Here is a 141,739-nt window from a genome sequence, read left to right as displayed (position 1 = left end):
TCTAAACCTTAAAGTGACCCTAAATGTGTGTGCGGGGGGGAAAGAGGGGGACAAGAACCCAACCCTGCACAAATAGTCCTAACACTCACCATAAATAATTTATTAAAATGTCAAAATGGCCCCTGCACCAAAAGTGTACATGTCCAAAAATGAGGCGGGGGATGAGACATAAAGCAAAAAGGGGGCACGGGACCTGTCAGAATTATATACACTGTAGTGCCTTTCCTACTTACTTCCCTCCAGTACCCTGAGCAGCTCAGAGCAGATCTTGCCAGCAAATGACATTGCTTTTTTTCCCCAAAAACATTTTTATTTACTTGATACCATGTGGATAATCTGGGGTTACATGCTGGGACCAATTAGAACAGGCCAAGACATAATATAACAGTGTTATACGCTGCAGTAGGGTGAAGAGTAATCATATCACAACATACATAAGGAGAGTGTTTATCCCATGGAGGGGTGTATGTACATGTCTCACTTGCAGAATGCAAAAACATGAGGCAGAGAAACCAGGACTGAACTCCTGGTGACCAAGGATCCTAGGAATCGGTTTGCCCCAGAAAAACGGGGAATTTGCATTTTTACAGAGGATCTTTAGCTTTTACATTTTGTGAAAAAATAAAAACATATATTAACTAAATTTTACTGAAAGTACCTGTGTCACTTACTCAATATGTGCAACCTCCCCCTCTTGTGGTTGATTTTTGAATGTGTTTTAAATTTAAAGTGGAACCCCATTTATCTGAGCTCATTGGGGCCGGATTACATAATAAAAACTGGGGCTAATCAAGAGATTGGCGAACAGTTTTCTATCCCTTATTTTAAGATGTGGGGAGGGGCTCGGGCTGTCAGCCCCGTATGGCAGGGGCTGGGGTGGTCAGTCCTGCACAGCTTCACAAAAAACTGAAAGCATGAGCCCCAGCTGTCCAGGGATTAGAGCCCAAGACCCAGCTGCCCGGGACTGCTCACCTGTCAGCCCAGGCAGAGGGTGGTGGGGATAATATGGAGAGCTGAATAATGGAGACTCAGATAAACGGGATTCGACTGTATATTGAGAAAACATTGTGTTCAACTGATACCTATGTATATTGTGACTAGGGAACCTAAAGTTCAGCCTTTCATTTTAGTTGCAGAAAAATGTGGATTTTTATGCATTTTTTTTTTAATCTGAGAATTTTGGTTTTTTATCACAGAGAGCTAGGATCCCTGCTGATGAGAGCGATGCACTCTGCCCATGGCCTGGCCCTGAGATGAGAACAGGGCTAAGAACCATCGGTGGGCCCCAGGTAGGGTCAACAGGGAGATCGTACACCTGAAAAAGTTGTAACGACTTTGCGGTTGAGGTGCAGATGTGTCACCCTCGCCAGGCTCCTCACGGAATGGGGGCAGGGCCCGTGACCCGGTGCTTGGAGGGGCCTCACTGGGAATGCCACACTCTGGCAGACTGCAAGAAATGGGGCAGAGACAATCCCCCCATACGGGTGGTTTATTCTATTGTTAGGTTCACCAAGTGTCAAGTCCCTGCCGCTGTCTAGTAGTTTATGTTTAGCCCAGCACTGTGCTGTATTTGCTTTTTATTTATTGATTTATTTTGGTCTCTACTGCTGCCTGACCGCGTACATCCAGTTCCAAACGAGGGGTGTGGTTGGCTGGTCAGTTTGTAACTCTGGTGTTTGTAACTCTGAGGTCCTGCTGTATTTCTGTTCTGTCCGGGGTGGAGGCCAGGTGCACTGTGTGTGCACCAGCAGTTCACAGCTTTGTCTTAGGGATTGTTCTCATTGCCTGGATTGGACGGGCCATTTCTCTTGACCCACTGCAGAGGGAGGGCCACTCTTTAAGTATTTACTTTTTAAAAAGTTATTTTTATGACTCTTAGCACCTCCTCATTCACCTTCCTTCACACTGTGGAGATCATTGTGCATGTATTTAATAACAAACTATCATTGAAAATATGAAATTGCTAGTAGCTTCGAGAACCGCATCTCAATGTTTCCAGTACAGAACTTCCCCTTTCTACTGCAATATTAGGTTTTAATGCTCAATTTTTGTTCTTTTTTCTTTTTCTGCACACAAGTTTATTCTTTAGAATCATACAGCTTCAAGGCTGAGTGATTTCCTGGGATGGTGTCAAAACTTCTTCAGTTTCCTTTGATCTGCCAGTGGGGATTGCTTGTGTCAACTGCAATTTTGCCCCTCTATCCAGTTCCCACCTGCTTTTTCATGTCTCACTTGTGCGTGGGACTTGGTTCCCAAATATTCACCACAGGCCAGATTTTAAAAAGTTGAATGTACCTAAATGTTTTTCAAAATCCCACTGGTCACCTGAATACTTTTAAAAATCTGGCTTTAAGGGCACTATACTATTTTGCATGAAATCCTTCTCAAAGGCAAATTTCTACTGTAATTTTTACTGAATATATAGATATACAACCCCAAGATAGGTTGACAACCACAGCAATTAAACAATCATGAATTATGCACCCAAAAGTCATTAAATTGAAATAAATAAATAAATAAATGCATATCTTTTGGGTTCTTATAATTTCCTTTTTCTCTCCGATGCTTTAGGATGCACTAACTTCACACTTCTGCGGTTCTCTCTTCCAAAGAATCCACAGCTCTAAACCGGTTGTACAGCCCTATAACATTTCATCCCCTTTTGGACTTCCAGTCACGTGATTCCCATCCCCCTGCTTCCCTTTGGAATTGAAAATCTACTCAATTTCCTTATTCAGTAATCCCCCATCCTGCCAACACTGTTGTGCACAGTTTACTCTTCTGTTATTTCACTTGTTGGCACTGATTACTTGTTTGGCTAACACCGCTTCTTCACCACCAGAGGTGTTTGTATCTGAATGTCTGCAGCCCTCCCCCCTGATGTGTGTGGGTGTCATGGAACACCAATGAAAACATTTTAAACAAAAGCAATCAACAGAGGCTCCCCCCCCTCAATTTCCCTCATTAAGGGAAGTTATTAAGGGCTTGGTCATCTTGGTGTGATGCTACAGGTGGGAAGTTAATGCACCTAAGTTACAGGCCCCTGAGCTCTGTGTGTGGTGTGGACACTTGTTCAGAAGTAAAGCATCCTAGTTTTGATAATAACAGGCAGGGCAACCGTAGAAGAGTGCAGGTGTCCTTCCTCCAAACACTACTAATCATCAGGGCTCAAGCCTGTCTTGAACAATTATACGTTTTGTATAGTCCAGCTGTATCTCCCATTGGATTTTTCAAGTTCAAATAGAAGGAGTGAGGTAGGGGAGACCTCAGCTGAACTTTCCTGGGCATTGCCCTTGGTAGAAAAGCCTGGAGTCAGTGTTTTGTGTGCATTACATTTTTGTTTACTGTAGAAACTTAATGGTCTAATCTACAATGGCGCTACCGTTCTGCCAGCTGCTGTTGGCAGCAGCAAGGGCTGGGTTCAACATCTAGGGGTTCCTCTTAACAACACAAAACAGAACTGGCTCAAGCTCTCACCCAGTAATCTGGGAAAACTAAATACCACCCCTGGGTGCCTTTCACAGGCAATACTGCCCCTCTCCCAAGCACTGACTCTGTTTATTTCAAAAGAAAACATTTCCTAAAAATAAAGGCTGCCCCATGGCCCTGGGCTGTGGGGCTGGAGTGGTGGGTAAGTGTGGGGCACCAGGCAGGCCCTTCGGGATGGGCGGGGGCACAGGAGGCTGAGGGGTGTCTGCTCCCACTTCCGCTCCTGCACTTCTCCCATGCATGTTGTGATCTGGCCCCATCCCCACAGGCTGGGGTGAGGCTGCCCCCCCATCTGAGCCGGTGCCGGGCTGCGGGGCTGCAGTGGGAGAGGCGGGCACTGCGTGGCAGGTAAGTGAGGGGAGGAGGGGGCGGTGGAGCCTTGTCTGCATACGTGCCCCCCACGCCTCATGCTCCCCCTGCAGGTACAAGCCCCCACTCCCTGGGGCAGTTGGGGGGCGGCACCGGGACTCCTCCTGCCCTGTGCGGGGGAGGTGTGAGGCCTGGTGGGGAGGCGCAAATATAGGCTTGGCCCCCAGGCACCGGAGACCCTTGGTACACCACTGCCTCAATCCCTAGAGGGGGGGCTTCATGTCCAAAGCATTGGGTTTGACATACCTCGACTCAAGAACCCCCATTTCAAATCCTGGCAGCAGTGACACATCCCTTTGTTCTTCCAGGCTAGACACGCTTAGGGTCAGGTTCTGAAGTTCTGCTACTTAACCCAGCCTGCAGTGAGGAACCTCATTGCCAATGCAGTTTCTGTGGCATCTTTCACTGCAACATTGTCCCCCACCAGTTCTAGGTTAGCCCCTAGACCTGCTCAGCAATTAGACCAGCCCCAGAAACAAGGGCTCCCACTTCAGTCTAATCAGTTCTGGCTGTTGGTCAGATAGTGCCTAGGACTCTTTAGGCAGAATCCAAACTTCCAGGCAGGAAGGAACACCTATTTCCCCCCCACCCCGCTTCCTTGTGTTAGGGAGATTCGTCATCCCTACCCATTGCTTAGCAAGTGAGGTTCATGTTAGGGTGACCCCCTCAATCAGTGTATTCGAAGCATAGTTTTGCGGCCCATTACGCTTACAGTGAGGATAACAACATTTCATTACCCCTGCATTCAAATACCAGAGTGATTTGCAACCCAAAACCAGCCAAAATTGATCACTTTGCCACTGTGCAGCTCCATTTGCTGCATACCTAGGCAAAGTAGGCGTGTCTATGCAAACACAGTCTGCTCATGAAAGGTTTTCCCCCAGCTCATCACTAGATGTCAGGGAAGAACTCGTTCGCCCCCTGCTACAATGGAAAGAGACCATAAGAAACAAACAATATCTTAATTCCAGGTTTGACATACAATAGCCTTGAGATTTAATGCCGTAGAACAAAAATGCCTTTCTTTATTTGTGTCCAAACTTAAAATAGAGATTTCACAATGGTAGCACACTGTGACGGGAATGTCCCCATCCATCACAACTTGCTACATCCTGGACCAGAGGATGGGGAAAGGCAGAGGTCGCAAATTGTGACAGACATAAAAGCCCATCCATCACATTTTGCTATCCTCTGGCCCAGGAGATGGGGAAAAATGAGAGGTAGCAAATTGTGATGGGCACAACCCCATCCATCAGAACTTGTTATCCTTAGAGCAGGGACAGGCAAAGGCTGCAAATTGCGACAGTGCAGCAAAAGAGAATAGCTACAGGTCCGTACCTGCGAGCAGAAGGGACGTGTGACAACAGCTGGTTTTAACGTTACACACATGGCTGCTCCCGGCACCGCCCGGCTGTGTCCAAGTTAGACACTCTCTGACCAGATTCCCCACCCCAGGACCTGGCCCCCACCCAGGCACCCATCACTCCCCTTCCAGCCCAACCTGGGACCTGCCCACGCACCCAGAATTCCACTGACCCCTCCCTCAGGACCTTCCCCCTTTGGAGGCAGCCTCACTGTGAGCTCTAGGTGAGTGGACACGTCTCTCCCAGGAGTCTGGCTCAGCTGGACTTGCTGAGCAGAGCTCACGGCATGAGGCGGGGTGCTGGAACCCAGAGGCTCAGTCTCAGGAGGCCATTTTGGGGGCCCCTGAAGGACAAGTGAGAGGGGGTCCGTCCCATCAATGGGGTTCCTCCAAGAGGCTGCTCCAACGCGGGGGCCGTAGCACAAAGAGGCCTGGGACAAAATCTGAAACTGAGGTCCCCCACCCCCGTCCTAAAAATTCAAAACATTGAGGGGAGGCCTCAGGGGTGGGGGATGCTCTGGATATTCTGTGACCAGGGCCCTGAATCTTTTTAATTCGGCCCTGGGCTAGATGGGACCTCATGGCCTCCCCAGATCTGTGCTTTTGCCCAGGGTACAAGAAATGACACGAACATCAGGGGCTGAGGAAGGTCACAGTCTCCTTCCTATTAGAATCATAGTCGGTGAGCAGCAGAGAGCAGGAGTCGGAACTAGGCAGTGTTAGAAATAACAAACAGGTTGTCCCGGGGGTGGATTGGGGAGCCAGAACCCTTTGTTGCCTGCTCATTCCACCTCGACGCCGTGAGTGAGCAACGAGGGGGTTACTTTACAATTCTTTTGTCCATAACAGTATGTAAATGTATCCATTTCCAGCAACTCCCCATAGACCCTTCTTTGGTTACACTGACACCTAGAAATGAACTACCAACTACATGATACATACAATTATACCCGCCCCTGTTTGTTGTTTACAGGATTACCATACAGAGGGCAGGCACATCACCTTAAAACCTATACATTTTACACTAACATTCTTTGAAGTAAAGGCATGCCAGGGGGAGAAGGAAGATAATGCTTTCTTCCCACCAAAGGCCTTGCACAGAAATGGCGATAGACTCATTCCCTGCGCAGATGGCCAGGAAGGGAGGAGAAGAAGAGAGATAACAGACTAACTAGAATTCACACCAATTAACAGAAACAAGGTTTGGCTGTGCCTTGACCCCGTTCCCTGTAATTTTGGCCTGACCCCTTGTCTAGCTTTTAACTCTTTACTCTCCTACAGGTGGCTTTGGGCTGGGGCGGCACCGTGCCCGAATGCAGCCCGTGCTCATGTGGACATCGTTTCTCTCAGTCTGGGCTTTATGACCACGTCCCCTTTTAGTTCATACTGCAGGTTCCTCCAGCCTAGGGAGCAGGGGGGCAGTTGCAGAGACTGATAGGCAGCTCTCATTTTGCCTGGTGACAGACCATACCCCCACATGTACACCTCAGCCATTTCACCTGTAAAGGAATTATATAAATCAAACCCGCCCCCAAAGGAGTCCTGATCCTGCCCCAGGATGATCACAGCCTCTGCACTGATGGAGTAGCCTTTCTGCAGACCCTTCCTGGGTAAGGGCTTCCCGTTCACCCAGAACTCAGCGATGCCCGTGGCAGATTCCCAGCTGGCACAGACGTGCTCCCAGTCCATACGGATCTCTGGGACTCTGAAGGTCACAAATTCCCCCCCCACATACAGTTTGTACTCGCTGGGCTTGGGTTTGAAGAGGAGGATCTCGTTGTCCTGGCCTTTGGTGGCATAGGAGAAGAGGCTGTATGGCCGGGTCAGATCTGTGAAGGATCTCAGACACACCGTGAAGTTCTGCAGTGGCTGCTCCGGCTCTGGCTTCACGACCACGTAGGCCTCGTTAGGGTCGTTACGGAAGATGAAGACCTTTCGATACAGGTCTGGGAGAGATGAGAGACGCGTTGGGTGTTGGTACTAATGTTAAGGTATCGTCCTGTCTCTCCTGAGATCCGTTCTTTTCATTCCAGTCCTTGTGCCCCTCTGCTGCTTGCCCTGGACTCACCCGTCTTGGCCCTCAGCCCCTTTTGCTCTTCCACTCCCACCCCCCTCTCTCCCAAACCCTTGCTTGCATGTCAAATTGTGAACAATGTATGGCCTACACCTCCACCCGGCCAACCAGAGAGCAGGCTGGGCAGTCATCGCCAAATGCCAGTTCAACCATTTTTGACCAAAGGCAAGTCAGAACTCCTGGAAGTCCCTCCTTAACGAAGCCCCGAGTCCCTCCCACTGACCACTCAGAGGGCAGGAAGTTTGGAAGCACCTGCTTGCAATGGGGGGTTCATCCCATAGTATCCCACCAAGGGTTAATGTGGGGGGAAGTAACCTGATAAGCCACAGCTGAGGGAGAGTTGGGCCTGAGAGACAAGACCTGATTGAGAATGGGGTCCAGCTGAGCAGGAGCAGGCAGGACGAGTGGAAAGCCAGGAAGTGTGCGGCAGAAAGGGGATGCAGCGTGGAAGCCTACAGTCACTTTCTGGGCTTAGCGAGGGAAAGGAGGAGACCTGGGGGGGGAGAGGAGAAGCCCTGGGATCCTAGCCCTGTAGGAAGGGCTTACCCAGCAGTGTGGGGGAGCAGATGCCTGAGAGAAGAGGGGTAGGAAAAGGATCAGGGAAACGGCAGCAAGGTTTGGGACAGCGCCGACCTTGGCTGCTGATTTGAGGGACCCTGAGCTAGGACCCGCAGTAGTGGGTGGGCCTGGATTCCCCTACCAGCCACTGGGGAAGTGGAGTTGCTTCGGACTGGAGGACTGCCGGGAATGATACTGGCCAGTCCAGGGAAACTTTGATACCTTGGAAGGGAGAAACCATATAGTGACCGGGCTGGAAGGCTAAGCCATGAAGAGGGAACACCCCCCCCCCCAAGTCATGGAGAGGAAGCACTGCAAGTCTGGAACATGAGTAGAGAACCCCTTGACCCTGTTGGTGGAGAATGTGGCAGACGGGTGCCCCTGATACAATGGGAGTGGGAGAAAAACAAGTGACTAGAAGGATGAGAAAGTTCTACCGGTAGGTCCCTTCTCCCCCTGGCATCACGTCTCTGGAGCCCCTTGACCAGGTGACCTCAGCTTTTTACCCCGAACCTCTCCCTGGCCCTGGTGAGGCAGCTCCACATGCAGAACAAGGTGAGCATGCACCTGGCTTTTACAGCCCTCTGGAACACTGTGTCTTAGACAGACACTTCTGCCCCACCATTATTGTAACGTTCCCAGCTCTCCCCTGCAATATTGTTTTCAAACCCTGTGCCTTTCTGCTTTCACTTCCTTTTTTAACCAGGATGCTTTTTTAGTCTGCTTTGTAATTGTAGCTTTGTGAGAATCTAACAAAAGACTCTAAACAGACCTCCAATTATTGCTCAGCTTTTTTCTTTTTAAATTTTGCCTCCCCATCGATTTAGCTCATGATTGTTTTCACATTTGGAAAACTGGCCTCTTTAGGGTGGCAAATGCACATGTGACCACCAACTTTTTGTGCAGTGACCAAATTCACCGGTCGCCATCGGAAGGTGCTATACCGAATTGCCTCGTGTTAGAAAATCACTTGCAGGATGTTTTACCAAGGCAGTGTGAGTCCTCCAGCGTTTGCCCCAAGACTGATTTCTCACAAGAATGCAGGGGTCTTTCCTGCACCTGACAGATTTGCTTGTCCTGTTCCTAGTCTGATTTGCTTCTGTAACGCACCCCTGGTGGCTCATCTGCGACCTAACTCAAGATTTAACTCAAGTCTCCAAGTCTACAGCCCTACCTAACTCCACCCTTGAGTGCCCAGTGCAACCACATACACCCCTACCTTCCTGGGCGACGGCTTCCGAGAGGCTGGTGAGGACGAGGAGCCAAAGTTGCAGCTTGTCCATGTTCTTCACCTGCAGCGCCAACCAGAGGGGAGAGTCAGAGGGGCAGGAACATGGAGAAGGGAAATGGGAGGCTCTGGGCTGCTCTACCCTGCAACCTGCCCCCAGGCAATGCCAGTCTCCAGGCGCCAGGGACCTGATGTATCCCTGAGTAAAGGTGGGAGAGGAAATGTGTCTGACCAATCCCCTCCCAGGGGCTGAGTCCGGGATTGCCTGTTCAAGCCGATTTCCTGCTGTTTCTGGGCTGACAGCTGCTATCAACCCCTTCCTGTGCTGGGTGGGGCCCGGCTTAGCCTGCTCGGCCCGTTGACAGGGACACCCCCCACGCCCACAGTGGTCTCCGTATTCGTTGTACGCATTGCTTCATATCGAAAATGTGTCCATTGCATAGACTGTGTGTGTGTGAAATACCCACAAACACCCCCCCTCCCCGCATGTCTTGGCAGGTAGAGATGCCCCCCGCAGTTAACCGAGCCTTCGCCCCAAACCTCACCCTCGAGCCAAAGCGCCGAGCAGAGAGTGGCCTCGCCTCCCGCTCTGCTTGTCCCGAGACTCGGCCTCTGTCCATGCAGCCAGGAGGTGAATGGCTGAGACAAACGCTGTCCCCGAGACCCACGCACCCAAATCCCAGGCTGTGCAGAAGAGCCCCTGACTGGCCTGGGACGTCCTCGTGACACACAGAGGAGACAGAATTCCCTGCCAGGCCCAGCTGCAGCAGCCACCGCTCTTCGTGGAGAACCCCTCACGCTGTGACCGGTCTGGGGCCCCTGAGCCAAGCCGTCACGCATCAGGAGGACCGTGGCGGTGATGGCAAGGTGCCTCTCACAGTATCTGCCTGTCTCCGATCTCCTTGCCCCCGTCAGTGTAGTTCTGGCCCGGATGCTGCGTTGACCAAAGGTCTTCCCTGCCAAGGGGTGAAAATCAGGTGCCTATGCAGCTGTCATTAGATCTAAAGTGGTGGTTTTTTCATTTCAAAGGGAGGCCCTTTGGAAATCTTAGACAGTCTGCAGGCCCCAGAGGTCCGCGGACCCCAGGTTGGAGACCACTGATCTAGCACCCTGACCAGTTAGATTGCACTTGGCGAGCCTTTGATCATGAAGCAAGCAAATATGATTAGCCCAACTTTGCATGTGAGGAAGCTGAGACTGCGAGAGGTTTGCTCGAGGTCCTGGGCATTCAGATGAGTCATTAGTCAGCCTTTCTGCCTCTCGGCTTCCCCACCTGTAACAAAGCGCCACACTCTGCCAATGCCATGTTGCACATGGAGAAGCTGGGGCTCGGGAAGGGCAAGGGGCCAAGGCAGGAGGTCTGGGGGCCTGGTGGAACCAGGCCTTCAAGACAGAAGGCCAGAGTCCTCATCGTGCCACTCCCTTGCCGAGTGACCTGGGGGAAGTCCTGCACCACTGGACCACTGGAACTGCTGCATTCCCCTTTGTCAGGGTAGAGCAGCGCTTGGAGAGTGCGGCGGAGGGGGAGGGCAGGCTCCCAGCCCTGAGTTTGCTGTGCTTAAGTCACCAGGTCAAGTGGCTGCCTTGGTTATCTGAAGAAACAGCCCCAAGCCCCACCTCCTCTTTTCTTGCCTTTTTTTCCCTTCAGTTTAAAACTGCCAGCTTTTCCTCTTCTTTTGCTAAACTCACAGGTTTCCATTCTATCAGATAAAGAGGTTGGAAAAAAAAAAAAGAAAGAAACATTTACAAATGCAACATGTAAACCAGGTCAAGGGGGTCAGAGAGCAGGCCTGGAGTTTAGGGGAAGAGTGATAACTGACGGAAATCGTTTGTAGAGAAACAGATTTGTAGGGAGCCATTCTTTGTTAGTTGCCACGCTTTAGTATGGGCAAGCGTGTGTCCGACAGAAACGCTTTCCTACTTTATGAGGCATTATCTCCCGCGTATAATGGTTACTCTGTTGTGCTTCAGATCATACATAGTTTTATAGGGCCAGGGAACTTGATGGTGTTGATAGCCCTATAGAAAAATAACAAATTTCACAAGCTTATGTATTTTTATGGGCACTCTACCTCTTTATGATGTGTTAACTGGAATAATTTACTTTGTAAACATTCCTATGTCTAGAAACAAAACTTTGAGCTTTGGTTTCTTAGGGAAGATGGGTTTTTTGTTGGCCGAGGAGCTTCCACTTTTCGTTCATTAGCCATAGTCATCTAGAGGCATTTGACTATGATTAAGAGAGGCCTTATGAAGCAAATAAAATGTACAGAGTCTACCTTTGTTTTAGCACAGGGTGGCTTGTTTTGCTTTCCCTGGGTTCCTTACCCGTCCTCGGATAGGACTGTATTAACAACTTATCTGACAACTCAGCAATTTTGCTTCTTTACCCCAAGAAATATGTTGTAAGTTGCATAAGTATCTTTATAACCATTTTGGTGACAATTATTAGCCTGTATGTGTGTATTTACATACGGGTAAAGTCTAGTGGCCGTAATGTCACTAAGCATAATGACAAAAAGAGATCGATGGCTCTGCATCGGACATTTGTGATTGTAATTGTATTAATCACCTCTTGGTCTCCATTGTTTATTTTGTTGCTTATAGAGACAGCCTGTGGAGTAAAAGTGTGCCATTTTGTACAAGGCTGACTGGCTTATTGCCTTGGCGGTTATTTATTCTGCTCAGAACTGCAGTATTGACACTATGGCTGGTGAGGAAATGCAGAGGATTTTCCTTTGCCTTGTTTGTGGCTGTCTCAAACACCATCTGAGTCAATGGTATAGTTATGTCTTCAGTTCCCCCAATTTTCACCCATATAAAATCTCTTCATGAGCTGCTTGACTGCTGGTGTTGGCAAGAGACTTCTAGGCACTTCCATCTTTAAGCAACAGGGCCTGTTTAAACAGATCGTCCATGTTTATGCTCCAGCTGCGCTGTGCTCTTAGCCAGTAGTTGAAGGCTAGCGTTTCAAAAGTCCATTGGTTTCCCTCCCTAAATAAGGAGGAATTTCTGTCTAAGGGCACAGGAGGATGGGGGCTGTTCCCTCCTTAGTTTTGCATTAATTTATATTTGTTACTTTCCTGAGTCAGTTCTGTTACAAAGTCAAACAAGTGGCTTCAAACACTACAATCTGAGACCATTGCTTCTTGTTCTGTCATCTGCCACCACTGAGACCAGTCTAGCTCCATCATCTTTGGCGTCAGGTAGTTGAAGGCTGCTATGAAACCCCCCCCTCAGTTCCCTCAGCCTCTCCTCGTAAGTCATGTGCCCCAGACTCCTAATAATTTTTGTTGCCCTCCACTGGACTCTCTCTAATTTGTCCACAAGTCTTGGTGAAGAGCTCTATATACCTCCAAAGCTTGTCTCTCTCCCCAGCAGAAGTTGGTCCAATAAAAGATGTTATCTCGCCCTCTTGTCTCTCTGATATCCTGGGACTGACACCGTTACAACTACACTGCATACATATTCAACTATTAAAAGTTTATTTAAAAAACCCTCCAAATTGTATTGGATATGATTAAAAACTGCATGTTGGCCAAATGAAGATGAAAAGATGGCAGTTTTAAACTGGAAAAAGTCAGAAAAGGGGGTGGGGGGGACTTTGGGCTGTTTCTTCAGATAAGCACGGCAGAGGCGGCAGCCTTATTGCTAAACTCCCTGCAGTCACAGCGCCTGGGCTTTGGTCCTTTAAAAAAATTATTTCAGAATGTAAAAGCCTCAGCTGTGGGTCTGATACTATCTCCTGGATTTTAAAGCTTTCTTTATCATTTACAAGCGATATGTCTGTAGAGCAGTTTTTGTTTTGTTTTTTTGTTTTTGTTTTGTATTCTGGGCAATTCATTTAGGCAAAACTTTCAAAAGCAAACTAACTATTTTTAAAGAGCCGCTTCAAACATTTAGAAAGCGATAACATGCCTTTTAACATTTTGTTTGTTTATTGTAAAACCCTTCTTTGCATAAGGGCTTTGTATAATAGTTCTATTCCTCAGGAACTTGTTTCTTCACGATTTCCACTCCTGTATACTATTTTTACAGGGTTTTTTCTTACCATACAAATCATTTAGACAAAAAATTACTAAAATCTTTATTTAAGTCATGTCACAGGGATAATAATTATTTAGTTATGAAAATTAAGTAAATTTAGCAATTTCCTGCTCTTGGTCTCTCTTTAGGATGTAAAACCGTGCTTACGTTGTGTTTAAAAGTGATGATCGTAGAGTTTTTACACACTTTATTTCAATTCTCCTTTTATTTCATTTTAATCTTGTGATTAAAAATTCCCTTGCTGCAAAAGGTCACAGCTTTTAAAAAAGCATATGAGGGGCTGTGAGGAAATGTGCTGCTTCAGATATGCCACAGCCTCATCTCTCTCCTTCCTCCAGTTACTCAATCCTTCACGCTGATATATGGCTTATGTTTTTTGAAACTTCAATTTTTGTATTGAAACACATATGTACATATGGATTTCCTATAGTGGCATTTTTCCCTGGGCTTTAAATAAAATGTTGTAGTACGTCCCCTCAATTGAGGTTTTTTTGTATTATACCTTGGTACCTAAAGTTTTTTTACAGTTTACGAGTAGAACAGTTTTTGTTTGGGAAGGATTTTTTGGTAGGAATTACTTTAAAGTAAGCTAATGCTAGTTTTGAATGGATAGGGTAATGTACTTTAAGCATTTTTATTTCACTAAACCTTTGCAAAATATCCCCTATATTGTAAGACAGGTTTTTTTATGATGTTATAGGGCTTTTCGTTTCACTCAAAAATGACCAGTGCTGGTTTTTCATGTTAAACTTTTAAAAAGTTTATTTGTTAAAACTTTTCTTTGTTTTAACAGCATTTAGATTTTAAAAAGTTAGGAAAGAAAAAGGATGTGGGGGAGAAATAGCCTTTCTTTCTCTGGTAAAAAGTGTTCTCCGCTGTTTTACATAAGCTAGCTTTTCTTCTAAGTTAGCCCGTGTGTGTTTTCTATGAAGTGTGTAAATCTAAAGTTTTCTTTAAAGGCTACAAGCAGTAAGTTTTTAGAGCAGTTTTTCTTTAGGCAAAACTTTAAAAAGCAAGCTGACACTCTATTTGAAAAGGCTGGTATATTTCTACAAACGCTTGTGTTATGTCCACTCTTTGTCTTTTCATCCATTTGTTTAAACAGATGCATTTTTTAAACCGGCCAATGATCAATAGCTACGACTCTTGGCACATTATGACTGAGCCAGGAAAATGCATTTCTATGAAGTGTCTAAAGAATAGCTTCTCATTGGCTCAGCCAAAAGGCCCGGCTTGTCCTAAGCTGTCTGATCCAATCGCTGGCATTTGACTAGTGACACCAGCTGCTGGGGGAAGGAGCTTTTCTCTTCTCTCTGCCATTTGGTCAGTGACACAGGCTTTCTTCCTTGCCTGTTGTTTTAAAACTTTCTCTGCAGCCCCTGCCACTTTATTTTCTCTCTTTCTTTAACAGGCTGGGAAGGTTTTGCTTTCCTTGGCTGTTCTATAGCCTCTCTCACTTTGCGTCTTGTTGAATTCCACTCCCCATTTTCTCTAATAATGCGTGTTCTAGTACTCATATTTAATGCCTTTATTTCAAAAGACAATTATTTTTCATCCTTTATTTTAAAATAACCTAAATGCATAACATTATTTTTTCCCCCTAAAAATACATGTCCTATTACAATATTGAATGACTTTATTTCAAAGAACATACAATAATTTTTTAGATTTTATTTCAAAGTAGCCTAAATTGCATAAAAAGTACTTTTTCTCTTAAAAAGACCTGTTAATATATTGATGTCTCAACACTTTATTCCTCTGTTTATTAAACTTTATTTAAAAGGCCTTAAATGTGTAAATAGCTTATTTTCTTCTGAAAAATTCTCTTTTTGCTTCTATCCTTAAAACGAATCCCATAAGCCAATTGTGCATTGTGTGAAAAAAAACTACTTCCTCTGGTTTGTATTAAGTCTGCCGCTTAGTAATTTCATCAGGTGACCTCTGGTTTTTGTATTGCAAGACAGAGTAAATAGCATTTCTCTATTCACTTTTCCCACATCATTGGTGATTTTATAGACCTCTATCGTATCCTCCCTTACTCGTCTTTTTCTAAGATGAACAGCCATAATCTTTTTAGTCACTCCTCTCGCGGAAGCCGTTTCAGATCTTTGATCATTTTTGTTACGTAGACTCATGGACTTTAAGGTCAGAAGGGACCATTTTGATCATCTAGTCTGACCTCCTGCACAATGCAGGCCCCAGAACCTCGCCCGCCCATTCCTGTTGCCCTTCTCTCAACATTTTCCAGTTCCACTAGATCTTATTTGAGATATTGCTGGACACAGTATTGCTAGACACAGTATTCCAGGTGTGGGCACACTGTGGATTTATATAGTGGCATTATGATATTTCCTGTCTTATTTTCTATCCTTTTACTAATAGTTCCTAACATTCTGTTAGCCTGTTTGACTGCTGCTGATTATTGACTTTAAGTTTTCAGAGAACTCTCCATGATGACTTCAAGGTCTCTTTCTTGAGTGGTAACAGCTCATTTAGAACCCATCATTATTATATATGTGTAGCTGGGATTATTTTTTCCAGTGTGCATTATTTTGCACTTATCAGCTCTGAATTTCATCTGCCCTTTTATTGCCCAGTCACCCAATTTTGTGCGATCCTTCTGTAACTCTTTGCAGTCAGATTTGGATTTAACCACCTTGAATAACTTTGTGTCAACTGCACACTTTGCACCTTCACTGTTCACCCCCTTTTACAGGATTTTCAGAAATCAAGAGAGCCAACAGGATGAGAGGCAGGATGAGAACTGCTGGGACTCGGAGATGGGCATCTCTCCTATGGGCCCATCTGCACAGCAAGTGAAGGCGTGATGGTTGTGTGGCTAGCCACAAGCTCCAGCGTGGGCTAGCCAACCCAGTATGCTAGCTCGTGCTGGAGCCTGTCCCACCACATCGTCACTACTGTTGTGCCGGCATGCCGACCCGGGCTACAATTGCGTGTGCATAGATGTGGCCTATGGGAGCGTGGCAAGGATAAATCGACATGCAGCCGCTAGAACGGGTAAGATGAGTCAGACTCAAAAAGTGACAGCAATGGACAATGCTCTGCGGTGTCAGAGATGTGGAGTGCTGTGAGGGCTGCTGTTCTTAGAGCTCTGCTGTTGGCTGCACTAGCGGACAGAGCAGTGTGTTAATTCAGCAGACCACGATGTTAGTCATAAGGAAAGACCACAGGCTCGGTTCGGTGACGAAGGCACTCGGCCAGGTTTATTGTCGACAAAGCACGGCACTAGGGCCCTGGCTCGATGGTTACAAGTACACTAACTCAGAGACTTTAAGGCCAGAAGGGACCATCACGATCATCTAGTCTGATCTCTTGCACATCGCAAGCCACAGAACCTCACCCAGCCATGCCTGAAACAGACCCCTAACCTCTGGCTGGGTTACTGATGTCCTCAAATCATGGTGTAAAAACTTCAAGTTACAGAGAATCCACCATTTACACTAGTTTAAACCTGGAAGTGACCCGGGCCCCGTGCTGCAGAGAAAGGCGAAAAAACCCCCAGGATCTCTGCCAATCTGACCTGGGGAAAATTCCTTCTTAACCCCAAATATGGCGATCAGTTGTTAGACCCTGAGCATGTGGGCAAGACCCACCAGCCAGACACGCAGGAAAGAATGCTCTGTAACACATGCATGCTCGTGACAATGGTACCCCAGTTCAGTCAGGATCCTGGCCCCTAGACTGGCACAAAGTTGCCCCTCCTATGCCTACTCCTTCTGTACACTGATACAAACAAGTTACCTAGTACACTTCAGATGTTGTTAATTAGCACCCTTATCCTTGAACCTGCTAGCTGGAACAAAACTTCCTTAGCTATTATCCTGCCTTATTATCCCCCTTATCTTTATGAGGGCTTGGTGTGGCCCTGTGTTATCTCTTAGGAATGTGTTTACATAGTTACTTGAGAGCTCTGAGTTTTTGTACCATCCTTTCTGGTCAGGAATGTGCTTACTTGGTTAGCTGACACCTAGTGTGTTACTATGATGCCAAGGCCCAGCCTACTCTGGTTCACAGTCTGTTCTTTAAGCCTAGGACCAGAACGCGGCACAGTCGGATCCAACTCCTCCCACCTACCTTTGCCCAGGATCTCCCATGCTGGCGAAATCCTCACCGTGAATATTCAGGGAAACGTCGAGGCTGCATTGCATGGCTAGAGAAGTGCAGAGAGGCCCTACCGTGGACCAGGTTCTGGCCCCTTACTTGTGTTCTTTCTTGTCTGGACTCAAATAGCAGTCACTGTGACAGGGTCTGCGCGGGGAAACCACAGCACTTTTAGAGCTCCTTCCTGCCTTTCCCAGAGTGCCCAGCTCAGGGAACCCGGCCTGGGCAGGGCCAGAGTGGCTAACCCCACCCGCTCTCTCCCAGGCCTGGCCTGAGCGGGTAAGAGACCATGACCCTGGGAGCAAAAGCGTGAGACGAGCTTGCTGCACACATGCCAGCACTAGAGGCTGTCGATGACACTGACCAGACTCAGTCGCAGCTCGCTGCTGTGACAGAGGCCTTTGGCCACAGATGGAGGCAAATTCCTGGTCCCCCTTTTGTGCCAGTTCAGGATGTGCCAGGTTTGGGCGTGTTCCTGCAGCCAAACAGCACCGGGCTGCGGAGAGGCTCCCAGGGGTTAATTCTCACTTGTTTCCACTGGTCTTTAATTTCTCTTTTCAGGTTTAATAAACTTTACAGCCACTCTTGGTCGAGTGATTTGCGGTTCATTCCTTGATTTCTTTGCTTGATAAAGGAGCTTGGGCTATCTGCCTTTTACGTCCCTGCAGCCCAGAGCACCTCTCCCATTAGCAGGAATCTGGCTTGGTAATAGAAAGATTATTGGTGAGACTGAAATTGAATTACTAAATTCTTCTGGCCCCTCAAGTCCTGCTCTTTGGTGTCTTTGTGATCAGATGCCAAGGAGAGAGACTAGATAGATAGATAGATAGATAGATGAGGCCTGAATCCCCCAGAGCATAGTTTCTCAACCTGTGGTATGCGTATCCCTGGGGGTACGTGAGACACAGGCAGGGGGTACCTGGGGAAAAACTGAGCAAAGGGGAGACGGACGGCAGCTGCCGACTTCTGGGGAAGCCAGGCAGCAGCAACCTGCTTCCCGCCTGGTCCCAGCTCGCAGGTGGGAGCCTGGTGGCAGCCTCTTGAGTTTTGCGAGCTGGGTGGCAGCCACCCATGCCCTGGCTCCAAGCCGAGGGACAGCCTCCAGCGCCCCGGCTTGAAGACAGGCAGCAGTTGCCTGCCCACATCCCTGGGTCCCAGCCGGCATGGAAGCCTCCTCTTCCCCATCTCGGATTGGGTGGCAGTCGCCCACCTCCCAGGCTGGCAGCCAAGTGGCAGCCGTCTGCAATTTGCCCAGGTGGCAGCTCCCCTCCCTGGCTCAAAGTCCAGTGCCCAGAAAACTTGTCAATTTCACTGCCAGTGAAATTGACAACTATGACAGCCCCAGATTTCACCAGTTACCTTCTTTTCTTGTCTCTCACCCCTTCCTCCTCTCAAATTTATGGCAAAACATTTGGCCCGGCGCTTTATATCCCCCAGCATCAGCACGCCACTCAGAGCCTCCTAGCTTTGGCCAGCATCACCTCTAGCCCAGGTACATACTTGAGCTGTGCGCCCCTGGTGTAAAGGTGGTAACCCTACCCACACTAGATCTGACATCTGTCATATCACGGCCTTATATACTCAGCCCTTCTTCCAACGTATGGCTCACATTGGTCTGTAAATATAAAATCCCGTGGAATATTGCGTATTGGGGGACTTCTGAAAATTTGAATAAGTTAGGGGGTGCTTGCTACTTAAAAGGTTGAGAAGCACTGCCCCAGGGAAATGTTTGTTGCTCTGTTCATCTCCCTTCTTTGATGGGTTGCACATGGAGATCGTCCCTGCTGTTATTTGTTGCTAGTACATCTCGCTGCCATTTGCTATTTCACAGGTGACAGAGCAGCAGACAAGTTATTAAAAGTGGAACCATGTTCCCAGCCAGTCGGAGCCCTCTTGTTCCCTGCACTTTTCAGGAACTGTCATTAAATGCAGCTTCAATCCAAGAGACCAGGGAGTGACACAGACCTGTATATTGTGTGTATAATCCCTGCTGGCTGCACTCTGACATGACGTTTATCTCCGCTCGTCAGGAGAGAGTGAATAATGCCCCCTTCACTTCACTCCAAAAGATAAATGCCAGGGCTAGGATCAGCCATCCCCATTGCTCTTGCTGTTTGCAGAAATCGCCTAGTGCGGCCAATAAGAATGTGGAATTTGAGCATGAAGAAACTCGTCCCAGATCACGGAGCCGCTGTGTTGCCTTGAGCGGGCAGAGTGGGGACAGTGTGCCTCCCTGGGCATCTCACCCATTTCCCTCCACGCCTGGCATCTGATGCCTCCCTGATCCCCCACCATCTCACCCCTGCCCCTCACCCCTCTGTCCAGAACTCTGCTAGCCCAAACAACATTACATGCAAATGGAGAGGGTCATTTATCTAGAACCGGCCCAGCCCCTGTCTAGAGCCCAGCTCCAGCCTGCTCTAGTGCCTGGCTGGCCCAGCTCGGCGCTATAGCTTTTATTTCACTTTGGAGATTACTGAGCAAGAGACATGGATTCTGTCGCCCGCCCTGGCCCCGTATGCTGCTCCGGCAGGATCCTGGCCCCAGAGCTGTGCCCCAACCAGGAGAGTTTCGCTGGCGCCAGGTCACAACACCACTGGGTTTGTGGGTCCTCTCAAACAGAGAGGCTAAGGCAAACTGCCCCTTAACTGGGACAGGGCACTGTCTGGGGGGGGTCAAAGTGGGACAATCCCACAAAGCCCAGGACTGGTGAGAGCTCTGACAGCCAGAAACAGCATCCGTGGCAGGGCTCTGACTGTTAACAGCTTTATATTGAAAATGGCCCAACATCCCCCATGATGTGCAGAGCCCCAGCAGCCCCCCGTACTCCCACCCAGCCTTGCCCCAGCCCAGCCACCTCACCCCACCCATGCAGCCATGCCCCAGACCAGCTGCCTCAGTCATCCCCAGCAGCATTTCCCTGACCTGCTTGGGAGCCAGCCCTGGAATGAAAGGTTTGCATGTGTGTGACTCAGGAGTGGGATGGAAAATCTAACCACTAGCGGCCACACCTGTCGCCCCTAGTCAAAGGGTCCTAGTCCTACGCAGAGCCAATTAGTGTGCACACATGGACAGACAGACGGACAGTATATTTTTATGTTATCTTTCTTCTTAGCTTATCCCAACACGGTACCGCAGTGCAGCCTGTGGAGATGGGCACGTAGAGCAACTCTGATGTGTCCCGAGTGTACAAAGAAGGGACACTAAATCTTCTCGCCAGCAAAGCAGGACAAAAATGGCCAGCCTAGGGGCAGACTGCGCAGCCCTAGAGTCACAGGAAAGGCAAGGCACCGCTTGAAACATGGGGGGTTAGGGTGGCAAGTTGTGTCAGAAACGGTAGACACGACATCTCGCTATTAGAGGCTTTGTCTTATATTTGCAACTATGCCTCCCCCTGGCCCTGAAAAAAAAGGGTCCCGAGTTTTCATACTTGCTATCTGGTCACACTGGATAGGGGTGATGGGTCACGGGACCCCACCTGCTGTGCTTGCAAGCTCACCATGTAAGTTGTCCCTCATCCCATCACCTCATCCCCTCTTTCCATGTAAGGTGTCAGCCGTCCCATCCCCTGTGTAACATGCTGCCCCATCCCTTTCGGTAAGGTGGGCCTTTGCGTCACATGTCTCTCCAGCTCCCCGCCCCCCCACCTTCTCCCATGCAGGGAGGCTGAGAATGAGGATGAAATAGGAAGGACTGGGTAATAGAAAGCGGATCTGATCAGGAGCTGATAGGAGAAATAGCGAGAGAAGTTCTTCCTTTTGATAAGGAAATTCTCTGAACTCTAGAGATAAGGCTGCAAGGAATGAGAACAAAGCACTCCTGCCTTTATACTGGTGGAAGTACCGAAATCAAAGAAAATTCCAGGGAGCGGAGAAGCACCTGACTATTTTAATGCGAGACCGTATTTTCTGGGGAGGGAAACGCTGGTTGTTTGCCAGTGCAATAGAAATCTTCGTGTTGTCTCGGCAGGAAGCTGTGACGCAGGGAGGTAATCATGTTTTCTGTGTCCATTGGCTGGTGGGGAAGGACAAAATGTGGGGAAAAGTGACTGTGCCTGTCTAACTGAGCTCGTTATTTACATTTTGAAGGGCTCTTCTGGCCTCTGGGTCACTTAAAAGCAAAATCGAGGGGTCAGAAGGAATGGGGAGAACTCACCACGTTCTAAACGCTGGCAGATGGGTCACAGATGGACAGCCTCGGCTGTGTACAGCACGGATCTGACACTTGACCAGTGAGAACAGACACGAGGGTTATTGGATTTGTACAGTACAAACACTGGGGCAAATTCATGGCAATAGGCCAGCACCTGGGATCAGTTTGTTTAATTTCACAGCAAGAGAGAGCCTTGATCTCTGTGTGAGGGGCAATGTTAGCAGTGGACTTGGGGCCAGGAACACCTGCGTTCTAATTTTGCTTCCTTCTGTGGCCTCAGGCAAGTCTCTGTGCCTCAGTTTCCCCATCTGTACAGTAGGGACAACAATGTGCTCACGCACTACAGAAGTGCGTTTATAATTAGCCCTCATTCAGTCCTTTATTCCACCCTCATTGAGAGGGGACTCACTGGAGAGGGGACACGCCAACAAACCTGTAAGATGTTGCAGTAGTGATGTAAGACTTCAAAGAGACACCGAGCCCACATAGCCGTGGACAGCAGGCTTTGGCCGGCAGTCTCCACACTCGGACACTGTACAGAGTTGGGGCTGGAAAGAGCGTGGGAAGAAAGGGCCATTGATGGTCATAGAAAAGAAAGTTCTTGTTTCTATCTTTCATGGGGCATAAGAGATTACCAAAGCCCAGAATGCCGGGGCTGGTGGGGAGGACATCGTGGCTGTGTGTGCTGAGATAGGAACATTATGAAGATGACAGTGCATAAGCAACTTTCGGGAGGGAGTAAATACTGGGCACTAACTGGCTCTTTTATCTAACCAAGAAAGGCAGAAGAAGAGCCTGTGGTTGGAAGCTGAAGTCAGCCAGATTCAAACTGGGTGACAGTTACTGGCCTGTGGGACACAGATCAGAATAAATGATCTAAGTGTCACTTCTGGCTTTAAGCTCTATAAAAACCCTTGTGGGTTATTGGTTTGGTAGCGACTCAAAGGCAATATAGCGAGCTGCTGAATCGCCACCAGCCCCCTCCCTGCAGCATCCAGCTTTTCCTTGGCGCTCACCCAGGCGTGTACTGATCCAGCCGGCCTGGCTAGTTCTGGGAGATCACAGCTGGAGACGCTGAATGGCTGCGAGGCTATGCGCTGCAGCCCTTTCCCGGCACTCCACAGCTGCACGGCGGGAGCTCCAGGCCCACCTGGAGAGTTCCGATGGGGGGAGCCGGGCGGCTTTGCTTTCTGTTCACCCCTTTCTTGTTTTCCTTTGCGTCCCTTGTTCGCGCACGGCTTAGTTCCTGCTCTCTCCTGGTTTTGGTCCCTCGTTCCAGTTTTACATACTTCGAGCTGTGAGAGGTGAGATTCTCCAAGGCCCAGTTCGTGCGATAAGGACTGGGCTGTGTCCGGGGAGGAAGCCAACTTTTAGGGCAACTGTCTTGAGATACCCAAGGGAAGTCTGCTGTGTAGGAACCTGCACTGAAGACAATAGCCAGGGCAGCGGCATGTTATTGCTAAGAGAGAGGGAAAAGCTTTCCCCGGGCCTGTCACAATACACGGCGGATGCTATTAATCTCAGCTCAGTGGTAATTATTGCTCCTTCCTCTTTTCTTCCCTTTCTTACTTTCTGAGTTGCTGGTAACATGATTTGAGTGTGAAGCGTTAAAGCGAATTGTGTGTGTGTGTGGCAGGTTTAACGCCCACATTTCATTCTCCAGCTCCCCCTAATTACACCGCCTTGCACCTCAGGACACTGACACCTTTGGGAGTCGTGGGGGAATGCAGCTAGTGCCCCGCTGCAAGGAGACCAAGCGCTGGGCGTGGGAGCGAGGACGGGGTCCTGAGCCGGTGAGGTCCTTGGTGTTTGGGCAACAACTCCAATGGAGCCGGATCAGGTCCTCAGCGCTGCACCGAACGCCAGTGGCTGCTGGAGCGAGAGCAGCAGGGTGGAGGTGAAGGGCCCAGGCCCTGGAGAAGTACAGCCCAAGGGTAGCATCACATTGCCCAGACAGGAGTCAGGCTTTTCCATCAACATTGTGAATTTTGAAAATATTCTTCTAGCCTCAATCAACACCAAGTGGCACCCCCCAGCCAGGAACCGAGATCCAGCCCCCCACCAGCCAGGAACCGAGATCCAGCCCCCCCCCAGCCAGGAACCGAGATCCAGCCCCACCAGCCAGGAACTGAGATACAGTCTTATCAAGCTACGGTGTGCCTCAGTTTCCCCTATATGCTACATTGTTACCTTGAAGGGGGAAAGGCCTGCTTGCTCTTAGGGCAGGCTCGGACACAGGCATGAGTGGTGCCTCGCTAAGTGGGCCTTATTTCCCCCCCCCTCCACTCCCCCCCACCCCAGTGGAGAATCCATGAAGACAATCCCTGGGACATTGAAACCTGGCAGCCAACGACCTTGGATCACCCCTCCTCCCACTGGCAGGAAGCCGGGCAGCATTTCCCCAGCTTGGGAAGGAAGGACAGCATGAGGCAGGGGCTCAGTGTGGGCTGCCGGAGGAGCGGCGTGGGAGGGGGTCACACCTGGGGTTCTGATGGAGGAGGTCAGGCTGAGCGATGGCGGGACAGAGCCTTCGGCCCTGGGTGAGCTCTGCGGGAACCTTCGTTTCTCTGGGCTGAGCCCGGACTTCCTGTGTGGAGTCCAGCGGACGGATAAACCTGGCTGCGTGACCGCGCAGGCTGGGCGTCCCTGCAGAGGCTGGCGGAGGCGGTGTGCTGCTTGCTCAGATTGCAGGGGTCTGTCTCAGTGGCACGCGCTGGCCGGAGCGCACGGTGGACAGCAGTGGTGCCGCAGGCCCAGCGGTCCAGTCTCAGGAGGTGGTGAAGCTGCGTGGCTTGCCCTGAAGGAGAAATGAGACCCCCCTACGGGGTCAGGCACGCTGAAGGGGGTCCTTCCAGAGGCTGTTCCAAAACTGGGGCCGTACCACCAAACCTGTGGATCTGTGACAGCCTCAACCTGAGGGTTGAGTCCCCCACAGCCCTCACCCCACAGCCCCATGAGGCTGCACCCCAATGGGGTTCCCAGCAGGGTGAGTTCCCCTTCCACACCTCTTTCCTTGGCCACATTCTCCACCCAGCTTTGCCAGCGGCAGCCCCGGGCTGGGGTTCTTGGTTCCATGTCTCTTTCCCCTACCTCCCTCTTTCCTGTCCCTTCTCCCTGTCCGTCTGCCTCCCTGGACCCTTTCTACTCTGTCCTCGCACCTCCACTGCTTAGCACCCTGTGGCCAGGGGAAGGTGCACTGAGCTGGGAGTCAGGAGACCTACTGGCTGCCGTGAGCATCTCTGTGCCTTCCACAGCTGAGAAAGGCCTCCGGGCCCTCCCCATGAGGGAGGCAAGTATTTTACAGAGCCGGTAACCTCTGTCGGAATTGGGAGTAGACCCCAGGTCTGGCATACAGCAAATCCAAGCCCCAGCCTCACTGCCTTTCAGAAGGCACTTGCCACAGCTGTGTACTTGACTAGCCTGTCTGAAACCACTAGGCGACACTCCCCTGCCAGAGCCATGCATAGATTATTATTTATTATTGGAATGGCAGAAGCACCCAGAGGCCTGGGTTAGGAAAGCGCCAGGCACCCTGCAGCCCCAAAACGCTTACAATCGCCATAGGTGACAAGCGGCGAGGGAGTGAAATAGACATGAGGAAGCACAAGGAACAGGGATTCTAGTTAGCGTCCTGTGCAGCAGTCACAGCCCAGCCACCCTCACGCCGTTCGGAGGCCGCAGGAGAGATTTAAGGACGAGAACGGGCGGGGCTTTGCAGATTGTCAGAGGGGGCTCGTCCCCGGCATCAAGGCAGGTGGAGGTGGGAGTGAGAAGGTGCTTCTGGGAGGAGCTGACTGATGGGCGCGGAAGGCTGCATCATTTCCAGAGTCCGGGGGGAGGCTGATGGCTCAATGTCACCAATGAGAGGGTAGTTGGCGAGCCGCAGGGGGCAGGGCTGACACCTCTCGTACACAGAGAGGGGCGACACGCTGAGTGCGAGGAGCCGGGCGATGATCTTGGCAGTAGCTTTTTGAAAGGGCTTAAGGGAGAAGATGACGTTGGTCAAGGCCAGTGAGGAGGAGGATGCGGTTGTAACGGTGCAAGATGATGAGGGCCTGGGCCAGAGATGCAGCTGTGTGGCCAAAGGACCGACAGGGCTTGGACCCACCTGGCTGGAAAAAGAGAAATGATCTAGACACAGCGTGGGGGTCTAGAAAGTGGGCTGAGTTAACAGCACTGCCCAGGTTACGGGCGTGGGGGCACTGGCGGGGGACCAAGAGAGCAGGGTGCTGGGAAGTGTTGGGGGAAAGATTAGGTGCTCTGCTTTGGCCAGGTGCAGATGAAGGGTCTGTCCTCGGTGCACAGTTCACTCGAGTTCCCTCCTCTCCAGTGACGCCTCTCGAGTCAGCCCCGCGGTGCAGGAACCCTCCAGCTGCTGTGTCCACACTGGCACTGCGTTGGCTCATGTGCGGCGCTAAGGCTGGTGGGGGCACCCCCCCGGTTCTCGGCGCTGTAGTGAGCTGAGCCGCTTTGCGGATTCTTTCCCAGTGAAGTGGGGTATGGGGGGGACGACTTGTGTGTCCTTTCTGGGCACACAGGGGAACTGTGGGCAGGTGCCAGGGGACTCGTAGCACTGGCGTGGCACCAGCCTGCGTCCACACGAGAGTGGCTGGGATAGAAACTGACAAGCTGCGCTCACTTGAGCTGTTGCCTGTAACTCCCCCGTCCCCTCCCCAGCGGCCCAGCCAGCTCCAGTTAAAAGCACCCCCCTTGAGTGAGGAGTTTGTGTGCAGATGCAAGGCGCACCGCTCCCGCTATAACTCGAGTTAACTCTGCCGTGAGGAGGCCCCATTTGTCGGTTGCAGGGTGGCTGCAGCCAGGCTGTGACAGAGACAAGGTGGGTGAGGTACCTGCTTTGACTGGACCAACTTCTGTTGGTGAGAGCCCAGCTGTGGAGCGACACAGAGCCCAGGTCTGGGGCAGGTTCTCAGGTCTCGGTGCAGACTCTTGCGCACCTGCAGAAGCTGGTCTAGTCAAAGAGGCTTACCTCACCCACCTTGTCCCACTCTTAGTTGGTGGCAGGAAGCTCAGGGGAGCAAAGGAGCGAGCGCAGGTAGCCCAGCCGCATGGGGCAGAGAGCCAGGGGCAGAGAGCCAGGGGTCGGCCGCCTCTCTCCACCGCCCCAGCACCTTGTGTTGGCATTTCCACCAGCAGGAACGGCAGCCCCCGGAGCCGCTCTGCATGGGTAGAAAGGATGACACAAGTGCCGAGGACGGCGCATTGGACCGTCGCGTGGACATGCTGTCCTGGCACGCCGAGGGGGCTTGGTTCAGCACCCGTGCGCTCGAGCCATCCTTCGGTGATACAGCCCTGCTCCGAGAAGCAGCAGGGGCCCGAGGCAGCAGTGCAGCACGCCGAGGCCCTCTGACAGCCCCAGGAAGAAGTCAAGCCGCTCCTGGGAATCGCAGCTGGTGACGAGCTGCTGTCTCCGCACCAGAAAGTCCAGGAGCAGGGCTGAGCCATAGGGCGCCCAGAGGAGGAAGAACACCCACGTCATACAGACCCTCAGCTGCCAGCCACTCCCGCGGCAGGTCAGCATTGCCTTGGCCACGCCCAGGGCGGCTGGGAGCAGAATGAAAACAACCAGGCAGGAGGTGACGTAAGCCAGGTGCCACCCATGCAGACTTTTGCTATTCCTCAGCACACACTGCTTCTGCGGGTGCCCCTCCGTCCCGCTCAACACGGCGGCTGGCACCGCCAGGAGGACAGCAACCACCCAGTGAGCCACGGCCACGCACCAGTGGTGCCGGCTGGGAACCCATTTGCTCCACGTGGCGCTCCACGCGCCGGCAGCCACCAGCAACCCCTCGGCAAAGAGGCTCCCGTGCCACAGAAAGTACGCCGCCTTGCAGAGCCCATCGCCAAGCTTCCAGCCGTGGCGGATGCCTGCAGCAAAAAACGGCAGCGTGGCCGTGAAGAGGGTGGTGCCGAGCGTCAGCTGGAACAGGAAGGCTCTGCCCGGGGGCCAGCACCAGAGACTCTGGCCCTTGGCCAAAGCCACCACCAGGGCCAGGTTACTCAGCAGGCCCAGGGCACAGGCGACAGCCAGGAAGCTGGGGGCAGCGCTGCCAAAGAAGGAGCAGTAGCTGCTGTGGCAGGGCGCAGAGGCATCGTAATTCAGTTCGGAGTCGTCATAGGAGTAATTCAGCATCAGGTCCTGAAGGTGGAAGGTGCTCAAGTTCAGTTCAAGGCCTGTGGACTGGAAAAGAGAAACAGCAGGTCATTCAGCTCTGTGCCTCACCTGGCAGGTGCTCCCTGGCCAGGGCTGCTCTGTGTGCCCCAGGGGTTCACTCACTGGGTTTTGGGGTTCATTCCTTGGCCACCAGGCCCCGAAGGAAACACCAGGAATTCACCTCCTGGGTGCTGGAGGATGGGGTTCCCTGGGTCCAGTCTGCTCTGTGGGTGCCAGGGTTTACACGCTGGGTGCTGGGGGGGGAGGCGTCATTCTCGGACGCCACATGAGGCTAGCGTGGGGGCTGAGTAGAGGATGACCTTTTTCTCACCCCAGGCTCAGAGTTTATCAGGCCAGGTGGCTGCAGGCCCTGGGCACGGTTGTTCCCCAGTGAAGTCTGATGTTGATGGAGCTGGGCGATGCCTTTTGCTGGGGTGACAGCTCTGTTCAGATGAGCTTACTACTGCAACACCAGGCCGCTCCACGCTAGGGAGAGGAGTAGGAAATAGCAGGGCACCAGATGGGGGGTTGTATTAAATGCACATGTGAGCAAAATTTGGAATTTCCATCCCCTAGGAAATTCCAACATCTGTTTTCATCCCGAAACGGGACAAAAAAAGATGAAATTTTCCATGGAACAGACACTGTGAAAATGTCAGTTCTGACATGTGGCAATGTTTTCTTTCAACGCAGCCAGTCAAAATGAAATGATTCAATATTCCTGAAATCAAAATGCTTCATTGCAACATGAAAGGTATTTTCCCATAGTGACGCTTTGCATTCTGGGAGTTCAGCAGCCTGCTACCACTGTTCTCCCTTGACCCAACCACATTTCCTATAATACACCCTCATTAATGTGACTCCCATGCAGCTCAGATTGCCTTATGGGGGATGCAGTCCTCAAGAATGCCTGGCTCAGAGATGAGACTGGGAGCCAGGACTACAACTCCCACAAGGCAATGTGCCAGAGGGAACCAGTTTAATGGGTCTGACTTGGCTCAGAATGACATGACATGAAACATCGCAGCTCAGGTGACTTGACAGAAAACTGACATTTTTCAGTACAATCAAAATTTTCCTGTGGAGAATTTCAGTTGTGTGGAAAATGCATTGTCTGTCAGAAAACCCTTCCAACAGAAGATCCCCAACAAACTCCACTTGACAAGGAGCATGCTGGAGATCCCTGCTTCACCCCAGAGATGCCTGCTCCATCTAGCCGGGCTTCGGCTGCTCAGACACAGGCCTAGATGGTGCAACGCTGGCTGCTGCTGGCGACCACGCCGTTGATTCGTGCGAGACACGCGCTGCACAATCCAGCCGGTTGGGAGTGCAGCCAGTGGGACCTTCTGCTTTGTGCCATTGTGTTTGGACAAGGAGTTTTAAAGGCCGCGCTCCTGTGTCTTAATCTCTGACCCAGCTCTGCACCGATGGCTCAGCGGGAGCCTCCTCACGCCCATTTGGCATGTCAGATTCCAGCGGCCGTGGGATGGAGTTCAACCCCCAGTGCTTCCACACTCACGCCCTGTTTTCCCGCCTGTCCTGCTCAAACACAAACACGTTTCTCTGTGCGAAACTGCATCACCTGGGGGCCTGCCTGAGGGAGTCCCCTTGACCACCCCCCTCCCCCTTAACGCCATCGTCACAGAGTTTCTGTTCGCGAATTTTCTTAGTTTTTAGAAAGATTTTTTTTAAACGGTAAAGCGTGAAAACACCCTGATGGTGGTGTTGCAATTTGGCTGTAGGAGCTAATTGGCTTCCTGTCCGTGCCAGCGGTGCAGGCTGCGTGGACAGTCGGAGCGGGGCTAGGAGACTCCCTTTCCTTTTCCAGCCCAAATCACTAGTGTCGTGCACGTGGGGCAGCTCACAATGTTAACGTTCACAGGTGGTGATCTGGGGGGGCCCCTGGGAGCTGGAGTCACCTGCTCCACCCAGTTCCCCTGACATTTCTGCCCTAACAGAGCCTGCCACGGGGCACAGGCAGAACGGGCTGCAGGCAGGAAGGCAGCCATGCAATCAAGAGTTCCCCTTTGGAAAGTCTTCCTCTGCCTGATCTGCCTTTGATTTATGAACTGGAACACAAGGAAAGAACAATGACCTGGCAAGGCCTCGCTCATTATCCACCGTGAAAACAACTCGCTTCATTTCCCGGCACCATCCTTGGCCGGATGCTGAGCTCAGCCCAATGGCCATCAGGGAAATCCTCGAGGCAGATTCCCTTCAGAGTTGGCCCCTTCTGGGTCTCAACCCCTCAGGTGGGCTTGCTGGGGCCGTTTGCGATAGGGCCAGAACCGCTCTGCTGCGTAGGGCCGGATTAACTCTCCTGTGGGCCCGGGGCTATTCTGGCATCGAGGCTTTAATTAACGCTATACTAAACTTGCCTTTTAATTAACATAAAGCCGGGCTGTGGTTACAGTTCAGTCTTAAAACACGTAGAACAGGGGTCGGCAGCCTGCGGCACGCATGCCAAATGCGGCATGCAAGAGGATCTTGAGTGGCACTCACGCTGGGCCCACATTGTGGGGGAGATCTGGGGAAAGGGGCAGGGCCGGGAGTGGGACATGGCCCTACTTGGGGCCGGGAGTAGGGCCCATGTCATGTGGGAGAGGCATGTGGGTGGGGGGAAAATGGGTGGGGATTTATTTTTGAGGGCCCCCCCCCTTAGCCTGAGGCCCCGGGCTGCAGCCCCTAAAGCCCCTGCGTTAATCTGGCCCTGCGGCTGTGAAGCACTGTGGGGTCAGGGGCCAGCAGTGCCTGGCCCTGTGGGGAGCAGGGCAGCCAGGGGCTCACGAACCGGGTCTGGGTTTGGCTCTTTTGAGCGTCTCTGAAAACAGAGCGTTAGAGACCCCGGGGGCAGGGATCTCACCAGTAAAAGTCCTTCAGACAAGTCCAGACTGGAATGGGGCATTCCTGAAGACAGCCCCTCTGTGCTGGCGCTGCACCCGGCTACGGGGGGGGGGTGTCCACTGGCCCTGCCCGTTGGCCTGATCACGGGCTAGCCGTCTGCCTGCTGTGTGAGAGCCAGGCCTGATTCTCAGCAGAGCAGGGCCCAGTGAGGGAAAGTGTAAGGGCCCAGGTGTCAGGGGGGCCCAGGATGAGGGGGGCCCATGGTTGAGGGGGAAGCAGGGCCCCCGTGTAAGGGGGGGAGGTCCAGGGATGTGGGGGGCCCAGGGATGCCAGGTGTTAGGGGGTGCCAGGGATGCGGGGAGGCCAGGGACACGGCAGGCCCTCTTTCAGTACAGTAGGAGCTAGAGAAAGATGCAGGAAAGTGGAGGTGCCCTACTTAGCAGGGCAAGAGAACTAGTAACAGGACATCAAGAAGTCTGGGATGTTTTGTGCCGATTTGTTTCAGGCTTCACTAAAAAGCTAATGGGGTCCAGATACTGTTAATAACCAGGCGGGAGGAAGGAAAGCTTAAACAGGGCAAGAAGAGGTTAAAGAATATGTTGATAAATTGGCTGTATTTCAGAGCACGATGAAATTCATCATAGGGTACTTAACGAGCTAGCTGCAGCAAGCTCAGAACCATTAGCAATTATCTTCAAGAGCTCCTGGAGGATGGCTGGGGTCCAGAGGACTGGAGAAGGGCAAACCTAGAACCTCTCTTTAAAAAGGGGAAGAACGCGGATCTGGGGACTTACAGACTAGTCAGCCCGTTTCAATACCTGGCAAGATACTGGAGCAAATGGGTACAGAATCAGTTTGTACGCAGCTAGAGAATAATACAGTTCTAAAGAATAGCCAGCATGAATGTGTCAAAACCGAGTCATGCCAAACCAACCTGATTTCCTTCTCTGACAGGCTTACTCTCCTAGCGGATGGCGGGGGAAAGCTAGAGCTGTGCTGTAGCTTGAATTTAGCACAGCGATTGACACAGCTCCACATGACAAAACTAGGGAAATGTGGTCTAGCAAAAATGACTGTAAGGTGGGAGCCTGACTAGTTGAAAGCCCAGACTCAAAGAGTTCCCTGTCAAACGGGGAGGGAGTATCTCGTGGGGGTCCTGCAGGGGTCAATTTTGGGTCAGGTACCATTCAATACTTTCCTTAATGACTTAGACAATGGAGCATATACTTATAAAAATCTGCAGCTGCCATGATCCTGGGAGGCGTTGCAAGCACTTTGAAAGTCACGCATAGAATTCAAAAAGACCTTGACAAATTAGAGAATTGGCCTGAGCTCAACACGATGAAAGCAACAAAGACAAGGGCAAAGAACTGCGCTTAGAAAGGAAAAATGAAATGCACAGCTACAAAATGGGGACTAACGGGCTAGGTGGCAGTGCTGCTGGCAAGGATCGGGGGGTTATCGTGGATTGTAAATTGAATATGAGTCAACGATGGGATGCAGTTGAGAAAAAGGCTAATGTCATTCTGGGGTGTATTAACAGGACTAATGTATGGAGGACAATGATTGTCCCATTCCACTTGACACTGGGGAGGTCTCATCTGGAGGCCTGTGTTCAGTTCTGCGCATCACACTTTAGGCAAGACGTGGACAAAATGAAGAGTCCAGAGGAGAGCAACACGTGTGCCAAAAGGTTCAGAAAACCTGACCTATGAGGAAAGGGATAACAAAAAAAAAACCCGGGCATTTTTAGTCTTAAGAAAAGAAGGCAAAGGGGGGACCCACTAACAGTCTTCCAAGTATGGTGAGGGCATTATAAAGAGAAGGGGGATTGCCTGTTCTCCATGGCCGCTGAAGGCAGGTCAAGAAATGATGGGCTTAATCTGCAGCCAGGGAGATTCCGGTGAGATATCAGGAAAAACTCTCAGGGGAGTGAAGCTCGGGAACTGGCTTCCACGGGAGCTTGTGGAATCCCCGTCACTGGAGGGTTTTAACACCAGGCAGGACAAACCCCTGTCACTGGTGGCCCACTTGGTCCTGCTTCAGCGCCGGGGGCTGGGTGGATGAGCTCTGGATGGCTGCACTCCTAGAATGCCATGGCCGAGCCCCTCCACAGCATTCAGAGCACAGCTCGGGCTCTGCTGAGAGGTTTGCTCCCAGCTGTGGGGCAGCCATGTCAGGAGGGAGCCCATGGGGGGCAGCAGAGATGGCCAGGTGGAGGAGGAGGGCTCAGGGGACTTGATGGGCTGAGGGAAGGGAAGGGTTTGGGGGAACTCCGGTGCCTGGGGAGGGTGAAATGGGGCAGAGTGAGAATGTGGGGAACAGCCAGGGGGGCCTAGGGGTCAGGAACAGATGGGGGAGGGGCAGTGAAGACTCAGGGATAATGTGTGGGCTAGAGAGGAAACTGAGGCAGAATCAACCCAGAGACGGGAGAATAATAACTAGGTGGAGGCAATGCCAGTGAGACCCGGGACGGGCTGGGGCAGGAGCTGGAACAGGTGGGGAGGGAGGGACGTGGGAAGAGCGAGCTGGCTTTGTGGGGTTTGTTTGCCGTGTCCTGATCCCGAGGGGGCAAAGCTGCCGAGTCTGTGTCGCTGAGGCCTGGGGGGTCCAGGCGAGGGGGGCAGAACCAAAGCCAGCCCTGGAGATGGGGTGTGAGTGCGGGAGCTTCTGTGAGCTCCTGGGAACATGTCCTTTCATAGTAAGCAGCCAGTCCTGTGTTCAGCAGGCCCCCCTGCACCGCCCCCTCCCCCCCCCGGGCGCCGGAGCAGCCGCATCAGGAAGCAGCATTTTCAAAGCAAATGCTTTGTATGAGTGCATCATTGCGCATGCAAGTAAGTGCATCATCGTCGTTCCAAAGCCGTTTTCCTGGGGCAAAGGCCCTAAATCCTGGTCAGTGCCTGACTTGGCAGGAGGCTGCAGCCACGCTGCCGGACAGGCTTGGGGCTAGATGCTTCGCAGACGCCATCCGGGCCAGAGCTGCAGCCACGATACCAACCAGCCAGCGGTGCAGGGCACAGCTGATTGCAAAAGCCAGTCTCACGCCTGTGACAGCAGCGCCCAGCTCTTGCCCCTTTCTCTGCAGACAAGAGTCAGTCTGCCCCACATGACAACCATTCACTGATCCAGGGAATGAACAGGGCAGGGCAGGGGGATCTGTGATGTACCAGTCGGACGTCTGGGCTCAGTTCAGGAGTCTAAATGATGCTGCAATCCCCTGAGCTCCCGTACTGGGTGGGAAGAGGGTGGGAGCCACCAGGTGATGCCGCTGGATAAACAGCACCACTCTCAAACCATCATTGTTGGTGTTCATCCCCATGGAATCCACTCCTGACTGCTTAGGAGAGGCCCGGGATTGGCCCGGCTGGGGGGGTCAGGATCAAGGGGCATGGGAAACCCAGGACTGTGAGCCGGGAGCATCCCTCTCCAGTGTCCCATGTTTGGAACCATGTCACTCCTTTGTGTCTTGCCTGCATTCCCCACAAACTGGGCGTCCCCTCCCTCGATTGGAGGAGAGGAAAAATTGCTATCAGAAATAATGAATCGGGTCAATGAGATTCTAGAGTTACTTGCCCTAAAGGAAGGAATCCCACAGTACCTTCTCCTTCCTGCAGGGAGTGCCGGCGTGCTGCTTGGTTTGGGTCTTTGTCCCACTTGGAGCCCGCAGCTGAGTTAGGGGAAAGTGCCCGGCACAAATCATAGATACAGGGCCTCTTGGCACGGACCGGTGGAGGGGAAGCGCTGGGGGAAATGCTTTCCTGTCCCATGGAAGTTTGCAAGATCTAAATTTCCCCCCCATTCCACATCACTAGGATTATTTAGCTGAGGTTAGTCCTGCTTTGAGCAGGGGGTTGGACTAGATGACCTCCTGAGGTCCCTTCCAACTCTATCATTCTATGATTCTATGATCAGCTGGACACCAAACCCTGTTGACGCTTGAAAAACCAGAGAGTGAGTGAGAGCAGCCTTCAAATATCCAGTGGTCCAGTGGTTCTGCTGCTCTGCTGGAGTGGGGGGGACCTGGGATCGCGTCCCTACTCTGTCTGGTTTAGAGCAGGGTCTTGAACCTGGGGATCCCTCTCAGAGCCCTAACCCCAGGGTCAGCCTTGACTTAATTACTTACACTGCACAGAAAAAGCTCTGACAGCCGCGCTGGAGAGAGGTGCGATAGCCCAGATTCAGATGTGGGACGCGGGCCCAGGGTCCACGTCCCAGGGCAGCACCCGAAGCGCTGGGCAGTCAGTGACTGGGACAAAGCCCTGTCTGGCTTTGACCAGAAATTCCATCCTGGATCGGAGAAACCTTCCTGGGCAAAGTTTCGGGGACGCCAAGACATTCCCGAGAAAAGTCTCCTTTTTGACGACTCTCCAATGAAACGCTGGTTTGTCAGAAAGCCCTGGCCAGCTGTGCTTAGGGGTGAGGCGTGTTAGCCCAGCACACGCCTGCGGCAGTCCGCACACTGCCTTTGCTCTCAGCCCCTCATCTTCACTACAGGAGCGAATCTATTTTAGGAGGACAAGGGAGGTGGGCAAAGGAGCCCTTGGACTCACCACGGTGGTGGCGCAGTTCCCCATGGTGTCCGTGTGCTGTGTGGATCGTGGCTGACACAGGAGAGCTCTCTCTGCCTCCGTCTGTATCTCCAATGGGAGGGGACGGGCTGCGGCTACAAGATAAGAGCTGGGATAATAAAAACAAACTTTCTGCTCCCGTGAAACCCCCCAAGTAAAGGAAACAGGCAGACGCAGCGCTGCCAGTAAATGCCTGGAGCCCTCTGGGCAGGAAACGCTCCTGGGGAGAGACCAGTCTCCTGGATATCTTGCCAGGGCCCTAATGCCAGGGAATGCGTCTCTTTTCCAGGTCTCCGGTCTGGACGCATCACATTCCGAGCCCGGAGACAGACGCCTGCCAGAGACCTGACCTGGCTGGCTCTATAGCTCGGATTACACGTAGCACCAAACTACAGCCAGGTTACAGCCACCCCAACATGGCAACCTTCAGGTCCAGCTCACTATCCCGCATGGCGTGGGCACCTGTCTTTCCCACTTCTCTTAATCCTGCGGCCCTCCCATTCCTCAAGAACCATCACCTCTCTGCCTGCTTGGTTGCTTTTTGCCTTAGAAGCGTCAGAACTGGTGATCTTCGGCTCCCCTGGTTCTGCTGGAGGACTCACTGCAGGTCTCACCTGTGTGTTAGGAGCTTTTCCCCCCTGTTACTCAAAGGGAGGGTTTCAGGTTTAGATTTTTAACTCAGACCTCTTTTTCCCAAGTGTCTTTTAGTCATTTGAGTTACATGGGCATCTACAAAAGCAAACACAAGCCAAAGTGCATCAGACAGTCGGATTACAACGCCCTTTCCCCACTCTGCTGTTCTCTCTCGAGTTCCTGGGCAGGTGAGATTTGCATTTCTCATGTCAAAAACAAACAAACAAAACACAGAAAACCGTTCAGGCCGTCGTCACCTTATCATCAAATGGGAGACGTAAGGCACAGGCCTAATCTTCATGCCTTTGCAGGTCAGCCCCTCATTAACCTGGCTGGGCAGTGTCTGTCTACAACTGCATTCCTGGTTCAGCTGCAGCTCCCCGGCTATTTAGCAGCCCCATGTGCTTGGAAGCCTACCACTGATTTTGTCCAGCTACGCCATGGGGAGCTCAGCAACCCCTGGGCCTCCCTCATGTGCTACAGCTGGGCTGAGCTGGGCGGCTTCAGGCACGGGATGTCCCTCCCCTTTGGAAGCTTGTGGAGGGGGCTCCTCACGTCTCTCCCTCTCTGTGTTCAGCTGCCCACAGACGGTGCTCAGTGTAGTCCATGGTCCATGTGGGGCGGGGGATGAGGGCTGCGTTGGCAAGGGCAGCCCAAGGGGGTCCCTGTGGCCCATCCTCCCAGCCCTTACTCAGGAAGGGAACAAATCCCTTTTCTGTGTTGTCCCCTAAATCTATGGGAGTCCCTGAGGGCTGCTGTGGTCTGCAGTGAGCCCCATGAAAGGCAGAGCCAATGTGGGGTTACAGCAGGGCCCTGTCCCCCTATGGATGCCTTGGCATCCAGCAAATCTCCAAGAATCATTCAGCTTTCTAGGTCTGCACTCTTTTCCTGACATGAAGAAAAGTTCTCTAGAGATGAGCAAGAGCCAATAAATAGATCTTGAGAATTATCCAATAACTTCAAAATGATACAGACGTGCAATGATCTGGGCCCAGACTGCCTCCTCCACGTACAGTCATGGGGTGTAATCTCCCCTAACTCACCCCCCTTGTGAGCCTGCCAAAGTCCCTCCATGGGCCCTGGGCATCCCCCAAATTAATGACTCATAATTAGCTGTTGAATGTCTGAGGAGTGGGAAAGGAATGTGGCTGGTCAGTGGATAATATGCTGTAATATTCAGTAATTACTCACTAAGTAACTGCATTATTTAGCATTCATTTTGTTAAACAAACTAAATGGCTTATTCTCTGATTACCAGAGAACACTAAATAATTCCCTACTTAGCATTTATTGGAACGAGTGACTCTTACCGTGAATTACTCACTGACTAAGTAAAACTGTTTAGATGAAACTGAATTAATACCCAGTCATCATCATAATATTGCAACATATTTTACTATGTGCAGTGAAATGGCAGCAACTAGACAATAGCCCAAACAATAACTACCCATCAAACACACCTCCTCCAAACGATTACACATTACGTATAAAAACAGCAATTAATGGGTTGCCATGTAAAACCCGCAAAAGTCAGGAAGTGCCAGAATTAAGGTTGTCGGTGTAATTTTAATGCTGTCCTGTATATCTGCATTTAGATAAGGTTTTTCCTAGTATTGCACAGGGATTCTGTGGTACAGCCATGGACAGAATCCAGCTAGCCTGGCCCTAGTTCAGCATCTTACACCCAAGAGACGTCTTTTTCTTCATACATTCCTCTCGCTCACTCACCGTCCATCCTGGGCACTGAAGGAGGCAAGGGTCCTGTGGATAAAATAGTATGTGATCGTGCGATTATGAAGTCTGGATCTTAATGCATACACCCGATGGGGCAGCGCTAAGATTTCATGGGCAACACGGCCTGACTTTAGAGTGCTCGACGTTGCAAACTCAACGTTCTTCTGCTGTAGTTTGTGGGTAATTTCCTAGGTTTTTAAAAATGAAAAGAGACAAAACAGGAATCCCATCATGTGGAATCCACCGGGGCGGACTCTTTAGACACACAACACCAGGCCAATTCCTCAGGAGTGAAGACAGCATGTGAGGTCCCCTACTCAGCACGAGGCATCCCCTCACAGCGCGCACAGCCAGCATCTGGGCCTGCTCCATGCCTGGACTCCACCAGCCCAGGAAGCCCGGCACAAATTAAGCACCGGCGGGGCAGCCAGAGAGCGGTGGCTGCTGGCTGGGTTCTGAGGACAGCGCCGCCCTCAGCAGCAGCAGAGACATAAGGGTGGCCTGGTATATGTATCGCCACCCTTACTTCTGCATTGCTGCTCACCGCAGTGCTGCTGCTCTCTGGCCACTCAGCTCTGAAGGCAAAAAAACCAGGGAACTGCTAAGTTACGAGAAATTTGTCAGACTAGGTCACATTGTGTGATTTGGGCAAAAACCAATTCAACTTCCAAATGTTATAGACAACAACTCTTTCCGTACGGCGTAAAAGACGCCACCTCCTAGAGATTGTCCTTTGTATCCGCACTATCTGGCGGGTTTAATATAATGCCATGAGGAAGGATCATGTATAGATCAGCGTTCCGTCTTGCTGGTCAGTTATTAAAGAGTTAATATTTTAAAACAAACAAACAAACCGGATAAAGACGTATTTTGCCCGTTTTGTATTTGTAATAAAAAAAAACAGTAGGAGGTAAGTGATCTGAAATAGAAGCAACACCCTTTCACACCTTCCAGTCAAATAGGATGGACACTGCATCATCTACTACAGGAATTTCCACTATCCACAGTGGAAATGGAGTTGGAATTGGAATCCCAATGGAATTGGAGTCTCGAGAGATTAAAAACCGTATTCACAATAACCAGTCAAACTGAACACAGAACACCCAGCACTTGCTTTTCCAGGGTTCTGTTGTTATAATTGTATGACTTAGCAACCACTTTAGCAACTTGTATGTTAGTTAAAAAATAGAAAGCAATAATAAAAATATATAAGCAAGTGTGAAACCCATGGCATAAGGGATGTAACATTTTGGACTTGGACATACATTGTCTGCTATTAATCTTTACAAAAATAATAATTTGATTAGGCTAATCAATATTGCAAAAGTTGGTTTCAGTGGTTATTCTGAAGGAATTATCTTTATTCGGAATTAATTTGTAGGGAAATTCCTCCTGTGCAAACCCACACATTGTAGCCTTAACACGACGTTACACTTCTGCAGTGTCTGTCTCAGAATCGGCAAGAAACCCGGCTTTATCTCTCACACCGTGCTAGATACAGCCAACAGGAGGCTGACATATGTGATTTGAATTCAGGATACAAAGATGGTATCATGGTTGAACATAGAATCGTTCTTTATTCTTCATGGCAGCAGCAAAGCATCACAATGTTTGCAGACAAATCAGCACAGATGCACCAAAACTCAGAACTACTGAGCTGCTGCGGGGGCTGGGGACAGATCCCGCCACCTTCATGAGTTTGATGGGATTACATGTATGAGGAAGAACTCCTTGCAGAGCAAAGGTTTCAGGATCAAATCTTCGGCTCCTGCCGCTAGGTTTCTGCATGCTCTCAAAACAGGACTATGGGAAGGAGAGAACCCAGACAGCGGAGGGGGAGAGGGACCCATCTTGTGCTAGTGCAGAGAAGCCGAGAGATGCTCGTCGCTAATAAAACCGAGTGTGGCTGCAGGCATCTGGTGTGAGATGTACAGTGTGGCTGAAATGACTTGTCAAATACACAATAATGACAATCATAATAAATAATCCCTTTTCCTCTAGCCCCGCCTGTGCCCCGTCTCCCCAACTCCCTTCTGTGCCCCCTTCTCCCCTAACCTCTGCACCCCTCTCCTGTGCCTCTAACTCCAGCTCTGTGCCCCCTAACCTCTGCACCCCGCTCCTACACCTCTAACCAACGCACAGTGCTCCCTTTGCCCCCGATCCCTGAACCCCTCCTGTGCCCTTAACGCCTGCACTCCCCTCTTACTCCCACATGGGGCAACTGACCTGGAGACACAGAGCAGCTGGTATTGCTGCTTGCTCCCCCCCTGGAATATTTCTCCATGCCCCTCTAAGAGGCTGTGTGGGGGGAGGGGGGGAGTGAGCAGCCCAGGTGGGGAAAGTGCCCTGGTGCACTGAGCATCTGGTGTTGCACCTTGCTTTCCCACTCACAGCCCTCTAGGGGGGCACAGAGGAATGTCGGGAGGGTGAGCAGTATCTGTGCATCACCGCTCCCCTTTCCCTCCTCTGTCCGGAGGAAGCAGGGAGAAATCTGGGTGCCACCACCACGCCTCACCTCCGCAAGTTCCCTGTCAGCCGGCAGTGTGCACCTCTGCACTGCTGTACAGCACTCCCCTGACCTCAGCGCCCTGGGCAGTTGTCCACATGGCCCACCCCTAAGCACGGTCCTGCTCCTATGGACCTGGGTTCAAGGCCTGTGGATCACGACACAGGCTCCCTGCCCCCTGGCCCAGCCAATCCCAATTTCTCTCCCCCATCTGGTCCCAGGCTCTCCAGACTCCTTGTTCTTAACTATTTGTTTCCCTGCCCCTCCCCGGCTCTGGTCCCCTCTGCATTCGAATCAGACAGCTTCCTGCTCCAGGCAGCCTGGGTCACGGAGAGCACAGGATGCACAATCTTTCAGGTCAGCGCCTCTCCCCGTCCCCGGACCTGGAGCAGCTGGGACCAGCTATTGTAGTGAACATTGAGTTTCACCCTTGTAGCCCTGGGCTGAAGCTTGCTTTGCATGGTCCAGTCAGTGCTAGGAGCTGCGAGGGGCTGCAGCATGCTCAGTGAGGGTGGGATCTTAGGAGATTTTAGCTACTAAAAACTAAGAAGTCTCTACCAAGCATGAGTGAACTGAGATTTTTCAAGGGCTTCTAACGGGGCCAAATTTGGGCAGATGTTTGCAGGGATGGCAGTGGGCATCTTCCTGACCCTAAGGCCATTCCCTGCTCAATTTCAAAGCCCTGCTCCAAAGCACAGGGGTCCTTGAGGCATCGCTGGCACCTTGGTCCCTCCCGGGCTCTGCCTGTGAAATGCTTTGGCCTAGTTCTGTCTACTGGGTGCGGTGTGCGGGTGCTGTTCAGTGGGCTGTGCGACAGCAGGGCACACTGGGTAATCGGGGGTCCCTTCTGGCCTTGAGCTCTGTGACGCTACCCAACCCATAGTCTGCTCACAGCCCACGATGTGCCCACAGCTGCCGGAGATTTCTGCTGCAACCATCAGCGGGAGAAGTTGCAGTTTAAATGGCAATCATTAGGCTCCAGAGTTAACACGGCACTGAGAAGAGGAGGGGAGAGGTCGTTCCCAGCTGCCTGTCTGCACCCAGATGACACTGAATCTCTGTCACCCCTCAGGCACTTTTCTTTGCAAATAGAACGGTTTAAAAGGTACTAATAGGAAAACAGAAACTCTGCCTGGCCTCGCAGCCCCCTAGGCCAACGCTAGCGCTGCCACCTGGTGGGGAATCGAAGCTTCCCCTGAGCAGGGCTTGGTGGGTGAGGGGAAGATTTTGACAGATGATTTTTTGTTTTATTTCCTTTTCTTTTCCCAAGAAGCCGGCCCAGCTCCCTACAGCCGGGGCCTGTAGCATGGCGAGGCATGGGAATGCCAGGCTGGGCTAGAACACGCGCCGGCTGCAGACTCAGATCGGCCGCTCTGCTGCCAGGAGAGCTTGGCTTTTCACACAGGTTTGGGCCCCCCCCATAACAGCTCCAGAAGCTGCCTGTGAGCCTCTGTGATTAATGCTCCCGGAGGAGCCGGCAAGCACCGGAAACCTGTGCTCTGGCCAGAGGGATAAGAAGCGCTACGGTAATTCAAATGATAAATGGCAGTAATAATGACAGCGGATGCTCAAGGGCTTAAGAGCTACTGAAAATGCTCCTTGCTGGGCCAGGCTGCAGCTGCCAGCAGCGGCGAGAGCCACCTCCCCCAGGCGTGCCAGGTGTCCCAGCGGCAGCTCTGGCACTGCACCAGTAAATGGCCTTGAGGGTGCCAATGACCTGCCCCCGTCATTGGCCTTGGGACTTGGCCCGCGGGAAGCTGCGTGCCACGCCCGTGGCACCGATGGCTCGGCCTTACAGGAACACCTCGAGACAGCTGCACATTTCCGAGCTCCTGTTCTCCACTCCGTGTCACGTGGGGCTTCCCCCTGAACAGAGGTGACATGGGCTAGCCAGTGCCCGCTGGGGCGGGGCCGCTTGTCTCTGCAGGCAAGATTCCTGGGAGGAACGGGGCATGGTTCACAGTTAAAACTAATAATCATGCCAAAAGCCCGGACCCTTCTGGCACTTTTCTGAATTACCCTGAAGATTAATAACCCCCTTCAGTGCCGTGTGATTGCCCATCAGTCACTGGCCTCGGAACTCCACATCCCCTGCACCGCAGGGGACAAGCCATCATCCTGCTAATAGACCAGAAATGGGAGTTTAATAAAAGAATCAACAGGAGCCGATCTCTTAGTAAAGAAGCAATAACTTCCATTCCAGGCAATAAAGGCAGCAGAGGATGTCTGTGGGGACCCCAGAGCAGGCCAGCACTCAGCCCGTGGGGACGCAGCGGGCCTGAGCCAAGGGACACACCCATCCCACTGGACAGGAAGGCAGACGAAACACACGGGTTAAGGTAACAGCAGCGCTAGTTCTGCATTAAGATACCGTGCGCATGCACGGTGGGACACACACACATTCGCACACACAGGTTACCATGCGCACGTACGCACACACAGTCATGTGCACGTAGGTGCAGGGACTGACACACGTACCCAGGTAGAGACACACTTGCACACAATCACACATTCACCTGTGCCCAAGCTGGGACACCTGCACACACACGTACATGGAAAGACACGTGGGCAGACATGAAATGAGCCCATCCAGGTTATCAGCCAGGTTTAAACCTGGGACGTCAGCACCACAGCACAAGCCTCGCCCACTGGGAGCAGAGGTGTGACTAGCCTGTTAGCCGCCGTGCAGACAAGCCGCGAGAGGCGGATGACGCACACTTTGCAAGTGTGTTTCATAAACTCATATGCAAGTGTTTGCACAGAGAGCTGCACACAGAGCCCTTCACACACACGTACCAGCACACAGCTCCACGCAGCTCAGTTCCATAGCAGCTCCCTGGCCCGACACGCGCCACAGGTGTCCCAGCGAACAACGGGGGCCGGCCCCTGCGGTCTGCATGTGAGGGGGCGAGCTGCCCCGGGTGTGCGGGGCAGAGGCTGCTCTGTGGGGTACGGCCGTCTCCGCCTGACTCTCCTTCGCTGCATTTTGCTGATGGTTGTGGGGCTGAGCGGGAACCCCACTGTGTCTCGCGCGGCCTCGGACTTTGGCATCTCTGCCCCCATCCCCTCTGTCCCTGGGGTCGCCATGGCTTCTCTCAGGGTTTGGCCTGGGCTCTGTGTCTCCCTGTTCCCAGCTCTCCCTGGCGTCCCTGGGCTAGCTGGCGAGAGGCGGCCCAGCTTGGCACATGGGAGTCTGCGAGTGGCACCACCGGGCAGGGCGCTGCAGGCCTGGTGCTGGCTGTGCTGGGCGGCTGGGGGGGCTCGTACGCTGGGGAGATGCTGGGCTGGTGTCCTGAGCTCTTAGTGGCTCATGGCCCTGCTGGCCGGGCGGTGCCAGCCGCTGAGTGAGGACCTGTGGGCGCGGGAGAGTTTGTTCTGGAGGTCAGATCTTGTGTCTGCCCGGCTGATCCCTCACCCCAGCCTCCTGCAACCTACTCCCCCCTGCCCCAGCTTCCCCCTCTCCAGCCCCCCGCCTCCTGATTCCCAACCCACCCCTCTCTGACCCCCTCCCCCTCTCCAACCCCCCACCTCCAGCCCGGCTGGGAACCAGCAGGATGGGTGACAGGCGGGGGCGGGGGACACCCAGCGGGTGTTGCCTGTCACCCGGCAAGGGGCAGCTCAGAGCAGCCGGGCGCGCGTGGGAAAGTCTCGCCAAAGGCAGTTTTCCCACGGGGTGCAGGGAATTAAATAAACCCCCGGGCTAAAAAGGGAACCAGCTGTCGGGGGGGTGGGGGAAGGGGCGGCTCATCCAGATCTCGCGATGGGGGAGGGGCCCAGAGGCACCGTCCTTCCCTGGGGTCGGGGCTCAGGGTCTCTCCCCTTGCGCCGGTTCCAGACCTGCCTGGCCGGAGCCGGGCGAGGGCTGCCGCTCTCCTGGGGGAGGGGCTGAGCCAGGCTCGCCGCTGTTGGACGGCAGCGCCCCCCTGCGGCTGCCCCGCGCCCCGCCTCCTCCCGGCGCGCAGCGGCTCCCCGCACCGCAGCTCCGCCCGGGCCATGCCCCAGCCCAGCCGCGCCGCTAGCCCGCGCTAACCTCTGCAATCCGGCCCTGCGCTGCCCCCTGCTGGCCTCCCCACGCCGCTGTGAGCCCGCCGCTCAGCTGGTCAGCCCAGAGCTGCAGGGCTGCCTGCCCTTCCACTCCCGGGTTCCTCCCCCGCCCCCTGAAATGGGCGGAAGGACGCTGGCCCCCCTCCCAGGCCGCGCTCCCTCCTGTCTGCAAAGTGCTTGGAGATCAGCGGCCGCCGGGTGAGCCCAGCTGTCCTAGATCGGATTCCAAGGCCGTAAGGGAGGCTGTGATCAGCTAGTCTGACTCCCTGCATGGACCGGCCGCAGGACGTTCCTGTTGAAGGAGAAGGTACTGTTTGGTTTAGGAGGACACCCGGTCTGGCTGGTCAGTGATGGAGAAATCCACTGATGCCCATCGTGGTTCTTAAAGACCATCATTCAGTCGCCTTAACCGTCTCTTCGTTAAGCTAAACAGACTGAGCTTCCGGAGTCTGTCGCTATAAGGCAGATTTTCCCAAACCCTTCAATAATTCTCACAGCTCTTCTCTGAAGCGTCTCCAGTTTATCAACATCTCGCTTGAAGTGTGGACACCAGAACTGGCCATGCACGGTATTCCAGCCAGGGTCGCACCGGTGCCAAATAGCGAGGTGATATAACCTTCCTGATCCCATTTGACATTCTGCTTATATATTCAAGGATTGCATTAGCCCTTTTGGCCACAGTATGGCACTGGGAACTCATGTTCAGCTGATTATTCACTAGGACCCTCGACATCCTTTTCAGTCACTGCTTCCCGGGTTTGAGCCTGTAAGTACGGCCTGCATTCTTTATTCCTAGATGGATGCATTTACATTTTGCCATATTAAAACACATATCGTTTGCTTGCACCCCAGACGTTGTTAAATCATGTAGGGCTAAGAACTGATCCCGACAGAACCCCCATAGAAACACAGCTGCTAGATGAGGAGTCCTTGTTTACAGTAACATTTTTAGACCTGTCAGTTAGCCAGGTTTTAATCTATTTAATTTATGCTGGGTTCATTTTGTGTCAGTCTAGTTTTTTTTAAAATCAAAACACTGTGCAGAATGCTTTGCAGAGGAGTATTTTACATCGCTGCTATTATTACTCTCATAATCGAATTTACAGTCTCATCAAAAAGAGATATCGGGTTAGCATGACAGAATCTATTTTCCATTATCCCATTAATTGTATAACCCTCCTTTATTATTTTATTAATTGAGTCCTGTATAAACCATTCCATTATTTTGCCTGGGATTGACAACAGGCTGAGAGACTTATAATAAACCAGGTCATCCCATTTATCCTTTTTAAATATTGGCACATTAATTTTCTTCCTGTCTTCTGGAACTTCCCCTCTCTGTTCCAAGCGTTATTAAAAATCAACATTAATGGCCCTATGAGCTCCTCAGTCAGCTCTTTTAAAACTCTTGGATGCAGGTTATCTGGACTTACTGATCTTAAAATATTTAACTTTAGAAGCTGCTGTTTAACATCTGGAGGAGTGGTAGGAATCCTGACCCCGCTGTACCCCATTGACCTGGCCGGCCCCTCGCTCTGGGGGCCGACCCCTTACTTCCCCGTGCCATGTCCCACTGCCCACCCTGTGACATGCCTGATTGTCCCTGGCTGGACCCTTGCTCTGGGGACCGACCCTCCCCGCCCCGCACCAAGCCTCATTGCCCCCATGGGGCCCCACAAATATGTTTGATGCCAGCCCCACAAAAGATTAATCCAGCCCTGGCCCTAGGCATGGAATTCAAGCCCTAAAAGGTCCTTTTTATCTCATTTTCCTAGATATGCTGATTTCAAGGCCAGAAGGGACTGGTCTGACCATCCCGTCTGAACTCCTGCGTCACACAGTCTGGAGTCAGCAGCTCACCCAGGGATTCCTGAATCTGGGCCAGTACCTGGGTCTGATGGAGAGCAGAGACGTCCATCTCTAGGGAAAGGGCTCATTGCCACCGACCCTGATCCCCGACTGTGACCGCCCCCTCCAGTCCCAGAATTTGGTTAACTAGCCCCGCCTGCTCAGACACAGCTCTAGCTGCCCTGTGCAGAGTAGCCTGTGTGATGCAGGGAGGGATACAGAATGCGGGGCAGACAGTTGCATACCAAGGGAGGGTAGGGGAGGATACCATCCTATGGGGGGGATGCTGGGCCGGCCATTCATGACACTCAGGAGATGGGGGGTGCCAGCCCCTCCAGCATTCCCCACCCCCTGCACGTCGTGAAGGACCAGCCCAGCACCCTCCCCCCCCAGGCCGGGGGGGGGTGAGACTGCCCTGTTTGAGCTGGCGCCAGACTGTGGGGTTGGAGCGGTGGGTAAGTTTAGCCGGTCAGACTGTTGAAACGTGGTGAGAGAGAGAGACCTTTGCTTTGAATTCATTCAGCTTGTTAACCTAGGAATTAGTTGCATTTTACTTTAATTTTTTTGTAACCAACTCTGACTTTTATGCCTCATTACTTACATTCACTTAACATCTATTTTTTGTCATCAATAAACGTGTTTTATTGTTTGATGTAAACCAATGTGTTTGAACTCAAGGGTTTGGGAAACTCCATTTGAGATACCAGGATTTGTGCATATCATTTTCTGTTAGTAAAATGGTGGACTTTCTATGCGCGTGTATTGTCCAGGAGAGAGCTGGGCAGTACAAAATGTGAATTTCTGGGGTAAGTCGGGGACTGGGAGTTTGCTGGCGTCTCTCCTCAGTATAATTCAAGAGTGGCTGGCTGCAGGAGGGTTGTCAACATTATATTTAAAAAATAAGGGACCGTTTTCTTAGCACTCCCCCCCAATCCTTCCTCCTGGTATTATAATGAATGAATTAATTACATTAATAAGAAGCACTCACCTGCATTTGCCAGGGGTATTTCTTGCTGCTTTTTGCAGCACTCACCAACTCCCAGTCTTCTTGTACAGAGATGAAACAATAAGGGACGTCTCCTGTACTAGGACTATTGGCAACTTGAGGTTGCAGCAGTCAGACAGGAGCTGATATGCTGGACTCTGTGTGTGAGCAGACCAGGAGTAGTTGGTCTCCCAGTAAAGCAGCGTAAAAGGCACCCCAGGTTGGAGAACTGCAGGGACACAGACAGGCCAGCGAGAGGTAAGGGGGAGGGGAGCTGGGACAGAGCCCTGGGGGAGGTAGCAGGAGGTGGAGATTTCACCCGGGAAACTGAGGAAATGTGGAGAGCTGGCCAGAGACGCAGGGGAGGCAAGCCCTAGATGCCAGGGGCTGGTGCTGGAAGCAGCAGAGAATCCAGGAGCAGGGGGAGCAAAGGGAGGAGACCCTGAGATGCAGGCAGGGCCCGGGCCCGGGTCACCCCAGCCACTTTAGTGAAGGGTAGGACGGGCTGGAGAGGACCCAGGAGAGAATAGGCGGGGATGAGTGCAGGCTGTGCGGCACAGGCTGGGCACCCAGAGCCAGGGAGCAGGCTGGGGAAAGGTGGGGGAGGCTGACAGGACTGAGGAAGGCCCGGGCTGTGGACCGGGTGCAGAAGGGCAGAGGGGCAAGATCTCCAGTGGGTGAGGGTGATCTCAGAGAGGGCATGACAGTGCAGAGGGGCCAGAGGGCAAGGGACAAATGCCCGGGTTTATGGCGAGAGCAAGTGAAACCCCAGTGGGCTGAGAGGCCGGCGGGGGTCGTGGGCAAGGGGAGGTGTGGAAGGAGGGATGAAAGGGTTAATGATGTGAAGGAATTGGTGAGGCCTGGGCAGAGAGTGGGTGGGGAAAGGTAACAATGAGCAGCTGGGGCATTTGCAGAGGAGTGGGTCAGGGTAGGGCAGAGCGGGCTAGGCAGAGGAGGGCCCTGGAGAGATGGGCTTCGTGGTAGCAGGCGTCTGTGGGGGCCAGGGTTTTTCCCCGGGGTGCTCTGGAGAGCGGAGTGGAGGTGACCGCAGCACAGAGTGGTACCCAGGCGCTGTTTGCCCAGCCAGGGGCAGATGGCCGGCAGGTAGAGAGGGAAGGTGTAGTGGGGGGTATCATCGGCACATGCCATTGAAGTGCTGTCTTGTCCCACTGCCGGATGGTTCGTGAAGCTGTCAGCTAAGACGGTGCTACCACCGATCCCACTGGGACCTAGCAAACACCTCTCGCTGCCCTTACACATCACACTGCGTACAGGCCATCAGCCAGTTTTCATCGCCCAGCCGACAGGAGCTGATCTGGTAAGAGCACACGAGGCACTGCACCAAACTCCAACTAACTCACGACCTCTGAATTCCGTCCAAAGCTCAGGTTTGGCTGGTGTGACAAAGCGGGAATTTTCTGTAAGATTTTTATGACCCCCATGTGTGCCTCAGTTTCCCCTATATGTTGTGTTGTTACCCAGTGGGGGGAAAGGGACTAAGTTTGCTCTCAGGGCCGGCTAAGGGACATAGGTGTGAATGTGACCCAGCTGTCTGGGCCTGAATGGGTCACTAAAAAAAGCACTGGCCAAGCCTGACCCCATGTCAGTGGAAAATCTGAGAAGACAAAGGACAAACCAAGTGCCAGGACATTGAAACCTAGCAACCAACGAGCCAGAGGGACATGGCGTTCCCCACCTCGCAGCAGGGAAACTGAGCAAAGACCCCAGCTCGAGCACAAAGGATGGGGAAGGTGTGCGTGGGGGCGGGATAGGAGCTGGCTGCTGGAAGGAGTCTGCGCTCTGTGACCTGGGAACAGAGAGAGCTGGGACTGAGAGAGACAGGCAGAGCCTGAACCTGAGGTTCACGGCAGCTTGGCCGGGCCCTGGGCTGAGAAGACTGGTCCATGCTTTAACCTTCCTGTCTCTGTGCTAACCCTACAGCCTCCCGCTGTTGTGTTCCAGCTGACTAAGAAACCCGACTGGTTTGACGACGCTGAGTGTCACTGCAAATGCCGGGGGAGGTTCATTAATCTCCGCAGCGTGGACCCGACTCTCCCAGGAGTCTGTCTCGGTGGGACTCGCTGAGCAGAGCTCACGGCGTGAAGCAGGAGTGCTGAAGTCCCAGCAGTTCAATTTAGGGGGCTGCGAGGCCATGTGGCCTAGCCTGAGGGAAGAGTGAGACTCCTTGGGGGTCTGGCTTGTCAAAGGGGCTCCCCTAAGAGACTGATCCAAAGCTGGGGGGTGGATCCAGGACACCTGGTCTTTCTTGGTTCCCAGCAAGCCACCTGATCTGTACAGAGCCTCTGGCATGCAGGGTCCTCTAGCAATTTAGGGCTAGTTTGCTCCGCAGCAGTTGTTCCATCCTTTCACTAGGGACTGCAGCTGGTACTCCAGGATGTCTCCACCATGTGCTGAGGGGCTGATCTAGGTTAAAATCCTCCAGTTCTCCGGCTCCGCCACAGCTTTCCAGGGTTTTTGGAAGGTTTGGTGATGCCTTTAACAAACTAAGCAGCGGAGCCGCTGCCGAGCCACAGAGCTGTACATGGTCGTCTTTTACACACAGTCCCTTTCTTGCCCTGTGCTAGCTCTTCCGTACGCCTCTTCTGTGCACTTGTAGGGCTTTTTCTTTCATGCTAGGTGGCGAGTGAAAGGATCAGAGCCATTGGGCAGCCTCCATGGTGTTCCCTGGCCTGGCTTTTTTGTTCAAGATCCTTCTGATCCCTCTTAGCCCCTTGGCTTCACATGCTCGCTGCCACCCTTAGCGCTCCCAGAGCTGGTTCTGCGAGGTGCTGCCCATTTCACTCCTCATTTCCTGTTCTCTCAGGTTCTGTTTGATCTAGTGCAGAGCACGGCTGGTGAAAGTAGGGCTTTGTGCGGCTACTTGGGCAGCCTTAGCCATGTGTTTCGCCAGCAGGATCTGCCAGGCAGGGGGAGTTGGGCGGATGATTAGCCCCCTGGAATCACCATGGGCTGGAAAACCCAGAGGCCCCCGTTCTGCACAGCACATGCCTACGTGAAGCCATTCCCGGCAATGCGCTGCCAGGCTATTTCCAAACGGGCTGACCAAATTCCAGAGCAGCACTCGGGCGTGTGGCGCTAAGCACTGAAGTCACACACACAGTGCATGGGAGAGCGAGCGGGCTCTGTCCTGGCGTGAGGACTAGCTATGGCAGTGGGTGCTGCTCCAGGACCTGGAGGGAGGAGGAGGAGGAGACAGAGGAAGGGCAGCTGGCAGGGAAGCGCTGGTGCTGAGTCACACCGGCGTGGGCGGGGCAGCTCTTGCTCGGCGCTGTGTGTCCCGCGGGAAAGCAGAGAGACGCAGGCAGGGCGACATGTATAATCCAGATATATTGGTAGGACTATTTGCTGAGATTAGCACAGGATATTAGAAAGGTTATAAAGTAACATCGACGTTTGTTGTATCCCCTTTATGTACATACAAGAACACAGCACAACAATCAACGGCCGCCCTCCGCCCTGCCCCACGGCTCACCCAAACCAAGTGTTCGGAGCTCGGTACAAATATGGCTTTCGTGTAATATTGAGAGTTCAGCGCCAGCTGGGAAGAATACAGAGCCTGTTCCCTGGGAGGGGCAGGGGGGGCAGCTGCCAAGGTCAGCAACACAGGAATCTCCTCCCCTCGGCCACACGCGTCTCTGTGGGCACTGGGCGCAGATACAGACCGGCATGCGACGTAGAAAAGGCCAATGCTGCTGTCATCCACTCTGTCTTTGAGTCAGAGCCAGTGTGGTCTAATGCTCACCCCAGCTCTGGGCAGATCAATGGTCACTCCCACCCCCCGTCCACTCCTCCTGGGGTCCAGCCTGCGGCCTACGATGCTGGGGCCATTGCTTGTTGGAGAATCTGGGCTCAGGAGTGTTCCCGGAGTCCGTGTGGAAATGGAGCCCCTGGAGTGGCCAGGCAGTTGGCACAGGAAAGCCCATTGCCATGCTTAAACCTGGAGCGTCTGGAGTTGGGAGAATCCCCCGTCCCCCTCGCCTGTGGCCCCTGCTGACCTCACTGGCTCGTCCCACACGCCTGTGTCCCAGGAAAGCCAGCCGTGCAGCCCCCCACCAGGAGTATCAGAGCTGGTGCAGCAGAGCACAGTATCCTGGGTGCCCCGGTGCAGGTGCTGGGACGCAGCGGGTGAAAGGAGGTCATGGGAAAGGACAGGCCCTGGGAGGTGCAGAAACTGGAGCAAAGCTGCCTCTTCCTGGGAACTGGCCAGTAGCTCTGATGTGTATCGTGTCAGCCTCCACTTTGCACCAAATCACTTTCCAAACTGGACACCGCCTTTGCAGGTGCCCCTCCCTCTCGGGGCCGAAGCGAGCCCTGGAATGGCCAGAGCAAAGGGCTCCGATGCCAGAGCTGCCAGTGCAGGGGTGAGGGACCGACGGGGTCATTCCCAGGTCTCAGGGCGGCAGTCGCTGCTGGGGGTGGTGGAGCAGGGAGGGGACCCAGGAGAGGCCTTGGGATGGATAGGTCCTGCCTTGCTGGGTGGATGGACAGGAGAGGCCCTGGGCTGGGGGGACCCAGGGCAGGCCACAGATCCTGCGTTTGACATGACACATGGCATTTGATAGCATCGTCCACACAGAGATCTCAGGCACCCAGCACGTGGGGCCTGCAGCGCCTCCTCCTGGCTACAATGGCCACTGTGGCAGCCTCCCCTGCCCGGACGGAGGAGGAGGCAGCTGTAAGGAGGCGAAGGGCAGCAGGAGGGTGGCTGGGGGCACAGAATAGGGGATTTGTCCAAAGGGGGAGGCTGCCCCTAGCTCCCCCGTGGGGTCCCGCTGCCCCCTATCACCCTCCAGCAACCCAGGCTGCCACCCACCAGTGCCTCTTCCCCTAGCACCCCAACTCCCTGCCATAACTTAGTCCTCACTGTCTCCCCAGCTCTCTGGCTGCTGCTGGCTTCCCCCAAGCCTCCCTGCTTGCAGTGCCCAGGGCACCTAAGAGGGTGATGGTGACTAGCAGCAAGACGCTGGGCAGGGGTGGTTAGGGGGTGGGTCAGGATGGGTGAATGCAAAGGGCCTTTGATGTTGATTGTTCAGTGCAACAATGAGCTGGCCCCAGGGGCACACGTGACTTCAGGGAGATCCCCGCTACCTGGGGCACTCCCCCATGCTCTTTGGGGTCACCGCTTGGGGTGCCCCACTCTCTCCATTGTGTCATAACGGGAGACTTTAACTTCCCAGGTGTAGATTGGCGAGTAAGAGTTACTAATACTGGTAGGGCCCAGCTATTCCTGCATGTGATAGGTGAATTTTCTGCCACTGAACCAACATGAGGTGAGGCAGTTCCAGGTTTGATTTCGGTAAGCAGTGAGGCTACCACAGAAGAGCAGGTTGTAGGAGATAACCTTGGATCGCGAGATCATGTGTTGATTCAGTTTAAATTAAATGGAAGGATAATCCAAACCAGGCCATCAGCTACGGTTTTTGATTTCAGACTTTAGGAAATTAAGGGAATCTGTTAGAGAAGTCAGCTGGGCTGAGGAACTGAAGCACTTAAATGCAAAGGAGGCTTGGAGTGTCTCCAAATCAACTCTCCAAAAAACGGCTGCAATTTGCATCCCAAGCAAAGGGAAAAAACTTGTAGGAAAAGGCTCCAGATGCAGCTGGATGAATAATCACCTCAAAAAGGTTATTAGGAGTAAGCAGACAGCCTATAGGGAATGGACAAAGGGCTATCTCTGCAAAGAAATCTACATGGTGGGGGTTAGAAAATGTAGGACTAAAGTGAGAACTGCTAAAAGTCAATCTGAATTAGCTCTTGCCATGGACAATAAAATAGATAATAGAAGATTTTTGTAGTTATATCAATAAAAAGAGATTAAGGAAGGATGAGGCTGAGCTTCTGTGCAGTATGCATGGGAAAGAAATTACAGATAATCTGGATATGGCCCCAAAATTAAACAAATACTTTGCCTTCGTTTTCAATGAGGATGATAATATGGAACATGTGCATGAAATCAGATGGAAATGAGCGTCCAGAAATGGAAATTACCGAGGTGGAATAAAACTTAAAGAGCTTAATGTCCTCAAATGAGGGGGGCTCGATACTTTTCACCCCAGAATACTGAAAGGACTGGCACATGAGCTTGCTAGTGCAGGAGCAAGGATTTTTAATAAATCTAGCTCGTTGCGGGTAGCGCCATATGACTGGAGAATACGTACGGTTAAGAAAAGGGGAAAAAAGCGAGCCAGGCAATTACAGACCTTTTAGTATGACCTTGATATTATGCAAGGCTGTAGAACAAATTGTGAAGGAAAGAATAATTAACTGCATGGAGGTAAATGATGGAGTGGATGTAATGCAGCACGGGTTTACCAAAGGTAGATCATGCCAGACTAATCTGATCTTCTCCTTTGAGATAACTGATTTTTTTAGATAAGGGGAAAGCAATATAGCTGATATTCTTGGACTTCAGTAAAGCATTTGACCTGGTACCACGTAGGAATTTATCAGTTAAATTAGGGAATATGGGAATCAGCACAAGCATTGTAAGGTGGATGAAGAACTTGCTAAAGGGGAGAAGGCAACGGGTTGTGCTGAAAGGTGAATTATTGGCCTGGAAGAAGGAGACTAGTGGAGCTTCCATGGATAAGTCTTGGGACTGATCTTATTCAATACTTTTGTGAATGACTTTGGCACAAAAAGAGGGAGTGTGCTAACGAAATTTGCTGACAAAATTTGGGTGGCATTGTAAATACAGAGGAGGGTAGGAATATTACACAAGAAGCTCTGGACAAAATGCAAGATCCTGCACTTAGGGTCTAATAAGAAGAATTTCTGCTACAAGCTGGGGGCTCATCAGTTACAAACAACAGAGGAGGAGAGAGACCTGGGTGTGTGGGTTGATCACAGGATGACTATGAGCCACTAATGTGACGCAGCTGGTTAGTATGTAGGTGTTGGTGGCCTGGGATATACCACGACGATCTAGTGGTCCCTTCTGGCCTTAAACTCTGTCACTCTATGACTTTGTGGGCGTCACTAATCAGTGACGGTGACTGGAGGAGTGACTGGCTGGAAAGGCCTCACTCTGGGGGAGTTACTAACTAGGTGACAAGTGGGAGGAATGCGGCATTGTGATCAGTTCCTCAAGCAGAGTCACTGTCAGTCGGAGCTATTTCCGCGAGTCACTCTAACCGCAGAGCCCTCAGTCCAGGGGAATCAGTGTAGGCAGGGAAACTCTGTCCCTAGCAAAAGTCACCTGCCTGCGAGACGTCCCATGAAACCCACTTACTAGGCATGGGCAATTTAATCTTTCCTCCACACTGAAGACACAGGATGTCCTGTAACTCATGCACATGTGACATGGTGTATCCGATCACTTCTGCACACACGAGACATGGTGTATCCCATCACTCCTGCACGAGACATGGTGTATCCTGTCACTCCTGCACACGAGATAATGGTGTATTGCATCACTCCCGCACATTAGAGACATAGTGTAGCGCACCACTCCCGCACACACGAGACATGGTGTATCCTGTCACTCCTGCACATGAAACATGGTGTATCCCATCACTTCCATACACAGAAGACATGGTGTATTCTGTAACTCCTGCACACGAGACACTCCTGAACACTTGAGACACGGTGTATCCCATCACTGCCGCACACACAAGACATAGTGCATTCTGTCTCTCCTGTGCACACAAGGCATGGTGTATCCCATCTTCCTGCACACACGAGACATGGTGTAGTCCATCACTCCTGCACACACGAGACATGGTATATCCTGTCACTCCTGCACAGACAAGACATGGTGTATCCTGTCACTCCTGCACATGAAATACGATGTATCCCATCATTCCCACACACACGAGACATGGTATATCCTGTCACTCCTGCACATGAGACATGGTGTATCCCATCACTGCCGCACACACAAGACATGGTGCATTCTGTCACTCCTGTGCAAACAAGGCATGGTGTATCCCATCTTCCTGCACACATGAGACATGGTGTAGTCCGTCACTCCTGCACACACGTGACATGGTGTATTCCATCACTCCCGCACTCATGAGACATGGTGTATCTTGTTACTCTTGCACATGAGACACCGTGTATTCCATCACTCCTGCACAGACAAGACATGGTGTATCCTGTCACTCCTGCACATGAAATACGATGTATCCCATCATTCCCACACACACAAGGCATGGTGTAGTCCTGTCACTCCTGCACACACGAGACATGGTGTAATCCATCACTCCCGCACACATGTGACATGGTGTATCCTGTCACTCCTGCACACGAGACATGGTGTAGTCCATCACTCCCGCACACGTGACATGGTGTATCCTGTCACTCCTGCACACGAGACATGGTGTATCCCATCTCTCCTGCACACGAGATGTGTATCCCATCACTCCCGCACACATGAGATGGTGTATTTTGTCATTCCTGCACACACAGGGCATCCCATCACTCTTGCACACTTGACATACATAATATCCTGTCATTCCTGTGGAAGAAAGGGAACTAAAGTTTAGTTCCACCTGCTCTATAAAGCTGCTTATAAATAAGTTGGAGAGAAAGAGAATGATGCAAAACCATGCTCTGAAGTGTCCCTAGCCTCTGTTTGCCAGAAGCTGGGAATGGGTGACAGGGGATGGATCACTTGATGATTACCTGGTCTGTTCATTCCCTCTGAAGCACCTGGCATTGGCCACTGTTGGAAGAAAGGACACTGGGCTAGACGGACCATTGGTCTGCCCCAGTCTGGCCATTATGATAGCAGTGGATTTCTTTAGAACTCACCAGGGGTTTTCAAATATCTTAGGCAGGTCCCAGCGTTGCTCTGGCAACAACCCAAGATGCTGTTAGAATGACAGGAAATGTTCATATCCGAAATCCCCAGATCTGTGTTGGGAGTGATGCATTCTGAACTCTGCCACGCCTTCCTGGGCACTGGTAGGTGGGGGATGGGGGAGGCCTCTTGGCAACTTATTTAATAAATAATAATAATAATAATAATAATATTTATAAAACACCCCGAAAAAGTGCTCAGGGTGCAGAACAACAATCAGAAAAAAGTCTCTTTAGCTAATAAACAGCTGACTTAGCTTGGCTGCCCATGCTTCAGACTGGACACCCGGAAAAAGCCAACCGGATGAAGAGGGAGTGTGTGTCTCCGTCACTGCCTCCAGCACCACTGAATGCAGGAATCTGTCGAGCCGCCACTGCACGGCTCCTGAGAGGTGCTGACCAGGAGAGGAGACATCACCGCGTCCATCGTGTTCGGCTGAGTCCTCCTGATAACCCCCGGGACCCATCTCACCCCCTCTCTCCTGTGTCATTTTCCTTCCTCATCTTATTCCTCCCTCTGTCCTAGCTTTCTTTTTTCACCTTCTGTCTAATAAGAAACTGGCATAACGGCCAGTCCAGCATTTATCAATGTGACACTGTAGGGACCTGTAAGGGAAGCTATAGGAAGGGGCCAGAGCCCTTGCTGGGATCCATCAGCACAGCAACGTTAAAGTAAATGGAGCTATGTCCATTTACACCAGCTGAGGATCTGGCCCAATAACTTCAACTGCCCAATTTGGATGGAAGTTTGCAAGGTCTTGGAAAAGCCAGAGGACTTTTCAGCGGATAAGCTGCAAGTGAAAAGTAATAGAAACAAAGAAGATTTTCTTTTTCTTTCTTTCTTTCTTTCTTTCTTTCTTTCTTTCTTTCTTTCTTTCTTTCTTTCTTTCTTTCTTTCTTTCTTTCTTTCAGTTTTGTCTTGTTTTGTCTTAAAAAGAACCAGACTTCAGCTTTAATTAACATTAGCAGCCCAAGAGTTATTGTCTGTAACTAACTTTTTCTCTTTTCCCTCCGGAACAACATTTATTACAATCCAAATTCAGCATTTCCCAGACTTTGGAAAACTTAGCCCCCCCCACCTTCCGTTCCAGGAAAAGGAAATCACTGGTGTCCCTCCTCTGTAATGAAATGAAATGAAATGAAATGATATTTTAAATCATGTCCTTACACTTTTATTTTAAGGAATGATTTCTATTCAGGATTGGATATTAAATATCTTTGTCATAGTATCAGCGCCTTCCAGTCACACACTTTGATGAGCAATGAACTAGTTAACATTTAAGTAGAATCACTGGCATCCGAGTTAGCAACCATTGAAATGAAAGGGGCAGGTCACACTTCAGCACTATAGTTTCAGGCTCGCTACAGACTCCGGCAGACATCGCTGCACTGCTCACATCAGTAAGGTTTTCTTCTCAAGAATAATACTGACTTTTTCAAAAATGAAAATAAAATGGGAGAGAAATTGAGAGAGAACTGCCTGGCCCCCCACACCAGGCTCGACCTTCACCCCTCCGAAAGCAGAGGGTCACCCCACATGGAACTAAAGGGCGCTCCAACAAGGACCTGTCCATGTATTTGTACAAACTTGTGTAAAGGGAAAGGTCCTTGTTTATAACAAAGGAACTTTTTCAAATCAAAGGTTTGCTTAACTCTCTGTGGCCAATGCTTTAGGTGTGTCTCCTCCCTGTGTGTTTTATATAAGGTTAAATGGTTTTATTAACGGTGCTTGTTACATGGAATCATAAGCCCCAACTTGCTGCAAAACCGCAAACCACAAGTGACCATTTAATATCGTAACAGCATGCTAGAGTTTTAAAAACCTTAACCTGGCTGAACCCGGACTCCCGCCACTAGTACACAGAACAGGTGTACCCGCTCAGTCCATCATCCTCGAGATACCGTGTACCCTGTCACTCCCACACACTGGACACGGGGTATATCCTGTCACTTTTACACTCCTGAGACAGTATATCCCACGTCAGCTACACACTCGAGACATGATATAGCCCATCACTGCTACACACTTGAGACACTGTGCAGCCCATCACTGATGTATCCTGGCACTCCTGTGCATACAAAACATGCTGCGTCCTCTCACCTGCACACACTTGAGACATGGCTAATTCCCTAACTCCAGCCGCAGCGGTGGCGTATCCTGGCGCTCCCACACGCTCAAAGAACTTGTGCGGCTCATCAGTCCCACAGCCGCTAGAAGGGTGCATCTCCTGCCTCCCGCAGGCCTAGCATGAGGGGACGTCTACTTGGTCCCATGTCTCGGGGGCTTGAGAAATGCTAGTCCCATGTTTCCATGGCATGGGACATCTTGTAACAGCCACGCACTGGAGAGGTGGGATCCGCATAAGCCCCGTGGACAGGAGGGGGCAGGGATCTTGCCTTACATCTGGGGATTCCTCATTTCACATACACCTCCCAGCAGGACACTGCTTACACGCAGCCATGGCTGCCTGGGGCCCAGTGCCCTTCGTTACTCTCCAGAGGCCCATCTTCACCGCATGGGAGCCCAAGACCTTCAGAGGGAGCCCAAGGAGCCTGAGTCACATTCCAGTGGCCTAGGGAGGCATTTAGCAAGGATCCTCCCTGGCTACCGCGAAAGGGCCCAGAGATCCCCCAGGGTGGCTAGAGTGCTCGGCTTGGGCCACACGGACCGCGTGGATGGATGCGCGAGGAGCCCTCTTGGGCCCGGACCCCATGCAGAGGACCAACGCCTGCTGCTGGGCCCCGGCAGAGGCCCGTGGTTTGGGAGCTGAAGGGCCGGGAGCCAAGGCCTAGCTCTGCGGGGTGGGGTGAGTTAGACAGTAATTGCGCCCGTTCCCAGCAGTGCGTGGAGTCATCCCTGCCTGAGGCCTGGCTCTGGGGCTCAGCCCCGGCTCGCGAGGTCGCGCTGAGGGGAGTGGCACGTGGGGCACTGGCTCTGTGTGCGCAGGGTGGTGCTGGCGGGTGCCTCTCACAGGGAGCCTTTTGCTCATTTGTTGAAGTCTGTATGTTGGGTGCTGGGGGTGGGGTGGGGGGAAGGAAAGGGGGGTGTTTCCAGGTCCTAGTACCCTGCTCCTCGGGCAGGGACTGCCTCAGTCAGCACCTGTGTCGAGTCTCTGCTGCCCACACAGCCTTGACCTCGGCCAGGCCCCTCGGCTAGCACTTGCTGCCATGCCTCTCTTGGAAGGAGCAACAGCCACCACCAGTCCCTGCAGGGTCCTTTCCCACCAGCCTCTCGCCAGTGGGAATTACAGCAGCTCCCGCAGACGGGACCCAGTGCAAACAGCAGAGGAATCAGATATCATGTCCCAGGTGGCTCTCTGGTGGGCTGAGCACCATCGCATGCACGCAGCCAGCAGACGCCGCGCTGCTCCCGCCTATCGCCCGGGCCAAGACCCAGCCCCACATGCTCACAAGCAGAGTCAGGCTCCCCAACGTCCTGACACTGGCAAAAGAATCGTGAGATTTTCAAGGGTGGGGATTTGCCTTCTCATATTGCTCCTTAGACCACATTTGTGTCAAGTTTTCCAGCTTTTCTCTCCAATCAGGGCTAAACGTTAGGGCTGCCACATGATTTAAAAAAATAATCGCAATTAATCACGAGATTAAAAAAAATAGCGGCGACTAATTACGGTTTTAATGGCTCTGTTAAACAATAACAGAATACCAATTTCAATGTATTATAAATATTTTTTGGATGCTTTTCTACATTTTCACCTATATTGATTTCAATTACATCACAGAATACAAAATGTACAGTGTTCGCTTTACATTATTATCCTTTATTACAAAGCTCTGCACTGTAAGAAGATAAACAAAAGAAATGGTATTTTCAATTCACCTCATACAAGTAGTGCATTTATTGTGAAAGTGCAACTTACAAACATAGAATTATTATTATTTGACATAACTGCACTCAAAAAGAAAACAATGTAAAACTTTAGCACCTATGAGTTGAAACATGAAGGGGCATATGAATGTTTAGCATATCTGGCACGTAAATACCTTGCAACGCCGGCTACAACAGTGCCATGTGAACGTCTGTTCTCACCTGCAGGTGCCATTGTAAATAAGAAGCAGGCAGCGTTATCTCCTGTAAATGTAAAGAAACTTATTTGCCTTAGCGATTGGCTGAACAAGAAGTAGGACTGAGTGGACTTGTCTGAGGCGAATTGAAAAATATTATTTCTTTTGTTGATCTTTTTTACAGTGCAAATATTTGTGACAAAAAATAACATAAAGTGAGCAGTGTACACTTTGTATTCTGTGCTGTAATTGAAATCAACATATTTGAAAAGGTAGGAAAAACATCCACAAATATTTATAATACATTTAAATTGGTATTCTATTACTGTTTAACAGTGCGATTAAAACTGCGGTTAATCACAACTATTTTTTTAAATCTAGTTAATTTGTTTTGTGCTAATCGCATGCATGAACTGCGATTAATTGACAGCCCTTTTTAAAAATGAAAGCTGAGCTTCCCAAATATTCACATGACTCCAGGCGCTGGGGCGTTGAGAAAAAGACCAAATCTCAGGAAACGCTTGATAAAATCATGGGTGCTGGCGACAGTGAAGACCCCAGAAGGGAATCAGAGGAACCCCCAGCATGGCTGCTATCGCTGAACCCCTCCCCGACTTCCCAGGCTGTTGGGTTGAGCCTATCTGGAGGGCTAGGGTTGGGGTTCTGCACTGGGGAATGGTGTGCGCTCTTCTAAAGTGGTAACAGCAGGTGAGGGCCATGCAGCTTCTGGATGGAGCAGGTCCACGGCTCTAGAGAGTGGGTGACAGGTAACAGCCCTTTGGCTTGGGAGGTTGCTCTCAAGATCTTGCCTGGGGAGGGAGATCCCTGACTGACTCTACGGTTCCTGAAGCTGAGAGCTCCGATGAGCAAACTTCCCTCTGTCCTCCCACCAAGTGCAGCTCGGTCCCTGCGCATTTCCCTGGTCAGCCTGGCAGGATGCTCATCCCCTCCCCTGGCCCTGGCTGCGGTTCCCAGTCTCCTGTCTGGCGCAGCCGCTCAGGTTCTGAGCTGTCATGGTTAAGATGTTGGTTTGTGTGAATGAGACTGCTCAGCTAACTGTGGCCTAGAAGAAAGATGTCCCGTGGCCAAGTCACCTGTGATCAAAGCAAGGTTTCGATTTCAAAAGGCTCCCCAGGCCTCGGCGCTGGGGCAGGAGGAGCGGTCAGAGAGCAGGAAAGGCATGACAGCAGCATGGTGGCCCCGGACGCTCTGATCTCTGACCCCTGGCTCCCCAGGGGCTCGCTCTGCACATTGCTCCCTGGCGCAGGGAAGACTCGCAAGGGCGGTTTCCTTGCATCAAGCGTCTCAACGGATGGGTTATTTTCACGGCTCCAATCTGAGAATTTACAGCTTTTCTTGAAATTGTGCCCGAACACCTGCCTCGCCGCCCGGCCGGGGGCCTGGCTGCAGGAGTGCTGCTGCTCACCTTGCAGCATTCGAATCGCTCTCCTGGGGCGGCAGTGGGGACTGGAGCCCATCAGCGGCTCCCACCCTGGCAGCTGGCTCCCCTTTGTACATGTATCACACCGGACAGTTCTCCTCCCAAATCAACATTGGCAGACACAAACACCAAGGATAAAATCAAGGCAGGGCCCCAGCGGCTCCCCCCCCGTTTCCCAAAGGGCTGGCTAGGCCGGGCTTTCTGAAACAGAGACACTGCCCCCCTCCCCATCCTGTTGTGGGGAGGGCACATCCCTCTGGAGAGGAGCTGAGCTCTCGCTGGACACTCCCCTGGGATGTCATGTCGTGTTTGCTTCTGCAGGGCAGAGAAAGACCACCGCTCCCCATCCACAGCCCAGGATCACTGCCATGAGCCTGGCTCAGAGCATCATGCAGGAGCCAAGGAGGGGGAGAGGGGAACAAAATGGAATCGCAGTCCCGGTTCTCAGGAGGGAAATGTTAGCAACAGAAAGGCCATCCCAGCCCAGGCCCACGGCAGCAAGCGGCTGCCCCTAGGGCTGATTTTATCCTTGGGCGTCAAAGGAACCAAAATGGAGAGAAGCAACAGAAAGATCAACATCGACCCCATCCCGACATTCCAAACCAAGGAACCGAAGCAAAGAGCATCCACAAAACCAAAGCCAAGGGGCCAAAGAAAAGAAGGAAAGTGTCACTCACTCACTGGCTTGTCTGTGTGTTTAGTGCGAGTGTCAGTCGCGGATATGAAGGTACAAGCGAGCGAACGGGGCTGGGGCTTTCAATGTTTTTAGTCATAACGTTTTATACAAGTTCGAGAAGAAGCCTCATGAGTCAAGCCGGTCACTCTCTGGTCTCTGTCCCGCCATCCCTCTGTTCGTCCGTCCGTCCGTCCAGGGCACGAGAGAAAATCTGTTGGGTTGAGTGGGGTTTGTGGTCTGGTTTCCATTTCCATCTGGGTTTGTTGGCTCCATTTCTCTTCTCTCCGCCCTAGATGAAATACTCCTTTTTGTCGTCGCCGCTGGCCTGGCCTCCCTCTGCATTGATGATGGCAGTGTCAGCATCTGGGGCGTCGTCGGATCCCTTAGCCTCATGTGTCAGGTAGGTGCCTGGGCAGGGAGAGAGTTCCCGTCATTGTGTGCCTATTTTGGTTTAAGCTGGCTGCTGGGTTCGCGCTGGGCTTGCACCACCTGGGGGAATGACCGTGGGGCAGACAGAGCTCAAGGGGGATTCTGGGCTGGAGCTTAGAGCTGGAGCTGGCTGGGAAATGGAATTTCCACCCTGCTGAAAACGTTCCCGTGGGTGCGAGCTGAGTAGAAACCTCGCCATTTTCCCTGGGCAGAAATGCCCCAAATCTGCTTTGGGAGAACTGAACTGGGGGTTTGCAGCTGGCTGGGGCCCACCCGGAAGGCTCTTGTCTATGTCACCTGCCCTGCAGGCGGGCGGCCAGCAACGCTGGCCTTTCAGTCTTCTCACAAAAAATTGCAATTTTGCAAAAAAAAAAAGGGCATCAGAAAATGGTTTCAGCGGGCAATTCCCAGCCAGCTCCACTCCTGGCACCCGCGCTGAGTGCTCTGCGTCCAGGTGCAGCCTGGAGCGTGGGGGCAAGGCCAAGAGGCAGGTCTGAGCCTGTGTTATCTCCATCCCCTCAGCGTGCACCTTACTCCTGCCAGCTCCTTCCAGGCTGAAACAAGCTCACTCATCAACCACGAGTTGAGCAGAGTGTAGGACCTCCGGGCAGGGTCCATGATTGCCTCTGTCTGTGCAGCACCCAGCCCGTCCTGCCTGGGACTCTGGGAGCTCCAGCCATGCAATGAATGACAACCAAGGGGTTGGGAGCGGGTGAGGTGACAGCCAGCTGGACCAGGACAGCCCCGAACCAGAGGGTGTAGGCCGACGGAAAGCAAAGAAGCCTCCACCCCATATGAATTTCAAAGACCTTCTGGCTCCTCAGTATGTGAGTGGTACCGACTCCGACCCCCTTACGCTGGTTGGGGGGGCTGAACCTAGATACAAAGGAGCCAGAGGGGGTGGTAGTTTCCAACATACACATCATCTCTGAAGCTGGCCCTGGTGTCATAAGACTGGCCATACTGGGAGAGCAATGGTCCTGCTAGCCCAGTGTCCTGTCTTCTGACAGGGGCTGGTGTCAGAAGCTTCAGAGGGAATGAAGAGACCAGGGCAATTATCGAGTAATCCATCTCCTGTCGTCCAGTCCCAGCTTCTGACAGCCAGAAGTTTAGGGACACCCAGAGCATGGGGCTGCATCCTGGCCATCTTGGCTAATAGCCATTGAAGGACCTATCCTCCATAAACATATTTAATTCATTTTTTAACCCAGTTATACTTTTGACCTTCACAACATCCACTGGCAATGAGTTCCACCGGTTGACTGTGCGTTGTGTGAAGAAGTACTTCCTTTCATTTGTTTTAAACCTGCTGCCTATTCATTTCATTGGGTGACCCCTATTTGTGTTACGTGAAGAGGTAAATAACACTTCCCTATTCACTTTCTCCAGACCAGTCATGATTTATAGATCTCTAGAATACTCCTCCTTAGTCATCTCTGTTCTAAGCTGAACAGTCCTGGTCTTTTTAATCTCTCCTAATATGCAAGTGGTTCCACCCCTGCCCCCCCCCCCTAATAATTTTTGTTGCCATTTCTGTACCTTTGCCAATTCTAATGGGTTTTTTTTTTTTAGATGGGGCGACCAGAACTGCATGCGGTATTCAAAGTGTGGGCATACCATGGATTTATATAGTGGCATTATGATATTTTCTGTGTTATTATCGATCCCTCTCCTCATGGTTCCTGACAATCTGTGAGCTGGAGGGTCAGTGGCAGTGCCAGGCCGCGGCAGGCTCCGGCAGAGCAGAGGATGGAGAGCGCTAAACGGAGTGATCAGGAATGGACCGAAGGCCACTGGAAAGAGAGACCTGGCTGCCTTCTCTCTCCCATCTGGGAGGGGTCCCTGGGAGATGAGAGGCCAGCCCGTGAGCTGAGCTGTAGGCAGTGGTGAGGGGCTCAGACAGGTCTTACCTTTGTGCCTGATTAGGTAGTGTGCCAGGACGATGAGCAAACTGAGCAGCAGAAAGACAATGACTGCAACCACTCCACCGATCAGAGCGTGGTACGTGCCAGAGGTGGAAGACATCGGGCTGGCATCTATCCATGTGGCAGTGCAGGGGGGGGAGAGAAAGAGAGAGAGAGACGGGTGTTTACAGGTCCTGCTGAAGTCCTCCGGGGTACAGAGAGACTTTCTCAGCACCACAGCTGGGGCGTTGCACTGCGTCTGCCTGGCCTGGCTCCATGTGACCCTTGGGGTGACAAGGGCACACCCCAGCACAGCACAGCTTTCCCCAGGGCCATATCCCTTGCACAAGCGGCCAGGCCCTAACAGCTGGGAGTGAAATAATACCAGTGGGAGAGAGAAGTGGAGAGGCAGAAAGGGGCTGCCACCAGAGATGGGAAATGCAATGGACGAAGAGAGGGGCTGCAGCGGTGATAGGAAATGTGATGGATGCAGAGAGGAGCTGCAGCAGTGATAGGAAATGTGATGGGCGCAGAGAGGGGCTGCCACCAGAGATGGGAAATGCAATGGACCAGAGAGGGGCTGCAGCGGTGATGGGAAACACAATGGACCAGAGAGGGGCTGCAGCGGAGATGGGAAATGCGATGGATGCAGAGAGGGGCTGCAGCGGTGATGGGAAATGCGATGGATGCAGAGAGGGGCTGCAGCGGTGATGGGAAATGCGATGGGCGCAGAGAGGGGCTGCGACCAGATTTGGGAAATGCAATGGACCAGAGAGGGGCTGCAGCGGTGATGGGAAACACAATGGACCAGAGAGGGGCTGCAGCGGAGATGGGAAATGCGATGGATGCAGAGAGGGGCTGCAGCGGTGATGGGAAATGCGATGGACGCAGAGAGGGGCTGCCACCAGAGATGGGAAATGCAATGGACGAAGAGAGGAGCGGCAGCAGTGATGGGAAATGCGATGGACGCAGAGAGGGGCTGAAGTGGAGATGGGAAATGCGATGGACGCAGAGAGGGGCTGAAGTGGAGAAAGCTCTTGCCCCAGTGCAGTGGAGCTGGAGACAGATGGAAGAGGAGGAAGCTGAGAGGGGTGTGGAGAGAGAAGCTAGAGCGGGTCCAAGGGAGACTTTAAATCAGGAGAGTAATTTGGTGCTGGCTTCTGCGATGAACCGGAACTGGGATGTGTGTGAGCATGGGCCGGAGTCTGGAGAGCTGGGACTGGGCAAGAGGTGAAAGCCCACCCCACCCCCCATCTATCCTCACCCCATCCCTGACCCCTCTCCTCCCCTGCCCACCCCCGCCCTGTTCTGGAGTACCATGAGCACTCTTGAAATTGAGTAACAACTAGCATGGGCTAGTGCCAGGCACAGAGTGACCGATCCCTGCCCTTCCCAGCCCTGCAGCATCCCTGCTATTCCAGTCTTGGGCTCCTGCTCACTCTGTGGTGCCCCTCAACCCCGACCCGACTGCCCCAGCCCCCTGCTCTGTCGTCGCCCCAGCCCTCACTCTGCCAGCCTCCTCTTTGGGAAGCCTTTGAAACAGCCCAGCCGGTGCGACTCGCTCCGTGGGGAAGCTGCCAGGCCAGGCAGGTGGTGTCGCACTCGTCTGAACGGAAGGAGCCAGTTTCGGTTGGCCCGGCTCACACTGGCCCCTCTGTTCAATCCCTCCTGCATCTTGCCAGCCACGGCAGTGCAGATCTGAGGGAGACGGCCACACGGCGTGCAGGACGTGCACGGCTCACGAAGGAAAGCTCAGGCTCTGACCGGCCCGGCTCTCCCAACGCAGCAATGTGGGGGGCAGCACCCCAGCTCTCATGCCAGCCCCTGCGTCGGCCGCTTGACACAACAGAGCAACCTCCAGGTCCCTTCTCACAGCGCCCCAGCCCCAGCCTACGCATCCGCCACCCAAAGGCGGCGGGGGGAAGAACAGTGTCTCATGTCCGTGCCAGGGCTGACGGTGTCTCATTCCTGTGGCTAGGGAGAAGAACGGTGTCTTATGTCTGTGCTAGGAGGGATGGTGTCTTGTGTCCATGCTGGGGGGATGGGGACAGCGTCTTGTGTCTGGGCATGACGCTATTCCGTGTGTCTGTGCGGGGGGTGGGAGAAGGGGTCTCGTGTCGGTGCCAGGGTGATGCTGCTTCTGGTGTCTGCATCTGGGGGGGGGGGGGGGGGAAGGGGAAAGGACGATGTCTGGTGTCATTCCTGGGAGCGGGAGTCGTGTCAGGAGTCGGGGCCTGTCTGGGGGACAATGTCTGCCATCTACGCTGGGACTGCAGGGGCAAATTTTCATTCACTTTTAGTGGCTTCATCCCAAAAGTGCTGGCTCAGCAATCGGAAGGGCCACGGAAGGGCCACAGAAAGGCTGAGAGAGGGAGGGGGGAATCTGCATGGGGCGAGTTTGGAATGGAGAAGAACAAAAGAGAGGACGGCAGAGGGCTATAAATAGAGGAATGGGGCAGGGAGCCAGCTGGGCCCTGAGCCCCCCAGCCCCTTAACACAACAAGGGGCATTCACAATGAAAAGGCAACACTTCAAACAGACAAAAGGCACTTTTTGCAATGTGGAATTAACCTGCGGAACTCCCTGCCACAAGACAGCAAATAGCTTAGTACAGTTAGTACATTGATTAGACGTGTCAGTGCATGAAAGCAGTGGCGCTCGCTACATACACATGTTAAGGGCTCATGCTGTAGGGGAGAGAGAGATGGTTCCCCAGCTGGGACCCGAAGGTGCATGACGGGGGTTTTCTGCAATCTCCATAGCCTCTGCCAGCAATTCCTGCAGAGGCAGCACACAGCTGGAGACCACAGCTGCGTGTTAGCATGGGGAGGAACAGCACTGGGCTAGAAGGGCCAACAAGTAGGCGGGCTATCACAGTAGACGGACCACTGGCCTCTTTGGCTACCACAATCCTCCTTGCCACTGTCTGAGACCTTTTACTCTCATGGGTCCTGGCTTTGCAGTGCGACCTGGTGAGGCGGCTGTAGAATCTGGATAGTCCAAAGAGGAAGCCAGGTGCCAGGAAGAATCCCCCGATGGTACTAACCGGGGCTGGCAGTAATCCCTCTGTTGCAGCCACAGCCCTTGTCCCTCTGGGCTTGGCAGCCATCCTCCTGCTATCTCTTGCAGAGCTGCCCACCGGGCACGGGAGCAGAGAATCCATAAAGAAATAGAAAAGGAGCTTACGTGCCTTGGACAGCGACTGGAGTGAAGGATGAAGCAGTAGCCATGGTAACATGAGTGGTGGACTGGGAAGGGCCTGACGAAGGGGCTGGAGTGGAGTGAACATGTGGGGTGGGGAGCTGGGAAAAATCTGGGGAGGACAACAAAAAAGAGGGAGACAAATCAACCCTGAGAGATGACAGCAATGGGGCGAGAGACTCCTCGATGGAAGCGATGTCTGGAGGTCTCTGCCAACAACCTCCTAACGCACACCCCTCTGCTACCTCAGCCCTGGGCTCCCCCCACCCCAGCTCTGCTGGTGCCACTCAGCCCTGACCTGCAACCCCAGCCCTGAGTTCTTCTCCTGCCTCAACTCTGCCGGCATCCCTCAGACCCAGTCCGCAACCACTGCTGTCCCAGGTTCGGATGCAGATTGCGAGCTCTTCCCAGCAGAGCGTGTGTTCGTTCAGTGCCAGCACAAGGGTCCTGATCCTGGGAGCCATCACAATACAGACAAGGTCTAGCAGAGCCCCAATATCCCAGGGCAGAGGGCGGGAGGGGGAGAAGGGCGTGTCCCCCACCTTTGTTTAGCTCCACCCCTCCTTCAGTACAGGCTCCTCCCAACCTCAGCCCCTTCTGATTTGACCTCTTCTCCCTCTTGGCTTCCCGGGTGAGGGGAGGCAGCCCCTGCCCTCTGCTGCTCCGTGCCTCTGTCACATTCATTGCCATTTCCACGTGGAGACTCATCCCCTCTCCTTGCTCTGCTCCTGCTGCCCACATGGACCAGCCCTTTCCTCTCCCCTGTGCCCTTCCACTTCCTCTTGCTGCCTTAGCTGGCTCTGGCAACGACCACGGGAAAGTTGAGCGCCATAGAGCCGGCACTTGGCGCTCCTCCCCTTCGGCCTGCACCCGCCCTCTAGTGCCCCTATTCAGCCTCCCGCATCCTCCACCGGTCCTCCCCGTGCATCCCCACCAGAGCCCTGCCTCCCTCCATCTTGGCTCCAAGCCATTCAGGCAGTATAACCTGGTAGGCTCCTGCCTAGGAGTCATGGGTATAATGAGTTATGGTAGTTCTCAGCCTGTCTCTGTGGGTGAGCTCCTGCCTAGCAGCCCTGTGCAGAATTTTCCAGGCATCAATTTTTATTTCACTGCAGCTTCCAGGCATGCCCTTGTCCGGCTCTCAGTGTAATGCCGGAGTGTCCCCTTCAGGCTCGCTATGCTGGGTGGTTTTGTGACAATGGGGCCAACAAATTGACCTGAATTGTGAGCTCAACTGTAAAAAGGCTGTAAAAGTTGATAAGAGGTTCCAATAACCCACAACGACACACACGCTGACAAGGAAAGGTACAAAAGGGAGCCAAAATGGCTGAGTTAGTTTAAACAAAACAGCCCTGCTGATATCATTCCAGGGCTGTGCTGAAATCACACTGTTAAGAACAGGAGATGTGGAGCTGGAAGTTAATGAGCCAAAACTGGTATGTCAGAAATTAGGCCAAAATAAGGGGAGGAGCTATTCTGCCCATCGCTGCCTTTTTGGGTCCTTAAAAGGAAGAGATTTTGTGGGGAAGGAAAGAACAAAAAGAACAGGCAGAAAGGACAGAGCTGCTGGAGCGAGCTTCCCCATCATGGTTGCCACATTCAACGTTTCCTGGGCCTCCGGGCCTTCTTCAGCCTGATCCTGAGAGGTATCTTGACTGTACTGGGCCAGAGAGAAGGACCCAGACACATCGCCACCCTACCAGCTCCAGCTGAAACCCACACACCACTTGGGATGACACCACCATCTTCGATGCCATCTAGGACAGGGGTTCTCATCGTTTGTGGACCCATTTGTAAATGGACCCACTGTAAGCGGACAGGACCCATTTGTAAACATTTGTGGCCTGTCGCGGCCCAGTAAATAGTCTGGGGATGGAGGCTTACCATACGTCCAGGTTTTCCTGGACCTGACCTCTTTTTTGGTCATCTGATCTCCGTCTGGGCGGGTTTTTGAAATAGGAACAAACGTCCATGATTTTTCCTTGCTCGTCCTTTTTCCTTGCCTTCTGGAGGGCGGCAGCTGCTGGCCGGGTGCCCAGCTCTGAAGGCAGCACCGCCACTCTGCAGCAGTGCAGAAGTAAGGTGGCATGGTATGGTATTGCCATAGGAACTGTACCCCACCCTTCCCCTTCAGCTTCCTTTCCCCCGGCAGTTACCTTAGGGGTAACCGTAAGCCCTGGGGGATTTTGGTTGGCTCCTGCACCGGGGGAGAGGATTGGGTCCTGCCCGGCACTCACCCTACAGCAGCAGCTCCTACAGCTCCTGTGCTGTGGGGTTGGCTGGGCTTGGCTCTCCGCTCCAGGTGTTGCAACCTCCGGGGTTGCAGCATCGCTCAGGTTTGGCTCCGACTGGACCAAACGTCTGTGAGCGGAGTTGTGACCCGGCTCATGGGGTGGCAGGGCCACTCGCTTACATCTGGCCTACCCAGACTCCTGTCATCACGACGGCTGGGCCAGAGGCTGCAGGGCCGGGAGCAGGGAGGTGAGAGCAGCCAGCCCTGCGGGACAGGACACACAGGAGCTGCTACACGACCCTTTGAAACTTTCTGGCCACCCAGTTTTGGGTCCCGCTCCACTGGTTGAGAGACCCTGCTCTTAGAGACTGTCAAACAACACGCTGGGTGGAGGGGTTCCTTCTAAAAACGCTCTCCAGCTGAAGGAAAAGGAACAAGGGACGCCGTTACAGCGACAGCCTGACTTAATACTTTACGTTGCACGGATTTCAACTGTTCTCCCTTCTTCTCTGTATTTTCAGTAGCAGGTTAAAGGGATGTTTAATGGTGTGTTTGCCCTGGGACTAGGCAGGCTCAGATCTTTGGATGCCAACCCCCGGGCCTTGTTTAACACTGTTAGTGTTAGACAGTGACTTAGCTACGTTAACACCTCGGGCTCATTTCTTCTATCTAAATTAATACACCAGTGGGCAGGACTCCTCTGGGCAGGGCAAGGGGCCATGGCAAATGTGTCTTTAGGATCTGAGTGTGGACACAAAAGAAAGGGATTGGAAAGGGCAAAACCAGAGCAAAACTTCTCCCTCTCCCCCGATGCTGCTCCCCAAGGCATGTGAGCAGCTGATACACTGACCATGTTTCTGTCTCACGGCACAGACTCCACTCCTGCTTCCCTCCAGCTGTGTGTCCAGTTCTCACCTGCAGAGCACCTGGTGTGGCCACTCACACCGGTGAACGGCGGGTGCCCTGTGCGAACGGGACTGGCTGTGGTGTACAGGAGGCACAGGGTGCTGGCAGGGAGGGTCGGGACAGCTGGCTCTCGACTGGCTCTGAAGCCCCTGTGATCCGCACTTCATAACCAAGAGGGAGAGGATTGCTCTGCTCAGCTGCAGAGAGGATGAGAATCAAACCGGGACAAGCTCCACTCCACCATTGGGAGCTCTGCTTGCGGTGGTGGGAGGTTACCTCTCCTGGTCTCCGCTAGGAGATCCTTCAGCCAGGCCAGCACCAGTCCAAGTTCCTAGGACTTGAATGACCCAGAAACCGGGGAATCCATTCAGAGAAGAAGCCATCCTAGATCTACTGACACGAAGGAATTGACTGAGACAGAATAAAAGGGAGGCCTGGGACCCATGACCATGGCCTGCCAGAACCCAGCACAAGGGGAAGCAGAGCTCACCACACGCAGCCAGTCAAGGGCATTCAGCATAGAGATGCACATTTAGGGGAATCCAGAAATCTAGCAAGCACAGTCCAATGGAAGAGCACATCAGAGGACACACGGGGCGGTGGGGACTGAGGCGTTCTCAGAGACTCCGATCCCTTGGAGAAGGAACAAGATGTGGCCAGTTAGCTTCAGATGTGGGGAAGTCACTAGCTTTGGAAATGGATGGAGTGCAAAGCAAACGACCCATCCATCAAAAGCCACTAGACTCCAAGAAGGCTCCTAGGGAGAAGAGAAGGGAGAGGGACGAGCTAACTCTGCAAAGGGGTAAGGAGGGACTTTTACAACCAATGTCAGGGGAGAAGACAGAGACAGAAAGTGCAGCAGGGACATGAATCAGCATGAAAGGGGATGAAATCTGATAAGACACTGAGCACCTGTCAGAAATCTCTCTGCACCAAGAAACACATGAAAGACGAAAGGGGACAAATGAGGTGAGGATGCTGCTGATAGAAAACCAGCAAGAGAATCCAAGAAAAATGTGAAGACAGGCAAATGGATGATGTATTAATATCAAGAGTTCAGGACAATGTGAATCCCAGGGTAGCAAAGGGACTAGCTTGAATCCCAGGGTAGCACACGGACTTACATGACTTCATAGTAAAGAAAAGTCTTGGAGAATTAGGAAGGTTCTGAAGGGCTGGAAAAAAGCAGTTGTTTTAGAAAAGATCAAGAGCAATCCTGGCATTCCTGTCAGTTCACTCGAACCTTTGCCCCTTGTAAGATGATGGAACATTAAAGCGAAAGATCCATCGATCTGTGCACGCAGGATACTGAGGCTCTGAGCAATAAGCAGCACTGGGATTTGACTGAGAATGAAGGAGAAGAGACCAACTGGATTGTGCTTTTTTGGTTAGAATTCCAAAGCAGGCAGCAGAGGAGGAGATGGCACTGGAGCTGCCATGCAGCTGGGGTTTGGTTTCCTGGCACACGGAACCTCTGCTCACAGGATTCACTCAGATTGACTTGGGAGCTGCTGAAAACTGGCTGAAGAATTGCAAATTCACAGAAATGGACCAGGAGGGGAGGACTGTGCTGGGAACCACAAAGATGGCTGGATGGCTGCATGGGAGGTCAGAGAAAGAAGCAGATTCCAGAAGTGCTCAGTCAGCACATAGAACCAGGGCCACATTTCTAAAGAGCTAAGCGTGCTGGGTGCATGTGGGGTGCCCAGCTCCTGACAGTCCCGCCCTGGGTATCACAGAGGGAGCGGCTGTGTACCAAGCACTTTCAAACATCTGTCCATGCTCTCTTGAAAACCAGGCCACGCTCCTCTGGGCGGGGGCCACACAGCTGTGAAATTCACCAACAGCCCCGCATGGGGAGGAGCAGCAAACACCAGAGAGGACACAGAAAGGATCCCAAAGGAGATTAGCGTGATCAGCATCAGAACACTGAACAGAATGCGGCTCTGGTCCATATGCAGAGAACATGAACTAATTAGACATAGGAAGGGACGAGCAGCACTGATGTCTTGGAAATGCAGCAGGTTTAAAAACCACAAGAGCCCGAATACCCATGGGCAGAGAATCCAGCAGGACATGGACAGCCGGTTAGACAGGAGCTGCTAACATGCAGGGCAGGAACAGAAGCGTCACACCCTGGGACCTCTGGGACCGGGCTCAGCTCCGGACAGCTCAGTATCAGAAAGAAACAAAATGAAGGAAGCTCAGAGAAACCATCTGGGGCTGGGGAGACTCAGTTAGGGGAAAAGATTAAGGGCCGGAGTTTCCCAAGTGCTCAGCACCCAGTAGCCCGTTATTCTTCATGGGGCTGGCCCCCCTCTGTTCTCAGGGGGAGCTGTGGGGATTTGGGCTCTTTTGAAAATCTGGCCCTAAAAACAGCCCAATCCAGCCAGCGTGGCTAATGGCCATCTGTTCTGGGAAGTGTGTGTGTGTGTGGGGGGGGGAGGAGGGGAGCTCAGCCTGTGACCATCCGCAGGGTGTTAACAGCCAGAAGGGAGAGGGGATCCCACCCAGGGTGCAGCTGGGTGCCATGGACTGCCATGCCTAGGCTCCAGCTAGCCCCTGGTCCGCAGGCATTCATTTGGCTGGCTGCTCTCTGCCCATCTCGCCATCCACGGGCGGGTAGCCGTGCAGCCCAGTCCCCTCCCTGCCCCAGCTCAGCCTCATCTCTTGCCCTCAAAGCAGCAGAGGAGATACCGGCTGAACTCAGCCCAGGCTGCGTGGCTCCCTCCCCGCTCAGCTCCCCACAAGCTGCACTCTCCTCCTCTTGCAGCTGGAAGTAACAGCCAGCACCTCCCGCAGGGCTCTGGAGAGGCAATCGGTCTGCTCCTGCTCTGCTGGGGGGAGGAGGAGGAGCCAGCGGGGAGCAAATGAACAGGAGGGAAGGATGGAGGAGAGAAGAGAGGGAGTGAGCAAATGAGCGTGGTGAGGAGTGACCCAGACAGAGAGAGGGGAGCGGAGAGTGGCAGAGAAATGCCAGAGAAGGAAGAAAAGAGGAACAGGGTGGAGGAGGCGGCGGCGGCGGCAGCTTTACGGAGCCCAGGCCAAAGAAGAGGCTGCAGGAGCCCGGAGGCAATCTCCCTGAGGCTCAGCATCTGCACCGGCCGGGTCCATTACAGGGGCAGGGCCCACTCCCCTCGGACGCCCCAGAGCACTTCCAAACAGCATCTTCCACAGTGTGGTGGTGCTCCCAATGCACTGGGGCTCTCCGGCCCAGCGTGCTCCCAATGCACCGGGGCTCTCCGGCCCAGCGTGCTCCCAATGCACCGGGGCTCTCCGGCCCAGCGTGCTCCCAATGCACCGGGGCTCTCCGGCAGGGGGGTTCCCAATGCACGGGGGCTCTCCGGCAGGGGACGTGCTGCAGAAACACGGGCACAAAAGAAGGGGTGGCTCTGCCAGCAGGGGACGAGTCACGGGGAGGGACAGCTCCACCTGCACTTGGCAGCCCAGGATTGCGGGAGCCGAGCGCCAAGGAGAGGTCCTGGCGTGTGTCCCCGGAGAGGCGAGGAGGCAGGCAGGCGCTCCCCGCTCTCTCTGGTGCCCACCCGTGCTTACCATTGATGTCCAGGTTGTACTTAGCTATGACGCTGCCCATGGTGTTGGTGGCCCTGCAGATGTAGGTGCCGCTGTCGCTCTTGTTGACGAACTGGAAGGTGAGGATGCGGCTGGGGTTCATCTGCAGGGGGAGATCACTGCCTTCCTTCGTCCACAGGAACTCCTGGGGGCTAAGAGGAGGGGGTTAATGAGAGGGAAGGGGCGCTGCCCCGAGGGGCACGCACTGGGGCTGGCACTGCTCTTGCAGCAGCAGGTGCTGGTTCAGGGGTCAGCCCCACTGGGAATTAATGACAGCAGCTTCCACTTCCCTGGGGAGCGTCTCTCAAGGGCCCCGAGGCCGCTGCGGACTGTGACGCAGGCCTGACTGCACCCCCAGCGAACTGGCCCCAGCGGCAGCGCGTCTGGGGCAGGCCCCAGCAGGTGTTACCAGTGCACAGCAGCGCTGCAGCCTCCGTTGTCGCACTGGGGGCACTGCACACTGCCCCGCAGGAGGGGACGGGAGCGAGAGAGCGGCTGGGGGAAGGGGGGGGCAGCTTACATTGGATTGCCCTGGACTTCACACTGAAGCTGCAGCTCCTGCCCCTCCTGGGCATAGGTGGGGATCGGCTGGATCACTGCCGTTGGCTTAACTGGAGGGAGGGAAAACAGAGAAAGGTAGAAATCAAAAGCCTGGAGCAGGTTCTGTGCCGCCTCCCCCACGCTACAGATGAACGTCCCTCCCCAAAATCTGCAGAGTGCGCCTCTCTGCACACCCGCAGCGTGCCCCTCCCTCCATACACCTGCAGTGTGCCCCTCCCTCCGCACACCCGCAGCGTGCCCCTCCCTCCATACACCCGCAGCGTGCCCCTCCCTCCATACACCCGCAGTGTGCCCCTCCCTCCGCACACCTGCAGCGTGCCCCTCCCTCCGCACACCTGACACATGCCCTCTCTCCGTACACTCTCAGCCTGCCCCTTTTTCTGCACACTTGCCGCGTGCCCCTTCCCTCCATACACCCACACAGTTCTCTAGCTTTGGTCTGTGAGTGTGTCGGGGTGGTTAGTGGGGGGTTAGCAGTGGGCTGTGTGTGTGCGAGTAGGGTGTGGCTAGCGGGGCTGTGCGCGCGCGCAGGGGGGTTAGAAGTGGGCTCTGTGTGCGTCGGGGTTTTTAGCGGTGGGCTGTGCGTGTGCTGGGTGATTAGTGGTGGGTTGTGCGTGCGCACAGGGCTGAGTGTGTGTAGGGGATGCTAAGCGGTGTGCTATACTTTCAACGGGGTGGTTAGTGGTGGGCTGTATGTGTAGGGAGGTAGTTAGTGGTGTGCTGTGTGTGCGTCAGGGTTGTTAGTGGTGGCCTGTGTCTATGTGCGTAGGGGGAGTGGCTAGTGGTGGGCTGTGTCCCTAAGGGGTGGTTAGCAGTGGGCTGCGTGTGCACCTGGTTGTTAGCGGTGGATGGTGTGTGCGTAAGGGGAGTGGTTAGTGGTGGGATGTGTGTACATAGTGTTTGGTTAGTGGTCCGTGGCCCGTTGCCTACCACCCTCCACCCCGCCCGCGGCCGGCCCGCACGTACAGTAGACCTGCAGTTTCTGGCTGGTGGATCTCTCCAAGTTCTGCAGGGACTCGTGCACCACTGTGCAGGTCACCTCCACGTCATTGTCCTCTTTGGTGACGGGGAACGCAATGCGGCTGGTGACGGTGAAAGTTTTCCCATTGGCATCTTCCATCACCTCGGGGGCCTCGCCTTTGGGGGGGGCAAAGGGACGGGCGCCATGAGGGTGGGGCCTGCACGGGGCACGGCCACCCACCGCTCTCAGCGGGCACGGGAGCGACTGCAGCTCACCCGCAGAGCCCTTCGGCCCCTCTCCCGCCTGCCGTGCTGGCCAGCCCCAGTCTGGCCCGTGTCTAACTGGTTCCTACTCCCGCCTCTCGACCCCCAGGGCACAGCGGTTACCAGCCTTCCTTCGCCGTGGCACGGAGCCTCCCCTGGGCCTGGTACGAGAGGGAGTGACTGGGAGCGCCTGACCTGGCGCTTCAGGACCGCTCGCTGTGTTGCCTCCATCCCCCGTGTCATCCAACAGCCCCTCTGCACCGGCCCTGCTCTCCCTGGTGGGCCCCACGTGGCCAGGTCACCCGGGGCTGTCCCCACATCTCCCACGTGCCGAGTGCTGGCCCCTGGCTTAGGGCCCAGGGCGGGTCATTACCCCTGGGTGCAGCACATGGCCATGGGCACCTCGAGTCCCTGCTGTGACACGGGGGCCAGGTCCCTCTAGGGCGCCTCAGTTTCCCCCGGCCTTCTTCATTACCCAACTGGGCTTTGTGCCCCTGCCCTGCTCCCCCTTGCACAGCAGACTCAGGATGCAGCCCCGTGCCCGCAGGACACGGTGCCGCCCACTGCTGCCCCGGGGCCGTGTGTTCCACTCGTTTTCAGTCTGTCTGTCTCAGAGCTGGGCGGTGCTTTACCCGTCTTCCCACACTGGGTCCTGGGGACGAGGGGGGGGCAGCTCCCCTGCAGGCTCGGCCCCAGGGAAAGATCTTCGCTACGGTGCCACCCACCTGCAGTGGCCGAGAAGGCCCCGTCTGAGGCTCTGGGCTGGGGCAGCCTCAGCGTTTTACTGAACAAGGCCAGGTTCTCCCCTCCTGTCGTGTCCCAAGCTGCAAGGTTAAGGCCTTGACATTGCTCCACCAGAGCTGGGCTCCCAGTGTGCCCCGGGGGTCTGCAGCCAGCACCTACCCTGCAGCTCCTTGTTGCCTTTCTTCCAGCGCAGCTGGGCAGCTGGCTTGCTGCCAGAGGATCTGCAGGTCAGCCGGGCCATGTCTGTCTCTCGGATGGGCAGGTTGTAGCCAGAGATCTGAGGGTTCTGGGGGATTCCTGGGGCAGACGGCAAGAAACACAGAACTGACTCGTCCCTCCAAACCTCTGAGCTGCCCTCCTGACGGCTCCCAAGCACGGGAAGGGGCAGACACGTGGGCAGGGGCAGACATACGGACACACGCAGACACATGGGCAGAGACATACAGACACATGCAGACACATGTACAGGCAAACAGGCAGGTGCAGGAACACGGACATATACAGGCACATGGACACGGACAAACACACAGACACGTGGACAAACAGATATACAGACACATGCAGACACACAGACACATGCAGACACACGGACAGGCACACAGACACATGTATAAACGAACATGTTCAGACACATGGACACGTGCAGACACACGCCCAGACACACGGGCAGGCACAGACACACAGACACGCGCAGACACACGCACAAACACACCGACACATGCAGACACACACGCACAAACGGGAAAGCGCAGACACACGCACAGGCACACGTAGACACACGGGCACACAGGGGTGTTCACACACCCAGCCACAGACACACACAGATGGGCTTGGCCACATGGCCACGTCCAGACATGGAGCCCCGGCTGGGTGCTCTGCCGCTGGCTGCAGAGGGGCTGGGGCTGTGAGAAGAATCCAGGCCCTGCAGTTCGGAGGGGAGCCCATGAGAGGCCCCAGGGGCTGGGGTCAGGCCTCTGGCCTCCAAGAGCCGGGGCACCCACCCCTCAATGACAGCAGGGGAGCCCAGCCTGTCCTGGCACCAGGAGCTGGGGGGGGGGTCGTTGTGTAGGCTGCTGCCAGGCCAGGGTCACACTCACTGGGCCCTGTGCCCAAGCAGGCGACACCAGCCAGGGCGCTGGGCAGGTTCCCCAGGGGGAAGGGAGTGCCACGCCCTCACCCAGCACGGTGACGAGGGCCTTGGCCGTCCGCACGGGCATGGTGAAGATGGAGCAGGTGTATTCGCCCTCGTCCGCCAGCACCACGTTGCTGATGTTGATGGTCAGCTCGTTGGGCGTGGACTTCACCAGCTGGATCCTGTTATCCCGGAGCGCTGGGGCCAGAGCGAGAGGCATTAGCGAGGCGGGCACGACGGCCGGGGGCCGCGAGCGAGCAGGGCATGCTTCAACCCAGCAGCACGTCCTTCTGCCTGAGGGGCGCTGCTTCCCCTCGCCTCCTCTCCGAGGCACTGTGTCCCCTCAGCTTCCCCCCCGGGGCACTGCTTCTCCTCGCCCCCTCCCCGGGACACTGCTTCCCCTCAGCCTTGTGGGGCACTGCTCCGCCCTCCCGTGGGGCACTGTTCCCTCTCACCCCACCCCTCATGCAGGGGGAAAGGCTGCGGCATGCTCTCTGGTGCCTGTTCCCCTCACACCCACTCTAGCCCGGGCCCCAGGGAGAGGTGATCAGGCCCCCCGCAGGCCCAGCTGGGGCTGCCCCGGGCGGTACCTCGCTTCTCCCCGAAGTAGAGCGTCTGCTGGGCTGGGTTGGACCATTGCAGTGAGGAGTCGTCGGGATCCTCCACCTTGCACTTGAGCACCACGGTGCCGCCCGCCACCACCGTCTCGTCGGCTGTCGTGGGCTGGCTCTCTGGGGGCAAACAGGGAGATGTCAGCCCAGGCTGGGCACCACCTTTCCTCCAGCGCCCCGGGAGCCTTCCTGTGTGCCTGGTCCGGGGCCCCATCCCTTCCCTGTGTGTGCTGGGCTGAAGGAGAAGGGCGGCCTCTGGCCAGATGGGAGCGTGACCCCGACCGCAGGCTGACCCCGTGGCATGTCCGTGCCCTGGACTCCGGAGACACATTCCAGCCTCCCACTCCCTGGGGTCACGGCCCGGAGTTCTCGTCCTGCCTCTGCTGCAGGCGGCTCCACTCCCACTGGCTGCACAAAGACGCCTTTCTCCTCTTGCGTCCAGCTCACCCCGCCGCACCCCACCCCCCGCTAGCAGCTGCTGGGTGCTCTGCCAGGGCCCCGTGCCCACAGCAGGGCAGCACACGGGGCATGTGGGCTGGGCACAGAGTCAGCACTTGGCTGATTGCAGGCAGCATCTGACACTGCCCCTTCCCCGGGGACGGGTGCGGCCTTCTGCCTATGAGGCACCCTGAGCGGGATCTGAGCCTGAGCCTGCCACACCCACCGTGAAGGTCAGAACCGGAGAGGGCAGCTCGGACTGTGACCTATAAGCTCACCAGTCACAGCCTGGCGCAGTGCGAATGCCCCGCCCACCAGTCACAGCCTGGCGCAGTGCGAATGCCCCGCCCACCAGTCACAGCCTGGCGCAGTGCGAATGCCCCGCCCACCAGTCACAGCCTGGCGCAGTGCGAATGCCCCGCCCACCAAGTACAGCCTGGCGCAGTGCAAATGCCCCCCACCAGCCCAGTGCGACCAGTCACAGTCTGGTGCAGTGCAAATGCCCCGCCCACCAGGGACAGCCTGGCGCAGTGCAAATGCCCCGCCCACCAGGGACAGCCTGGCGCAGTGCGAATGCCCCGCCCATCAAGTACAGCCTGGCGCAGTGCGAATGCCCCGCCCTCTGGGGAGAGGGTGGACCCGCAGGATTTGTCCCCCACTCCAGGAGGAAGAGAGGGATGCAATGAACACAATAATGATAAAAAAAAGTAATCAACGCAAGAGGTGGGGGTGGCTCAGCCCAAGAGGGAGGAAACCGGGGGTTAGGGTGGCTGAGTCCATGAAAGCGGGGGAGGGCTGGCTCAGCCCATCGGGGTTGGGGAGGCTGAACCCCGGGGGAGCTTCTGGCTACCCTGGAGCATCAGGGTCGATGGCCCCTTCTTGGGGGGTGGGGAAGGGCGTGTCAACCCAAAGCAAAGGGAAGGGAATGGGGGATCCCAGAAACCCCCCCACGCCCATGTTCTTTCCCCATCAGTCCCAGATGGGGAGCAGGAGCCAGGTGTTGGGCTGAATATCTAAGGAGGAAGTTCCATGGCTACCCTCTCCGCTCAGGGTGCCTCCTGGCTCCCTCCCTGCCCCGCCCCGGCTGGTGATTCTGGAGGCTGCTGCAGGGAGCGGAGCCAGCAGCCAGCTCAGCAGTGGGCTGAGGCAGACTCCGGGCATGTGACAGCGCTTTCCCGGCCACGGGTCCCACGCAGGGCAGCAAAGCAGCCGGAGAGGCCAGACCAGTCCACGAGAACTGATCCACGCTGGGCAGGGGGCCGGGCATTCCCTCTGCCCCTGTCACAAAGCGCAGGGGGAGGGAGGGACTCACAGGGAGTGTCAGCTGCCCCCTCCTTCATGTGCGACTGTTAGTGGGGTGGGTCTATGCGGAAGCATTTCATAGACGTGTGAGCGTTAGCAGGGGTGTGCGCGTGTGAGCATGTGTGTGTCCATGTAAAGTGTGTATGTATGTATGCGCATGTGTAAGTGTGGGTGGTCTGTGCATGTATCAGTGTTTTGTTGTGTGTGTGTGTGTGTGTGTGTGTGTCAGAGTGTGTTATGGGCTGGGTGAAAACTTGTCATGGGTTGAGTTAAAATCCGTTGAGAGTGGCTGTGCACGAACCTTTCAAGAGCTAGTGGTGAGGGGATGGTGTTGAAAGCAGCGTGGTGGTACTTGTGGGGCAGAGGGGCTGGGAGTGACATGTGCGGCCAGGGGACAAGGGCCATGTGAAAAGCCCAGTCTTGGGGTGGGTTGTGCAGCCCAAGTTCTTTGGGTCCCCATTTCAGAGCTGGTGAAGAGGAAGAGTTTGAGGACATCTCCCAGGGAACAAGGATGCTCTCGACAGAGGACAGAGGGGAAAGAGCCTGACTGCCCACAGTTCAGACTGTTAGGAAAGTCCCATCACCTACTGGCAGAAGCTAAAAGAGGAGCTAGGAAGGCTTACTGCTCTGGGCATCACAGTGCATGTAGAAGAACCAAAGGAGTAAGTACGCTTGTTGGTCATTATAGAAAAAAAAAAGATGGAATCCTTTGCTTATGTATAGATCCAAAAGATGTTCAACACCTGAGGTGCTGCACCAGAAAACACAACACATTTTTGATTGTCTAGGTTACTCAGGTTACACAGATGAGGCTTTTATCTGGGAAAACCAGTGTAAGAGAATGAGCAGAGCCTCCAGGCAGCTTTGGGGAGACCCAGAGCTGCTGGGCTAAAGGTAAACAAACAAAAATGTAAATTCCTTGCATGGGCAATAACATACCTGGGAAAGAATTTCAGTCAACAAGGGGTACAGGTCGATCACAAGAAGGTTGAAGCCATCACTAATGTGTGTGCCCCAGAAGACAAGGAGGGGGTCAAAGGTTCAACTATAGAAGGAAATCTGTGCCAAATTAGCTGCCTGAGCCAGGAACCTGAGAGCACAACTGTGCGGAAATGTGCAATGGACCTGGGGTGCAAATCTGAATAACAAGTTTGAGAAATAGTTACTTAAAGAGGTCCCAGCCCTGAGGCACTATTGATAGTATGCACAAACTAAGCTGTCCATGGACACCTCCAATATCATCGTCAGCATCATCGTGACAAATCCTAAAGGAATGAGAAATGCTCAGGGGGAGAGAAAACTCCATAATGGGGGATTTCAACTCTCCCCATATTGACTGGGTACATGTCACCTCAGGACAGGATGCAGAGATACAATTTCTAGACAATATTAATGACTACTTCTTGGAGCAGCCAGTCCTGGAACCCACAAGGGGAGAGACAAATTATTGATTTAGTCCTAAGTAGTGCATAGGATCTGGTCCAAGGAATGAATACAGCTGACCCGCTCGGTAATAATGACCATAGTGTAATTAAATTTAACGACCTTGTAGGGGGGGAAATACCAAAGAAACCCACCACATTAGCATTTAGCTTCAAAAAGGGGAACGAACACAACCGAGGAAGCTAGTTAAAGAAAAATTAAAAGGAACAGTCACAGGAGTGAAATGCCTGCAACCTGCAGGGGAATTTTTAAAGGCTCAAAACCACATATGATTTTTTTTAAAAGTAAGAGATCCAAAAAATGTCACCATGACTAAGCAGAGGAATAAAAGTGGCAGTTAGAAGCAAAAAAGCATCATTTACAAACTGGAAGTCAAATCCTAGAGAGGAAAATAGAAAGGAGCATAAACTCTGACAAGTCAAGTGAAGTATAATCAGGTAAGCCAAGAAAGAATTTGAAGCGCAAATTGCAAAAGACACAAAAACTAATAGCAAAAATTGTTTTCAGTACATCTGAAGTATGAAGCCTGCCAAACAATCACTGGGGCTATTGGAAGATCAAGATGCTAAAGCAGCACTCAGGAAAGACAAGGCCATTGCAGGGAAACTAAATGAATTCATGGCATCGGTCTTCACTGCAGAGGATATGGGGGAGACTGGAACACCCAAGCCATTCTTTTTAGGTGTTAAATCTGAGCAACTATCCCAAATTGAGGTGTGAGGAGGTTTTGGAACGAACTGATTAATTAAATAGTAAGAAGTCACCAGGACCAGATGGTATTTACCCAAGAGTTCTGAAGGAACTCAAATATGAAATTTCAGAAGTACTAACCATGGTATATAACTTATCATTTAAATCTGCTTCTGTACTCGATGACTGGAGAATAGCTAATGTAACAGTGGATTTTTAAAAAGCCTCCGGAGGTGATCCTGGCAATTGCAGGCCAGTAAGCCTAACTTCAGTACCAGACAAATTGGTTGAAACTGCAGTAAACAGAATTATCTGATATATAGATGAATATGATGTGTTGGGGAAAAGTCAACATGCCTTTTCTAAAGGGAAATCATGCCTCACCAATCTATTAGAATTCTTTGAAGGGATCAACAAGCATGTGGACACAGGCGATCCAGTTGATATAGTGCAGTGTTTCTCAACCTTTTTGATACCAGGGGCTGGCTTGCTGCCTTTTTAAACTGCGTCAGGGAGATCTCAGGGACCGGCACCGGTCCACGGACTGGTTGTTGAGAAACACTGATATAGTGTACTTGGACTTCCAGAAAGTATTTGACAAGATCACACAACAAGTAAGCAGTCATGGGATAAGATGGAAGGACCTCTCATGGATCAGTAACCGGTTAAAAGACAGAAAACAAAGGGTAGGAATAAATGGTCAGTTTTCACAATGGAAAGAGGTAAATAGTAGGGTCGCTCAAGGATCTGTACTGCAGTCTGTCCTATTAAACATATTCACAAATAATCAGAAAAACGGGGGTGAACAGTGAGATTCAAAATTTGCAGATGATACAGAATTAGGCAAAACAGTTGAGTCCAAAGCTGACTGCAAGGAGTTACAAGGGGATCTCACTAAACTGGGTGACTGGGCATCAAAATGGCAGATGAAATTCAATGTTGATAAACGCAAAATAAAACACATTAGCAAAAATAATCCCAGCTACACATACAGAATGATGGGGTCTAAATGATCTGTTACCACTCCAGAAAGAGATCTTGGAGTCATCATGGAGAGTTCTCTGAAAATATCCACTCAATGTGCAGCGACAGTCAGAAAAGCTAACAGAATGTTAGGAACCATTAGGAAAGGAATATATAATAAGGCAGCAAAACTCATAATGCCACTATATAAATCCATGGTATGCCCACACCTTGAATACTGCATGCAGTTCTGGTCGCCCCATCTCAAAAAAGATATATTAGAAATAGAAAAAGTAGAGAAAAGGGCAACAAAAATTAGTGGGATGAAACAGCTTCCATATGCGGAGAGATTAAAAAGACTGGGACTGTTTATCTTGGAAATGTAATAACTGAGGGGAGATATGATAGAGGTCTATAAAATCCAGAATGGCATGGAGAAAGTGAATAAGGAAGTATTATTTACTCCTTCTCATAACACAAGAACCAGAGGTCACCCAATGAAGTTCAGAGGCAGCAGGTCTAAAACAAACATAAGGAAGTACTTCTTCACACAACGCAGTCAACCTTTGAAATTTGTTACCAGGGGATGCTGTGAAGGCCAAAAGTCTAACTGGGTTCCAAAAAGAACGAGATAAGTTCACAGACAGGTCCATCAGTGGCTATTAGCAAAGATGGTCAGGGATACAACCCCATGTTCTAGGTGTCCCCAAACCTCAGATTGTCGGAAATTGGGACTGGATGTCAGAGGACGGATCACTCAACAATTGCCCTGGTCTGGTCATTCCCTCTAAAGCATCTGGCACCAGCCACTGTCAGAAGACAGGACACTGGGCTAGATGGATCATTGGCCTGACCCATTATGGCCGTTCCTATGTTCTTATGACAATCTTTGCAAATCAAGCACATCCAGAGTGATCTCTAGTGAGGTACTAAGGTGGTGTGGTTGTATAGTCAGTTTATGTCCATCACTGGCTAGCTTGTCACGTCACCAAAGCTTTTGATGCCCACGTTATCACTGGCCACACAATGTCATTCCTTGGTACACACACTTTGGAATTTGTTGGTCTTCCATTCTAATAATATGTCCTCACCACAGCATGGACGAAACTGGAGTCCAGCGGCATATGTGTCACGGGTCTGACAAAAATGGAGTGTCAAATACACTTAAACAGAGGAGGTGGCTTTGCCCGGAGTCCATTGGTGTAAAAGGTTTCATGACTTTATTTCTGAGAGGCCAAATGTTAGCTGAAACGGACCATAAACCACTATTGCCATTTCCAGAAGGGGCCTAGCCACCCCAAGAATACAGAGGTGAATTTGTCAGTTGCAAATGTGTGATTTGCAAATTCGATAAAAACCTGGGAGAGACTGAGTGGCCGCAGACACACTATAAAGTAGTTGACAAAAGAGTAGTGCGGCAAAGTCCAGGGGTAGATTTTGTACATCACTCTGAGAAACAAAAGCCTATCCAGTCTCGGACAAAATGTGGGCTGTGATTGTAAGAGCTACTGTTCAGGATTAGACCCTGCAGAAAGTAATCAAGAATATTGGCCCAGGATGACTGGAACAGAATATTCCTAGTCCCTAATAGCAATTCAAGGGGGAGCATTCAGTACTAGAAGGCACTTTGCTTAAAGGCACCTTGATAGTGATTCTTAAGGTGTTACGGAAAAATACGCTACAAACGATACATGAAGGTCATTTAGAGATTGAAAAATCGAAGAGATGGGCCAGAGATATTTTATACTGGCCTCAAATGGAAAGCGACGTCAAGGAAGCTGTTAAGGCTTATTGTATATACTGACAATAAAGGCCAAGTCACGAGAAAGAGCTCAAACTGGTGACAGGAAAAACTGCCCTCCCCCCCCCGGAGCAAGGTAGGCAGAGATTTGTTTGTGTTGACTGGAAAAAATGATGTACTTTCCCTAGACTATTATTCTCACTTCCCTGAGACAGCCGCACTAGAAGACGCTACTGCTAAAAAGGTGGCTGTGCACATCAAATCTGGTTTTACTTGTCATGGCATACCTGGCACAGTGACGTATGACAACAGGCTGCAGCTTAGCAGCAGGAGTTTAAGCAGTTTGCAGTGAAGTTTGGGTTTAGACATGTAACAGCTAGTCCCCATAATTCCCAATCCAACGAGCTGGTGGAAAATGGTGTCAAAATAACAAAGCACCTACTGAACGCAGCTACGAAGTCAGACTTTGATCCACATTTAGCACTGTTAAATAACAGAATGGCACCAGTGAAACCTGGAGTTCTCGCCTACTGACATTCTGTTCAACAGAAAACTGAAACCGGAATGCCTGAACGGTTAGAAACTGAGGTCAGAGCCACTGGGGACTTGTAAACAGAGAACTCAGTATGATTCGGGGTCCCAGGAGCTGTCCCCCGCTTCATGGAAATGAGGCTGGGTCTCTCTCTGATGGGGAACAATGGCCACAAATAGCAGTGGGGTCACAACAGGGCATCCTGTGATCTCATGAGGCTCTCACGTACCACAGAGAAACAGGCAATACCTTCTCCAAATCCCAGGAGGAGGGGAGACAAAGGGTGCAGAGTCAGCCATTTGCCCAAGAGGGTCTCAGACATGAACAATCACAGCAGGGTCAGACAATGGAGCCCCAGGACGTGGCACAGCCAGGGGCCCTGTCGTCTCCTGCCAGCAGCGGTGCTGACATCCCAGGTGAACCCCCAGGTCCAGGCAGCAGTGCAGGGCACCTCCCAGACTCAGTGAACATTGTTAGTCTGTTTCGTTGTCAGGCTGGTTACCAGTACCTGTAATTGTGTGTTATATCTGTGACACTGGCAGACCAGGTGCCAGCTCATGCCATGGTCCCCATGCCTCAAGAGAAGCCTGACGAATACACAGCTGGAACCAGCCTGGTTCACCTGTGTTAGTATTGTCACAGTAGGTATTAGAATTATAAGGATGTATTTATTTATACTTTATTGCATGCTTGTGAGCGGATGCATACATTAATCTCACTCATAACCCCTGAATCCCCTAATGTACAGTCATATTTGAATGGCTGTATTGTGAGCCTCTGCAACTGTGTAAATCACCAGATGGGAGAGAGACATTAACTGGTGGGAAGCACTAGTTGCCAACAGAAGGTGTTAGGTCCTGCCCAACAGACGCACTATTATGGGACAACAAAGAGGACAAAAGACTTTGGCTGTTCTGCCGTCCCTTGCTTAAGATGAGGATATTCCTCCCATCAGCTGATTTTGCAGCTTAGAGCACAAGGGAGGAGGGGGATAAAAACCCCTTACAAGAAGGAACTGGATCTCTGTGCTGCTTGGACTCTGGAGGCCAGGTTTTCTAGGCATAAGCAAGAGATCCCCTGCTGCTTAGATTGGGTTAGCCTTAAAGGACAAATAATGCTTGCTTATTATAAAAGCTTCTGTTACTTTTTGAACTTTAAGATTATAACTCATTTGTGTGTGTATGGTTACTTGCTGTAACCTTGTAAATAACTCTCTTGTTTTCTTTTCCTTGTTAATAAATCTGTAGATAGTTTATTATAGGCTTGGCTATGCGTGTTGTCTTTGGTGTGAGATCTAAGGTGCAGCTGACCTGGGGTAAGTGACTGGTCATTTGGGGATTGGAAGTAACCGGAATATTACTGTGATTCTTGGTGTAAGGAACCATCTATCCCCAAGGTAGGCGCACCTGGGTGTCTGAGGCGTCTGCAATGCAACGTTATAATGACACACAACAAATCAACGTTAAAAGAATGTCGCTTCAGCTGCAAGTCAAGCACTCAGGAGTTAGGAAATACCAGATCTACGGCTGCCGCTGTGCTGACCCTTCGGCTTTCCATCCTGTGCACCAAGGAGACAGGAGTCTGTGGGAAGCTGTGCGTAATCATGTAATGAGAGGCTGAGTCATCCTGTCTACATACAAAGGGCAGCAATAAGGGGCACAGGCAGGTGTTTTCTGACACCTGAGTGCTTGGATTGGTGACCCCACATTACGCCCTGTTAATGGCCTTTATTGCAAAATGGAACTTCCTACATTTATTAAAAAGGGAGAAAAATTCTATCATGTGCAACTGCATCAGCTCACCTCCCCCTCCGGCAACAACCTCCTGCATCATGATATAACTGTCCCCCAACAACCCTCCGGCAGCCCCCAATCCTGCAACAAACCCACCTCTCTGCATCAGCCGCAGGGCTCGAACTCTGAACCTGCAGCACCAACTGCTGCCACAGAGGGTATGCCTACATAGCAGTTGCAAGTGAGCTGTCCAGCCTGGGACAAAAGACTCAGAGCAGTGGGGAGCAAACTAGTGCTCTAAAAAAAGCTGTGTAGACAGTGCTTTGAAGTCGAGGCTCAGGCTAGCGCTCGGGGTCTGAAGGCCACCCCCCTGCCTAGGTCATGTGCAGGTCTGGAGAGAGGTGGGAGCAGGCCGAGGGATGCAAGAAAGGGAAGGGAAATGGTCATTTAAAACAGTTTATAACTCAGTAAAACCGGAACAGAACTGCATGTCACAAAAAAAAAGGCACTTTCCTAGCCTGAGGGCTCCTACCTGTCAAATGTCACGGTCCATAGCGGGTTTATAGAGAACAGATCACCTGATATCGTTGCTTTTTGGATGAGATTACAAGTTTGGCTGATAAATGTAATAATGTAGATGTAATATATTTAGATTTCTGCAAGGTGTTTGACTTGGTGCCACAGACCACTTTGATTAAAAAATAGAACAAAATTAAAATTAACATGGCACACATTACATGGATTAAAAACTGGCTAGGTGATAAATCTCCAAATGTCATTTTAAACAGGGAACCACCATTGAATCGGTGTGTTTATCGCGGGGTCCTGCAGGGATTCTTGGCCCGACGCTGTTTTACATTTTTATCAATGACCTGGAGGAAAACATAAGATCCTCACTGATAAAGTTTGCAGATGACACAAAAATTGGGGGAGTGGTAAATAATGAAGAGGACAGGCCACTGACAGCGATCTGGATCGCTTGTGAAACTGGGTGCAAGCAAACCATACGAATTTTAATACAGTCAAATGGAAACTTCTAAGAACAAAAAATATAAGTCACACTTACGTAATGGGGGCTCTATCCTGGGAATCAGTGACTCTGAAAAAGATTTGGGGGTTGAAGTGGATAATCAGTTGAACATGAGCTCCCGGTGTCATGCTGTGGCCAAATGAAACTAATGTGATCCTGGGATGCATAAATGGGTGGAATCTCAAGTAGAAATGGAGAGGTTATTTTACTTCATCTCTGTCACTGGTGCAATCATTGCTGGAATCCTGTGTCCAGTTCTGGTGTCCACAATTCAAGAAGGATGTTGGTAAATTGGAGAGGGTTCAGAAAAGAGCCACAAGAATGATTCAAGGATTAGAAGACATGCCGTACAGTGACAGACTCAGGGAGTTCAATCTATTTATCTTAACAAAGAGGAGGTTAAGGGGTGACTTGTTCACAGTCTATAAGTACCTACACGGAGAACAAATATTTGATAATGGGCTCTTCAGGGTAGCAGAGAAAGATAAAACACAATCCAGTGAGATTGAAAGCAGACCAATTCAGACTTAAAATACGGTAAATTTTTAACGGTGAGAATAAATGACAGTTGGAAAACTTATGAAGGGGTGTGGTGGATTCTCTCTCTTGGGCAATCCAGGATTTTTAAAACAAGATGGGATGTTTCTCTAACAGATCCGCTCTAGGAATTACGTAGGGGCAGTTCTCTGGCCTGTTATGCAGGGGTCTGACTAGATGATCACAATGGCCCTTTCTGGCCTTGAAAATAACACATTTGAAAGGCCCACCGCAAACAATGCAGGTGACAGGCTAATCAAAGGAGAGGTGGCGAGAATCTTTTCTAACAGCGTTAGGCCACCTAAATCTATCCAGAGGTCAAGGCCAGCTCCCGCTCCCAGCTGGAGCAAAGCAGAGGAGGAGTTGATCAGCCCACAACCAATCAGTGAACACATGTCCAACAGGATCCCACATGGGTCCTCCTAGAATACTGTGGAGTCTGCAACCCCTGGGACAGGACCAGGGCTGTTCCCAGGTCTCCCATGCTGGGCATCAAGCCTGGGTGTGGTCAGGACAAGGTCTGGCGAGCCGAGCGTCAGTACAACCAGGAGGGTGCTTCCTCTAGCCCCCCCCCCGGCTGGGTGTCGTGCACCAGGGGAACGTGCACCATAGAGGCCGGAACGGAAGGGCAGCTTGTGTGTTGGGAGCCAGAGGCTGGCACTCAGCCCTGTCTGGGAGCAGTGACCTAGTCAGGGCCCAGCCAGGGAGGCAGAGCTGGGCCTCCGCAGATGGGTGAGTTTATCAGCCACTGGCCAAGCATGGAAGAGCAAGACTGGTGGGCTGGGGCTTGTCAGGTGACAATGATGTCGCCTTCTGGGCCAGAGCCCTGGGGGCACAACCCCAGAGCTTCCCCCCCGAGACCTGCTGAAGGACAGCCCCCAGACATGGCTGAGCTATACCATGGGCAGTGACAGCCCCCCCAGCCCCTCCTGCTGCTGCAGGAGCCTGGCCTGCCTCTGCATTCACACTCAGCACTTTTTCAGTCCAATTAAACCCAGCCCATCAGGAGAGGGGGCAGAGGGGGGAGCACGGAAGGCCCCCAGGTTCAGCCCCAAACCCCAGGGCACCATCCACACACAGCACTGCGAGCTGTTAACCCTGCATCAGCCGGGCTCCGGCGGGCTGCAGGGAACCGGGGCTTTCACGTGCATCTGGCTGAGCGGGCAGCAAGCGGCCGGCAATGAGCCGCTCTGCGGTGAGTGTGCCTGGGAGCGCTGCCTCCCTCGCCATCCGCTCCTGACAGCTTTCAATATGTCTCCTCATAAAGACAATAAACAGCTGGGCCCAGGCAGCCCCCCGCTGGAGAGCTGGGCATTTGTTGGGAAATACGCGGCTCAGGAAAGCAAGGGACGAATCCTGGCAGGCGCTGTACGGAGAGATGGGCAGTTCTCCCCCAGCTCTGCCAGTACCCCTCCGGCCCAACGCACAGCCCCCTTCTATCCCAGCCCTGGGCTCCCACCCCCCAGCTTTGCTATTGCCCTCAACCCTGCCCCACAGCCCCCTCCTATCCCAGCCTAAGCCCTTGCCACAGCTCTGCCAGTGGCCCTCAGTCTCAAAATGCCCCTCCCCTTGTTATTCCAACCCTGGCCCCCTCCCCCGCTCTTCTGCTGCCCCTTAATTCTAACCTGCAGCTTTACACGCATTTCCAGCCCACTCCAGACTCCCAGCAGCACCTCCTTTGTTCTTCCCTTTTCTTTCATGCCTTAGACACCCTCTGTGATGCTTCCTCCCCTGCTTCCTTCCGGCCCTTCCCACTCCTCATTCTGAATCCATCGCACAGCCGGGGGTCCCAGGCTCCGGCCCTGCGGCGGATACTGACCGCCTCGTTTGGAACCTCCCGCCCCGACGGCAGGCACCCGGCGTGGCGGAGCTCGCGCTTGGGCTCTAGCTGGGCAGGGGTTGGACAGAGAGGAAGGAGACCCTTCCCGCCCTGGGATGTCTAGGCTCCAAGCCCCGCTCAGCCCCCACGCAGAGGTGACAGCCCGGTCAAGTTCCCCGGGCCCTGCATGATGCTGGGAGTTATGGATCGATTGGCAGCAGCCAGGCTGCGCGCCCCAGGCTGAGAGCACCCACTGAGCTGCACCCTCCTCCCCTATCCAAGCCGTGGGTTCCATGCTGGCCTGCATCCGTGCTGGGCTGGCTGCTAATGCTATCCTGTACCACTCTACTTGGCCCTGGCCACGTAGCCAGAGCACCTAGTGCCTTCCTCATCACTTGGTGTCATGGAGGCGGCTTTGGAAGCACAGAAGTGGTGCATCCCTCACCATTAGGGGTCTGTGCCAGCCTGGCCCCTGCAGCATGCCATGCCCTCTCTCCTCTGGCCTTGAACTCACCGCCCACATGGGGCAGAAGCTCCACAGGGTGCCGGAACCCCTCTTCCCACCATGCCCGCACCCCTGGAGAGGAGTCAGGACCCTGGAGTGGAGGCAGTGGGCAGAGACCGTCCCAACTCACACGCTGCTCCCGCAGCTCTTGGGCCTGGGCCTACGCAAGGCTGGAGGCCATGGGAGGTGGGGGCTAGCCCTGTGGTGTCCTGGTCAATGCCCTGACCCTGGGCCCTGTGTGCACGCACTGCTCCCCACTCAGATCTCACGTGGACAGGGGTGACTCAATGTGCAAACCCCTCCCCACTTCCTCCGGCTGTATGGTGGAGGAGCCATTTGTGATCCCCACCATCCCAGGTTTTAAGGCAGGAGGCTTTAACCTTCCTATCTCTGTGCTAACCTGCGGCCTGCCACAGCTCTGTTCCAGCTGACTCATAAACCCGACTGTTTTGACAGCGCTGCGTGAGTGTCCTTGTAAATACTGGCTGGGGTGCGTCAAGCCCTACAGAGCGGACAACGTCTCTCCCAGGAGACCGGCTTAATTGGACGCGCTGAGCAGAGCTCGCGGCATGAAGTAGGAGTGCTGGAGTCAAGAGGTTGCGTCTCAGGAGGCAGCGAGGCCACGTGGCCGACCCTGAAGGAAGAGGCTCCTGCAAGAGATAGTTCCAAAGCTGGGAGCGCAGCACCGAGCCCGGAGATCCATGACCACGGCACACACCCAGCAGCAGTAAGTACTCGAGCCACTCGGGCAGTAAGTGGGCGTTTCACACTCTGCGGCAGTGCCAGGGCACAGGTTTGGGAGCCGGGGACGGTAAACACCCAGCAGCAGTACCAGGGTGTCACGGTTCCACAGAACTGGTGCTACGCTCCCCGCTTTGCAACAGACTCTGGGGGAAGCCCTTTGACGGGCCAGGCTCTCCAGGGCTCCCACTTGTCCTTCAGGGTCGACCACGCGGCCTTATCACCTCCTGAGACTGAACCTCTTGGCTCCAGCACTCCTGCTTCACGCCGCGAGCTCTGCTCGGCGAGCCAATCAAGCCAGGCTCCTGGGAGAGACGTGTCCGCTCTGCAGGGACTGACGCACCCCAGCCGGTATTTACAGGGCCACTCACGCAGCGCTGTCAAAACAGTGAGGCTTGTTAGTCAGCTTGAACAGAGCCGTGGCAGGCCGTAGCTTAGCACAGAGACAGGAAGGTTAAAGCATGGACCATTCTGGTCAGCCCAGGGCCAAGTCATGCTGTCGTGAAATCCAGGTTCAAGCTCTGTCTGTCTCTGTCTGACGTCCTTAGTCAGTTCCCAGGTTAGAGTCCCCAATTCCTTCCAGCAGCTAACTCTGATCTGAGACCTTCTTCCTGGGGTCTTTGCTCAGCTTCCCTGCTGAGAGGTGGGAAAATCTCCCTCCCCATGGGTCTTTGCCTACTAGGTGTCAATGTCCTGGCTTTGCCATTGTCTTCTCAGATTCTCCTTTAATCTGGGGTCAGCCTCAGCCGGTGCTTTTTAATGACCCAGCCCAGCTCCGTCAGCTGGCAACATTCAACTCAGACTGCCCTGAGAACATTCCCGCACCAGCATCAGCTTCCTGGACTCTATAATCAGCTTCAACAATGGAACCCTGCAGAAAACCACAGAGGAGAAACCCACGGCTCACCACACCTGCCTTCGCAGATCCAGTAACTACCCCGAACACACCGAGAAATCTGTTATCTACAGCCAGGCCCTCGGCTCCCACAGGACATGCTCTGAGGAGGAAGCCTGGGATACACACCTTAACACATTTAAAACTGCCTTCACCAAACAAAGGGCTCTGTACCAGAGAAAGAGATCACAGCCTGGAATGGGCCCCCAAAATACCCCTAGAAAACCTGCTTCAATATAGGGGAAAAAACCTTCCGAGCGCACACCTCTTGTGGTCGCCTACCACCCTACACTGGAGCCCATATGGGGCAACATTAAACCATTACAATCCATACTCAATGGGGATGTCACAGGGCATGGCTCCCCTCTTACTGTCTCCCACACAGAAACTGCATGGACTCCGGTGGTTATGCCTTCATCGTACCCTTTTATTTTAAGTTCCTTCCACCACTTTGACAACAATCCCCATGCAACAGTCTATTGATAGCACCAACGACGCGTTTGGCCCTATCCCCAGGACCGGTGGGGAACAGATGTCTCTTTCCCTGAGGCCTCAGTATAACAGGTCCCCTCTCTCCTGCCCACTCCCAGGGGACGTCCTTCCTGCCTCCTGATCAGTGCCAGTTCACAGTTCATATATGCGCAGTCTCTTTTTACATGACTCTGTCTCCCACATAGGTAACAGGTAATTTCCCACCTCCCCAGAGGGGGGATCTCTGTCTTGGTCTCTTTTCTTCTCTGTAAGCTTCATTCCAACCACTTCCAACCCTCTTTCCTAGCTCGGGCCAGTTAAACAAACACGACCCCTTGTGGGGAAAATCTGCTTCCTCAAACGCTTCCGTGAGTTTGACTCCTGTCTCCAGGCTTGTGGGTTGGTGCCTCCTCACCAAACACGAGTGTTCTCCGGGAGGCCTTGCAGAAATTGCACCAGGATTACGGAGTCCATGATTTTGCCCACAGTCGGCATACCTGGCTTTAACCAGTTAACCTTTGGGCATATGTCTTGGGCCATACATCTCCAGCCCATCTAGCAGCATGAAACGTTTGCTGGTATTTCTCTGCAGACAATCCCACTCGGACGGGTCTGGCTGCCTTAACAACCTCATAGTCCTTGGCTTGTTCATCACCCAAGGCACGGGCAGCTTGAGCTTCTCCGCCAAATAGGGTGCTAAGTGAAGGGCCCACATTCCTCTGTCCCAGCCAGCTCCTGTTGCTACCCTCTCAAATGTCATTAAAAAAGCATTGAGGCCAACGGCAGGCCCCATTTTACACAGGCTGACCCCTGGGCGCCGGTTTACCGTTCCCCGTACCGGGACTCACCAGTGTCTGAAGCAATTGCTGCTGCACTTAAGCTCTCTCCCTGATACATTTCTGCAAGTTCCTCTGGTGCTGTGCTTGCCAGGCCAGTAGGGTTTGTCTCTCCAGCTGGGGTGCCTGTTGGAAAGATTGCATGCTGTGTTGCAGCGTCTTCTGCTGGTCCACCTACCACTGCAGAGTCTGCTCCATCATCCAGGAGCCAAATACCTGCAGCAGCCTCCCCTGGGTCTCTCCATCGCCATGGCTGGGGGGGGGGTCAAGATCCTGGACAAGCCCCCGTTTGTCATGGGGTATGGCTCCAATCCCATCTTCTTCCCCTCAGACACTGCACGGACTCCAGTGGTTGTGCCTTCATCACACCCTTTTATTTTAATTTCATTTTACACCTGTTCTACAACAATCTCCGTGCAACACTCTATTTACAGCACCAGCAACACTTTTGGCCCTTCTCCCCAGGACCGAAAAGGAACAGAGGCCTCCCTCCCCTGTGGCCTTAGTGTAACTGGGCTCAACTAGCCCTGGTCTAGTTCCCTCTCCTATCCCTGCTCCCCCCTGGGACTTCCTTCTTGCCTCCTTAACAGCCTTGGGCTGATGGGCTAAGTGGTTCCTTACCCCATCTAGCTGGCCAGCCGGATTGTCTAATGACCTCCCTCAGCTTTCTCAAGGGGAACTAACAGTGGCTCGCTAGTTCGCACCCTGCACTCTGTCACAGGGGACCACATCTTGAAAGAAATCTTTCCTGAACCCTCTCTTCTGGCCTTCAAACAAGCCCCCAGCCTCACCAAGCTCAACATCAGAAGCAAGCTCCCACAGACCAAGGCCCACCAGTGGCACCAGACCCTGCCTGAACAACAGATGCAAAACCTGCAGACATGTCGCCATTGCTATGATGATCAACACCTCCTGCAACACGCCTTTCAAGAGCCTTGCGTCCTACGCATGCCTATCAAAAGATGTGGCGTACCTCAACCCGTGCACTAAATGCCCCAATATCAGCTAGGTGGGTGAAATGAGACAATCTTTACACCCTCAGATGAACTCACACTGAAAAATGCTAAAAGACAAAAACACTACAACACCCATGGGTGAATGCTTCACAAAGCAATCCCTCTGTATCAGACCTTTCAGTCCGCATCCTCAAAGGAAACCTGCACACCCCCTTCAGAAGATGAGCCTGGGAGCTTAAATTCATACGTTTCCTAGACACTAAAAATTATGGATTTAATAAAGATCCTGGATTTATGGCTTATTACAACAATCTGCAACCCACTAATCCCCCCTTTTGTCCTATGACTGCAGTGGTGTTAATGAACTACTTCACCTTGGATAGTCGCTTAGAATAGGTGCTAGCTACTTATGCTAAGCAATCTGTTCCAACTTCTATTAGCTGTGCCACTCTAAGTACATTTCCCAGACCAGAAGAAGAGCTCTGTGTAAACTCAGAAGCTTGCCTCACCAACAGAAGTTGGTCCAATAAAAAATGTTACCTCACCTACCGTGTCTCTCTCAGAGCAAACAGTCCGTTCTCCCCCCACTGGGTAACCATGAGGAATATAGGGGAAACTGAGGCTCACATAGGGTTCATAAAAATGACAGAAAATTCCCCCTTTGTCACGCAGAGCCAGGGTGCTTGGGACAGGGAGCAGTAGATGGTATATGTCCCGCAGCAATATCTGGGCCAGGGTGCTGGACATGGGGAGCAGAAGACTGTCCACACCCGGCAGCTATACCAGGTGAGGGGGCAGGGAGCTGCTGATGGTTTCTTCCCCCCTCTCAATAGCAGAGAGACATGGGAATCACCAGACTGGATGAAACCCTGTGCATCCGACCCTGGCTCCCTCCTTGTGGGGCCCACCAGAGCCCTTCCGCCCTTGCTGGCAGAAGACACCTCTGGCTGGGCCTGTTACCGAGCCCATGGGGAGCGGTTGGCTCCAGGCTATCCTGCCTGTGGTTCATCTCAGAGCTGAAGGGCTTTGCTCTTGGGTGCTGGCATGAGCCCCCTGCTGGGACCCGAGCTAAGGGAGAGGAGCTGTGTGACGCCCTTTGCCTGGTCCATGAGGGCCAGCCACCCTTTCCTCACTTAGACCACAAGGAAACGCTCACATCCCTTCTCTGACCACCCCTGGTTAGACTGACAGCCTCCTGCCGCTGTGTCCTGCGGTCCCCAGATGCCAGCCAACATCCTCCAGTTTTCTGAAGATAAACACCCCCTCAGCGGGAACTGGTCCTCAGCTACAGGCCCCACCCTGCGGGAGGATGACCTTTCGAATGTGTAACTGCCAAACACCATCTAGACTTTCACAGATCATCGTCTGTCCAGCCCATTCAGGCCTCATTTGAAATCCCTTCTCATCCATTCCCCCGGGCCATGATATAAAAACGTTAGGCCTAAGACCCCACGTCATAACTCCCCAAGTCTTTTATTTAGCACTAACTCTTCTACCTCTGTGCATTCTCCTTCTCAATAGAAAGGTGCAATGCTTCTTCCACTTTGCCTCTGTTCTTGGCCTCAGGGACTTCCCAGGGCAGTGAGATCCAGAGTCTAATTATTTGTTGAGGGAAGATGTATTTCCTTTAATCCGTTCTGAATTTGGCCCCTTTCAGTGTCAGTAAACATCCCTCACTCTTCGGGCAGGAGGCAGGGTGACCACAATCCCCAATCTCCCTTCTCTTGACCATTCACTGTTTTATAGACTTTTACCACATCCCCTCCTATTTGTCTCCTCTCTAAAGTAACAATCCCAGTCTATTCAGGGTCTCCTCATAGGAGAGGTTTCCCAGGCCCCAATCACTCTCATCACACTTCTCTGACCCCCTCGAATCCTGCAATGTCCTTGCTGAGACAGGATGACCAGGGCTCCCCACAGTATCCAGGTGAAGTGGCACCACTGATTTATAGAATGGCATTCAATTATTCCCTGGAGCATTCTCCATCCCATCCCTTAGGCAGTCTACATTTCCTTTGCCTTTTTGGACTTTGACAAGAGCTCTCACTTGGCCTATCCATAATGATGCCCAGATCTTTTTCCTGCATTGTCACCGGTGATTTAGATCCCAGGGAGGTGTATGAGCAATTCAAACATTTCCCTCCAACATCCATTACTTTGCATTTGTCAACATTGAACTTCCTCTTGCCATCAGGTGGCCCACTCACCCGGCTTGGTTAGGTCCTTCTGACCTCTGCTCTGGACAGTGAATGGGCAGCACAGTGGCAGATGGGAGGAACAAGGGAGTCGGGTAAGCAGCTTACTGTAGCAATAGCAGTAATTTCTGGAAAGTCACCGAAAACAAGGGAAATATCGTGGACAACTGGAGGGAAGCAAATGCATTGTAGCACTGCTCTTCACAGAATGAAGCAAGAGTTATCCGGGATGTTAACACCTGGAAGTCTCACTCTTCCATCGCCTCATATGTCACTACACATCTGGAGGGGGATGGAACCATGAGCAGTACGTAGCTTTGTGGGTTTGTAAGGAATAAACCTTGACACACAAAGCTGATTGCTTTTGCCGACACGCATTTTACAAAGGGAAAGGCTGAAGACAAAGCAGAAGACATCAGCTCTGGATTTTAGCAAAGAATTTGACATGGTGTCTCAGAAACCGTGCACTTATAATTAATTCACATCGGCTGGGGAATGAAAACTGCAGCCAAGACAGAAAACTCTCCGCAGGGCTATAAACAAAGAGCAGTGCTAACCACCCCAGTACCACTGGGCATTGCCTAGACTGGGCATTGCTAGACCTGGTCTCTTCCTGGATCTTCATCAAGGCTCTGGGTGGATAATGTGCAACACACATGATACTAAACTGGGAGAAAATGCCGGCACCAGGAGGACACAGACATAATCCTAGAGATCTGCTGAAGCTGGACGTGTGAGAAGGATACACTGAGATTCTGCCAGGGAAATAGCAGCTCTGACATCTGGGAAATATCCCAGACCCAGGTCATCAGTGGGAGGATGATGACTGGGCAGCAGGAAAGTGTAAAAGAGCCTGAGTAGAGAGGATTAACAGCGACTCCCAGCATCACATGGCTGTGAATGTGGTCTGTATCCCCAGAACAGGGAGGGAATGGGTCCACTCTAGAATGCTCCAGGATATTGTTTCCATCCTAGGCACCTCATTACTGCAATGATATTGAGCAGATGGATGGGGAAGAGTTCAGAGAAGAGTAACAACGATGCTAGAAGGATTCCTTTATAAGCAAAGGATTACAAGAGCTAAATCTGATTATTTGGCGAAATGGTAATTAAGGACAGATGTATTCATGCACATTAGTGTGTGTGTGCTAATGTGTTTGGGCGTGCATGCTACAGTGTGCGCATGAGCGCACCAGCTCGAGTGCGTGCGTGTGTGAGATTACAGCTGACAGTGCCCTAATGCACAGGAGGGGAATTATTTAGGGAGTGTAAGTAGGAGCAATGGGATGAAATTAATAAAAGGAACGGTGGGCTGCATTTCTACGAAAGCTCTGGGGTAGAGAGATGGATTAGGGCTGGAAAACTCTCCCCTACAGAAGAGGGGAATAAATGAGCAAAGCCTGGGAAACGTCCTGTATGGAAGGCAGCTGCCCTGGTCCCTGAGCCAATCTCTGGCTCTGATTCGCTGGGGATCCGTATCTTGCAGGTGGGAGGGAGAGAGCCCAAGCACAGAAGGAAATATCCCTCATCCATCAGAATCACGTCCCCAGGGAACACCAGAGCCTGTGCAAGGGCTTTGTGTTCTGCTCTTCCAGCAGAGCAGAGAGACTCCCACCCCCAGGAAGCAATCAGACTCCATCTTCCAGCGACAGCTGCCTGTCACGCCCAGGGCTCGAGGCACTCTAGGGACAAGGGAAGGGATCAAGTGGGGCCGCAGTTGGCATGCAGGGGGGCAGGCAGATACAATTCCTTTGCAGCTGTGGGCAGCAATTCAGGGGAGAGATTGCGCGCTCAGACCATAGGGGGTAAAAGCCGAGATCACATGGCTAGTGCGAACGAGAAGCGTGGAACCAGAAATCAGTGACCCAGAATTGGTTTGTCAGAAATTAGGCCGAAATGGTGAACGAAATAATGAGGAGCTGGGCTATTCCACCACTCACTCCCTTTCGGGGTCCTCAAAAGAAATGCCTTTGGGAGAAAGCTGGCTACTGTGACACTAACTGCCTGAAAGACGGGGCCGGAGCGAGCTTCACCATCACAGCTGCCATCTTCACCTGTCTCCTGGGTCCCCAAACCGTTCTCATCCTATTCCTGAGAGGTGTCCTGACCAGACCTGGCCAGACTGAGGGACCCAGATGACATCGCTACCACTACCAGCTCTGGCTAAATCCCAAACTCCACCTGGAATATGAGACTTTGTCTCCCCTTTCCCTCCCTCCACCCCGTATGCGTCCTTCTCTACCTTATTTCTTCTCTTTCCTCGCTCTCTCCTTTTACCTTCTGGCTAATAAGAGTGGCTTCGCCTGCCTAAGACTATTATTTGCAAGAACGCTACAGAAGAACGGCCAGGCTGGGTCAGACCAATGTCCAGCTAGCCCCGTATCCTGCCTTTAGAGCATGGTTTTGCATCCCAGCCCATCCTGGCTAATAGCCATTGATGGACCTATTCTCCATGAACTTATCTAGTTCTTTTTTTGAACCCCTGTATAGTCTTGGCCTTCACAACATCCTCTGGCTGCAAACCCTTGACCAGAAAAGCAGTTAAAAGCAAAGCCCTGAAAAGCCCGATGCTGGTACAGGTTTGCCAGGTCTTGGAGCAGCGGATGAGACCTGTGCTGGGTCCGTGTTTCTGCAGCCGTGAGGCTGCAAGTGAGTCCATACCAGAGACAGAAGCTGCATTGTCTGTCGTTGCTGTTCTTTTCTCTCCCCTCCTGTGTGTGTTTGTCTTGTTCTAGGAAATGGAATTGGACTTAAACAGCAGCAGCAGCAGCAATGAGAGGTCCACCCCATCTCACCTAACGTCCTCTCTTTTCCCTAAAAGAACAGTTAATATTATCTTTAGCCCCATCTACCAGACTGTCAGACAAGGGGTTTTTCCTTGCAGAGACTTTCTCCAGCTGCCGGGAAAGGGACAGGGGCTGCTGTTACAATGAAAGCCCTACTTAATGCTTTATATGCCAATGGCTGTAACTGTTTCCCCTTCTTTTCTGTATCTTTAATAAAAGGTTAAAAGGATTTTCACTGGTGTGCTTGCCCTGGGACAAAGCAGGGGGAGGTCTCTGGGCACCAAACCTCACCCCTTGTTTAACACTGTTTCATGTTGGGCAGTGAGTGGGTCTTGTTAACACCTCTGACTCTTTGGGCCCATTTATTCCACCTGCACACAGCAGGCTTCAGTTCGGCTGCTGGCAAACAACTGCCAAGTGTCCGTATCACCCAAGCCAGCATGACAGCAAGGACTGAGTGATGCGTGGGGCTCCCTCTGGCTCAGGGGTAGGAAAAGCTTGCGTGGCAAAGAGCTGCTGTTGTGGCTCGATGCCGCAGGCTTCTGCAGAGGCAGCGTGGCCAGGAGCAAGGTGGCTTAGCTGGGCATGTATCCCCCATTAAACAGCCTGGGCACTCAGCCCGCTTCACAGCCCAGCTCTTGGCAAAGCCACTGGTCAGGCCTGTGGCATCACCTCCGAGGGCTCTGGGAGGGCCACTGGGGGGCTGGGCTGAGGAAGGGGGAACGGGTCCAACAGGGTCCTCCTGCTTTCGTTGTGTGGCGCCAGCAGCACCCCTGGCTGCAGAGGGGGGAAGAGGAGGAGGAATGGGGGATGGGGAGATGGGCTGGCGGGAACGTGGGAATTGCCATGTGGCTGGGCAGTGGGTGCAGGATGGAATCTGACAGGGTTCCAGCTGGAGTCCCGGCAGCCTCGTCCCATCCGGGACAGGAACCCTCATCCTCTGGAGTGGCCCTGATAGAAAGGAATATAATGCTGGCCACATTCTCCTCCCCCCCCCTTTACCCCCATGTTGGTGGGCCTATTGGCATATACTACCCCACCTGCACCAGCCCCTGGTGTGCAACTCGCACCCACACCTCTGCAGGGCAGCATGTGCAGCTTCCACTTGACACTTGGAAGCTAAGGCAGAAACAGCAACTCTAGGGAGGCAGGGCCCTCGGGGGTCAGTGCTGCCCCTGTGACCAGTTAGAAAGGACAGTGTCAGGAGGAACTCCCGGCTGAACGGTCAGAAAATGTGTGAAAATAGCCCGACCTGCAGGGGAGCGTAAGGGAAGGTCTGAAGTGAATCAGAGGCGAGGATATTGAAAGTTCCAACCCAGACCATGCAACGGTGAGAAGGAACTGGAAATGTGGTCAGTCTGCCCCATCCTTTATCACCTCAGATGGAAGCACGAGGTGAGCCAGGCTACATGTGTGGACCGACTGGCACTACTTTTAAATTCTCCGACTGAGTGCATGGTGGCATGCGTAACCATCAGTGGAATACAGTAGGGACCATCACTTGAAGAAGAATGTAATTAAATTTAACATCCTTGGCCGGCAGGGATGGCAGGAGAGGGTGGGGGGGGGGGAGAAGGTTGAATACCACAGTAGCATTTAACTTCAAAAAGGTGACCTATGCCTTGAGGTCTAGGAATGAGGAAGCGACTTGCATGGAAATTAAAAGGAACAGTCACAAGAGTGAAATGCGTGCAAGTTGCATGGAAACTTTTAAAAAACACCATTATGAAGACTCAAATTAAATGTATACCCCAACTTAAAAAAAAAAAAAATGCCACCATGGCTAAACAACAGAGTAAAAGAGGCAGTTAGCAGCAAAATAGCATTCTTTAAAAATTGGAAAGCAAATCCTACTGAGGAAAATGGAAAGGAGCATAAATTCTGGCAAGTCAAGTGGAAAAGTACAAGTAGGCAGGCCAAGAAAGAATTTGAAGAACAACAGTGAAAGACGCAAAAATTGTTTTAAGTACATTAGAAACATGAAGCCCATTGACCAATCAGTGGGGTCATTGGACAATGGAGATGCTAAAGGAGCACTCAGGGAAGACAAGCCCATTGCAGAGAAGCTATTCTTTGCATGTCTTCACTGCAGAGGATGTGAAGGAGATTCCCACACCTGGGCCATTCTTTTTAGGTGACAAATCTGAGGAGCTGTCCCAGATTGAGGTGTTGATAGAGGTAGTTTTGGAACAAACTGATACATTGAACAGTAATAAGTCATTGGACCAGATGCTATTCACCCAAGAGTTATGAAGGAACTCAAATATGAAATTGCAGAACTACTAATTGTAGTATGTAACCTGTCAATCACTTATATCAGCCTGTGTACTGGATACTGAAGGATAGCTAATGCAATCCTGATTTTTATACAAGGCTCCAGAGGTCATAGAAGTGTAGGACTGGAAGGGGCCTCAGTAGGTCATCTAGTCCAGTTCCTGGAACTCAAGGCAAGGGCAATTACAAGCCGGCAAGCCTAACTTCAGTACCAGGCAAATTGGCTGAAACTATAGTAAAGAACAGCATTATCAGACACACAGATGAACAAGATCTGTTGGGGAAGAGGCAACACAGCTTTTGTAAAGGGAAATCATGCCTCACCAATCTATTAGAATTCTTTGAGGGTGTTAGCAAGCATGTGCACAAGGGTGATCCAGTGGATATAGTCTACTTGGAGTTTCAGAAAGTCTTTGACAAACTCCCTGATCAAAAACTCTTAAGCAAAGTAAGCAGTCATGCTGTGATGAGAGCCCAAATGATACCTCACAAGGCATACTTTGTACAAAACATATAATTATCTGACAGTGGGGAATAGGAGAGTCATGGGGTGTTGATTTCAGACACAGAATGTTACACATGCATTAAGAGGGAAGCTCCTCTCATGCTTCAGTAACTGGTTAAATAACAGGAAACAAAGGATAGAAATAAATATTCATCTCTCACAGAGAGAGGTGGTGTCCCAAGGACCTGTACTGGGATCAGTGCTGCTCAACATATTAATAAATGATCTGGAAAAAGAGGTAAACAACGAGATGGCAAAGTTTACAGATGATACTACGAGCAGGTCTACATTTAAAACGCTGCATTGGCACAGATGCACTGATGCAGTTGCACTGCTGTAGCACTCAAGTGAAGATGTTCCTACAGAAACAGCAGAGTTTCTCCCATCGGCATAGTTAATCCACGTCCCCAAGACACAGTAGCTATGTCAATGGGAAACCATTGACATAGCGTGGTTTACACGGAGGGGTTAGGTCTATATAACTACATTCCTTAGGGGGGTGGATTTTTCACACCACTACACTGTAGTGTAGACCTGGCCTAAATTATTCAGGATCGTTAAGAGAGACAAGGTGGATGAATTAATATATTTTATTGGATCAACTTCTCCTGGTGAGAGAGAGAAGCTTTTGAACTACACAGTGCTTCTTCTTCTACTAAGAATGTCCCAGCTAAATAGAAGATCAGACTGATAGTTTAGCATAAGTAGTTAGCACGTTTTCTAAGAGACCATTGGGGAAGTGGCTCATTAACACCCCTGTAGTCACAGGACAAAAGAGGGATTAGTGGGTTACATATTGTTATAATAAGACATAAATCTATTGTCTTTTTTAGGAGCATGATTTTTAGTGTCTAGCAAAGTTATGAATTTAAATTCCCGGGCTTGTCTTTTGAAGGTGTTGGGCAGGTTTCCTCTGAGGATGAGGACTGATAGGTCAGATAGAGAGTGATCACTTTGTGAAAAGGTAAGTTAAGATAGTTACGTTCCAAGCAGACTGTGAAGAGTTACAAAGGGATCTTACAAAACTGGGGGATGAGGCAACAAAATGGCGGATGAAATTCAATGTTGATAAGTGCACAGTAATGCACACTGGAAAACATTATCCCAACTGTACATAGAAAATAATGGGTTCTAAATTAGCTGTTGCCACTCAAGAAAGAGATCTTGGAGTCACTGTGGATAGTTCTTTGAAAACATCCATTCAGTGTGCAGAGGCAGTCAAAAAAGCTAACAGAATGTTAGGAACCATTAGGAAAGAGATAGATAATAAGACAGGAAATATCATAATGCCACTATATAAATCTAACGTACACCCACACCTTGAACACTACATGCAGTTCTGGTTTCCCCAGTGCCCTGTTCTTGTGTGGTGAGACAGGGAGAACAGAAAGCTCCCCATCTCCCTTCTCTAAACCATTCATTACGCTATGCGTAGCCTGTAGCGATGCCTACAGTTCAGGCTGTCTGACATTTTCCATTGTAAGACTCTGTTTTCAAGCTGCTTATAACTTTGTCATACTTTAATTGTTGGGCTGTAATTTCCCTTGTTGACCCATGCTGAGAAATGGCTGCCTTAGGCTGACTTTTTAAAGAAAGTTTCAGCTTAAATGATTCTGCTGTTTCTCAGAACAAGTTTAGGTGAAAATATATTGCTTTACCTATATTAAACATTTCTAACCACCACTTTATTGAGAAGCTTCTAGCACCTCCCTGGTTGGGGTCACAGCTCAACAGAGGCCTTACCCCCCGGGACAGTTCACTGGTGTTTGTGTCACTGCTGTTGGCTAACAACCCCAGTAGAGGCGACCACTGGACTGGCCGGGTGGAACAGCTGGATGTTGCAGAGCAGAGGCCAGGTGGGTACAAAGGTCTGGTCTGGGGACTAGAGGCCATCCCAGGAAAAGAACATGGTGACACGTCCCAAGACAGTGTCTCCCACTCTGCATGGATGGCGACATTCTTTGTTCCTAGAGGCATGACTTTACAGTTGGCTCTATCAAAACACAGTATTTAGTTGTACCCGGCTTACCATGTGATCCAGATTGCTCTGAGTGACCTGCCCTCTGCAGTGTTCACTATTCTCCCACTCGTTGTGTTGCCTGAAAACTTCATCAGGGATGATTTTATGTTTTCTTCCAGGTCACTGACAAAACGTTAAATAGCACAGGGCCAAGACCCGATCCCTGCGGGAACTGCTAGAAACACGACCAGCCGACGATTTCCCATTTACATTCTGGGACCTATCCATTAACCAGTTTTTAATCCATTTGGTGTGCGCCCTGTTTTATTGTTCTACTTTTTTTTAATCAAAATGTTGTACAGTACCCACTCAAACGCCTTAAAGATGCGTAAGCATGTTACTTTATCAACCAAACTTGCAATCTCAAGGTAGTTCAAGGTTGTGTAAAACCCCCCTGGGTTAGGTGTGAGGGCTGTGTCAGTGTGTGATCCTTGTTTTGGGATGTATATCCAGTGTTGTGTGTGTAATTCCTTGATCTGGGTTGTGGGTCTGCGTGGGAATGTTTGTATGATCCCTGAGAGTATGATCCTTGGCTGGAGACGTGTTGCATTGTGTGTGCGCACCTGGTTGTGTGTGTTTGTGTGGGTGTGTGAGAGATCCCGCTGCACTGAGTCACCAGCAGGCCATCAGGTGGGTTTGCTGTGCATGCTTAGGAGGTGTCACTTCCCCTGCACGGGTCCCAGTAGTTCAGCGCCTGCAGCCCATGACAGCCAGGTCAACATTTCCGCAATGACGGGCTCCACCGGTCACTGTCGCCACAGAGAGTAACCCAAGCTCCACGGAGAGAAAAGGCAGCCAGGCACCACCCTTCCGGGGAGGAGCCCCTAGTGCCCGAACCCCCCCAAGCCTGGATCACCCTCTCACCCCCACACGGTTGCAGCTCAGTGCCACAGGCTCACAACCTCCACCCAGCTCCCGCCCCTCTCACTGGGCAAGTCTCTTCCCCTCTGTGCCTTGGTTTCCCCATCTGTACAAGCACCTGAATGACGCTTCCTTACAGCAGGGGGAGGACAAGAGGGGTCATCAGTGACCCTCCACGCACTTCATAGAGAGCCTTCTCTAGAGAGGAGAAGGGCTCAGCATCAGAGCCCCCTCCTCTAGTGGGGGGGGATTGGCGTCAGAGCCCCCTCCTCCAGAAACCAGCAAAGTCAGAGGCTCTGCCCGGTCTCTCCATGCGAATGCCTTTGTACTCACCCTTCCGGCACAGCGCAGCCTCCTTGACTGCAGGCCTTGGGCTGCCCGGGGGCTTGGGTTTCCACTGCCCTTGCGCCCTCTCTGTGTGTTCCCCCGGCACGGCCCAGCAGTGGGCAGGGCTTGGCCCTGCTCTGCTCTCGACACGGCTTCTGGGCACTTGCCCGGGGCTGCTGGGAGCTGAGAGGAGTTGCTCTCACTCAGAAGCTGAAAGGAAGTTGTGCTAAGATGGTAGCTCCCCGTTCGGCCTCCCCCCCACCCCTCCTGTATTAAACCGTACACTGACTCACAGACTCCACCCCAGGCCCCCAAATAAGCTGTTCTCTGAAGCGCTCGTTTGAGCCATTGAGCGCTCCGCTCCGCTCCGGGGCCATCTCACCCAACCCTCTGAGCACAGGGGCCTCAGAAGCCAGCTCTACAGCAAGCCCCCCTTCCGCTCCCACAGCTCCCCACTCCGCAGCTAGCCCCTCCTGGCCAGCTGGACTGGGACCTCCAGCTGCTCAGGGCACCAGCCCATGATCTCCCGGGCGTACGGGTCACCCCAGGCCTGCAGGGTGATGCCCGGCGATGCCACTCGCAGCCCCGCAGGGCAGGGACGTGTGTCCAGCTGAGGCCGACAGCCATTGAACTAGGACCCACTTCCCACGATGCAGCCCGTCACTGACCCTCCCATGGCTGAAGGCTGCCCCAGCGTCCCTTCCCTGCACCCTACCCGCACTGGGGGACTTGTCTCCAGCCCGGACTCTTCCAGCCAACACCCCCAGCTGGCCCTGGCCCCACGGCAGGGGCTCCCCGGGGCAGTACACTGAACAAAGGGGCCTAGCCGGACAGCTCATTCCAGGAGGAGGCTGGGCGGTGCCTGGTGTCCTCCTCTGACCACGGGGCTGCGCAGGGCCATGGGCCGGGTGGGGCACACCCCTCCCCAGCAGGGAGTCCCAGCCACAGCCCAGCTGCTGTGCTAGTGGCGCGGGGTGGGGCGCGCAGCCTGTGGGGCCAGAGCAGGACTCAGCCCCGTTTCCCTTCCTCTCTGCTTGCAGCCGGCTCTAATCGGGGCCTGTGCGCTGCCGCCCTCCAGTCTGACCTACATACGCTGCTCAGAGCTACACCTTACGTGGCCGACAGCTTTGAACGGCAGATGGGCAGGACGAGGACACTGCGCCTGGGCCAGCTTGATGTAATTAAAGACGGCCACGGCCGGGTCCTGCTGTCTCTTGCCGGACTAGGGCTCAGCAGACACCCAGGGACACGGCTCAGCAATGTCCCGGAGAGCCGTGCCGGCTCAGCTCGCTGGGGCGGGTGATTAACAGCCAGCCCGACCGCTCCCCGTGGCTATTTCCTAGGGCTGCATTGCTCTCATGCTGAAGGCTCACGCGCTACCCAGGCCTTTCCTGCAGCAGGCTCCCAGCCCCTTCCCTGCCAGGAGGCTTTTCCTGAGATTCAGCCTGATTCTTCCCTTCCTCGCACTGGTCCCAGCCAGAAGGGGGTTTCGCTCCTCCCCCTGGGGGCTGACTCTGGCTTCCGCAGCAGCTGCTGGGCCAAGCTGGGCCCATTTAGCTGTCTAATCTCTTCCATCAGCTCCCGCCCCTCGGAGCGGCTTTTCTCTGCTCTCCCTCCTGTGCGGCACTCGTGCACTGGGAAATCAATGCTGGGAGAACTGGGACACACTCAGCTAAGGGCTCCGGCTCTCGCCTTGTGCTGAGCAGGGGAAGGACCTTTGAATACAGGGTCGCATTCCCCTGGGGACGTTCCCGCAGCCCTGAGGCAGGAACCCCTCCTTCCTCCGAGTCCTGAGAGCTGCAGCACCAGCCACTAGGGAAATCAGGATCTGACAGTCCTGGAAGCCACAACACACAGTAACGCTGAGAAGTATTGGGCAGCCCGGGGTGGGGGATACCCAGGGTCTCCAGAAAATAGGGGGTGAGACCAGCTTCCCTCCCCACTCTCCCAAAGGAGACCCTCACCTCCACAGCAGGGTTTGGCTGCTGCCATGGTACTTGCTGACAGAGGGGCCCCACGCCAGGAAGGTCTCTGGGGTCAGGTTCTCCCTTTCCTTCCTTAGTGACCGGCTACGGCTGGGAGGAGGCAGAGACACTGGAAGTGGGCCCCAGAGCCCCGCATACCTAGATGGAGCTTTTCCACAACCAGTGGTCCCCACCCTTTTTACCCTGAGCCACTCCACACCCCACATAGGGGCTGGCCCAGGCCCAGCTGCACCCCCCAACTGTTCCTCTGTGCCCCTCCCCAGGGTGGTGCGCCTCACAGTTTAGGGACCACCGCATAAACCTGTTACAAAATGAAGTGATTCACTAGTTAGCCCCTGGCCTGCACCCTAGCAAAGGCAGCGCCAGGGAGGATGGGAGCAGCCAAGCAGTGGCTCAGTATGGCAGATGTGAATAGCAGCAGGTGGCCCATGGTGGGCGAGGACTCACGCAGCTGGTGGGAACTCAGGGAAATGATGCCAAAGCTCCAAAGCACCACCCTCTGTAGCAGAAACGGTGATTGGCCCAGATCCTCACAGCAGGAAGAATTTAAAAGCTGCAATGCTCCAGGGGGAGCAGGAACAATAGCATGTAATCTTGGGGACCACTCCTGTCCCATGGCTAATGCAGTGCTGGTAGCCGCAGGCTGCGAACGGCCCAGAGATGGAGATTCAGTCACAAAAATGACTAAGCCTCAGCTCCTGCAGAACGAGCAGAACAGCGGGAACTGGTACCTGCGGTAAGAAGGGCTGAGTTCCCAGCGAGCTGCTGGGATGGCTCACGGCTAGTCCATGTTCTGGAGGATGCTGGACTCGGGGAAGGAGGGTGAAGATGCAGCCACCACTATCATTAAGTCACGGCCCTGCTCAAGTCACTTGGTTCTTCCCACTTCTCTGCAGCAAGTGCCAGTCCCCTGCCAACTAGTAACTGATGCTGGAATCCTCGCTGAATGAAAGAGCCACTATCTCCCTCTCTCTGCCCAGACCAACTGGTTCCCTCCCCCTGCCTCCCCTCAGTGCCCACTGCCTCCTTTGTGCCCTACTCTCACACCATCCCTAGGGTTAAAAGAGATGCCCAGCTAACATTTCCTCACCCCCTTCTACCACACAAGGCCCCCCCACGAGGACATGCTGACCAGGCTCTGTGTTAACCAGCTCCTCAGGGGCCCTGGACTCCATGTGGCATGTCCTACATGCAGGAAAGGACCCGCCCTAGATGTTCTGACATTACACCGGGGGCTACATACACATGGAGACCGAGAGAACGGAAGTGCTAAATACAGAACACGGGCTGCAGTACCCCAACCCAGTGCCAGAGGGTAGTCCGCCCAACGTGGGTAATTAGCTACCATCTCCCTAAATTCCCACAGCAATTTCCTTCCCTAAAGTGTTGCGTAGTTTTACAGCGTGCCATTAAATGGCTGCCGCATTCCACACCAGACATGGCTGCATTTCAAGGGTAATCCCTTCTTTTTTCATACAATATTCAATACATACAAGAAGCTACAATTAAATATTAAGGGTGCAAAAGCAAGCACTTAAAAGTTAGGAAATGCCAAAATTGAGGCTGTCCACGTGACTTTAACTCTGCTTCCTTGTGCGTGTGCATTAGGCGACAAGTCTCCATTTACATGATCACACGCCACTTCCCCCCACAGAGCCCTGCTTCACTCAGTCTACAAATTCTGTCTCATGAAAGTGTAGCTCCACTGCATCCCCAGCTGGGTTGGGATCCTGGAGCTTCAGCTCCATCCTCTACAAATTTAACTCAATGGCTAACTACAGAAGCTGGCAGCAGAAGTAGTAGGTTGTTTTCTCCTGTGGACTAGCCCCTAAAGGAAGACATGTAACATGCTGAAATAGTGGTTGTAGCTCCATTTTAAAGCGTTCACAGCCAAGCACAAAAGTGGGCTGGATTCCTCCCGAGAGGCAGTGGGCTAAGTGGCTGAGGCCTGCCGTATTAGAGTGCAGATTCTAGTTCCAGTCTCTCAATGGGGCATTAGAGCTAGCTGCTTAACGAGGGGTGGGAACGGTATAGAATTATTAACCCCATGCAGTAGAAGAGAGGAGTCTAAACCTCATGGTCTCCTACTCCCAGCCTAGTGCACTTTTGCTAAGCCAAAGGCCATTTTGATAATGAAAAGCAGCAGCAGAGGGAAGGGAAGGATCCATTTTGTCTGTGCCCCTCCAGAGGGTCCATTCTGAATGACATCGCCAAGCAAGATCTTAAGAAGCATGCTCAGTGCTGAAGGAAGGTTGGGTGATTCCAGCAATAAGCCTGCAGCAAGCTCCATGCAGGCTGCAAATGGAGATTTTTGATAATTTATCACTCTGAAAAAAAGTCTGAATAAATGTCCACGAGGACAGCATGGGGCACCTCCATGAGCCCACGGCGACCCCTTTCCCAACCGCAGAGTCCTGCTGCGGACCAGTCAGCTGCTTAAAAAAAAAAGTCAGGCCCGGTTTCCAATGCATTAGGCATTCTTAACATGGGGGCAGGGATGCAGGGCTGCTCCCCTGGTGTATTTGTAAAGTGCTCTGGGATGAATTACAAGCTACTATTCAGAGGTGGAAGGAGAGAGGCTCTGACCCATTTACTGAGGGCCAGAGCAGAGAGCTCCTGCTAACCCAGCTGGTTCTCTGAGCACGACGCTTGGGAAAGCGGATTGTGACGCCACCTTGCAGGGCTTCGTGGCACCCACCTGAGAGCAGCCCCTGGGTGCAACCTGGGCCAGCAAGGGGTGCCAGCTCTGAGGGAGCCTCCTTCCTGCACCCTGGCTACAGCGGGGTGCCCGGCTGCCATCCGTAGCCAGGGGCGGCTGCTGCTGCTGCCGCTGCCAGCCACGGCAGAAACAAAGGCCTGCAACCCCCCTTCCCAGTTAGGCAGGAAACCTGTGCTTCCCCCCAGGGAAACCGGGGGCAGGGAAAGACAGAGCAGAGAGGAAAAACGGTCTCATTAGCTCCTCAGCCAGCAGCCTCTAGGGCCGGCTCACCGGCAAGGGACAATGAAGATGGAATAAAGGAGGCGAGAGAGGCGGGGAGCTGGGGCAGCTGTTCCTTGCCAGGCCGATGAGCTCTGGCTGGCTGCGGCTCAGCACCAGGGACAGCTCCTTCCATGCTGCTGCAGCCTGCTTCATGGGGACTTCCAGGGGAACCAAAGGAACCGGAGCACTGCCCCTGCCTCCCGCCTGCACTGGCAGGGGGGGCTGTGTCTCTGGTCCATCCACCCCCCTTGAGCCAGCCGCTGGGAGCAGACGCGAGCAGCTAGGCAGAGGAGCAGCTAGGCAGAGCTCCTCGCCAGGGCTGGGCAGGCAGCTGCCCGCAGCAGGAGCGCGCAGCAGCGAGGTTTGCAATATTTCAGTCTGCTGCTCCTCTTCCCATTCTAGGAGATGGAGCTAGGATGCTCAGAGGAGCCGTGCATGAGAAACAGGCGGCCGGCTCTTAGGGTTCAGAGCCACAAAAGCAAACCATCGGCTTCTGGTCGCACAGGCCCCGGGGCTCAGCATGGAGCGGGCGGAGTGCTGGAATGCTGCTGCATGTGAACGGCTTACAGGGCGTATGCCCTAGGCCCGGCCTCTGGTGCCTTCCCAGCACTGGCAGCGATGGTGAGAGCTTCTCCCCACTGCTCGTGCTGGCTCTAGGGGCTCAGGTTCCAGCACCACCCCGGTCGGCATCCTCTCTGCAGAGACACAGCAAACAGGAGCCCTATCACCTCCATCTGCTCCTAGGTCCCCCAACTCCTGGAGCCTCTTTCTTCAGTTACAGCTGCAGCCATTCCCCTCTCACTTGCAGGTGAGGCTCTTGCCCAGGGCTCTGCCTCGCTTTCCCCCTTCCTGCCCAGCTCACTCCCAGCACCTGCCTCCTGCTGAGTGCAGCTCCAAACCCAGCAGACAGAACTCAAAGCCCTGGCCCGGCTGCTGTGGGAAGCAGTTACTTGAAAGACCCTCCCCCTACACCCAGCCCCGACAGGGAGCACGGGCAGGAGGCCCCGCTGAAGTGAAACACCCTGCATTGACGGCAGGGCTGCCCTCTGCAGATTTGCTCCCCCCTACTGTTACCACTGCCTGTGGCCAATGAGCTCCCTGGCCCAGACAAGAGGCTGGGTCTGGTTTTGCTTTGCCTGATTCAGGCCGTTTCTTTCCCATTTCATTTTATTCATGCCTGAAGGACGCTGGGTTTCAATTGCACCCTGAGGGGATGGATCTAAATATAATGAATTGTTTTGCAGTTTGTGCTGCAAATAAGCACTGAGAAACTGGCAGGAGAAGATCTAGCAACGGGGGAATAACACCAACAGAACTGGGCAACCCCACTGGTGCAGGACAGCCTGTCCCACCAGGAGCTGAGCTCAGCCCCACCAACTCCTTCCCACGGGTCACAGCAAATAGCCTGAGGCCAGTGAGTGGAGGGGAAAGGCTCCTTCCACACCAGCCTCTGTCCACAAGCTGCAATCCCAAGCGTCCAAGAGGTTTCCTCGCAGGTAGCTGCCTTCTGGCTCTGCCAGCTAACAGGCATTTATTTCTCTGACCTGACCCAGCCCCTCCCTGCCTGCTGCACTACCTTGGCCCAACCTGCTCCTTGGTACGTTGCTAACACTGGGAGTCGACGTGGCCTGTCGTGCCAGAGACGGCTCATCCCTAAGACACGGCTGCCATGGCAAGGTTTTAGCCAGTCCTCCTGCATTTGGACAAGAGCTGCTGCTGGGGCCAGGGTCCCATTGCCATGGCGGAACGAGAGCAGTGACACACTCCGCAGAACTCCGTTTTTTCTGAATTAAACCTTGGCATTTTTTTCAGGGGCCTTTATGCCTGTTTACAAAGAGGAAGCAGTTAACACAGCGATGCCTGGCTGCCCGGTGACTGCAAGGACCACAGTCAAGTGCTCAAAGCCAACAGCAGCCCCTGCACTATGCCACAGCTCTACCACCACCAGCCCCAGGGCTTGCCTGTCTCTCCTCTGCTCCACCCATAAGGGGGCTACCTCCCCTCGCTACACCCTAGCACCTTCAGGCCCTGGCTCCCACATCGGCACATCCCTGCATCCCCTCTGCTGGGTCCCAGCCCTGGGATTCCTGCACGGAGAAATAGCTGCATCTTCTCTGCAGGCCCAGCGCTCAGGCACCCCCCACACAGAGCCCCTTGTCATCTCTTCTGTCTTCAGAGAGCACTTTCATGCAGGGTGTCCTTGGGGGAAACAAGCCTCAGAGACACGCATGCAGTGCAGACGAGTTCTATAGCAAAGCCTCTTCCAAGCCACATTAGTAGAACGAGCCTGTGTCAGTTCCACTTTAGCACAGCAAAGCATCGTAGCACCCAGGGCACTCAGATACAGCTGGGTTATATAACAGCAGCCAGGAACCTGCACAGCTTGGTCACACGCGCATTACCCACAGGCTTACAAACAGCTTCCTGCAGCTTACTATTCCCCACCATGACTCACTGGCATCATCTCAGTCCCAGCATCTAAGGCGCGGCATCATCTCACTGGCATCATCTCATTTGTTCAGAGCACTGACCCCAGGCCGCAGGGCATGCGGCAGCTGGGTAAAGACCCAGATTAAACACAGGACTGGGCTGGGATTGCAGGGTTTGTGCACTGCCCCCAGCAGACACACTTGACCCCTGTCCCTTAAACAGCAAAGAGCAGAGTCAGCTGACGAGTTCGCTCCCCAGGATCCAGACGGAAGCCTCTTCGCTGAGCCCCGTTCAGCTCAGCTGCATTGGATTCTTCCTCCCCCAGGCTGATTTGGTGGGATCTCCCCTGACGGTCAGCAGTGGGGCGTGAACCCCTATCAAGGAGCATGGAAACATAAAACGGCACAGCCCGCCCGGGGGGGCTCAGTGCAGTCTTAGCGAAGGCCCAGGAGAAACAGTTCACAGCCTGAAAGGGACTCACGGAAAAGAGCTAGAGGGGCCCTGGCTGAGATGATCACAGCTAGGCAATGTGCAATGAGGAGTGAAGGCTGCCCTCCCACGAGCCAGCCCCAGAACAGCAGAACGAAGGGGCACAGGCTGTGAATACAGGGCAGTAAGCTCAGCCCCGAGAGGAAATGCTCCTATGTGATGGAAAGTCAGGATTGGCTAACACATGGGCAGAGTCCAACACAGCAGCTGCAGTTTGCTGGATCATTCTGGGGCCATTCTGCAGCTAATCAAGCAAAGATAAGGTTAATTAGACCCCAGGGACCAGGGCATAAGACAGTCTCCAGCAGGGTCAAGAAGAAAGCCTCTACTTCATGGGTCAGTTCATAATATTTATTACTTGTAACCACCAGAGGCAAGAGGTCACAGTGGCATTCTACATGACTGCAGCCAGATGAGGATAGGCGGGCTTCAACCTCCAGAGAGGAGAGAACCGGGAGGAATGCCACACATGTAGATGTTTCAAATCGATAACATGGAAACTATAAAAGACACCTGTCATACTCCAGCAAATTCAATGGAACGGAGAAAGGTAAAGAGACACACATGGATGGCAGCTCACCGTGCCCACAAAGAGGTTTCCAACCATCCAAGGAAGACGGACCATCTTTGTGGGACAGTCAATACTCAGAAGATTCAAAAGAACGTTCTGCAAGGGACAAACGGAGAACAGAACAGTGTGCTGCCTTCCTGGAGCCAAGAGACAAGATGCTGCTCCAAGACTGTATAGGCTTCTGACATCGACAGGCAAAGATCCATTGGTACTGGAGCACTGATGACTTCCGCAGATAAAATAGATGACTTCAAGGAAGTTGGAAGCATGCTGAAGGAAACTGCCTAACCAATCGCCTCTGAAATCCTTCCTGTCCCACCAGCAAAAGCAAACAGAAGACAGAAGATTCTAGAGGTGAACACTGGCTAGGTAAGTGGTGTAGGGTGGAGAATTTTGGTTTTGTGGAACATTCCCCTCAGAGGGTGGACCAGAGGGAACTGCATAGTTTGGATGGCTTCCACCTCAGAAGAAGGGTAGCCAAGCTCCTTGGCAACAGGCTGCCTAGAGTGGTCCAGAAGTGGTTAAACTAATAGACAAAAGGGAAGGGTATAAAGAGGGGAGATATGAGCACGTTGAGAACAAAAATTTATCAAGGACCAAAGAACATGAAAAGAAGAAATTCTTGAATTGCCTACAGCCTGAGTAACAAACAAGAGGATTTGAAATTGCTCATTTAGGAGCATAAATTTGATTTATCTGGTATTACTGAAACCTAGCAGGATAATGTGCACAATTGAAGTGTTGAAATCAATGGTTATAACCTATTTAGGAAGAACTGAGTGGGCAAAAGAGGAGAGGAAGTGGCACTCTTTCAAAATTGGCATTACCTGTTTGAGTCACTGACAATTCAGAAGAAAATGATCTTGAATGCATATGGATCAATGTCCTAACAGATAAAGCACAAGATGGGATGTTAGCTGGTGTCTGCTACATACCACCCAATCACAATAGGGAAATGTGTAGGGGGAAAAGAAAAAAAAAGACTGGGTGATCACGGGATCTTCAATTTGAGTGACATATGCCAAAGATCTCATGATGCCAGGACTAAAACATTCTTAGAGGATAATTTCCTAACTCAAAAAGTGTTGCGGCTAACATGGTGGAATTCTTTATTAGAATTTGTCTTAACAGATAAAGAGGAACGGATCACAGAACTAAGAATTCCCATACAGAAGCTTTTTTTAATATATATTTGGTGCTTTAATAGGGCCAATTTCACAAAGCTGAAAATAATCATGAACCAAATCTGCTAGGAAGAAGATTTTAGTGAGAAAAATTGAGACTCCCTTAAGAAAAAAAGATGCGCAAAAAGCCACAATCAAGGAAGAAGACTATTGATTAAAATACTGACCTGGTTTAGAGGGGAAGAGCAACAGCTATTAAAAATAATAAAATATGTAACAAATGGAAGAAAGGAGAAGTTAATAGCAATGAAGTTAGGAATTGCAGAAAAAAGGTAGAGGAAGCAATGGGCTGCAGGGGGGGGGGGGGGGGGAGAATCTATGGCCAGCAGAGTTAAGGACAATAAAAGAGTTTTAAAAATATATTAGGAACAAAGAATCCTGACAATGGTATTGGTCTATTACTAGATGGAAATGGCATAATCAATAATTATGCAGAAAAGGTAGATCTGTTTTTTCCCAAAATACAGGACACAAATATTTATTGAACACATGATATAGTCTCATAAGATGGAGGTAACACACTTCCCGTTCCAGTAGCATCTCTGGAGGATGTTAAACAGAGGCTATTAAAATTAGACTTTTTTTAAATCAGCACGTCTAGGTAACTTGCATCCAAAAGTTTTTAAAGAGCTGGCTGAAGAGTTCTCTAGACAGTTAATGGTGATTTTCATATGTTTTGGAGTACTGGGGAAGTTCCAAAAAACCGGCACAACATTAGTTTTCTTCCAGTTTTTAAAAGATGGTAAACAGGATGACTCAGTTATAGGCCCATCGGTTTGACATTGAGCCCGGGCAAGATAACAGAGCAGCTGATATGGACCTCATTAATAAAGAATTAAAGGAGGGTAATTAATTAACACAAATCAAAATAGGGCAATGGAAAATAGATCCTGTCAAACTAACGATTTTTTTGGGTGAGATTACAAATTTGGTTGCTAAAGGTAACAGTGTTGACATAGCAAACTTTGACTTGGTACAGCACAAGGCTGATTAAAAAATGAGAACAATGTAAAATTTAACATGGCACACACTAAATGGATTAAAAACTGGTTAACTAACAAGTCTCAAAATGAAATTGTGTGGCATCATCAAGCAGGTGTGTTTCCAGTGGGATCAATTCTTGACCCTACGCTATTTAACTTATACATCCAATGGTCTGAAAAAAAGACAAAATCATCACTGATAAAGTTCGCAGGTGACACAGATTGGGGGAGTGGTAAATAATGAAGAGGACAGATCACGGATTCAGAGCGAGCTGGACTGCTTGGTAACTGGGCATAAGCAAACAATAAGCATTTTAATACAGCTAAATATAAGTGTATACATCTAGGAAGGCCCATACTTATACAATGGGGGACTCGATCCTGGCAAGCAGTGACTCTGGAAAAGATCTGGAGTCAGGGCGGATAATCAGCTGAACACGAGCTCCCAGTGTGATGATGTGGCCAAAAGAGCTAATGTGATCCTGGGATGCATAAACAGGGGAACCTCAAGTCTGAGAACCACTGTGCTAGACTAATGGAAGTCAATGGCATTGACTAACAGGGCGGGATCAGGGGCTGGAAGCGATCAAGGCCTGCTCTACCAACAAGCTGCCCTGTGGCATTCTAGGTGTGCACCCCCCAATCCCCAGTCCACTTTTGGACTGGATTATTTATTGTAACATTTTACATAAATTTCCATTAATTCCATAGAAGGAGACTGCACCAAGAGACCCTGACAGCTGGAGAGTTGGCACTGAAGTGTCAGGAATTGCCCAAGGTAAGGTTGCACACGACCCCTTAACTCTGCCCCTCCTCCCACCCTTATGATACAGCCTCTGGCTACAGCACCACACAGTATCTCTCCGGTCATACAACAGAACAGCAGATCCTTTTATTCTCCTTAAACACACAAATGGAGCTGCTTGTTGTGTCTTTCATCAGCATAAGGATCCAGTTTATCTATACTGACACAGATTTTTTTCCTATGGCAAGTTCTCGTCTCTCTACGGATTGTGTTTTAATAATTCAGGCAGCAGCCATGGATACTGCTCAACCCACAGCACAGCTTTCATGAGTTGCAAGTCTGGGGTGAGGCAGTTAATTATTAAGCTAACGTAGCTGGAGTGGGAGTCTGAATTCAATTAGCCTTGGATCAGGCCCTTCTGAGGAGCAGAGCAAAAAAAACCAAAACCACCAGCAACCTGCTGTGCAAGCACACTTGCACAAGTGGTTTCCCACCACTCAGGGCCATGTGCACTGGGATACACAAAGCCCTTCTCGCCAGCAGGCCTTGTTCTCTGGTTCCACCCCAGGCAGTTTGCTCCAGAGCCTGGGGGGAGGAACTTTAGTAGAAGGGAAGTCTGTATCATTCACTCTCCTGCTCAGATGCCCCATTCTTGCTCACCACTCCCCTTCGGGGGTAGACAGGCAGGTGGTGGGGAGTCTTGGGGCAGGCAGCCAACCAGCCCTGGAACACTGCAGTGTTGGCTAATTTTCTGGTTCAGCGATATTTAGATTGCGCACCGCCACCAGCGAGTGTTGCTTGGATTCCTTAATCAGCACTCACAGCCAGGAGGCAGACAACTCAGGAGGGCATGTGCCAGGCAGGCGACGGCAGTGCAGGCAAAGGTACGTGCGGAGGGAGCTGCAGGGGCCAGGCCCAGTGATGAAAGTGCAGCTTGGAACAGGCTGGAGTCAGCAGGGCTCAAGTCAGGATGCATGGATGGAGCACATCCAGCCAGCAATGCAAGGGGCTGTGCTTTTGACCAATGGAGCGGGTCAGAGAATGGCTCCGCACTGCTCAGCCTGGAATCACTCACCATGCTCCGGCTGCCTTTTAAATGCAGCTTCTAGCCCTCCTGGGCCAGATTTCAAAACAGCTCAGCCTCCCACAGTTCCACTGAGGACAATGACGGGTGGAATCCCTGTTGGTCTCATTGAGGGAGGAAGGGAGGGAGGGATTCCACAATGTTCTCAGCGGGGGCTGCTGGGTTCTGAGCACTTCTGTAAATCTGGTCTGGTGAGTGTGAAGGCAGCCTAGAAAACACGAATCGAGTAACCAACACTGTGGTGTCTGCCTGAGTCTCCAGGCAGCTGGACACAAGAGCTCAAAAACAGAGAAGAACTGTCCCATTCATCTCAGAGGGGTGTTCACTCTCAGACAAAACTACCATCTTTGTATATTGCACTGTTGTGTATAGTGCCACACTGCTCAGACTAGTCTAATCTTTCACTGCTGGTCTTCTAGCAGAAGTAGCCAGCTACCGTGTTTATCTCCCAAGCTCAGACTGGCTCCCTGGTTGCTAAAAGCCCCAACCACCCTTTCCACATTGCCACCTTCCGCCCCCCTCAGCTCCTCGCCTGCCAGTTTGGATGCTATAGTTCGGCTCCTGCAGTGCAAACATCTTAGATAGCTCAAAATGAGGGAGCAGAGGAAAGTAATTCAATTAATCTCAAGGCCATTAATACAGGGACTCAGTGCTGAGCAGATCACTCATTGCAACTGCAGAAAAGCAAAACTAAGGCACTGGAACCATCTAGAACCCATCGGATTCTCCAGCCGGCTGCACTGCATTGCTCTAGAACCTGGGGAATTGCCACGATTTGGGTCCAGCTTTCAGAAGTACTGGGGAACTGGCGCTGGCTGCAGGAGGCCAGAACGGAACTCGTGGAATGGAACTTCACCTTCCCCCCCCACACACACCTGCACACCCAGCTGCCGGGGCCTTCCCATGGGATGCTGCATTCCAGGAGTTCGCTCAAGCTGTCATCTGCCTATCGTGTTTAAGGAGAGCGGAACTGAAGGACTGGAACATGGCTGGTAATTAGCAATCAACAGGCCCCGTTAATAGGAGCTGCGAGGCAGGGTGAGCTGGAAAGGAGCGAGCCCAGCAGAACCTCCCGAGGAGGATGGGCCGGTCTTTAACCTGTCTTGGCTAGTTGTTTCTAGACAAGGGCCCAGTCAGAGCCTCTCGGGCACATCCCAGCCCCTGGGCCCTGTGATCACAGAGACACACTGCACCAGGGGCTGGAAGGCAGCGCTCTCCTCTGCATATAACAGGACCTGTCCCTCCCAGCATGCTCTGATGGAGAAGGGAGTAGAGCCATAGGGAAGGGGCTGTACTGCCCCCCCACACACACACACACAAGCTCCCTGCCCTGCCCCAGACACTCCCTGAGTGCCTAGACACAGCTGGCCCCCCAGGTGTGATATGAGCAAACTCAATGGCAGCAAGCAGGGAGGAGCAACCACCCTGACGACAGCAGCTGCAGCAGCTCCTGCCCGTGGCTCTGGCAGCCGCACAGACACTGGCGGCTCTTCCCAGTGCTGTTTACACTTTTACACCGCCCGGGCAGCCAATTAGTTCAGCAAAATGCAGCAACATTGGAAGGGAATCTCAGTGCAGGGCGCGGCCGCTGCCTGTGCGTCTAGCGCTGTATCCGCTCCCTGCACAACCCCTGGAAGCGGGAGCATGTCCTTCCTGGCATAGCCCTGGGCTGAGGGAGGTTGGTGTCCCTCTCCCCGCACAACTCCGGAGGAGAAGAGAGGCTGGTCCCAGCTCTCTCACACCCATGAAACTGCTTGTCTCAGGAATCTCGTCTTTAGCCCAGATCTCAGCCACCACAGAACCTTTCCGGGCAGAGAGCAGAGTCGAGCCAGGAAGGAGCTGCTCACATGGCTGAGAAGAGAGGGATTTGCAGCGCGGGCAATGCAGAGTCCTGCTCATCTGCACCCCGGGGCACAGGGAGCAGAGGGCCGGACAATGCCAGCCTGGAAGTCAGCACTATTCGCAGCGCGTGCTGCCAGAGCAGAGCCCAAAGCGGAGACGTTCACAGTAAGCCCTGGCCAGCTGGCCAGCATGAGGAGAGGCCCCGTTAGACTCAGGCAGAAGCGTTCCATATCGAGCTACATAAAACACACACACACCCAAACCAAAGCATCCAGAGCCAGTCAGGCAGAGCATGGGGCCGGGGACGGGATCCAGCCACGCTTGGGTCTTTATGGAAAAGGGGCATGGTCCAGCCACTCCCATGGCTCTGTTCTCCCATTGCAATTACCGAGCATCACTTCCATCAGGAGGAGAGGGGGGAGGGAAGACAGGGCTGCAAGTATCAAGGGGGAAGGAGTGCAAGCAGCAGAGCAGGGTGCAGCCGTCCCCAGAATCTGGGCAGAGAGGGGATCCCAGTGCAGGCAGTGGGTCACAAAGGGCTCTCTCTCCCTTCCACGTCCTGCTCTCTGTGTTAGAGGCGTCATGTGTGACCATCTCCCTTCAGGCCCTGCTGGACACTCGCTCTGCTGCAGTCTCTGTGGGGACAAGCCCGTGCACGTATCATGTGGGCCAGCAGCAGGAGTATATAGACCACGAGCAGGGAGACACCTACCCACCACAGACCAGGTTTCCAGATGCTCTGTGCCCATGTAGACGAAAGACTGGCCCCACAAGCCCCAGAGCACAGGACGGTTATTCTCATTCATCAGCAGATCACAAAGCTGGACTGAGAAGCCCTTGTCCCACACTGATTTACACCAGCAGAACCCTATTGAAATCCAGTTCCTCCTGATTTACCCCCTGTATGTATTAGCAGAATCATACCATTTCCCTCTGTTACTCTCAAAGCAATAGTCCGACGAACACTGTCCACAATGAAAGCAGTCTTTACACAAGACAATAGAGTGGCCCGTGAGGTCAGTGGCATTTCAGATTTCCTGCTTGGGCTGTTAAAATCTGTTAACGTGCAGCCGGCTGGCGAGACAGCACCACTCCGAGAGTCCGCAGGTCTCCTCGCCTGAGGCCGGGGCTTCGATAAACTTGCCTTTTCCATTGATGTTTCTCCATGCGGGGGCGCGACACGAACAGGCTCTGGGTGACAGGATGGGGCCAGAGCCCCTTTGAAGGCTGAGGGAATGCCGTGGCTCCTACTTCAGGGCCAATCTCAGATGTGCTTGTTGCTAATGAAGCCGGGGGTTCGGTTTGATGGTCTCTAATGTAAGGGGTCATCCTGCCCCAGTGAGGTCTCAGAGTGGGGTCCTAGGGCTGCGCTTTGCATTACAGGAATCTGACCGCATACAGTCAAGTTGTCCTGTTGCATCCTAGCAGCCAATATCATTCAAAGAAAAAAAAAAAAGGGAAAAGAAGAATGGTTTATTTCTCCCCAGGAGCTGAGCGACACAAGAAAATATTCATGAGAAACCCTAGAAATGAGAGCCGGAAAGCCCTCGGAGGCTGCACTCTCTCCTCAAGTCAGGGCAGCCCCAACCCCACAGCATGTTTCCTAGTGATTTGTCAATGCTAATTCCTTGAACAGTCCCATGGGATGGGGCAGAAGCCCCATTACCTGGAGACTGTCCTGCAGGCTCATCCAACAGGCCACGAATCGTAGAAAGTCCGTTGACCTGGCATCAAACAGCCAAGTCTCCTTTCTATGGGCTGCCAGGAGAATGGGAGAAGGAGAATAATTTCAGAACCAAAATAACCCTGGCCATGGCTTGTCATGCCAAGTGAATCCCAGCCACTGGAGATGGAGATGGCTGGTTCCAATAAGGAATCACCATTTGGCATTTACCTAGGGTGGCGTGGCAAAATCAGATTAATGTGAAAGGAAAGGCAGTTCGCTCCAGAAGCTCTGAGTGGTACCTTGTGCCCTTAGATCCGGCATGGAGCTGTCCTGATCAGAGAAGTGGGCCATATCCCAGCATGGAACAGTAGAGTGTGAAAGGGAGGACTGCAATCAGTAAACCAAGCTGCCAAATCTAGGAGCGGTGAACAGCAGAGTCCACCGGGGACAGCTCTGTGCAAATATTCATTACCGCCCATACAGAAACAAAGTGGAGGAGGAAATATCAGGACCAAATTCAGCTGGAGAGAGAGAGAAACGAGCTTTCGAGCAACACTGAGCTCTTGTTCAGGGCCCTTACTATGTTTGGGGTTCAGCTCCGTTGCTGAAATACTAGAGAATGGAAAAGATTCTAAGGACAGGCTAATGTCAAAGACAGGTCACGGATCACCCTAGTCTGGGTCTGGGAGCGCAGCTCCATTAGCAGCTGAATGGGCAAATACCCTTTTTATAGCTAGACAGGGGCCTGACATCTCAGCTGCTGGCAGTTTCCACCCATCTGTCCGAGGACTTGGCAAACCAGTGGTGCACGGATTTACAGACTCTTCACTACCGGAAGAGCTACACATGCAATTTCTTCAACAAGAAAAGTTCAGCTGAGAAACGGATGGCTGTAATAAAAGAGTTGGGAAGAACTCAGAGCTGCCAAGAGCCAGCGTCATGGAGCAGTCCTACACTGAAGTCCGAAAGAGCACTCTTTCCTGTGAAATGAGCTTTTCCAGGGGTGTGACGGGTCTAGGAGACACTGCGATGAGTCAATGGTGCATGGGAATCCCACAGCATTTTGTCTGTGGGGAGGATCAATTTTTAGTGTACACCCAGCTTTTACCCTCAAAAACCACCGCAAAGGACAATACAGACTCGACATGCAGACATGGACGCACGTGGAGAGCAGGAGCACCAGCAAATTCCCATTCAAGAGTTTAGGCCCAAGCCAGTCAATAAGAGTTTTGCCACTGACATTAAAGGGGCTGGGTCCATCGCATAAATGTTCAGCAGGTCGACAGCTGGCACAAGAGCATTCATGGTGTCACAATAAGCAGAAGTTGGCTTCTGTTGAGAATATTGGGACTGACCCAAGCAGTAAGTATCGTGGAAGGGGGAAGAGGAGGCTCATATTCCGCAAACTCCAGAGCAATCTCTCTGTGCTTGGTTTATGCACCTGCTCTGGATGCTCGCCCACAGGCTGCCCATTAGCACCAGGAATTTCAAAACCAACTGTGCTTTCTTGAAACTAATGGGACTCCCTGCAGCTAATCAGAAGCAATTATCTGCATAAAGAACCCAGCCAGTGACCTCAGCATCTCTGAGTGCCCAGGAGTGTGAACTTCGCAGAGACTCAAAGGGTCCATCTAGATAGCAGCTGAGAGGTAGACATATACATGAGCACGACACAGGTCCTGACCCCTGGATATGTACTCGGGCAGCTAGACCAAACTGCCACCCATACTGTCATGAACACCGCTATTTTTAGGCGCTAGTTCAAGCAGAGTTGGCTGGTATACGTCTACCCGAGCTGGGAATCACACCTCCCAGCTGTTGTGTAGATATATGCAGAGTGGCACCGCTATCACTTCAAACCAATTCCATTAAGCCGGTGCCAACCCTCGTCAGCAAGGGCAATCTCAAATTCGTTTAAACCTGGCTTCTGGCAGTTCCTTTGCAAGTTAAGCTAACTGGATAAGCCAGGTTTAAATGAAATTAATAATGTCCACGTGGGGCTAGGCATCAGGTTAAGGGGTTTGGAAAGCAATTTCATAAGCAGAGTGAAAGGGCACTGGAGGGAGAAGGATCCACTACAGCTGAAAGGGGACACTGCCCAAAGAGAGGAGCAAGGGCAGGACGGGTGAGGAGCGGACACCCGGATGGGCAGCAGCCAGAGTTCCCTCCCCTCCTTGGCAGGTATTACTGTCCAGCCTCTTGCTGTGGCCTCTGCTTCTGCCATGCACCACAAGGGCCACATGCAGTTGGGTTGTGCCCATCTGCCAGTCACGCTGGAGAAGCGAGGACTGGAGCATTTCAGGGACCATAGCTCAGGATTTCATGGAGCGGCTGAGGATTGCTGAACTGTCGCAGCTAGGATGCCTCTCGTTGAACTGGGCAGATGCTGACTTTCTGCTCCAGGACCCAGCTGTTACCCTTCTCCTCAACCAAGCGTTTAGCCATTTGTAATACTTTGCAAATCCCTGCAAAGCTGACTATGGGCCCAGAAATGAAACTCTGCAGTCCATGAAGGGGGGGGAGGATTTTGGGGAGTTGCCACAAGCAACTTTACCTCCGCGTATTACCATCGCAGCACAGGACACAGCAGTAACAGAACAATGCAGCCAGAGGATGCCATCGCGTGCATGGCCACAGAGGACGCTGCCCTGCTGCTGCAGAAGCAAGATGCCAGGGATCCCACTGAGCTTCCAGAGTTCAGGCCACTGCATTAAGAATAGTTTCTGTTGTGTACTCAGTCGCCCTTCTGTCATGAAAAGCAGCTGCCCGGTACACACTAGCCGGCACACACTCCCGGAGGGCCATGTTGCTGACGAGCTACCTTTTACGTTATGCTATGGGTTAAAGCAGTCAAAGCACAGTCACACCTACCCCCGTTACAGTCAGCATCGGCCTCCCTGACCCTTGTTACTCTATTATTATCTGTGTTATCGCAGAATGCAGGAGCCCTAATCCTGGACCAGGGCCCAGGTGCGAGGTGCTGTACGAACACAGAACAGAAGGGCCTCTGTCTGGTTTCTCTCCCTCAGTACCGGTCAGCTCAAACTAGCCTGTGTGCTCTTCAGGACAGGCAGAGATCACATCTCCTTACATGTTTGTGCAGCACCGAGCACAATGGGGGCCCCAGTCCTAGCCAGGGCCTCTGGGGACTCTTCAAATAATAACAAATCACTGATAAGGGGTGGAGGCAGAAGCAGGAGCAAGACTGGGAAAGAGCAGCTGTTTCTCCTGCTCCCCCTCCCAGCAGGAGAGAGAGGACAGAGGGGACAGAGAGATGGTTCTCCATTCCCAACACAGGGACCATCATGTTGGATTAGAGCTCATGCAGCTGAGGATGGGTCATGTCCACCTTTGGCCTCTTACTGGTTTGGGTCTTCCTGGGGAGCAGCTGAGAAGTGGAGAAAATCCCCAGAAAACGACATTACTGCCAAGCGGAGCCCGACACTCCAGCATCATCATGTGACCTGCTCTCCACCTCGCTAGGACTCTGCTGGTTTGTGGCCTCCTGGCTCCAGCTCAGAAATTAACAGACCAACTGGTTCTAGTTTTGCTGACCACAAAGATTCAGAGAAGGACTCAATCATCATCTCAAGAGAATTCTGCTGAGATTTGTTCCGATGGGTGAGTTCTCCCATCAAGAGTATTGCTGCAGTAGTGAGAACTGGTTCCTTTCTCCAACCCTTTCGAAGAAGAGTGGGGAGGGGGGTCCAGGGACAGTCATCCTTGCAATGGGTGCAATTCTTTAAGCCAGAGCGGTGAGCGAGATCTGTTGAGCTAAGACTGTCCTGGACAGAGAGGTAGGGTCAGTGGGGAAGGGAAAAGCAGCACTGCTTTGGAGAAAGAGGCTGTCTGAAGAAGAGAGGAGATCCTGCTTGCCAGTGGTAATTGCTCAGAGATGCAGACAGTGCCCTGGCTGGTGGTGGTGCTCCGGGCTGTCTGCCTTCATCTTGGTGAAGAGTGATGTGTGCTAAAATGAGGGCAGAGACGCCTTTCACTCGGGCCAGCGGGAAAGGAGTAACTTTCCCACCCAGGCTGCACAGACATGGGCACCAGGGCAGAGGAACAAGGAGGGAGTTGCCTTTCCCAGGCATTCTGTGTCTAGACAGCCACAGCATCTCTCCTCACACCTTCTGATGGGAAGGAGTCTGGAAAGGTGCAAGGGCCTGGCAGGGACTCATTAGTCACTGGAATGGTCAAGTTCTTCCTTTGGCTCATTTGCAAACGTGCCCTCCACATTCCCCAACACAAGCCACCCTTTGAGTCGGGTAACGCGCGTTATTCCAAAACCTGAAAAAGTTTCAGCCCTGCCTTTGCAGCGCCAGCACTTCCCCTCACTGTCTGAGTACGTGGCTGGGAGGCTCTGTATACCCTGATCTCTGTTATTGTTTTCAAGCCAGTGTTTCTCATTGATCCTAATGCCTTTTGCCAGATAGCTGAGTCGTCGGTTTCAGCAATCCCGATTCTCAGCTTGCTCTGCCTACCATTTAGTAAACAGCTTCCCTGTTTTATTGTGTTTGTTATTCTCTAATAATGCAAAAAAGCAACCATAGCTGCATTACCTCTTGGTTAGAGTTCCTGCAATAGAATGGCTCCCTGGTGGAAACGGGCCTATCTGAATCTATTGGAGTGGTTTTAATTTTTTATTACTTTTAATTTTGTTTCAAGTGATTCACAAAGGTTGCACTTCAGTCTCCTCCTCCTCCTCTCTCATGCCTGTGGTGGAATCAGTTCACCAGGGCTGTCACAACTTCCCCAGCCAACGTAAGGTGACAAGGACATGGGCTGGCACTAAACAAGGTTTGTAGTATATGCTTAGTGATGGTGTGAACGCCGTAGTTGCTTTAGCACAAGTATGCGGATGTGCCTCTACCCAAGCCTAAGAAGTATCTGCAAAAAGTACAATGCGCATCCCAACACAAGTGCAATGGTTTCTCCAGCTCGAGGACATGGAGCTCACAGTCTTGCAAAGAGGGGCTAAGAAATGACTATGGGGCTGAGGGACTACACTTAGCACTCTGCTCCTGTGACAGCTGCTGCACAGCCTCGCTATGGTACAAGTGCATCCTATGGAAGAAAAATAGCTATTGCAAAGATCCTGTGGTCATTTTCATAGGACAGTTACAGTGCATCAGGTCCGCTCAGTACCTGCCAGCCAAAAGCACACAGAGACCATGGACTGAGGCAGCAGATGGTGGCAAACCCATGTGCCCAGCTGATCATAGCATTACTGAACATGCCGCTACAGATTTCCTTAGGTGGGGCTCAAGGGTTTATATCAACATTAACAAACGCAACCTCCAAGCAAGACCCGTCATTATCATCACCGTTTAGGAGATGGATAAATTAAAAGACAGAGAGGACCCTGACTAGCCCAAGGTCACTCAATACACCTTGTGGTGCAATGGCGACCAGAGCTCCTAACTCCCAGGGCGGAGCTCTAACCACTAGACACTGCTCCCTCCCAGAAACACTAATAGTTATTTCGGTATCCTGTGACGGGACAATCTCATTCACTGGACGCTGGTTGGACACATGTGGCACTTACCTAGGACAGGGAAATCTCCTACCATAACAGTGCTTTGGCTCGGCATGCAGTGCTCCTAGCGGACCATGAGGGCCAGGTACTTGGTGAATCTACCTGTCTCTAGAGCAATGGCCCTTAGGGCTCACAGTTAGGAGACTGTAGGACGGGCGTAGGTGAGAACATTTTCTGCTGTGCTGAGAAAGGAAGGATGGCCCAGTGGGTTGCAGCACTACCCTAGGACTTGAGAGGCCTTACTTCAAGTCCCTGCTCTGCCACAGACTGCTTGTGGAACCTCGGGCAAGTCACTTAGCCCCAGACTGTCAGTCCTCCATTTGTACAATGGGGATAAGAGCACATAGAGCTATTGAAGATGGTGAGGTGCCGTGGGACATGATGTAGCCATTTCCCACGGGGAGGAGACCGTTTTAGTGTTTAGGGGTTTCCCACATAGCTAATGCACTTTTTTCCTTCCAAATTAAAAAAAAAAAAAAGTTTTGCTCCTGAAACCACTCTCTCTCTGTGCCTATAAGAATCTGCCCTCCTTCCCCCACCCCCCAGGAATAATCCTCTCCCCCACCACACACTCCCAGCCCACCACCACCAAAATCTGCACAGCACATCAATTGTCTAAGTGCGTACACGCATGCACACAAGCAGCTATTACGGTGAAGTACCAAAACTTTTCCCAGAGTTCAGCACTTCTGCTCCCTGGACAGTCGACCCCTGTCAAACCCCACCTCCTGTCTCCTTACAATGTTCAAGGTGCTGGGGGATACCATGCAACCACTTCCCAAGAGGAGGAGACAGCAGGGGAATTTTATACTTGCACCTTAACTTACCCTGCTTTGGTGCGCCAGGGACACATTCAGAAGTTGGGGCACCCATGGATGAGGGTTTAGAAGAACCAACGGTGAAAGACATTTTCATGAGCCCACCTCATTGACTGGTGGACAGTACAGAACATTTTCCTGAGGGGGCAGTATTTCTCAGCCAGTGTTTCTCTGCATTCAGAGTGGGAGTAGACAGTGCTCCAGGCTGGCTCAGACCCATTTTTTTGGTTTCACGTTTTTCCAGCCAGCATCAGCCTTGCTGGTATCCCAGCAAAGGGTCAGAATCTTCTTACCGTTCTTCCTACTCTTCATCAGGATTGGGGCCCATGAGCTGGGCAGCCCTGCTCGCCATGCCTTGGGGCTACGCAGAGAACTTCAGCCCACCCACTCTCCACCCATAACAAAAGCATTGTGGAGAGCACTTGGGAATCAGTCACAAGTGTGTCCACGCTCACTGGCACGGTCAATTCATTGACCAGAATCTGACAATGTTAAAAAACCGGTGAGGGTGATTAACCATTTGGGCCACTTTACCAAGGGTTGAGTTTAAAAAAAAATAAAAAAAAATCTGCTCTAGGAATTATTTTAGGGATGTTCTCTGGCCAGCATCATACAGAAGGTCAGACTAGATGATCACAAAGGTCCCTCCTGGCCTTGGAATCCATGGCATTAGGAAGTATTTAGCCTGGTCATTTTAACCAACGATCAAGGGCGACATGGCAGCAGCCAGACCCAGGTGGCTCCCCTTTGGGACTTCATGATGCCAGAGGCACTACAGCCCCACACGCCTCATCACCAACTACAGCACCACCTAGACTGCATGGAGAGAGTGCCTGCATCTGGGGCTTTTGAATGGGTGTGGCCACATGACACCCTGCCTCCAGCAACAGACTCACCCTCCAGTACCAGGTGGGGAAGAGGATAGAAACTCTCCGGCTCTAAAGGGCTAGCAGAGCTTCTCCTATAACTCAACAGTCAGGGCTGCGCCCGCTTTGGGATCCAAGCGGCTCCAGTTTATGTCCCAACCTGGATACTTCCCAGCACAATGGATGAAATATTGCAGCATGTGGAAAGGATGAGAAACTTTCCCACATGCTACAATATTTCATCCATTGTACCCACCTCAAGGCTATTTTACCCTAGTATTTTCAGTTCTACTTCCTGCGCCATGAACTCGGGCGATGAGGAAGTGCTATGAGAACTCCCTTCCACCATTAGCACTTGCAATGCACACCGAGGAGAAGCTCATTCAAGACCTAATTGGGTAAAACACATGGCTATGGTTGCAGAAGCCAGCATGAAAAGCCTGCCTGGCCCGAACATGGCATTTCCAGACGCATATGGGGGATGAGTACATGCAATGCTCTTCTACCTCACACCCATCAGTCACCTCATGCTTTCATTCTGCTACAAGCTGTTGGGCTATATTCAGGAATTACTGGGAGAAAACTCCAGTCTCTGTTATATAGGGGGTCAGAGTAGATAATGGTAAGAGTCCTTTCTGGTTTTGAATCTGTGAAACCCATGGTCTTAGCACTGCTAGTCCTTCCCCTCCAGTTCCAGAGTTACTTCCTGCTGTTGATGAGTTTCGGTTTGTATACAGCCCCATAGGTGCCTATATAATGCTTTAAAGACAAATATAAAGAGAGGGTGTCACTGACATGACACCAATGGTCTCACGGTCATTTCAGGCCACAAGTTCCAAGCCTGGCTACTGAGATTCAACCAGCATTTCATTTTGCAGCAAAAATAGTTAAGAAAAGCAATGCATTGCCTTTACAAATCCTTATAAAAATATGTTTGCATTGTGGTACTTCATTAAAGGTCGTTTTGGCATGCATTGCTCTGCCTACGGTTGTTAGATATAAAATGAGTAAACACCCTTTGTCTCAAGGGTTATGAGGCTACAGAGCCGCTTTCTGCGTAACAAGCGATCTGTATACCGAGTGCCAGAGGGATTTGACAGATACTTGGACAATAAGAGACATACAAACATGAACAGGTTTCTCTGGGAGGAGCTGGTGGAATTGGTCTGTCTTCTCCAAACCCTGCTGCAGCCTTCTGCTATCTTCGGAACACTTTAAACCCAGCTAATTGCAGCACTGTATGTACTAGCCGAACGGGAAAGGCAGATGGACTAACAGAGACACAAATGGAAAGCCAGCTAGGAAGGTAAATAGGCAAAGATGGGAAGACAGGCAGCAAGCCTGATAACGTTAAACAAAGCTCTCCAAAGTGCTCCTGGAACTATAATCCCATCTCAGCTTCAACTCTAGCACCGAAGCCTTGCTTTGAAATGCAGCACATCACAGCCTTGGCTGGACTGCGGTCACCTATGGCACCCGCCTCCCCTTAGCTGCAAGAGCACAGGCCCACCGAGATGGTGGCATGGCCAATCTGGGATGCAGTGACAGGGCTCCAGGCTCCCTAACTCGGCCCCCCAACCCTCGGCTCCCCCATAGCATAGTCACACCGTGGGAACCATGGGGAAATCTATCGGGGGGGCGGCTACTGGTCCTGGCTGCAGGAGAGCCAGCTGGATAGGAGCTCTCCGGACCACTCCAGGGATGAGGCGATGCAGGCTGCCCCAGGACCGCTGCAATCCATACCTGTCTGCTGAAAAGGGGGGGCGGAAGGGAGGATGTTGATGCCAGCTGCCCCAGGCTGGATGGAGTCAGGGGGACACCGGGAGAAGGGGGGGCACCGCCTGCTCCATTCTGCCGGGAAAAGGGCCCCGCCCCGCCCTTTCTCACCGCGCCCAGCTGCTCCCTGCTGCGTTGCAGGCAGGCTGCAGAGCCGCCCGCCGGCTGGAGGCGCAGCTTGGAACCGCCGCTGCACGGCCGTGCCCGGGGGACCCGTCCCCGGGGGGCGATCGCCTGGCCCGTCCGCTCCCCCGTGCCCGAGCGCAGCCCCCCCCCCCCTCCTCCTCCTTTCCCGGGCAAGCGCCCAGAGCCCCGGCAGGCTGGGAACCGGCTCTCTGCAGGGCCCCGGCTCTCCCCAAGCCGAGCCCGGCACGGCGCCTGGGCAGGGCAGGGCAGGCGGACTCCGGCTGGGGCACCTGCCGCCCGGGGAGCCGGGCTGACCTACATAGCGGCATGCACCGGCCAGCGCCGCGCCGAGCCGCGCCGGACCGAGGGGGGCTCCTCGCCCGCCCCTGGCTGCTCCCGAGGGGCGCGGCGGCTCCGGCCCAACGGGGCGGGCCCAGGGCCGAACCGAGCCAGCGCAGCCGAGGCGGGGGGGGGGAGGGGGCGGGCGAGACGCGCCCAGCTGCCAGGCAGGAGGCGGCGGCGGCTCCCGGCCCGGCTCCGGCGCTGTCCATGCAGCGACCGGGCGTTTGCAGGCAGGAGAACCGGGCTCCCCCCCCCCGCATGCATCCATCCATCCCTCCCCGGACACCCGCGTCCCGCCACTCACCGTCCTGCGCCAGGGTCCCGCTGCCCGCCGCCAGGCAGCCGAGGAGCAGCAGCAGGCTCAGAGCCGGCGGCAGCATGGTGGCTGCGGGGGGGGGAGGGGAGCGAAGGGGGGGGGGGGTCCTCCAAGACTCAGCCCCGCGGGAAGCGCCCGCGCGTGCCGCTCCGACCAGCACCGACCGGCCACGCGCGGCGGTTATTGACTGAAGCCAGCGCCGCGGCGGCAGCGGGGGGATTAAATAGCGCAGGAGGAACGGACCATTCGGGCTGCGAGTGCAGGGGGAGGGGAGCATCCTTCCCGACGCTTCCCCCCCCCCCTTCCTCCGCCCCCTTGTAACAGGCTCTCTCCGCTCCCCCCCGCCCGCAGTGCTTCCCCCCCCCATTGCGGGAGACTTGGTGCGGTCCGCATGCTCCGGTCCCCGCGGAGCTCAGGGCTGCTGCTGCTGCTGCTGCTGCGGGGGGGGCGCGAGCCGGGCCGGGGCCGCGAACCAGCAGCGCCCTGCGCACGGGCCGGGGCAATGCAGCCTTTGGGCGCGGGCGGGGCGCTGCTGGCACCTGCCCGCCGCCTCTTGTGGCTAGAGGCGCTGCTGGGAGGCCGCGGGGACCGGCCTTTCCCCAGGGAGGGGCGGGCGCACACGCACAGCCCGCTGCTCGCTTCCCTGCAGACCGCGGGCGGCTGGCTGGGTGGGTGGGTGCGTGGCTGCTGCGTCTCCCCCAGACGCTTTGTATCGCGGCTAGGAAAACGCAGCAGCCGCCAGCCCCAAACCAAAACAAGCCACACCCGCTTCCAGAACAGACTCGGCCTCGCCGCTCAGCTAGCGGGGAGAAGATCCGCCCCCTCCCCTTCCAGGGCTTAATTGTGCCTGCCCCAGGCTTTGTCTAGGATGGTTTAAACCGGGGGAGGGGGGTAAAGCGAAGTGATCAAATCCATTTCCCCGCGGGTGCTGTCAGTGATGTCTGAGGCCGGGGAGGCGGGGTCTCGGTGGGGCAGGTTGTAGCAGGGATGTAGTGGTGAGGAGGGGTCTCGGTGGGGCAGGTTGTAGCAGGGATGTAGTGGTGAGGAGGGGTCTCGGTGGGGCAGGCTGTGGCAGGGATGTAGTGGTGAGCAGGGGTCTGGGTGGGGCAGGCTGTAGCAGGGATGTATTGGTGAGCAGGGGTCTCGGTGGGGCAGCCCTAGCAGGGATGCATTGGTGAGGAGGGGTCTCTGGGGCAGGCTGTGGCAGGGATGCATTGGTGAGCAGGGGTCTGGGTGGGGCAGGCTGTAGCAGGGATGAATTGGTGAGCAGGGGTCTCGGTGGGGCAGCCCTAGCAGGGATGCATTGGTGAGGAGGGGTCTCTGGGGCAGGCTGTAGCAGTGACATAGGGTCTCTGGAGACAGGGGCTATAGCAGCCTTCCTGTAATAGGATCGTGTATGGAGGAGCTGGTTCTTTGTCAAAGGGAGTGCTGTGCCGCTCAGCAGCTGCAATGGAGCAGTTTTAGTTGGAGACGGTGGGCGCCCCATTGCTCTGAGGGAAGCCAGTGGGACCATCTTGCCTTCTCCCTCCCCCACTCTTAGCCCCAGGAACCACCCCTGGCTAGCCACTCCTCTCCTTGTCTTTCCATACTACATGAATCTTGGCTGGCCAGTGATTGCTGGCTGAGTCCTGGCTGATGAACCATCCAAAGATGTGCAGTGCAATAGCATGGGGAGGGCTGGGCATTTTCCACACAGATATGGGCAAGGTGCAGAGAGGAGACCCTCTCCCAGGCAGTTGAGGTTGGAGCTGGGAGGTCTGCTCCTGATGCCCTCATTGTTGACAGCCCAATTCTCTCCACTTTTTCAGGCTGCTCCACCCACATTCAAACACAAAGGAATGAAGCCAGAGTAAGACTCAGTCCTTCTTGAGCTCCAAACACCCTGTCTGTTTGGGAGGTCCCTTAGCACCATGGAGAACTGGATGAAACCCTGGTGTGTGGAGCTGCCAGATGCATCTCAGTCCTCTGTGGGGGAGCAAATGTAACTGAGCATGACAAAGTGATGTAGCATAGCCTAGAAAGCCTGGGATGAGAGGTCTCATAGATCAAGGTATCATTTTGGGGTGGGGGTTGCTGTGACTTGGGACATCTCTATGAAGCAAGATCTGTCTAGGCCAGGGGGTCTCTGTGAGGTAGGATGTTTCTGGGTTGGGGTATCTTGCTGGGTCAGGGTATCTCTGTAAGGCTGGTTCTCTGCGGGCGTGGGTGTCTTCGTGAGTTGAGGTCCCTGAGGCTCAGGGTCTTTGTGGATTGGGGCAGCTCCGGGAGGCAGGATTATGCTGTGGGTCAGGATATCTCTGAGACAGGGTGTCTGTGAGGCCACTATCTTCGTGGGTCAAGGTATCAATTAGTCGGTGTGTATCTGGGAGGTGATATGTCTCTGTTGATCAGAGTCGCAGTAGGATGGGGAATTTCTGGAAGTCTGGGTGTCAATGAGTTTGGGAATCCCTGAAGTAGGATTCTCGGTGCGTCCATTTCTTTGTGACTAGGGGTGTCCCTAGTAGATAAGATGGCTCTGGTGATCAGGTTGTTCATGGGATGTGTGTCTGTGAGGCAGAGGTGGCTGTGAGGCAGGTGTCTCAGTGGGTCAAGGTTGCTCCATGATTTGGGTGGCTCCAGTAGTAGAGACGTCTCTCTTGGTCAGCACAGTGTGGGATGAGGAGTCTGTGAGGTGGACGTCTGTGTGTTGGGGTGGGTCTTGGGAGATGGGGTCTCGGAGGCAGTGTGTCTCAGAAGGGGAGGGGAGGTGGGGTCTCTGGAAGTGGGTGTCTCATGCAAGGGGTACAGGGCGTGGGGTAACTGGGAGGATGTCTCTCTCATAGAGGGGGATGGCAGATGAGGTCTGTTGTGGTAATTGGGCCTACAAATTTACCTTAATTGTGAGCTCAACTGTAAAAAGTGAATAAAAGTTCCTAAAACGTCCCAATAACCTGTAATAGTAACTGTTGATGGAAAAGGTGCCGATGTGAGACAGAAGGACTGATTTAGTTCAAAGAAAAAAATCCCATAGATACTACTCATGCCTAAACAAAAGGAGTGGAGGACTGGAAATCAATGGACCAAAACTGGTGTGTTGGAAATGAGGCCTGTTGGTGGACAAAATAATGATAGAATGGACTGCTCTGTCCCAACGCTCCCTTTGGGGATTTTTAAAAAGAAAAGACTTTGGGGAAAAATTAGCAGCAGCAGCAGCTGTTTGCCAACAACCACTGTAGTGAGTTTTATCATCATGGCTGCTACTCCCACTGTCTTCTCTGACCTGGGCCTTCATCATCCTGATCCTGAGAGTTGTCCTGATCAGACAGGCCAGAGAGAGGGGCTCACCACCACCTCCATCAGCTCTGTCTGAATCCCAAGGACCACCTGGGATGTGAGACTGCTTCCACTCCTCTTGCTCTCTTGCAGTATGTCCTATTTTCTTCCCCATCTTTCTCCTTCCGTCTAATGCGAGTGGGGCTTAGCTGGTCAGGACTGTATATTTTACAGCACTGCTGTAAGCCTGTGTGTGACCTGAAAGAGGGGGCTAAAAGCAATGACCTAAACAGGCTGATGATGGTACAAATTTGCCGGGTTTTGGAGTGGCTGATGTGCAGGGCCAGTGTTTCTCCAGCAGTGAGGTTGCCAGTAAGAATCTGAACCAGAGACAGAAGCTGCATTTTCTATTTGCTGTTCTTTTCCCTTCCCCTTGTGTTGGTTTGTTTTTGTTTTGTCTTCGAGGAAGCAGGAGTGGCCTTTAATAAAAACAATGACATCTCCGGCCCATCTCAACTAACTTCTTCTCTTTGCCACAAAAAGAACAGTTATTATCATCTATAATACCATCTAAGCAACTGTCAGACAAGTGGCTTTTTTCCTCATAAAAAAACTCTCTCCAGCTAGAGGGAAAAAGGGATGCCGTCACAATAAAAGCCTTGCTTAATAATTTACATTTCAAATGCTTTTCCCTTCTTTTCTGAATCTTCACTAAAAGGTTAAAAGGATGTTTAATGGGGTGCTTGCCCTGTGACTATGCAGGTTGAGATCTCTGGATAGGAAACCCCAAACTTTGGTTAACCCTGTTTAATGTTAACATGAGCCAGTCACTATCCAACACCTTTGGCCCCTATATTCCATGTAAATTAATACATCAGGTCTATGTGAGGGGGGGTCTCTTTCTCCCAAGGGTGGCACCAGCCTCCTCCCAGGGTGGGAGCTGAGGTGGGCTAGACAGGAAATTGGCTGGGCTGCGCTATAGACCTTGTGGGCACACAAACAGGAGTACTGAGGCTCCCCTGCCCATGCACAGGGCCTGGAGGAGCATGAGGGCTCTGGGCCCTTGCTGCCTCTTCACAGGAAGGGTCCTGGGCTCTGGACCTGCGGCTCGAGGTCAGCCCCTCACACTGCCCACCGCACAGCTTGGCTCAGTGCCTGGCGAGCCCGCCGCTAGCAGCCCTTGGACAGCCAGGGCGGCGGGACCGGACCCCTCACGGCATCTGCTGGCCCCTCCCTGTGCTGCTCACAGCAGCGTCGCTTGCACTCCCAACTTGGCTGTGGCCCCTGGTCCCTGTGTCACCCCCATGACGTGCAGTGCCCTGCACCGGGCTGCATGTTACCGCTCCACCGTGGGCTAGTCCTTTCCTCACATAGTGCCTGACTGTCTGGGGCTCCTTCCTTGCCCACATTCCCTCTGTCCGGGGCTCTTTGCCCCTCGTCCATGCCCCCACATTCTCCTAACCATGCCCCCCTTCCTCTATCGGTGATCCCCCTCCCCTGTGCATGTCCCCTGCCCCCGGTCTGTGACCTCCCTCCCCATACCAAGTCCCACATCTCCCCTCCCCTATGAATGCGCCCCTTGTCCCGTCTGTGGTCCCCCCCGTTATGCATGTTCCTTCCTGTCTCTCTTCTTGCACCCTCCCTCCCCCCGTTTGTTGTTATTTCCATGCCCCCACCCCTTCCCGCATGCTTGATATGCCACCCTTACTTCTCCGCTGCTGCTGCTGCTGGCGCTGCCTTCAGGGCAGGGCGCCTGGCCAGCAGCCGCTCCCCAGCAGCAATGCAGAAGCGAGGGTGGCAGTGCCATACCATGCCACCCTGGCTTCTATGTAACGGTTGACCACTACAGCCCCCACAACCCTCGCCCAGCACTGCCCCTCCTCTCTCCTATGGGTATATGGGAGGTGGGGTCTCTGTGAAGGGCTGTCTCTCTCAGGGTGGTTCACCAGAGGTGGGGTCACTCAGTGGTGGGTTGTGCGAGGTTGTGTCTCAGAGATGAGGAGGGAAGCCGTGCCAACCACGGGTTTTCTCTTTGGGTTAGTTACTCCATTTTGGAGCATTTAGCCCCAGCGTGGCCCGGCCACATCTCCCACCCCACCCTCAGCCAGGCCAGGTTCCCTCTCACCCCTGCAGACTGCTGAGGAGACGGCTTAGCTCCATCATCCTGCCCATTGCGAGAGCTGCTTCCCCTTAGCCCTTGCAGGGATGCTTTTGCACCACGAAAGGGACACGGCCCGGCCTGTGGCCACGCGGCACCTGTACTTGTAGAAGTAGCGCCCCCTGTCAGTCACTGGGGCGCTGCGGCTTTCAGGCACCGACGCAGCCTGCAAGGGACAGGTTGCCTCTGGAGGCAGCAGGTAGGGATGGATCTTTAGAACTCAGCAGATGCTGAGGCAGAGCCCACCACAACAAACGCCTGTGATTCAGCCTGAAAGCATCTGCTATCGCTGGGGAAAGAACATAACAAACAACAATAAATAGCCCAGGAGCCTCCAGCACACAGCCTCCCCCACAGCACAGAAATCGTGCTGTCCCTACCCCAGGCAAATCCCCAGGCGCTGATGCAGAGACGCGCTCTCGCACCAGTGCCTGAGAAAGGGAAGTCCCGATGTTCCACCCTGAGTTCAGCAAAGCCAGACACCGTGGGAAGCTGCTTTATTCTGCTCTCTCCAAGTCTTGTTTCCCATACAGCTACAAAGCAGACTCAGCTTGTTGGGCAGTGAGGGTCACCGGCCTTCGCCCTGTACTCTAGGGGTCTCCACCTTGTGTCATCCTTTACAAAAGCAATTCTGACCGCACTGTGTTTTACACCCTTTCCACTGGTGTGAATGACTACACAGGAGGCTGTGCAATGGAGAATCAGGGCCTCTAATCTCAGCTACATGATTTAGGGTGCAACAGTCCCAAAATAGAGACTAGGAGCCTGATTCTTCTACTTACACCAGCTTTGCACGTGTGTCACTCCATCACTTTAGGAACATAGGCTTTGCCAGACTGGGTCAGACCTGAGGTCCATCTTGCCAGTCTCCCATCTCTGACAGTGGTCATGACCAGGTGCTACAGAGGAAGGTGTAAGGCCCGTAGAGTAGGCAGCTATGGGGTAATCTGCCCCCACGTTAAATCTCATCCTGGGTTGTACGGGTATGTATACACTGCAAAAGGAAAGCTGCCACAGTGAGTCTCAGAGGCCGGGTCTAGTGACTCAGGCTCGAGAGAGTCACGCGATGGCTTTAAAAATAGCAGTGTAGATGTTCCTGCTCAGGCGCTGAAACCTGATGTGGTGGGGAAGGGGGTCTCAGAGCCAGAGTTCCAGCCTGAGCGAAAACATCTACACTGCTATTTTTAGGGCTGCAGCGTGAGCCCCACAGGCCCAAGTCTGTAGACCCAGGCTCCGAGACTCACTGCTGCAGGGTTTTTTTGCAGTGTAGATGTACCTAAGGTACCCGGGTGTAAGAGACATATGGAACAGATGATGCCTCAAATGTTTAATAACTAATGATTCCTTCTGGCTCTCAAAAATTAGAAAAGCTCTCCACCTCTGCTGATCCCAAAATAGGATCCAAATATGAAGACAATCAGAAAATGGTTCACATCATGTCAGACACTTTGTCTAAGGCCCACAGATCAGCCAAGGCTGGACGTTCCCCTCCCCTACTATAGAAACTAAAATGGCTAAATGCGGGTTTTGTTAATCACCTGGGGAAGAAACTCTTATCATTTGCATATGTATAAACTTCTTTCTCCCTCCCAACCTAAATAAAAAGAACTCCAAGAAATCCAAGCCATAATGTTTTCACCCCAAATTATAAACTATACATTGTTTCCTTGTAAATCAAATATACCATGAATAATCTGTCTGTCACCCCAAATTAGAATCTGCACGTTTGTTTGCCTTTGAGTCAGATCTACATCCTTCTATATGTGGAAAATGTCTCTTGTTCTGTTGTAAATCCTAAATAATGTGAAATGCGTATATATAATCTAAGCATATGGAGTATGTCCTCCAAATGTAGAAGATTATAAGGATGTTGTTAGTTGTCGTAAATAATTGTCGCACTCTCGAAGTAATAGGAATTGCCTCGCACAAGGAAGGAGAAATGTTAAAGGATATAAATCAGGGTATAACTTTGGGATTTTAAGAAAAATGGCTTAAAAAGGCAAGGAGGATCCCAACTGGCAGCAGGAGCTAATAATGAAATACAATGCTTGAAATGAATCAAACTTTAAAAGCCTCCGATAGGAAAAAGATTAAAGAAATTCATTATACTCCTGAGCCATCTCCTGGGTACCAATGGAAGCAGCAGAGACACTAAGAGCGGAAATTTGGGCACCCACTTGGCACTTGTCCAGTAGGAATCAGAGGGTGGCCACCTCCAACGAATCTTGAAACTAGGTCATATAAAACTGAGGTCACGAGGTACTCATGAGAGTTGACTGAACTTAACACAAGAAAATGCAAAAGTGCCACCGAAGCCTGGACCAGTCACTTGGAAAGGACTCTCCCCCATCCCAGGGTTAAGAGGATAAGAAGAAGTGAGATTTCATTTCAAAGATTGTATTCCCCTTCTATTCTTTAATATAAATAACTGGAGGTTATCTTGCTGAATCTACACTCCCTAATGAGACCTCAAGTAACTATACTTTAGATTTTAACTCCTTATTAAGTTCAAGCAAATTGGCCTCAGAAAGACTGAAAAGAATTGTTTTAAGCAACTGCTTTTAATACTCTAAACTTGTCTCTTTTTGACCAATCTAGTTAAAGAGAAGTAACCACACCCTTCAAAGTGCCTGAGGGTATGTCTATACTGACAGTGGCAAAGTCATCACCGCCAGATCGATCTTTCTGGATCGATTGAGCTGTCAGTCGATCAGGAAGTCAACTGAGTAAAACCACCCCCTCAAGTAGCATAGCACTGCGTTCCCGTCGGCGCAGTGCAGTGGATATGGCACGCAGAAGGGAAGCATGGCAGTCAACGGGAGTTACGCAAGCTACTCTGCGTAGTTTGCATAACTCCCGTTGACTGCCGCCGAATCTCCAGGTAAGTGTAGACCAGGGCTTAAAGACATGTGCACCCGTGGAAGTGTGTTAAATGTACTAGGTACTAAAGAATTGAGAATTGCTGATCACGTAATAAGAAATCTTGGTAATTTGCATTTTTCCTTGATATAACTTCTGACCCCCACTCCAGTCTGTGATAATTGCTTGCAAGACTCTATAGTGCGTGTAGTGTGCACACTTGGTTGTGTCTACATTTGAGTGCTGAACTGTTGATTATATATTCATGTGATTCTGGATGAATTAATGAATTGTTGGTTGGTTAAGAATAAGCAAGTGTCCTGATTTGAGAAACACTGTTCAAGTTAAAAGTTGACCTGAAAAGAACCCAGCATCAGAACTAGTAAGCTAACACTCCCTTGATTCAATAAAAGGGGTTATATCCTGTTGGATTTTCTTGTATCTTGGCAAACCTCGTTTGTTAGACTTCAGCTTTAGAATCTCACTGGCACCTGGCAAATTAATAATTTGATCCCTTTTCACACTGACACGGGGTCTACAGATTTGTGGCAGCAGAGCTCATGCTAGCGTGCTAAAAATAGCTGTGTAGACGTTGTGACTTGGGCTAAAGTTCAAGCTCTCAAGACCCTTCTGGTCCCCGCCCCCAGCTTGAGAGCTGGCGCTCCAACCCGAGCCACAACATCTACACAGCTGTTTTTAGCATGAGTCCCACTAACACAAGTCTGTTGACCTGAGCTGGGAGGCTCACTCCAGATGCAGTGTGGAAACACCCCAATTGTCAGAGATTGGCTTGAGCCAAGCAGAAGGGCAAAAATCCTATTGTCCTGTTAGCAATAGCAATTGTAACTCTGGATATCTCTCTTATCCACAGACATGTCCAATCTCTATTTGAATCTTTTAAAGTTCTTGGCCTCAAGGATTTCCTGTGACAATGAGTTCCACAGTTTAATCACAGTGTACGAAAAGGTATTTCCTTTGATCAGTTTTGAATTTGCTACCTTCTGATGCCACTGAATGTCCCCTTGTTCTTGTGTTATGAGACCAGGGGCTAGTCAGTATTGCATATTATTTTCTCATGTCCCCTCTTGTTCATCTCCTCTTTAAGGCAACAATTCCAATCTGTTCAGTCTCTCTTCATATGAGGCTTTTTCCAGGCTCCTGATCATTCACGCCACTCTTATCTGAACCCCCTCAGATATTACAAAGCCCTTTTTAAGTCGGGGTGACCAGCACTGCATGTTATTCCAGATGAGGCTGCACCACTGATTTAAATACTGCCATTACCATATTTTATGTACCATTCTCTATCCCATTCCTTATGCATTCTAACATCTTGTTTACTCTTTTGGCCACAGCTGCAGCTTGAGTAGATGTTTTCATTGAGCTGTTCAGAATGACAGCCAGGTCCCTTTGCTCAGTTGATACAGTTAATTTAGAACCTTATAAGGTGTAAGAGGTTTAAATTTTCCCCTGCAATGGGCATTGGTTTGCATTTATTGACACTGAACATCATTTGTCACCCTATTGCCCATTCACCCAGCTTCATTATGTACTTCTGAAGTTCTCATGGGCCCTTCAGGTCTTGACTAACCTAAATGACTTTGTATCATCTGCAAATTTTACCTCTTCACTACTTAACCCACATTCCAAATAATTAATGAATATATTAAACAATACAAGGACTAGTATGGACTCTCGGACTCAGACATTAAAATCAGAAGGGACCATCGTGATCCTCTTGTCTGACCTCCTGCACATCGCAGACCACAAAACCTCACCCACCCACTCCTGTAATAGACCTCTAACCTCTGGCTGAGTTACTGAAGCCCTCAAATCATGGTTTAAAAACTTACAGAGAATCCACCATTACACTAGATTAAACCTGCAAATGACCTGTGTCCCGTGCTGCAGAGG

The 141,739-nt window shown here is 52.5% G+C and overlaps 3 protein-coding genes and 1 pseudogene across 4 annotated transcripts; 1 reads left to right on the top strand and 3 right to left on the bottom strand.

Moving 5' to 3' along the window:
• Positions 1 to 5,446: 5,446 nt before the first annotated feature.
• On the bottom strand, positions 5,447 to 9,159 carry LOC137149420 (serum amyloid P-component-like). The gene is made up of 2 exons (XM_067542941.1): positions 9,073 to 9,159; positions 5,447 to 7,167 (listed from the first exon to the last, which is right to left on the bottom strand). The coding sequence occupies exons 1-2, from the start codon at positions 9,134 to 9,136 to the stop codon at positions 6,548 to 6,550; spliced, it is 684 nt and encodes a 227-aa protein (XP_067399042.1). The 5' UTR covers positions 9,137 to 9,159; the 3' UTR covers positions 5,447 to 6,547.
• Positions 9,160 to 10,385: 1,226 nt separating this feature from the next.
• On the top strand, positions 10,386 to 15,956 carry LOC137149451 (sphingosine 1-phosphate receptor 3-like; annotated as a pseudogene).
• Positions 15,957 to 26,671: 10,715 nt separating this feature from the next.
• Positions 26,672 to 35,034, bottom strand: ACKR1 (atypical chemokine receptor 1 (Duffy blood group)). The gene is made up of 2 exons (XM_067542967.1): positions 34,969 to 35,034; positions 26,672 to 27,601 (listed from the first exon to the last, which is right to left on the bottom strand). The coding sequence occupies exons 1-2, from the start codon at positions 34,990 to 34,992 to the stop codon at positions 26,672 to 26,674; spliced, it is 954 nt and encodes a 317-aa protein (XP_067399068.1). The 5' UTR covers positions 34,993 to 35,034.
• A 24,283-nt stretch (positions 35,035 to 59,317) lies between these two features.
• CADM3 (cell adhesion molecule 3) lies at positions 59,318 to 131,647 on the bottom strand. 2 transcript variants are annotated; one of them, XM_067542939.1, is made up of 10 exons: positions 131,545 to 131,647; positions 78,197 to 78,337; positions 77,652 to 77,804; positions 76,634 to 76,771; positions 75,473 to 75,643; positions 74,466 to 74,556; positions 73,928 to 74,097; positions 67,223 to 67,345; positions 64,039 to 64,164; positions 59,318 to 62,107 (listed from the first exon to the last, which is right to left on the bottom strand). In XM_067542939.1, exons 1-10 carry the CDS (start codon positions 131,618 to 131,620, stop codon positions 61,989 to 61,991), a joined length of 1,308 nt encoding a protein of 435 aa, XP_067399040.1. In that variant the 5' UTR covers positions 131,621 to 131,647; the 3' UTR covers positions 59,318 to 61,988. The 2 variants fall into 2 exon arrangements, with proteins under 2 accessions (XP_067399040.1, XP_067399041.1); XM_067542940.1 differs by lacking the exon at positions 67,223 to 67,345.
• Positions 131,648 to 141,739: the final 10,092 nt, after the last annotated feature.

This window comes from Emydura macquarii, unplaced genomic scaffold (assembly GCF_026122565.2).
Source record: "Emydura macquarii macquarii isolate MOO-44397 ecotype Brisbane River unplaced genomic scaffold, CSIRO-AGI_Emac_v2 contig_746, whole genome shotgun sequence".
Classification (NCBI taxonomy): domain Eukaryota; kingdom Metazoa; phylum Chordata; order Testudines; family Chelidae; genus Emydura; species Emydura macquarii.
This window is presented reverse-complemented; position numbering and strand designations above follow the sequence as displayed.

Bases quoted from the DNA above. Each gene is read 5' to 3' on its own strand.
- ACKR1 (XM_067542967.1), bottom strand. From the start codon at position 34,992: ATGGGGAACTGCGCCACCACCGTG. The intron at 27,602-34,968 runs GTGAGTCCAAGG...TCTCTTTTCCAG, and splicing joins GGAACTGCGCCACCACCGTG to TCCACAGGCCTTGAACTGAA.
- CADM3 (XM_067542939.1), bottom strand. From the start codon at position 131,620: ATGCTGCCGCCGGCTCTGAGCCTGCTGCTGCTCCTCGGCTGCCTGGCG. The intron at 76,772-77,651 runs GTGAGGGCGTGG...CGTCTGCCCCAG, and splicing joins GGCCCTCGTCACCGTGCTGG to GAATCCCCCAGAACCCTCAG. The intron at 75,644-76,633 runs GTAGGTGCTGGC...CCCCCCCCAAAG, and splicing joins AGGCAACAAGGAGCTGCAGG to GCGAGGCCCCCGAGGTGATG.
- LOC137149420 (XM_067542941.1), bottom strand. From the start codon at position 9,136: ATGGACAAGCTGCAACTTTGGCTCCTCGTCCTCACCAGCCTCTCGGAA. The intron at 7,168-9,072 runs GTAGGGGTGTAT...CATCTCTCCCAG, and splicing joins GGAAGCCGTCGCCCAGGAAG to ACCTGTATCGAAAGGTCTTC.